The sequence below is a fragment of the Tachypleus tridentatus genome, chromosome 6 (assembly GCF_004210375.1).
Source record: "Tachypleus tridentatus isolate NWPU-2018 chromosome 6, ASM421037v1, whole genome shotgun sequence".
Classification (NCBI taxonomy): Eukaryota; Metazoa; Arthropoda; class Merostomata; order Xiphosura; family Limulidae; genus Tachypleus; species Tachypleus tridentatus.
In genome coordinates this window covers 96372734-96485483 of record NC_134830.1, presented here as the reverse complement: position 1 = coordinate 96485483, position 112750 = coordinate 96372734, and the positions used below count along the sequence as shown (strand labels likewise).

The following is a 112750-nucleotide window of genomic DNA, read 5'->3' as shown; positions in this document are numbered from 1 at the left end:
TTATGGTGTTGTTGTCCGTCTGATACAGTAAGTATATTTTACTGTGGAATATTGAATGAAGCCCATGTTAGTTTGTTTAGTTACGTTAATGTGTGTGTATATAGTAGTAAAAATATAAACATTAACTATAGATAAAACAATTTTTAGCTGTAACGTTTTGGTTATCCTAAATTTTGTCTGTTATTATGTATTTTACTGTTATCAGCGTGAACTAGTTCTACTTAATGACTCGTGTACAGCAACAAGTTAGGGGCCATAAATATTGAGATATATAAGTATTTGAGCCAGCTCTTTGAGATTACTATGGTAACGACACACGAGTTGGAAAGGGTTTGTTAAAGTTACTGATATAAAGTACAATATATAAAGTTCAAACATACATATATGGCAATATACGTCACACAACACGTGTATAAAGAAGTAAACATATGTGGTGCTCTACATGTATTTGAATATTGTATGTTGTCACTACGAATAACACAAATTAATCAATTTCACGAAAACACAGGTTTCAGGCAACATATAAACAAAAATAAACAATTTTATCCGGATGTGAAACTTTATTACATGAACTAAATTGTTGATAACCATCTATGTTGCATCATTTGACGGTACAATGTTCCTGATATTTTCATGAATGCTGATAAAAAATGTTTTCAGTTTTGATAATAAAATATTTGTAAGTAGTATATTTTCATTGAAGATATTAAAATAATGGATTAATTTACAATGTTACTCGCTAGTACAGCAGTAAGTCTAAGGATTTAAAACGCTGAAATAAGAGGTTCGATTTCCCTCGGTGAACTCAGCAGATAGCCCGATGAGGTTTTGCTACAAGAAAACAAACAAAGAATTCACAATATGTTAGATGATCAACACAGTATTGACTTCTTATTTTCGATAGCAGAAATTAATTATATTTTAACTGGATCAACTCAGAATATTCGTGAGTTGAGGAAACTATCTTTATGAAGTGAAATCTACAAACAAAATATGTATTAAGTGTCATAACAAAGGCGATATTAGTGAAATTATGATATTTCCAGAAGTTCTACTTAAGATTTTGATTACGGAGTAATACCAAATTTCTTAATAGCTGATTTGATGTAGCACAAAGCAATCAGACTGTACACAGTGTGTAAAATAAAATACACAATTATTATTATACACTGAACATATCCGTACTTGTGTGTGCTTGCTTAAATATTAATCACGATTGAATGTACTTCTGTCTGAATACTTTTCAATGTCAGCCCATCAAAATCTTGTTTAGACGAAACTCACTCACGAAAACATAACATTTCAGACAAAATGACCAAGTGTAACCTTTCATTATAATGCAAGAAAGTTCACATTTATTCAAGGTGATCATGCATATTCTTTTTACAACTTAGATAGGGACTAGCATCTAGATATCACCCAAATAAACAGTTCCAATATTATGAGATATTTCATTTGTTTGGCCTGCTTCATGATGTCAACTGTTGAAGGTGTTTTCATATTGAAAGGAAATTTACTCGTTAATAGTACTACAACTACCAGCCAGGCATGACCAGAGTGTTAAATTCGAATCTCTGTCCCACCAAACATGCTCGCCCTTCCAGCCCTGGAGGCGTTATAATGTTACGTTCAATCCCACTATTTGTGGTAAAAGAGTAGCATAAGAGTTGGCGGTGGGTGGTTAGTACTAGCTGCCATTCCTCTAATCTTTCACTGTTAAATTAGGGACAGCTAGCGCCAATTGTTCCTGTGTGGTTTTGCGCGAAATTCAAACCAACGAAACCACGACTACTTCACGAATGAACTTACTTGTACGATTTCCCATCTAATTGATTAATAACTGAATATAGTAACAATCTTTACTGATCTGAGTACTTCACTAACTTCTCAACCACTGATTGAATTGGAAACTGATTCACTGCGTCAATTATTTTCGTATTTATAATGCATCATTCTTTCAAGATATTTTTCAAAACTATCTCGATTATTAACATTCACGAACATTATAGGGTGACTTTTATAAACTTTCTAAATCTAGTGTCGCTACTGTCTCAGCAGCCCCCTCTAGTAAACAACCAAATTAAAAGATTGACAATTTAGGTTATAGTATTCTGCAGTTCTGTAATTCATTACCGTTAAATGAGTTACTAGTTTTTAATTTACATTTCACGAGGTAGTGTTTGTAACTTTAGTGTGTTTGATTTTTTACGAATTTTAAATACAAAGAGTGAAGTTGAAGTGTATTTTTAAAAGTAAATAATTAAAATGAATATAAAACATATTGTTAGTACTGGAAATATATCATCTTTAAGTTTTGTTGTCATTTTTGGCTTTTTGTTTCATTCTATATTACACGAAAGACTTTCAGGCTTCGCCTACTGTTTTGCAGAAAAGCTAGATTCATCGACAATATCCAATAATAATAAACGTCCTGTGGACGTCTTTACTCCAGAAGAACTGCAGTTATACGATGGTGGTCTGGATAGTAAAGGACTGTATTTAGCATTTTTAGGGAAAGTCTATGATGTGAGGGAAGGAGCCCAGCACTACAAACCAAGTGGTGGTTATTCATTTTTTGCAGGTAATAAATTAGGATATGGCCAAAGGATTTGTTAATGTTAGTAACTACCTACAAGTTAAATATTTCCATTCCACCATTTTAACATACAAACATGGGGAAAATGTGCAGGTATCAAACATTTTTAAACATCTAAGGGTTTTATTTCTATTCTGTGCTATAAAAACATTTGTAGATTACAAATTCTAAACTTGTTATTATATCATTTTTTATTGCAAGATTGCATTTTTCCCCTGCATGTTGATATCTCTTATTCTTAGTGTTATAGTAACTTGGACAACTGGCAGTGTGATATGTGAAACATACCTTAGCTTTAGGCCAAATAAAAAAAAATGTATGTTTAGCATCCTCAACCACTTTCTTTTTTGAAGCTGCATTATCCCCATTTGTTTTGAGTGATTTTTTTTCTTTTTTGAATTACCATTTTAAGATCATACAATAAAAGAAAGAAAACTTCTGAATAAAAAAGCATGGACATATTTAATTCATTTTCCCCATTTTCCTTAAATTCCCTGTTGTGTTGATGAAAACATGAAACAAATAAGGCTTCTGTTTGACATGGATTCTTTGAAAACAAAGAACAATCATTAAAAAAATGAATGCAAACCTTGTTTCACAAAGGTCCTTTTTGTTTCAAATGATCTCTTGAAAACACTGGATGCTGAACATGTTTTTAATTGACAATAAGTTTTGTTTTTCATTTAGTTTAGGAAAGTGATCATTATGGCCAAAAATAAGTTATTAACAGTGAGGGTACACAAATGATGACGTGGGGAATTTTAATCTTTATAAATAGAATATATGCATATTCTATTTATAATAATTACCAATACTAGGTTGATTTTAGCTTTAATATGTAGGTATCTTATTTTGATAAGAAGATAATTTATTTTTTGTAACACAAGAGAAATTTTTAGAAACACCTTAAGACTCTGTATTGTATTTTTGCTACTGGGATGGTCAAATGATGTTAATTACAAATGCACTCTGAGAGAGTTTACCTCCTTCTGTTTGTATATATTCTTTGACTGTGTTGATTTTTTTATACCAAGCTTTGATTTTCAACACTTAAATAGAAGTGTTTATCTTGTGGATTCATCTTCTGATTTTTTTTAAGTTTCTTTATCTAACTTGTACAGATAAAGTAGTTTTGGTTCCCTGTAAAAATTGCATCCAATCTCTTTTTCTTGATTCAAATGTCAAAATTCAGATGATCACTGTAATACATTTTTTGTCAAACCACTAGCCAGAGCTGGTTCTATCTCTGCCTGTATTAATTTGAAGTACTTGAGAATATTACAAGGGGGCCAAAGTTGTATGCAGTCAGAGATCACATTAATGCAGAATGGTGCTTTTATTATTCAAAACATTCAGCTTATACATAAATATTGGAACATCATATTCATCTTGTACATGTTTTTGATCTTTTTACAGTTTTAAAGCTAGCACATTTTTAAGAGATGACAATTTTTCACTGAATATAGAATGGAACATTAAATGTGGTATGCCAACAAAACAAACTTAGGAGGAGAGACATTGTGCCATTATTTTGGCAAATAGAGCTCATGCTTTGAGTTCATGATGAAAAAAAACTAAGGAATTCTGCTGACTATTTTCCATGGTCTATGCTAAGGTATTCTAAGAATTTTTATCACTTGCTTTAACTTTTGTGGTTTTGATAGTTGCTAGTGTTCTACTTGAGATTTGTTTGTTTGCTCAAAACCAACTTAAAACTGCAAAGTGATTTTACCTTCCACAATTCCACAGGATGATAGGGTGACAATTAGATTGCAGGGTCGTAATCAACTGGACTTTAACTATTACCAGTTCATCATAATCTATGTAAACAAGAAGGATCATTGGAAATGTTGGTAATCTTCCAAGTCCTAAACTGAATACAGAATAATATACACTAAAGAAAAAAAGAAACTACTTCATACATTCTACCTCTTATGCCTGCATTACATTCATAAAGATGGTTGTATTGTTTTTATTCACTGTTGTAGAGAAACAATTAGGTGGAATCTTTGCAGAAGATTTAGAGTTTGTGCCCTGAAGATTTTGGACATTCTGGTACCCTTGTGTGGAGAGCCAAGAATTATAAGAAAGACAGCCTTACTTTGGTTGCAATATTTACCAATAGTGATAGGCAAGGGACAGCAAAAAACAGGGTTACTATTTTTGAGAGAGATTCATGAGAAATTTCAAAGAAAAAATTGCATTGTAATAGTTATCAGGAGCTCAATGGTGTTAGAAGGAATAGGCTGAATGATAATTTATATGTTGACTTTGGGGTATACAAGTATCTTACCATGATCCTTGGTTGTTCATATAATTTTAAACTATTATGAGAGAGGGGTGAAGGAATAAATATTAATTTTGGATTATTTGAGAAAAGTACAGTTTCTAATGTAGTGAGTGAAGGTTGCATGAGTATAGTTAACTGATGATTGTATATAAATTCATACTGTGTGTTGATTATTCATGAACCCCTTCCAAATTTTGGAGTTCATAGGTCTAAACTTGTTAAGGAATATGGGGAATGTTTTTATCCATATGGCATATCCTCCCTCCCACATTTTAGCACCCTAAGGGAACTAAAATATGCCCCAAAAGGTGACCGTGGCATGATGAATGTGTAGGAGTAGGTTTTTATGGTCACTAAAACAAAGTCTGTCATCAAATTTGGTGCTTCCAGCACCTCAGGATCCCAGAAGCATCTGTTTGAAACTGCATTCATACTCTGTTCACAAGCTAGTGGGACCAAATGTGGTATGCCTTCTTAGGTACCATAGATGGATGTCCTAACATGTTATGGGGTAGTTGAAGAAGCAATTTGGGATAATGAGGCAGTTTGATTGGTGCAATTAAGCTTCTGTGAATTATGAGAGGGCCTTTGAATCTCACAGTGGAGCACTGGTTCTTCATAATAATGGGGATAAGAGGCCAGAGATCAGATTACATGTGGAGGTTATACCAACAGCAAATTCATTAAAAAGAATCTTGTATAATATTCCTAGGTTTAACTTTTATTTATTCAAATGCTAGAAAGATAAGAAGTAAAAGTAATTCAAGGCTTTAGTTGGGATGGAGGGTTTTTTACTTATGTTGATTACTGAAACTCGGAAAATGATGACAAACACTTTGAAATACCTTAGTTAAAATTGTTCAACAATGATGAAGGAGGAAAACAGTGATAATTTGTTTTAGATAACATTTAGAATGATTGGATTAAAGAATAATAAAAGGCTAATGAAAATGTAGAATTGGTATTTGTATTTACCCTGTAGTCATAAGTACATCTTAAGAAATTATTATAAGTAATAGGAATAGTTTTGATAGAGGTGTGGGGAGAATGTTCTTCATACTTGCTTCAGGATGAGAAAATGTTCCCTTTATAATACAGTTGAATTTTTTTTTTCCCATAATTACTTAGCCTATATTAAGAATTAATGAAATCTTGTGGCCAACAATTGATGCATCTAGATGCTTCCCATGGTTGGTACACACCGAATTGTTCTCTCATCACCACGTTTTAAAAACAAGTTGTGCCACTTTTATAAGTCACGTGTTCAGACTCATGAAGTTGAGTTGCTATATTAGAGATATCGAAAATTTGTTTAGTAGTGAATCAATGTCTATGGGAGATTTCAGTTTCAGAAACATAATGTGGGGTTCTAGAGAATCAGATAGTGATAAGTCTTTTTCAAGTTCATAAAGGACAGTTTGTCATAAACAAGTTAGTGAACCAACTAGTGATATTGCTATTTTGGGACTAGTATTAAATACTGATGTATTATATTGTTCAGAAGGTTAAGGTGAGGTAATCTGTAATTTTATAATGTTGCTATGTACTTCTTTTTATGGGAGTTAACAATTACTACACAATAGGATTATAAAAGGTGTAAACACTATTTTGTTGTGTTTTCGTTCTGCCTTTCTTCACTACTTACTTTAGCAAAAATATCGCTATGCAGGCTTATTATGTATCTTTCACATTAACTTTCTTAATGTTAAAAATTATAAGTAACTATAATATTTTTCTCACACTTGCAATTACATTTAATTTGAAAAATTCCCATCTCTTCCATTAACAATTATATGTAAAAGAAGGATATCTATTACACAGTATTTTAAAGTTAATAAACAGATGCAATGCAGAATAACCTGTATTTATAGTTCATTGGAAGTTTGTTTTAACAACAGACAGTTCAAATTTCATTATTTTTCTTTCATATACTGGGTGTTTGAGCTGAACTTGATTAAAAATTCAAAAGTTTATATGTGATTTCATATTCCTAGGGCGTGATGCTACTCGAGCATACGTCACAGGAGACTTTTCAGATGAGGGGCTGATTGATGATGTCAAAGGACTTTCAGATGAAGAAATGATGGGGATCAATAACTGGATAGAATTTTATGATGCTGAATATGTTTATGTTGGTAAGTTTGTACCATATATTACTCATGAGTCATCAGTTTGCTTTATCATGAGACATTAGGTTGAACTATGTTTGATTAAGTTTGCATTTATGTCTTATAAACAAAGCTCTGTTGAAAAAGTTAGTTTTTCTATACAAAGCCTAAAATAAGGGGCTTGGGAAAGCCATGCTGATGGATATTTTTTTGTGGTGACTTAACTCTGTTTAGATCAGGTTTTCAAGAAAACTAGATTTTCATTAAGTGAAAGAAATTGCCTTGATAATCAATAAATGTTTATTTTTAAAATGAATTTATGGAATACCATTCAGTTAAAGAAAAAAAAAAGTATACTGCAGTGAAATTGTTTAAACACATTAAAGAAATGCTTAGAAATAATTATTTCTTCCAATGGACTTATTTTTCCTTAAATCTTAAAGAATTTTGCATTTATTTGCTCTGGTGAAGTTTCAAATACCATTTTCTTACATCTGAAGTTCACAAGAGATATGTATAACTCATATTTCAGGTATGGTATGTACCTTCTCTCACAAGATTATCAATTTTCATTCAGTACTGCCCTCTGTATGCATACCACCAGACTTTTGCTTCCCTATATTGGAATTGCAAGATTCCATCAAATTTCTCGTGCAAATAATTTTGCATCACTTTCTCACTTACAGGAACATGACATGCTCATGTGATGCGACTCCCTCTACACTTCTTTATTGAACTGAGCATATCATGTTCCTGGAAGTGAGAAAGTGATGCATAATGCTTGGCAGCACTTAGGTTTGTATGTGCTCTTTTGTTTGTTTAATGCTTTATGTTTGAATTTGTTTTCTCATGAAGTGGTTGTTTTTCTTAATTAATTTGCTTTCATTTGTTTCTTCTATTAGTATCAGTTAGTTTGAGTTGCCTTATTTTCTACACTCTAATTTAATGAACCTTTTTCTGTGATAAATTCCAAAATTAACATTACCTCTTTGAGAGTTACACTAGCAACCAGCATTTTTTTCTCAGGCTTCAAGTGTCGGTCGCCTGATGGTGAATTTGTCTTCTTTTATATGCCAGGAGATTGAATGTTACATGGGACAACCTTGGTTTTTGGGCATGCAGGCTGATGATGCTTTAATTTTTTTTCTACATCCATGTTTTCTTTTCTTTCCCATTCTCAACCTGATGAGTCAACTAAGCCTGATGTAGTCTTTATGGATGTTTTGTCTCAAGTTTGTGATGTTTTGTCCTTTTCCTCTATTTCTTATGCACCTTGTCCTTCCTTATTGCATGAACAGTCTTCTAAAACTTTTTTTTCCTTCCTTATCTGATATTTGGGTTCATACTGATCACTTTGCTTCACATTTAAGTGAGGGGGGATTAGCATTTTGCACTTCCTGCAGACTTCAGATCATGCTGACAATCCATCTTTAGATCTGCAGTTGTTTGGTTTCTTATCATCTGGTTGGGAGAGTGGCTCCAAAATCATCTGTCAGTCTTACCCATGCACAATATTTTCGCTTGTCCTCTAAGAAACTGGGGATTAACAGCCAGTAATTAGTTTATTTCACCTCAACTGCTTTTTTTCACTACCCCCTGTTTACCATGGAGTAATTTTTCACCCTGAGATTGGCGCTTCAGTGGGGTTGTGGAGGACCAGAATTGATGTTTCCAACACTTACTTACATATACCAGTATCACTTCAATCTCATCCTTGTATTTGGTTTGTCTTTTCAGGATGATTTATCAATTTTGAGCCCTTTCCTTTGGACTTGCCTTGGCATCTTACATAATTTGCTGAGTAGTTTGAATTTTATTTCAACATCTCCATGATCTGGGGCTGTGATTTAATTATTACATGGACATCTGAGTTCTTTTGACTCATTCCACCCAGGAATTTGCCCGTCATATTCGGCAGCTCCTTTTGGTGTGGCTGGAGTGGGCTGGTGGGTCAAACTGGAGAAGTTCTTCTTATTCAGTATTTTGTCCATTTGGGCCTCATTTTCAACACTTACATCAGTCATTCCAAGCCTTCTTCTGTAGAATTTTGTTAAATGGAACTTTTGGTTCACCACACCCTCTTGGCTCAGTCACCTACTACTCGCAAGGTTCTCAGACTTGTGGGAGTGTGGTCATCAATAACATTACTGGTTCTGCTTGGTTGTGCTCATTTGAGATCTCTTCAGTAGGTGCTTCACAATCAATGGAACCTTGCTTGGGTTCCTTTTTCCACCCCATTTCTCTTTTGTTTCTTGCATAGGATGATCTGCTTTGGTGGTTTGTCAAAGCTCATACTTTGAAGAGCATGCTGCTTCCTCTACCATGTCCTGATCTACATCTTTTCACAGATGCATCCTTTCAGGGATAGGGTGCAAGGGTAAATCACTAAGAGGCTTCATGTCATTTATCTGCAAATGAAAATGCCTTACATATCAGTGCTCTTGAATTTCTAACCATACATTGGGTGTTGCATCACTTCTTTCTTCTTGCCCAATACTGTCTGGTGACAGATCGTCCAAACAGTTCTACTGTTGTAGCTCATATCAACCAAAAAGGGGAACCCAATCCAGAAATATCTGTTTTTGGACCTTGGATCTCTTATACTGGGCCAATGCACATCATATTCATCTTATTGCTTGTCATGTGCCAGATGCTTTCAGTCTGATCATGGATCATCTTTTGTGCTCTGACCAGATATATCCCACAGATTGGGCATCAGATTCCCTCCTTTTCAAGAATGTTTGCCACAGGTGGGGTTCTTCTCTTGTGGTTGCCTTTTCTATGGCTCTCAACACCAAGTTACCTCTCTCTTTGTCATATGTACCTCATCCCCAGGCTCTGGCAGTCGATGCTTTTAGCCAGGATTGGTTACACAAGTATCTTTCTGTGTTCACACCTATCTGATTACTTCATCAGGATAACCAGTGGTAACAGAGTAAGACATCAAAATGCAGTTCACCCCTTTTATTGGGTGCCATCTTCCCACCCTCCCATGGATGTCAGTACCCCATGGGCATTTAGAGTGAACTATTCTACATATGTTCTTACATAGGGTTTGGGTTGTCTATCTTCCTTTCTCAGTTTTCTACATTTTGCCACTGACATTAGTTTTGTGGATTGTTACAAGATATGGTGCATTGCTTATCACAGCTAGGATATGAATGTTTGTAGGTCTCTTTCTGGAGGGTCTTGTACATTAAATTGATACATATTCCTTTGTTTCTTGTTTATTACATGAGATATCTCTGTCATTGATCTAGCACACCTTTTTGGACGTGTGTGTGTGTATGGATATTCTGTGTCAGGGAGTGTTTTTGAAAACTCTCCCAAAAGTCATCAGTTTTTTTAGTGGTGTAACACTAACTATAAAATGCCAAACAATATCAAAATGTATTTTGATATGTGTTATTCCACCATCTTTTTTTATCATCTGTGGGTTTGTGTGATTTGATTTTCAATTTTAATATAATGTATTAAACTCTGAATTTTCAGTACTTATATTTCAAAACAGAAATGAACAACACTGTACAAAACTTCTTGCAGCCTTACACAATTTAATCAAATCTTTATTTATGAATTAAGTAATAATAAAATATATAACTAGTTCATAATTTCAAGGAACAAAACATTTTATCATACTTCTTAGCAATTCAGGTGTGTGTGTGTATGTTTTGATAGAACTTTAACTATCTGCTGACAGTTTAAAAGTGTTAACTCTTTTACTACAGTCTTGTAACCATTTTGTGGGTATTATAGTTTTCATGCTAAAATATTCTATACAATAAGCATATCTTCACAAATATTTTTAGATCATCAGTAAACATTACAAGACTTTCATATGCAAAATGTCAGATTTTTTAAAATTAAGTTTTAAGTTTTTTTAAGTAATGTTTTTCTTGTGCATCTTTTGTTTTTGAATGTTAACTATCTAAAGTGTAAAATAATTTTGATTTTAAGATTACGAATACTGTTATATATCAGAAAAATTTCATATTTCATGTGTGAAATCTTTGCAACTTTTAGATACTAATCAAATGTTTTTTTAAAAAAACATTGTATTTCATCTGTTATTTTCACTACTGTATCTCTCTACAGATTTGGTTGATTTGACTGACCTTGTAACCACCATTAAAAATTAGGGAATAGATATAGATATAAATTTTCTTTTTTTATTGTTTGTCAAAAAGATATCAATTTTTGTCTTAAATGATTTGAAATATACATTTTAGCATTGCTTATTAATTTTGCAAGTTTTTGAAGTTTTTTTTTATCCTTGCAAGATTGTGTTTTTCAGAATTAATTTCTCTCCACAGGACAGATAACTGTTACCTCATACCACTTACAAAAAAAGTTTTTGAACTCTTGCTCCTAGTCAGCTAAACTATTATCCATGTCATAGACTGGTGCAGTCAGTATTTGACTCTAGTCCTCCACAAGTGAGAAAGTAACACATATTCATGCACAGTACTCCATTTGAACACTTTGTATATACCAAAAGCTTATTCTCTTCTTTTGCATTGCAGTATTCAAACCATTAGTTAACATTAAGAGTGTTATATTTTTGGACTCCATTTTATTTCATGAAAGAAATATACAAATTTTTAAGTTGATTTTAGTTACAGTATCTGAAATGACTTGTATTTCAGTAGACTAATTTACTTTCTTCTTTAAACTAAGATTCTGAAATATAAGGTTTATGATATGGTTCTTTGCCAGGAACACTTCTATCAAGTGAACTCAGTGTACTACTGAAACACTAGACATACTATAATAAGTAAAATAATTATAAAACTTGTAATGATTTTTATACTTCCAATGAATTCAGTTTCATGGATTGTGTTTAAATATGATTTCTTGTGTCCACATTTTTGAAACCTTCTGAAATTCAAACTCTTCAGTTGGAGTTATCTTATTTTTCGTTCTTATTCTCAGGCTTCATTTTTGGACTTTGGCAACATCTCCCAGTTATTGGCTTTTCATGTTTCTGGAGCTATGAATTTAATGGCAGCTCAGCTATCTTTTCCAGACTAAATATTTCTAACAAATTGGCTGCCATATCTTCTGGTATTTCTATGTATTTGTTTTCACTTTAGGAACTCTTTTATTGATGCATTTGCAATTCTTAGTCATCTCTTTCCATGATGTTCCATGCATATAACTTAATGTGTGGCTTTTGCTCAATCCTTGCAAGATGGTCAGGCTTTTCTTATTGTTTAACTCATACCCACTGGTATGAGATCAGTTGGAATCATTTCTCCTACTGGAGAAGGGCTATAGTGTAGTCATAACTGCATAATAGATTAGTGCACTATACATTATTACACGTAAAGTTGAGAGTTTCATTCAAAGGATTAATGTATGTTTAAATATCTTTGACAATGGCATGACTATTAGCTGCCTGTATCATGGTGAGTTGAGTATTGTCTGAAACTTATTTTCAGATAATAAAAATGCTAATAACAAAGTTTGTCATTGCTGACTAATTACTCCATACACATAATATTTTGACTCCTTTACACATCTGCCCATGAAATTTGCATGCCACTAGTCTTCAGCAACTCTCACCTAAAAAAAACAACCTTTATAATGTTAACTGTGCTAGTGCATGTTGACATCGTCATGCAACAGTAGCTCTCCACCAATAGAAGTGTGACACTACCTCCCACTAATAAACGCTTGTACTTGAAACAACTTTATTCTTGAACATATGTAACCTTATAATATAGATAGTTATATACACTAGTCTATCATAACATTTTCTGCATTGGTTTTCATGTATCAGTAATTATAAAGAGTAAACAAACTGGTTGTATGTCTTCAAGGTTTTTGTTTTTTTACAGTTAGAAAATGACTGTGATAAAGTTTAACTTAATTACATGACTACAGAACAAAATAGGAAAGAATTGAAATTATCATAATTACTAAATAATGTGGTAAGTTTTGCATATAAAATATATTACAAGTTTGTTAAACATTGATTTTTTAATTAGGGACATATTGGATTATGTATTCAGTTAACCTGAAAGTTAAACACTGAGTGAACATTTTGGATATACCAAATGTTAAATTCAGTTTTTAACTTTTAGTTTTAACCAGTTTTTTCTATAACTTTATTCCTAAATAATATTAAGAAAATAATTAATGTATGTTTTACTTGGAATTCATTAGTGTGTTTTTGATGTCATATCTGACACCTTTATCATATTTTGAAACATAACTTTAGGTAGTAACATTTAAGAAGTTGGATGTTGTATTTTATGCAATTGTTATTTAATGTTTGTTAGTTTACTTTATACGGTGCCCTAATAGTAAGTGCTCAAATACTTGTCTTTTACAAAAGTTTATTGTCTGATTTTTTTGCTCTAAATGTTCAAAGTTATTATGTATGTATTGGTTGCTCATGAAAATATGTTAGTATACACAATATTTATCAAAGGTTTGTATACTCCTTTTAGGAAAGGTAATTGGAAGATATTATGATAAAGATGGACTTCCTACACAAGCCCTTAATGATGCTTTAGCAGCCATTGAAAAGGCCAAAGATAATAAAAAGGATGAGGCAGAGGAGAAAAAGATATATCCACCATGTAATTCTGAATGGAGTGCTGAAAATGGTGGCAGAGTTTGGTGTTCCAATAAAAGGTATGAAGTGCCTTGAGAAACTAATTCTGATGAGTTTATTAATAGCAAAATGTAGTTATCTATCCAGTAGCAACTATAACCAATCTAATTCTACAAAGTAAAGACTTAACATATATTACTAGCAAACCACAAATAACCCACTGTATAGCTTTATGCTTAACAATAAACAGACATCAGGCACTTTTTTATTCTTATTCACATGTTTCAACCTGTTTGTTTCATGGTCTGAAATTTATCAACCATGTGAATGGCGTGATCTTATTTGGAATACTATTTTTTTTTTTAAACTTATATTCATACCAATCAGTAAAGTTCAGTGTAATATTTGATTCAGTTCATCTCTCTCTAAATGATTCTTTCAAGAAGGTGAACAGGCTACCAGCAGTAACCTGATGGGCATGTCTGGTGTGAGTAACGAGAAGCTTTCAAAAGTGAATTAGCAGTTCTAAGAGGTGTTGTATCAACTTTCACTAGGATGTTTAGCAACTGCCATCTAGCTAATTTCAACTTCTCCTTTGTGCTCTAATTTCTGTGTGAAGCCAACCAAAGATGTTTACCCACTTGTCCTTTCTGTATAACAAAGGCCAGTTCCGTTGTTTTGCCTTTGCAAAGTGAATATATGTTGATCTTTAGCAATAACTTGCAATGTTCAAGGGCTCAAGTTGTGCACAGAATGCTTTGCCACATTCATGGAGTGACAGATTATTACAGACTTGGTCTAAAAACAAAGGAAGCACTGATGTCATCACTATTCTTGAAATGGATGCAGCTAGGTTGTAGTGATTTTCAGAATATGTTTCTTTATGAGTAACTTCCACCACACAGTCAAGTCACCTGCATGAGTGTAATTGGTATGAAAAGAGAAATTACTGGTAACTCACTTTTACCACAAGTAACAACAATGCAATATCCAGAACTTTTAAGGGAAAGCTAAAAAGTGTGCACAGCTGCATGTAAATGTAAAATCAAAAGCATTCTAATATATTTAATTCAGATATGATCTTGTCTGTGAAAGTCTTTGACAGCTCTTTCCACATTTTTTTCATCAGACCTTTCATAATGAATACTGCATAATGCTTGTCTTTTGAGTTATGCAGGTGACAAACATGAATACAGTTCTGGCAAGAGAGAGAGGTGGATCTTCTTTATACTTGTTAATGTAGTAACAGGTACCATGCAAGGAAACCTATATCCTTTACACTTAGGTTGTTGGATCATTTTATTCAAGTTCCATGAAAGCAGTCTTTGGAGGTATTTGAACTATGTTTCTGACCAGTGTTGTGAACAGCTGCAGTTATAGATACACTTTTTTGTAGGTCCAGAGAATAGAGATAATTCCCATCCTTATAAAAGTAGCACATGTTATTGGATAAATGCAGAAACTGCAAGCATCCTTTCATTGAAATATGGCTCATGTCTAAAGAGTTTGTCAGATAGATCTTATTTTCAAGACTTTGTATACAAGAGAAAGCAAGGTGGATTGATATTGGAGTTTATCTTTATGTGCTGTGTCTAATGTTGGTGTGTTCTCCTCTTTGGAAAAATCATATTGTTAAATTTAAGTAGTTGCAACTTCTATTTATCAGTTGGGTTTTGGTATTTGGTCCATCCAAAATTATTAGTATGAATGGCATGTGTTATTTTAACACAACTTTTTCTTGACATTCATCATCAAGTGTTTCAAGAAAAGATGTTTTCATCTTCAGTAATTCTCTTCTGATAAATATGGCTACTTGTGCAGTGTAGATGGCTTCATCATATAAACTCTATCAACATGTTTTCTTTAATGCATGACCAAAATTTAATTGGATGCAAGGAACATATCTGTCCCTTTTTTTTGTACTTGTAAATGTGGGAACTCTTAAAAAATTCCATCTTTCTAATATATGCCTTACATACAACTGACTACTTATAGATGAAGCTGCTGTTGTCATTTAACACACAGCTGAATAAGGTCTACCATCTTGAATATTAGTGCAACATTTTCTCCTCGTCTTTTTTTTTTTTTAACTGAATGAAACTAAATACATAAAAGCTCTCCCATTATTTTTTTCTGCTCATGTCATAACTGACATTTTATAAATTGATCTTTTTTTCCCTCTCTTTTATTATTATTGTATATAAAGAGAAACAAGAAATACATATGGTACTTGGCCTCTTGAATTTTCCACCACTACATTTTGTAAACATTTTTTTGTCTTCGTGAGTTAAAACACCTAGATGAATTGTTATCAATCCTAAAAGTTTATGAATTTTTAAAGTATCCTTCATAACCTTTCTATTTATATGTATATAAAAGCAAACTTATTTTTATTTACATGGTCACCTGAATGACTGTGGCATGTATACTTGTTGAAGTTTTTTACATTGAATTTCTCTGCCATCAGAGATATTTTTCTTTTCTATTCTTTGAAGTTTGGCACTTTTCATTTTTAGTTGTGTAAGACTTATGTCATCTTTAAAGTTTAACATTGGCACATCTGTTGACATAGGTGTGAAACAAGTTCACGAAAGTTGTATTGTTTTCAAATTTTTGGTTTTTAAACTCAGAACCTTCCTTTTCTGACTTTGCTGGACAAACAATGAGTTTAGAAGTTTTTCTTAACCTAACTTTTATTCTATGCTTCTTGATTTCTATAGATATCTGTGGTTGTCAAATCCAGTTATAGGTTTGTATAAAAAGGGAAAAAGGTCAGTGCTACAGGATGCTTTCTATATTGGAATGTGTAAATCAGTTTTTAGAGATTTGAAAACAATAAGTAAACAATTAATTTTGTAACACAAGTGAAATATAGTCATGCATAAGCACAGATAAAGGAAAATATAAGAATATCTATCCTTTTAAAGGGGTATTTCTTTTAAAGTTCTATTTAGCAAAGTATTTTATGCATTCATAAATATTATATCCCTTCGGTGTGGATTCTTACATGTGGTGAGGGGACCTCCGAGGGAAGGTTCTGTTCTTTCACTTTACCTCCTCTGGGATCTAAACATCCACCCATGTTTGCTGTGCATGGTGACCCATGAAGGGAAGGAGAGGATCCTGGTGGTTGAGGGGTCCAACCCTAACACACCACTTGGGCTAGCGTCAACCAAGTACCAGTGTTGGATGTTCTCAACAGGTGTTGTGGACATTGTATCTGATGCTGGTGTTTGGGTATAGTGCTCATGAAACCATGGTGTTGCTGCAGTGTCCTTGTTTGGCAATGTAATGCATCTCCTCATAGGGCTTCATAGTGGGTGTGGTCAGTGGGCACCAAAAAAAATTTTTTTATCATGCATCCTCCAAATAAAAACTTAAATAAAATAGTGACAAAACAAACCATAGGTAAACGACCACATCTTGAAGATTCTGAGCAGAAATTTTCAACATCTGTAACACTTGTACCTCATTTTACTCTATGGTGACATATTGGTGGAAACATCCCCATCTCAACACAGTGAACTTCTCTTGCATTCAAAGGTGGTTGGGGATGTACCTATTAAGGTTACATCTCATGCTACTTTGAATTCATCATGAGGAGTTATTGTTGAGAGGGATTTGAAGAATATTCCCGAGCCAGAGATTCTCAGTGGTTTCTCCACTCAAGAAGTTTCTGCAGTGAGGCATTTCTACACTCGCAAAGATGGAATTATGATGCTGACCAATGTCATCATTCTAACATTTACATCACTGAGTCACCTGCTACCATCAAGGCAGGTTATCTTAATTGCAAAGTACGGCCATACACTCCAAACCCTCTTGGATGTTTCCAGTGTTAGCGGTTTGGTCACTCGAAAAAAAAAAAGTCAGTTCAAAAGTCATATGGGACAAGATTTGAAAGGTCAGTGGGCAATATAATTCTGTCCCCCTCTCGATCTTGCTCTCTGACCAGGAAGTAGCTGATACCTGGAGCATTGCTGATACTCTACTTGAAAGGTTTTGCTGAGTATTTAGTACTTCTGCTTCTTCCTCCATCAAGACTCAGGCAGAGTGATCACCTCTTTCCTTTTGAACTGATTGTTTCTATTACTATAATCATCCCTATACACTGGTGTAACTCAAACTGTCCCTTCATTGGTCTGGCAATACATTGGTCAGACCTGATGATATACACTATGAAATGCTGTGCCATCTATTTCCTGCTCCTCTTGTTATTCTTGTGATTGTTTTTAACTGGATCTGGTAGGAGAATGTTTTTCTTAATGTCTGGTGCCAGGCTATTGTCCTACCTTTCTCAAAGCCTGGAAAGGATCCCAAGATTCCTTCAAACTACCATCCATATGCTTTGACGAGCTGTCTCTGTAAGACCTTAGAGAGGATGGTTAATGCTCGTCTTGTTTGGTTTTTCAAATCAAACAGCCTCCTCTCGCCCATCCAGTGTGGGTTCCAATGACAGCACTTCACAATGGACTGCCTGATTTGACTTGTATCAATATTCTTTGACACTGAGAAGAGTTATGATACAACATGGAGGTATGGCATTTTGCGAGACCTCCATTTATATGGGTCATGTGGCCGTTTGTCCATTTTTATTAAAAAAATTTTAAATGGAAAGGTGATTCAAAGTTCATGTGGGTTCAACACTTTCCCATTCTTATCTATGGGAACTTGGAGTCACTCACTGCTGTGTTTTGAGTGTTGCACTTTTCAGTATAAAGATTAATGCTGTCACTGTCCCTCTCACTGTTGCAAATGAGCTCTATGTCGACAACTTTCACATCTCATGTCAGTCATCGAACATGAGGTACATTGAGCAGCAGCTACAGACTGCCCTTAATCATTTACTGAAGTGGACCATAGGAAACGGTTTTAACTTCTCTCTCTGAAACCGTTTGCATGCACTTTTGCTGCCAGCGGGATATTCACTCTGATCGTGAACTCTATATCGGTGAAGTTGTGCTTGTGCTACCTGTGGTCCCTGAGACAAAGTTCTTGAAGCTCATCTTTGACTGTTAGCTGACTTTTATACCACACATCAAGCAGCTCCAGGTCAAATGTACAAGAGCACTGAACGTCCTCCGTGTCCTCTCTTCCACCACTTGGGGAGGGGATTGATGTTCTGTGTTAAAGATATATCGTGCTCTTATTCAATTGAAACTAGACTATGGATCACTAGTCTATGGCTCTGCCAGGACCTTGGCAGATGCTGGACCCCATTCATCATCAGTGACTTGGAGAGAGCAACATGAAAACTAGCTTTTCCAAATAAATCCTCCTCTGTTGGACTTTGGCTGTCTTTCTTCTGTAAGGATCAGAAAGAGGAAGTTGTTCTAACTAGACTACACATTTGTCACAGTTTTGAAACTCGTTTTCTTTAATCTGGGACTGATGGACCAATGTGTTGTATGTGTAATACTCAGGTCACAATTGGCCACATTTTACTTTCTTGCTGTCGTTATGACTCTCAAAAACAGCACCATTTTAAACATGTTTTATCCCAAGGTTTATTTGTTACGTTAGACTGTTATTGGCGATGGTGATACTGTCCATATTAGAAATGTTTGTAGCTTTTTAAAGGCCATTAATCTTTTTAATGCTATTTAAGTTTGTTTTTTTATTTTATAAATTAGACTTTTTTTTTTTTTTGATGTATTCCCTTTTAAGAATCAAAGTACATCTAGTTTGTTTTGAAATTAGAAAATGGCAGTAACATCAAATAACTCTAAACTGGGACTGGAAAGGCCAACTTCAGGTGTCTAACGTTGCTGTTTCAACTACCCATTAGTCATCCTGGCAAGTTATAATAATTAAAATTTTGCTACAAGTCTTTTAAAACTTGTATTACTTTACTTTCCGAAAATAGCCATAATGTCAAATAGCTCGAAACCAGGACTGGAAAGGCCAACTTCAGGTGATTAATGCTGGTTGTTGAACTTACCTATTAGTTATCCTGTCGAGTTATGATAATTACAATTATACTACAGAAAGTCCTTTACAACTTGTATTACTGTAGTTTTTCTCTTACTGCTGTAGACAAGATGTAAAAATTGGTTTTAATGCTATTTGTTTTTAATTCAAAACTTAAACATTGTTTTGTTTTACCTTAATTTCCTTTTATGAATTTTACTAATTTTACTTAAATTTGTTAACTTTTTACCGTATGTTTGGCGCAGATAGCCTAGTTGCTTTGTGCCATAAAACACCAAACCAACCAACCAATCAAATATCATATCAGAGTCAGCCTAATCTATATTTGGGTACAGAACATTTTAATTAAATGTTAGAAAATATATACAACTACATTTTGATTAGATTTGTAACTGACATTTTTCTTTTATTTGAAAGTATCTACTGTTCACAATACTAGATACCAACTTTGTTTGAATGAATTAAAATTGGAATTTTAGTTCTGTTTTAAGTTGTCTTTATAGAATAAATTTTTAATTTATAATTTGTAGCAAGCTTACAAAATAAAGTTCCTTCAATGCAGCTGGTTTTTATTTTTCTTACAGTGGTGGAATTGACAGAAACTGGATTGGTGTGCCACGGAAACTGTATTGTCCAGGTGAAACAAAGCCTCGTTGTGCATGTGTACGTACATCAGGACCACCCTCAGGCAGCTCTGACACAACAAAGCATGAAGATAGGGGAGACCTAGACAATCCTCTTCTTAAAGAATATCCAAACTGTTCTCCTGAATCTGTGACTTGTTCTCTTTCCCCCTAGTTTAAACATTTGATGTGCATTTCTTTTCTGACCGACTTGTATATCTCTCAAAGTATTTCCTTGAAGAACAATTATTTTTCAATTACATTGGCTAGTGTCACTGAAAATAATAAACTAAATGCAAAAATAGTGTATCCAGTTGTTACTATTTTTAATTATTTCAACTATCCAAGTAAATAACTATTGTCTTTATGATTTCTCATTATTATTTTCAATAAATATTAGTGTCATATCTTCTAAAATAACCAATTAATTGATATTGGTGATTCTTATTGTCACTATTTTTAATTGTTCCAAGTATCGTATGAGAATAATAAGTTTGTTAAATATAATTAATGAGCCTAATGGTTAATCTATTGTCAAGTTTCACTAATCATTCAGTTCTACTTACCATTCAACCTTCCTGTTTGTATCTTTTGAGCTGGTGTTTCAGACTCCTTCCTCATAAATGTATTTTGTAGTCTTCTAAAAGTAATGTGTATTTTTGTCAATTAATTCCAGTGCATACCTTTCTATTGACTTCTTCCATGTGGAATGAATTTTTGTAACTGCAGATTATTGTTTATGCCCAAGTACTCTCAGAAGTTCTTCCTTTTACACTAAGGTGTATGTTTAATTTTCATATGTGCAAGTCAGAGTATAGTGTTGCTACTTAAAGTCAGTTATGACCAGAAAGAGTAGTGTCAAGAACTGTGATGTTAATTAAATTTGCCCAAATTATCAACAAAACACTTTGAGGCTTTCACTCTTGAAAGAGCAAAAATAATGTGTTGCACTTGTTTTGTTTTACATGTTTACGGTATCTGGTAGCATTACCACAGAATATTTAAGACTGAAAATTGACAATACATTAGTAGTATATGTGTGCTTTGATAGTAATGACCACAGTCATAGTTATAATTTAAAAAGAAAAGTCTGTATGTAATATTTCTTAGTTTCTATATTAAATTATTATTTCATGCTATAGAGTACTTGTGATAGGAGTTTGAAATAACCTGCTTTTCATGTGTTAGTTATATTTTGATGTAAAACTAATCTGTTAAATATTATTGTGTGATGTAATAATGCCAGAAATACAATAAGTAGACTTTCAGATCCGAGTTGAGCAAAAAGTTTAATTTTGCAGTTTATGGCTATTTTTCTTTGTTCCAACCTGTATAAAAGTAACAATAGAATATAATTATAAGCTGAAGAAAAAACAAATTTGTAGTAATAAATTGTGATATGTAGCTACATATGTATTTCAAAGTCTGAATAATTTTAAATTGTATTTTATACAAAATTCAATATATATTTGTGATACTAACTCAAAGTATGATTAATGATAAAGTAATTTGATCTCTGTTTAAAAGTACATTAATCTATGCATTTTATAAAGGTAGCTAGATGTTTTGGATGTAGAGTGACAGTAGAAAGAAAGCAAGTGAAAATAGAAGACTGTGCAATAATTCAAAAGATGTTTCACAGTTAAGATGAGTATGTAATCTTCATCAAGTTAGTATTGTAAAAACTGCCTGAATAAATAATAAATTGAATTTATAACAACTGTAACTTTGCCTCTTTTTTTTGAAACTGCCATAAATTTCTTGGTTTGTTTAGCCCAAAACTACACAATGGGCTAACTGCACTCTGCACACCACATGGAATAAAACTTCAGATTTTAGTGTTTAAATTATAGAGAACACTGAACCACCAGGGGATAATTAATGTTGCAAGGAGAAACCAAATATAATATGTAGGAGTAATCAGTAAATGAGAAGTTGACAAATTACTGATTGTGTTAGGTGTGTGATTCTGTACAAGTTCTCTTTCGTGAGAAGTCAAGTATTCATTAGTAATTTGTTCAATTAGAGTAAGTTCAGTGTTAGAAGTGAGAGTTACCATGTCCATTATTCTCTTCAGTTATTTGATCAGTTTTGCTTTCTAAAGTAAGTTGGGTTTACATTTGTTTGGAGTTTATGCATTTGAAATTAGGCACAAGAGTGAAATAACTGTAGTAAACATTTGTTGAAAAAGATAAATTATTATTGTTATGTGAACTGGACTTACCATTATTTTGCCAAATATTCCTACCTAATGATAAAACACATTACAACAATACCTGTTGCATTTAATTTGACACTAATAGCAAAGTATTGGAAACACTTAGAGATGTGTGTAATTGTCAGTGAAGTTGAAATAATAGTTTTGAATTTTAGTTAATAAATTCATTTGGTATTCTAATCAGATTGTAAGTGTGGCTGTTTTATGTTCTAGTTTAATGGGTTCAAGTGAAGCTAAAGAATTAAAATACAGTTTAGTGTTACAGAATCTCTCTCATAAATTCAATTTAACTTATCTTTTCTGGTTTAGTGTGAGATAATAAGGTCACCTAATATATGTTTGCTTTAATTTCAAATTTTGGAGTTATTTTAGTAAATTTATGTAAAGTAATTCTACATAATGTACAATAACAGTGAAGTACTGATCTTGATTGCCAAAATAATAAATTGATACATCATACTTTATATATTCAAAGGATGAAATGAAGTATTACCAAGTTGCAAATGTGCTTAATCTGCATAACTTAAGGTTTTAATTGATAATTATCAGGCTTCACAGCAAAACAATATTGTTAGTAAATACTAAAGTATAAGCTCAGCAGCAGAAACAAGACAGCAAATATTTCTAGCTTAATATCAGGATGTTCCACTATACAAGTACAAAGGATGGCATTTAAGTTGAACCAATAATCTTTGGTAATTCATGCAATTATACAAATTGCTCCATTTTTCTTCTTTTACAGGGTTTACCTTATATCTAAGATATTGTACATATAATTTAAATTTTCTAGATTTCATTTTTGTAATCAGAATCAGGTGATATTTTTAGTGTGCAACTATATAATGGACTGTCTATGTTATATTTATTATAGGAAATAGAATCCTGGAATTTAATATTGTAAATCTGTATACTTACTGGTTACCCATCAGTGGACAGTGATGTTAATAATAAAAATTAGGTTAATTTTTTTATATTTCTCTAGCCCTAATAAACCCTACTTGTTTGGTATCACTGATAACTAGACTTTTTAATAGTAGGAGAAGAGACCAGTGAACATGATGAGGACTTCCCCATTACATTTTGTTTCAAATAAAATTTGAAAAAGTAAATATTTGGAAAACTGAAATTCAGTAGGCGATTTGTGCTAATGCTAATTGTAACCTAAATAGATGAAACTTTGTATTGATACTGACAAAAAATTTACAATCTTTTAATTGTGTTATGTATATTCACAAATACTTTTCAACATTTTCAGTTTATTGCCTTTTCTTTTTATCTCCAGTTGCACAGCAGCATGTCTTTCAGACATGCAGTGCTACAAACTTTGTTTTGATACTTGTGGTAGGTAGAGCAACATATAGCTTTGTGTTTAACTACAAACAAAAATAAAATTTTCTATTTTGCCTACTGATTGATTACTGTATTCTTATACATAAACCTGATCTTAGTTTAATATTTTGTCTCCTGAAGCTCATTTGAGTGAAACTGTCCATGTTTTTTGGTTTTTTTCCATGCTAGCCAAAAAATGAGTGATGTTTTTGCAATGGCTTTAGTTTGACAAAAAAGCAATTTAAAAACACTTGATAACAAGTTATCATTGAGCACAATAGTGCTTAATGTGTGGGAATGGGCCCAGAAAATAAAATGACTTCCTCATTCAATCTGTTGCTCTACAATACTAACTAATAACCACTAAAGTTGACTTATAGCCTTATTTTAGAACTTAATTGCTATTAACAAGTTTCACACCTCATGTAACAGTAATATTATTGTTTTTTCTGCCACATATTTTTATGAAAAACTACAACTTAGCAGAGAATTCAGTTGATAAGTGTATATTATTCCATGTTTATTGTCACTATGTGGCAGTACAAATTGTTTTATATGTATATATGTAAGACACATTGATTTGTACACACAACGAAATATTTTAATACACTTTATCTTTCAATAGAGCATTGATCTGCCTTCTTAAGGTATAGTACAAATATAAATCTGTAACAGGGATTTAATTTTCAAAGAAAAGAAACTTTCCCAAACTCGGGTGTTTAGGGTTATTGATATCTTCCCTTCACCCCATTCACAAAAGATTGTTTGATAAATTCATGGGTTTGTTTGTAGAATTCTGAAAATTTGATTATAAGTTTCACTGTGGTGGATTATTAGACAGAGAGAAGATTAAGACCAATGATGACATTGAAGAGAAGAGAAGAAGCAAGGTGAGAAACAAAGAGCTTTATATACAGAACAAACATGTTTGTAGGGGCTATGGAAAACATGAAGTAACAACAAAATGTTATAATGTGATGACATTACTTTGTGACAAAGTTATTGCAAAAAAGGAAGGCCATAATAGGTCAGTTAGGGAGGGGAAGCTAGGTGAATAAACTTTGCCACATTTTGGTAATGTTATTGGGGCCATTGTCATGGTTTAAAGATAAAGCACCTCTTTTCATAATTTTAATGCTTTCAAGAACAAGCTCTTCTATTTTATGTTTAAGTTGATGTAAGAGAGGATCAAGAATTAATGCAACTGACAGATCTGTGTGCATGTGTTTGATGTCCGAGTTTAAAAACACCAGTTTCTTGATTATCAAAACAATATATATATATAGCAGTCTTCTCTTCTTCAAAATTTCATTGAGTTTGAGCCTGATAGCTATGTGTAGTATCATACAGCATGACCTGGGATCTGTATGATGTCCTCTCATTAACAAACATGATCCTAGCATGTAATGGAGTCAACTGTATACACATATAGTAAGTAGGAAGGCTTTGGTTCTTTAAATATACCCTTAATGTTAATCCAGTGTTCTGGGGAGCCTGTAACATCCTAGAGTAAACATTTCAGTTTCATTGGACTTAATGTATCCAAGATTAAAGAAATTGATACAATATTAACAGTATATATTACCATTGAATTATAAAAATAAAACAAATATTTGCTTATCCATCAACCTCAATGAAATTGTTAAAAAAAAGAAGAAAGGGGTTGAAGAAACATTTGCAAAAATTAAGTTTGATGTAGGGTTAGCAATACCAAAAAGTACAGAAACAAGGTAGGAATGAATACAAAAGGCATACAAAATCCCTACTAAAAAAAATTAAATCATGAGCATACAAAAATCCCTACATAAGTGCATAAGTAGCCAGTAAGTACTGAGTAAATCTTACAAGTTTACAGTTACTAGCCACTGTAAATTTATGCGGTTTTATTCAAACTCAAATTCATGGAGCTGACAGGAATTCAACATTTAATTGTAGAAAAAAGTTATTTTTTAAATATTTGGCTACTTATGTAATGATAAATCTAAGCTGAAATAAAAATATTCTGATAATGTACATTTTAGTTCAAACAAGTTCAGCCATAAACTTCGTTTGTACGGAAAAAGTGAAAAGTATCTTCGTTGGTCACAACCATAACTGTAAAACTTTGCAGAGTATCAACAAAATTAGAATAAAACAATTGTTCAGAAAAGTTGTTCCTCACATTTCTCAAATTGTAACGACTGTAACAAAATAATCATTTTCAGAAATATCATAATATAGAAAAACGATGAAAGTGAGACCAAATATAACAAAGAAGAACTATAATGTTTTCCATCAAAGTACAACCTGTTGGATCCAAGCATTTGAATTCTGTTGGTATGTATGTGCACGTACCATGTATCTGTTTCTCCTCTTATTTTAGTATGAAAATTTACAAAAATTTATTCATTTAGGTGGTGGAAGGTTTTGAATAATAGATAGCAGAAGATGTTCAGTTCCATTCATTCTAGCTAGCCATTGTTCTGTGTCATTCATCTGAAGTATTTTTGTCTTTCTGTGCAAAGGGCTTTTGAAAGATTATCATGCTGTATGTGAAAATGGACTGTGCCTTTTCCCACTGTCAGATCAGATGATGTCTATGGCTACAACTTTTCTTATGGTCAAAGGAAATGATGAACAAATCACATGGGTGGTGCAATTTACTTTAGGAAAATATGTCATTACATATATAAGAAGAAATAGATTTTATGTTTTCTTAAACTAGAACAGATTTTAGATATTTGCAACAAATTATCCACAACTTTGTAAGCTTTTACATGTTTAGTATAGGTATCTATTAAAGATTGTGATAAATAACTACATATACATTTGTTGTGATTCTTGAATAAAGTTTGTTTTCACTGCATTTTTCACATTGTGTTCAGCTGGTTTTCTTTTACAAGTTCAGAGCATTCAGATTTACTTCACAATAGATTTCCTTTTAATACCTCTTGTTTTTTCTGTGGAAAGTATGGCTGATCTTTTTACAAGTGGGGAGACAGTAAATATAAGAAAGAATTGGTGATTGAGCAAATGAAGCTGCAATTTAAGTATCTACATTTTGTGAATCATATCTGGTAATTACAGGGATAAAGTCCATTGTGCCTGAAAATGACACAGTAGCATCCTTTCCAGTTCCAGCCATAAAGATACATGTGAAACACAATGCAGCTGCTGTAGTGTGTTCTGTCACAGGGCAGATTTTTTTTGGAATATCTGGTAAAAATAACATGAAATCTAGTCCATATAAAAATGTCAAATTAATTTGTTTATTTTTTAACGTTTCTTCAGGTTACATTTACTTGTAGATCTAAGTGCACAACGTTTCAACAAAAATTTTATCACAAATAAACTGGCAGTATTTTCTTGTTAATCATTTGAGTAACTGAACAAATTCGACAAATCACGCTTTTAATAGTAAAAAACTCATTGCCTCACTGAATGCTAATTGAGTTCAATAACTTGCAACATGTACTTGTAAATAAAATACTCGTTTCTAGTTATTGGATGAAGCTTCTGGATTAAAATATCATTAGCAGCTTCCTCTATCTCACTCCTCAAAATTTTAGTCTCTTTCTTCTTGCCCATCTTTTAATTATTTCATCTCTGGCAAAGCTTCTGAATCTAACTGTCATGTTTAAACTGAGTGAAGATATATTTTTATTTCACCAAAATAATCCTACATTTAACACTAATTTTCTAATGTTTTTGTCGAGAGGGTTCTTTTAAATTATTTGTTGAAAATAAGGCCAAGTTCAGTCCACGTAACGATAACAAATTAGATTTTTTTTTTTTTAATAGCAAAGCCACAAAGGGCTATCTGCGCAGCCCACCGAGGGGAATCGAACCCCTGAGTTTAGCGTTGTAAATCCGGAGACATACCGCTGTACTAGCGGGGGGCTAGATTATTTCAATACACAATGTAATACAAATTTAACCTGTAGTAGGCTTGAATTAAAAATAAATAAACAACTAAACTTTTTAGCTTAAATGCTAATACTATTATAGGTTTAATATAATAGTTATCAAAAACATTTAACTGATCAAAAATAACTGGCCATTTGTGCACTGAATACTTCACTTTAACATTTGTTAACTACTTAACTCTACAAACTCTTGTTTATGACATATGCCTCAATTTCTAGATTAGTGGTTCTTAACCTTGTTCGAGGTACTGAACCCCGGAAGTTTCGTACTTGCATTCACTGAACCCTTCGTAATCGGAAAAATAAAATATGATTTTTTTCAAATTCAAAACATAAGTACATATTTTATTAGTGCACAAAATGAACCATGCATCAGTTGCACACAATATCACTGTGTTCAAAGAACAAAACCAACAAAACATGAATTTCACACAAACATAACTCAATGTGACATTTGCTCTTGCCTTTCAGAAACAAGTTCAGAAATGCGCGGCTTCACCTTGGCAAGTGCCACTCTCATATCATTTTCGCAACAAAGTCTGTTCCTTTTCTTCGTTTTTATGTCTACCATCCTCGAAAAGGATTGCTCGCAAAGATACGTTGTAACAAACAGTATGAGTATCTCAAGGGCTTTCTTAGCAATAAGAGGGTACGCTATGATTTGGTGACACCAAAACGTTGAGAGCATTGTTGTTCTGAAAAGTTGCTGTTGAACCTGGCTCTGCTGAAGTTCAATGATTTCGTCGAGGTATTCATCATTGGCATCTGCTGTCGCAACACTAAACGTGAACGGCTGTCTTACCCATGCTGGATATGACTCTCTGGTGGGGAAGTATCTGTCGAGAGACTTTGCGAACTCATCTAAGTGCATGGCAATTTCTTGCTTCAGTTACCCGGGTACAGAAATGTTTTCGATTTCAGACACATCTTCGATCTTACTTACACAGTCGTTTAGCAGGAGAAAGTTTGTACTACTGATTTTTAACTCTGTTGTGAATTATCATTTGTTAGGAGACGCTGCATTTTTATTACCAAGTCTTGGATATGACTTGTTGTAAATCTCTTTCTGGATGGTTCTGATGACCAAAGTTAATCCACATTTATTTGTTTTCTAATGCCATTAAGTACAGAGATATTCCACCTTGTAGGCCTGAAGACGAAGGGTCATGGGAGATACAGTTCCGGGGCTGGGAGTCAGTTAAAAAGCCCGGGGAAATATGAGATAAAGAATAATGTATTGTCATTTTTATAATATACTTAACGAAAAATCGCAGTACTGCGGGAAATCGTTTTGCCTCAAAAAATACACTACATGGCCAAAAGTACCCCTTTTAATTAGTGAGTTCATCTATTTCAGACACACCCATTACTAACAGGTGCATAAAATCACGCATAGAGCCATGCAATTTCCATAGACAAACATATCCAGTAGAATGGATCATACTGAAGAAAAGTTCAGTGACTTTCAACGTAGCACTATTATATGATGCCGCCTTTCCAACAAGTCAGTTCGTCAAATTTCTGCCCTGCTAGAGTTGCCCCGGTCAACTGTAAGTTCTGTTATTGTGAAGTAAAATGATTAGAAGCAACAAACAGCTCAGCCACGAAGCGGTAGGCTACACAAGCTCAGAGAACGTGACCGCCGAGCGCGTAACGCGTAAAAATTGTCTGTCCACAGCTGCAATGCTCACTACCGAGTTCCAAGCTGGAAGCAACGTCAGCACCATAACTGTTCCTCGGGAGCTTCATGAAATGGGTTTCCACACACAAGCCTAAGATCACCATGCACTCTGCCAAGTGTCAGCTGGAGTGGTGTAAAGAACACTGCCGTTAGACTCTGGAACAGTAGAAACGCATTCTCTGAAGTGATCAATCACGCTTCACTAGCTGGCAGTCTGACGGACGAACCTGGGTTTGATGGACGCCTGGAAGACGCTACTTGCTTGATGCATAGTGCCAACTGTAAAGTTTTGTGGAGGAGGAATAATAGTCTGGGGCTGTTTTTCATGGTTTTGGCTAGGCCCTTTAGTTTCAGTAAAGGGAAGTCTTAATGCCACAGCATACAACGGCATTGCAAAGAATTGTGTGCTTCCAACTTTGTGGCAACAGTTTGGGAAAAGCCCTTTTTTGTTTCAGCATGACAATACTCCCCGTGCACAAAGCGAGATCCCTAAAGACATGGTTTACAGAGGTTGGTGTGGAATAACTTGACTGGCCTGCACAGAACCCTGGCCTCAACCCCTTTGAACACCTTTGGGATGAATTGGAACACTGATTACGAGCCAGGCCTTCTGGCCCAACATCAGTGCCCGACCTTACTATTGCTCTTGTGGCTGAACAGGAACGAATCCCCTCAGTTATGTTTCAAAATCTAGTGAAAAGCTTCCTCAGAAGAGTGGAAGCTGTTATAGCAGCAAAGGGGGGACCAACTCCATATTAATACCCATGGTGTTGGAATGAGCTGTTCAACAAGCAGATATGAGTGTGATGGTCAGATGTCCACATAATTTTGGCCATGTAGTGTACCTTTATATATATATATATATATATATATATAAAAGTAAATTCTGAACGCATCTGGCTTCCGCCCATCAGAAATATTATTCATACACCCATGAATGTACCACGAATTTCTGAAGACTTCAAAAGGGAGCCCGGTGACATAACTGTACCCGGTACCCGACCTGCCTCTCGACGCCCCTTCAATCTTGTAGAGTTCAAGTCCCCAATCTGAAAATGTACTTATTATATGAATATTCTGCATCGCTAAGTTTTGTTACACTGCTTTGGAAAACTAAAATTTTTGGGTTTCATATGTCATTCTACCTAGCCCAAAGAATTTCTCTTTATAGCTTTCTAAAAACATGTAGTTTCACTGTGATTTGATATTAACTGTGTTTTTAATATGACTATGCTGATTAGCATATTTGAGATTGTTTTAATATTACTTATTCAACATTCTATATTCGGTTAGATAAGAGTATTCGAAAATTGAAAGTGGGTGTTGTAACTAGCTGCTTTCTTTCTGTAGTCCCTCAGTTTAAAACATGTGACTGCTATCATCGTATACAGCTTTACGCAATACTCTAAAACAGACAATTTCACAATTTCGTACATTTTTTTACGAGATTTAACTAAACAAACGGTCTTGCACATTATCAAAAATTGTATGGTTTTGTTGTTATAATTAACAACACAACATCGATTATTGATATTTCGACGCCTAACGTGAAATGTTATTAGGAATATAACGATAATAATATATATATGTGTATATGTTAAGAACATTTTAAGCAAAAGTATTACTATAAATTTTCTTAGTTAATTATTTATTTTCAACGAAAAAAACAAACAAAACAATAATACTAACATTAGCTTGTAAACTGAGATATGATAAAATCAGTGATGTCGTGTAAACCCACTTGTAGAGAAATATATATGTACCTGACGATGACCGAAGAAGGTCCTCTACGTAAAAAAAAAATTCTCAACCCAAACGAGCCGTTTTTACATATATATGAGATATGATAAAGTTTTTTAAACAAACTAACAGACGGAAAATAACAAAAATTCTAATCATTTGCTGACGTTTGAGTCGGTAACAGCGGTGATGTGCCATACTCACCATAGCAACTGCGGTAGCATAATTGTAAATATGAGAATAATTCTGATATGTCAGTTTAATTTTCTATTACATATAAAACCTGCTGAATCCCAAAGACTCTCATATTCACATTGTTGTAAAAATTGTAAGTACGTTTATTTTTAAATATTTAGACAAAAAATTTGTAAACTGTATCGGTTCACGACAATAATGAGACACGTAACTTCAGTTACGCTTGTTTAAATTGTTAAGTTCCTGAACAGTTTGCAGTTACAACATCCAGTGTAGGTCCAGTATAGATAGATGTTTGGAAAATCTGCTATCAACCTTGGTGTTATTAGTATTACTATTAGTTTCTCAGCTACTGTATTTTCACATCAGTATGAAATATACTGAAGCATTTGTAGGTGAAGATTGTAGTTAATACACATTAATAGGTATATGATAAATGTAAAATTAAAGGACGTAATATTACTTTAGTATTACTTACATGTATTCGAGATGGGGTAAAATTTTCAGTTCCGAAGCAACAGTGTAGAAAACGAATAGGACAGACGAATGTAGACATCATGGCTCACAAAAAATGATAATTACTGCTGTTCTGTTTCCTGGTGGTTTTTTCTATTGTTACTTTTCATTGTTGTAGTTGCTAAGCAAAGTACAAAAGTGAATTATTGTGAACTTCATTATAGTAATTAAATTATATTATTTGCAAATTTAGATTTATTAATCAGTAATAACATGTCTAAACACGTATTCAGATGTTCCATGAGATTAAGAAAATTGTCTTTTCATGAATTAATGTTGACAAAAACAAATTGTGGCATGGTACATTGTAATAGAGACAAGCCAGATAGTATCTAATATGGACAAAATCACAGTTTATCAAGGTTAATTATCTTTCATAACAGGTTTAAGTTTGCCTAAAAGATTGCTTATGTTATAGAGTATTCATTATCTTAATACTGAATTTTTTGTCAGATTATTAAGCACTAAAAGCAAAGCTTACGATAGCCTTATATTAATGTTACATACTAAAGATGCTGTTTAACTGCAAGAACAGGGGCTTCTGTATTTTCTCAACACAAAATCCTCCAAAACATTCTGCATCCTGACTAAGATCTTCTATTCAATGAACCTTTAAGATATGAGTACCTTAACAGTATTGTGTATTTGCTATAACCTCCCCTGGCTCTTTTTGTGGTCCCGAGTTTGGGAACCCCTGTACTAGCACACTTAGATGTTCATTACTAACCTGAATGTTACATCAGATAATAAAATAGGGCAAGTACTTAACAGATATATAAACATAACCATTGTTCATCATGCAGAGAAAGAGCACAATGAAGCTGTTTTTTAGCTTGAGAACTTCCACTTATAACTACTAAATAACAAGTTGTATAGTAATACAGTTATATGACTGTAAGCAGGTATAAGTTATTGATTTTTAATGGTAGAAATCACAAAATTTAATTATACTAGTGTTTGACTGTGGAATATCTTTTTTGTTTTTGTTTCTTGTTGATAGAAGCAAGACATGATTCCAACTATCAAGCTGTTAACAGGAAGTGTGTTACAAAATAATCAACTGCATTCATCCATTATGGGTATACCTTTGTTAATAACTGTAACTTTGGCATCATTTTTCCAAGGTAAGTTGCAATGTCAAATGTAACAGAAGTTTTTAGGATTGATCCCCACCACAAGTATGTATGTGCATACATTGAGCACAATAAGTTTAAAGTATCAGAACAGTAAAACTAATTTGTATATGCCAAAAATGGGGACGTTACCGAGGAGATATGCAAGAAATAATACATGCATTGCATTTTTATTTGTCATCAGTTAAGAAAATTGCTACTTAATGGAGTCTTCTGTGATCATGTATTTATATATGCATTAACTAAGTATTATTTTTAAGTTGTGGTAAGTTCATGAAAAAGATGAAAATTCTAAGTGTATATTTAAAGGCATGAAACAAAGTGAAAAGACACTTGTCATCAAAGGACTAAACAATCATATTGGAATTATTGAAAAATAAATAAATTATGTTTCCTCAATGTAATAAAATATAAAACAACTTATTTCTTTTTTTCTCTCAGTAAATTTAAATATCATTGTTCAGTAATATGTTTACTAATGTATCTAAATGAAGATACTTTTCAATGGTTAAATACTAATAGTTCTATGGGGAAAAACAGTAAAAACTGTCTGTAAACATAAATTTTATTATTTCTTGGCAAATGAAAAAAGATGTCTTCTGTAAATAGGTGTTGTGTTACGTTCTATTTATATAATTATCATATAAAGATATGTACAATGTATACAAACCTACTTAACAGAAAATTCAGGCCAAACAGTTAAAAAATTTATATTTTGTCAAATAATGTAGAATAAAACAGATACATTTTTAGAGATGGACTTTAAATATTTGTAGTTCATAATTATTAATTCTGGATGAAAAATGAACAGTAAGGATATGGTAGTATTTAAGATACATGTGTATGTCACAATTTACAATCTAACTGGCTGGATCTAAATAAGAGAAAAATAAATAACATATTTTGTGTGATGATTTTTCAGGTGAATAATAAATATAGCCAGAGAAACTAGATACATGTCAACATGTACAAATGTGCAAGTAACATGGTCAATGACATTGTATGCTAAACTACTATTCACTTTTTGAAGTAAGATATAAAAATAAACTTTATCTATATATCAATTTGAAAAATAAAAATACTTTTATACAAATATATTGCTTACTTATATATATCTTACTTATAGTGAGATGGAAAAAATAATAAAATTGAAAGAAATAAGAAGTACTCATCATGAAGAATATTATTATTTTGTTTGTTATAAACACAAAGCTACAAAATGAGCTGTCTCTGCTGTGCTCATAGAGAACATCAAAACCATGATTTTCAGCAGCATAAGCCTTTTGGCTTATTGCTGAGGTTCTTGGGATCAGTATAAGTGAAAGAATGAATAAATGTAAATGTTCAGATGTGTATGCACGAAAAAAGTGCTAAAAGAAAAATTGACATAGAAAAATATTTGTTATGTGATCTTTTATTATATTACATGCATGTAAGTGTAGATTGGTTACCATAAATTGGATTATACATTTAATATAGAGATGAACTAATACAATAGCCTACCAGTTGAAAGGGATTTTTACATAGTGGTGGATACTTCACTCAAACCTTCAAAGTATTGCTTTGCCATAAGTAGTGAAGCAAATACTAATATAGGGTGTACTTATAGATGTATTGATTACAAATCAAAAGAGGTAATTATCCCCATATAAAATGACTATTTAAGCCTCACAAGGAATAATGTGAAAAAATTTGTTACCTTGTGTAAGAAAATATATTTATTTATTGGAAAGGATTCAGAAGAAGACTGCTAGAGTGATTTTAAAAAGAGGAGGTAAATTATATGTGGATGTGCAAGAACATAATCTGACAACCAAATGGTCCTTTGTTTTCTTTACATTATCTAAATATAATTTGATATAATTACAAGCAAATATAATGTAAAAGTGTAGTTCAATGATCTGAATTTTAAACAGAAAGTTTGTGCTTGGAAACAAAATTCTGCTATTATCATATTAAATTCCAATGAACTTTTATCGCTTCTTATAATTTAACATTTAAAGTTTTTCATTTTAAGTTCTTTGTTATATTATCATTAAGAAATTTTTTATAAAGAATCAACTACTTATTATTAATTTTTTAATTTTCCACTAAATATGGATAAATCCATATGGCATAGTTGGCAGTTGAGAACCAAACTAGTACAAATATTTTTTGTTAAACAAGCATTGTACCATTTTTTATTATTCTTTCTCATTCTACACAGAGATTATACATAACATTTTCTAAATAGTTGCATCTATTTATCATTTGATGATATGATCTGACATCAATGTTGAAACATTGTGCTCAGTATATGCAAACTTGTACAAAAAATTATCTGCAAAGCTTGCATAAAACAATTGTAGGAAATATATATTTAGTTTTAGGTGGCAAATCTTGAGCTTTTATGTAAGTTAGAATAATTCAAACAGTTGTCTTACAAATAAAATACTTTTTAATTTGTAATCTATGTGAAATAGATTGTTCACTTGTAGCAGCAGTACAAAGAATTGAATGCAGATGTGCCTTTTCTGTATTATATTTATAATAATATTGTTTGTTTACTGTATCTGGTTATTTATTAGTAAAAAACTCTCTACTAATCATTTATTACCTCGCATTACTGCTCTGAAGATCTTTGGGAATGCCACAAGTCTTGAACGATTCTTCCACCTCTGCACATACTAATATGTATTGACTATTGTGCTGATATAATCATCATTATATTAGTCTTTCACTAATAGAAGGGTGACACATCCTCCATGTCCAGTAATTGCCATGAGCACTAACTTTTGAACAAGTGGTTATTCTTTTTTCAGTACTGTTTAGTTCAGATGTGTTTTCCTTAAGAATTAAAACATTTTTACGGTTATTATTTTAAAAGTTTGTTACTGTTTATTGTGTAGTGTTTCTGTGTTTAGTTTCTTGATTATAAGAAAAAAGATACCAAATGTAAAAAAAAATTCCATGAGAACTTTGATTCAGATATTTTCAATTTGTCTTTCCATCTTGTAATTAAATTTTTACCTTTAGGACACACATCCCATTGTTTGTGAACTGAATGTTTTTTTAAATAAAAAACGTATGGTCAAAAGATACTTTAAAAAATTATAACTCAAAACATAGGTTGAACACCATCTTGATTTTTTTTGTAGATCGTATTCAGAGATGTAAGAATATACGTTAAAAATCTGAAAAAGGCTGAATAACTGGTGACATGGTCATGTCATAACCCTGAAGTGGGGTTATTTTTAGCTAAATCATAAAAGGTTACATGTAACTACATTTTTTTACAGGAGATCTAATAGACTTTTAATTACAACAATTGCTGATTTATCAACTGATATGTTATAGGAAATTTGAAACAAAAATTCAGCTTTGTTTCATATTAAGTCTTAGAGCTATGGCTTATTAAATAAACCAATGTTTTTTATGCTTTTGGGTTTTCAGGTGATTTCACATCCTCACTATGAAAATCCTAAGACAGATAAACTTAGTTTGAGACCATTTTTGAATTCTGTGAGATTATTTCAGTCAATGTAGCAAATTTCAGCCTTCTACCACCATTACTCTTGCAGCTTTAAGCAGCCAAAGTTGCCCAAAAATGAATTAGCCAAAAATAAAAAAAAAATTAATTAAATTTTACAGGGCTGTAAATCAGAAACTATTAGAGATATTGATCTAATCTCTGGCAATTTTTCATTATATGGGTAGATGAGCACATGTGAATTTTTCCAAGGCATTCTGTGGAGGTCACCTGCAGCTCCCTGGATGATTTGACATGGAATGACCCTTATGCATTTTGAACATACAATGTTTATTTCTTAAAGAAAAGAAAGCTGATTTCATGAATCATCTAAATTACACATATTATGTTCCCATACCTTCCAAGGTTCTGACACTCTACAACTGGAGTCAACCAACACCGTATTTGTTGGTGGAAGTACTCTGCCTGTCAGTGATATTACTGTCATTGTGTATCTGATGGTTGATTTCATTCTGATCTTGGATCCACCTTCTGCCTCATATTTTGACGGGTTTCACAAGTGTTGTTTCAAGGTTTGTTCTTGCTTCTAGATTCCTCTTCCTTACAAGAATCAGATAATCCTATTTTTGTTCTTCACTGTGTGGATTACACAGATGTGTTTTTTGTTTTTTTCCAGCTATGTTTTACTAAAATTTATGCTACTTTGTTGCATGAGCCTCTTCTTTCAGTGTAGAGGTTTTTTTTTCTTTTTCTCTGTTATTTTCCATCTACTTGTCTTTATTCATTACTTACTCAACTTCTTCAATATTCGTCCATGTTTCACTTTTTTTTATTGTGTCGTAACACCATGATCCTATCAGCTTTATAGGGGAAACTGGCACACAACTGTTTTCCCCTTTGCCTTCAGTTTTTTCTTCCATTGTGTACCAGTTAACTTGGTTTCCTTATTTTTTTGGATTTGCTTAGCTAGGATGACATTTTGGTCTTTGGCTCCATCAATCTTATCTCAAATGCATCTATCTGGCACCCTTCCTCTGAAATGAGGCATTTGGAGATGTTCCTTACACTTTGGAAACTTGAGCTGAGTTTATTTGTCAGCATTTTTGTCTGATTATGTTGGTTTCTGATTTTCTTGTTCCTGGAGTATTCAACAGTTTTTGCATTCTGTGGAGTCTCACTGAGTTGCCCCATCACCTGTTCCTTGTTTTCTTGCCTTGGTCCTTTTTGAGATGTTCCCTTTCAAAGCAGTGGCCATTGAAGAGTAAGATCTGTTTTGATATTATGAAAGCTTGGGTCTCCTTCTTTGTGTACATGTGGACTTCATTTGCAGATGATTTAGAAGGTGCTTTCTTTTGGACTTTTCCTGTCTACTTGCATTCAAACTTCTATTTTTCCTTTTCTGGTGGTCTTTACACCCTGCACAGGCCTTGTGTGCTTTTGCCACATAGACAAAACTGCCTTCTTTTCAGATTATGAACACTGTGAAACATGTTCTCAATCCCTTATGAAGTTTTTACTTCTTTCTTTTTGTCATTCCCTAGAGAACAGAAGATTGGTGTCTGTCACAGCTCTCTTCTTTTTGAACCAGTTTTAAATTATCTCTTGGTTTTCAAGATGGTTTGTTCTCTCAATCTGAAGTAACACATGTTTTAAATATTTTTCTTCACATCCCAATTTGTCAGTCCACCTGTTGTTTTCTCCAGTTTCCAATAATTAAATTTTCAGTTTTGGTACCTTTTGATTGTGTTAGCTATAGCTCAGTATGTTTTAAGCTAAATTTTGATTGGTTTCTTCATGCTCTGTTCAAAGAATTATTCATGGTTGTAACCTCTTTTTTTCTTCAGGATACACTTGAATTGATTGGTCAAGTTCTTTACATTTATTTTGACTCCCACTCAATATCTTATTCACTTGGGAGCATTTTTTCAACTTGTTTGCAGAGTGGGCTTGGCCATGTCTTTTTATGTACTTGAGATAGAGCTTCTGGTTAACAAAGCTCTCATGGTGCTTACTCATCCTACATGAGAGTTTCTATATCTTTTTGAGGATTTTGGCTTTGCTCAGGTCCTTTGTTCCTTTCAAAATCAGAAGCTTTATACCTGGCGATAAATTGGCTGTCTCACTTGGACCATTTTCCCTTGTTTAGTGGCTTTTCTATTATCTAGAGTTTCAATGGATTTATTCCTGTTTAGGAAGTTTTATTGTTGAAGCTTTTTTAATTTTCTCAAAACCAGGCTTATTATTTTCTTGGCAGTAGTTTCAGATTTTATATTTGCATCAGTAAATGCTCTGATCCAGGATCGGAACAGTCTGTTTATTTTTTACTTCATTTTTTGTGAATGGTTTATCAATTTTTACAGTTTTTGGCTGTTACAAGATGTCTTTGTCATTGACCTTCTGGCTGTTCTTCTTTTCTTTGTCTGGTTTTTATGAACCTCTTCCAAGTTTTTCACACCATTTGTTTTCCTTGTCTAATCCTTCTTCCAAACTGGAATCTCTGTTTCATTCTCAGGGCCATGATGTATTCCCCATTCAAACCTTTGGCCACCTGTCTACTGTATAATTTTTTCCTTTAATATATATTTTATTCTTATTCATACTTATAGGAGATGTCATTCTGACATGTTTAATGTAGATACCTCCCATACACTTCATCATAGGGATAAGTTGATTTTATTCTTGGACAGCTCCTTTCTCCCCAAGACTTGAGCCACATGGAAGAGTTGTTGGATGTTTTCTCCAATCACTCTCTTCCATTTCTTTTCTGTACTGTTGTTCCAGTTCTTGTAATCTTTTCTGGTCTGTTCAGTCATTTATTGTTATCTCATTCATACTGCTGTCATTTGTGAAAGTTGCCGTTGCCTTTTCTTTCTTTGGAATTCTTCTTCTTTAGGTTTATCATTTTTCATTTTGCTTGGTTGGGTTCATTACTTCCTCTGTTTATTGTTTATTCTGTCATCTATGAACTTTATAATAAACCTTCCATAAGATTCATCACCTTATGGTTTCTCTTGCTTCTTACAGTCAACTTCCTCTGGATAATACCTGACAGACTGGGATGGATATTATCGACTCTCAGGCATTGTTTATATATTTTCTTTTCCAGGCTGCACTCAACAAGAAAACCCAACATCATCAAGTGTATGCTTTCTCTTAATGAGACAAGCAGCTGTTGTCTGTATTCATGATAATCTATTGCATAGTCTTTCAGTGTGATACTTTATGAAAATGAGAGTTTTTCCTATTTGGTTTACAAGCACCTCTTTGACATATTTTCCCAACACAAGTTTCTTCCTTTAATTCTCTTCTTACAGACTAAATAAGAACCCTTACATCTCTCGTCCTAAGCTACAGGGAAGGTGAGTTTGCAGAGTGTTTCACTGGGTCAGTGTAATCCAGCTAGTATGAGACTAAATGCATGCAACCCTCAGTAGGAAGTAGGGCTGAGATGTTATTTGGAAGTGCAGCAAAGATCACCTCACTACACTATGAACCAAGCCATTCTAAGTGATTAAACTAGTTGAATGGGCCTTATATTCTCTTCAGGATGCAGATCTAGATATTTTCTACATGTATATGGTTATTCTGGTAAGTTTCTCACATCACTATTTCTTCAACATAAAAGGGCCTAACTTATTGCTTATCTACTCGTGCTCAGCCAGCTACCTCTGTGATAATGGCTTGTTGAGCAATCTTACATTTTGCTCACTTGTGCAACACATTAGCACCATGCTAAAGATTCTTTTGATATTTTCTGCTTTACCGCCTTTATTGGATGAAGAAAATTCCCTGCTTTAGGTGAATGCAATTTCTCACTATGTGGCACTTTACTAAGCTAAGGCCACCACTTCTTCCTCACAATGGGTGATCTGCTCCATATGTTTTTCCTTTTCTGATACTGCATTTTCAGAAAGGAGCTCACCTGTGGTATTCTCGCTCTTTGTTGTTCAGAGATATGAATAACTGTCTGAAATACTTTTTCCTTTAAGAAGGATGTTAACTTCAGAAATATTCATCTTTCTGCACAACCATCCACCACTTCAAAGGTATTTATTTTGCTTTGTTAAGAATGATCCTTTGTTTGAGTACCAATGTTCTTTGGGATATCTGTATGTGGAAGATATGTCTCTCTCGTATTGGTGGAAGCTATAATATAATGATTACATCATAGATTGGGAGAGCACACATTAATATATATAGGGGTGATAGTTTCATTCAAGGCTTGTGGCATGAAAAAAAATCTTTCTGTGAGTGATGCAAGGTAATAGCTCTGTTGTGCAGAGAGGTAACTGTCTGAAATACATTTCCAGATAAGAAGAATTCCATCTTTACATATATATATATTAACAGTATATCTTATATTGCCTAATTTGTAATTCTGCTGCACTGAATGAACACTGCTAAAATTTTTTGCTGTAATAGTTTTAAAGAGCACTTTCAAGTTTTTAATGTATATGTGTGCATAAAACTATGAAATAAGAAAGTGTATGCAAATCACTGTTATTGTAATATTGAGTTTCTTATATATATATGTTTTTTAGGGGCAAGGCTCTATCAGTTGTATGCTCCAGACTCTTACATTGTTTTGTCTGGGGATATTGATGTGGTTTACAAATTTTCCAAAGATTCTAGACTTATGGTTGAACTTGTGGAATTAAATGAAGAGAAACATGAGGTGATTTTTAAGAAAGACATACCAAAAAATCTCACTTATGGCAAGCTGTCTTTTCCATGTGGCTTGGTGGACCATGCTGGGTTTTTTTTTTTTAGAATGTTCAGGACAAATGGAGTGAGTATCAAGTAAAAAACATTTAACTTTAGGTTTGAAACTATGCTTAATTTTAACTAAAACATTGAAATTAAATAGCCAGTTGCACTTTCTTGTCTTTCAGAGTTAGACCTAGTATGTAGTTACTTTATCCCTGTAACAAACAGAGATTTGAGAACTTAATATGTAGAAGGACAGATATGGTGATCTATAGTGGTGGAACGAAAGATACAATATATTGTGTAAAGGCAGAAAAAAAATCAGACAGTTTATTTACTGATGAACTTGAAGAGTGCAGTTGATCATTGAAGTGTTAAGGCTATTTCAGTTAAGAAATAAATTAAAATTTAGAAGTAGGTGAAGAAAGTAAACTTTATATTGTGAAATAATGTTACGGGACAAGGTATTAAAACATGAATAAGACTTCTTTCTTCAAAGATTAAAAGAACATGTCTTAGAACTGCCAGAACTGCTTACACAAAGTATCAACCAGTCAGACAACTGAATTGCAAGAATCTGATAGTTATAAAGCAGTTTGTAAAGTGGAATACAATAAAACTAACTAATCACACAGCTGATAAGTGTCTTGACTATACAAGCTGCAAAAAGTAACATCTTAGGCTATATTTAACACATGGCCTCAACTGTAGACTTCATATCAGAATACTGAAGAACTTAGAATGTTGCACAATTGAAATGTATTCTGTTGAAGAGTAGGGTATCTGGTATTTAAATACCACAGTTTTTAAGTTATATTGGATATAACATACATATATGTAATTAAATCATTAAAAGCCTCTGTCTTCTCTTCCTGTGCCATCTTGTGAAATCATTCTCTAATAAGGTATCTGTTCATTCAGCAACTCTGTCAGTAAACTGTAAACTTACTTTAAGTTCTGCTTTACCCTTGTACTATAATGATTGTTGTTTTGTAGGCTTTGAATCCCAGTTCAAGTTGTTTTTTCACTGCTTGTGAAAAAATAAATAAAAAATAATTTAATAGGTTACATAACTTTAAGCTCTTCTTTCTACTTTTTTGATTATTTCTTCAACAGCTATTCAGGTTTGTTTAACTTCTGAATTTTATAAGACTTTCACAAGAATGGAGCTGTTTTTTATTTTCAGTTGTATTCATTAAATTTGTGTGACTTGCATTCTGTCTTTCAGAACTTTCCCTTGTATTGTAACATTTAGATGTTCTTCTGTTACTGGGTTCCTCTTCTTTTTTTTTTTCTTTACAATATTTGATGTGAGGATATTGCTTAAAAGACGTACTGTAGATTAAGAAAGATATTTTTTATTGGATCTAATTTTGATTTGCAATTAGGCTTTTATTTTTTTAAGAATTAAATCAATCATTTTCTGTACTTTACACAGTTTTACTGGAAACTTGAGCTTTGCAATTCAAAAATGTTAACAACTTGAGCAAGTTTCATTTACTTTTCATACTGGTGCCCTGAACTGAATCAGTAGTAAAGTCAGTTTTAGTTGCTTTCTATTAATTTTGCATGTCATATCATGTTTACTACTGTTAAAAATGCCTCAAGCTTTTCAGTTCAGAAGTTATACACAACAAACTAAAGTTAAAACTCATTTATACTGTTCATAAACCTGATGTTAATTAGTATTATTTTTCTCTTGTGTTTTCCAGTTTCAGCAATGAGCATAGTTGATAATATTGTACTAATTTTTATAATTCTTATAGGACACCATGTAGGGCCATTTTAATTTTCAGTTTCAATTTTTTTATCTATCATTTATATTGTTATTATATGGATGTTATTACTCTAAATGGAGCTGTTTATGTGCTCTCTTTCTGAAAACTTGAAGTTAGCCAGTTAAGAATTAAGTATTCTTGCTTTACATCTTCCATTGAAGCTTTCTGAATAAGTTAATTATTGAAGGATCATACTTGCTTATTTTAGTTGTCATTGCAACATTGAAGTTTGAATTAACTGTCTAAAATGTATTACTGGATGCATAAAAGTCCTCTTGTTATTTTATCACATTTTTTCCATTTCATAGGTTTAAAATTTGGGTCAGCCTTGTTTTCACAGAAGTTTCTTTGTTTGCACATTACAAGCTATTCTGAAGTTATATGGTTATGTATACATGACTATTTTATCTTCTTTTTGGACATCTATTTTTTTCTTATTATTTATATTCTTTTATGGAGGCATCACATTCCTTTTATAAATGTTATAATTGCTAGCTACAAGTTTTTGGAAGGCATGAATTCTAGACTTTAACTCTCACAACATTTAGAAAGTATCTGTACATTTGTTTATTTTGGTCTTATTAGGAGATTTTCAGCTATTTTTGTCTTTTGTTTGACAGTTTCTTTGTTTACTATTTCTTGGGTTCCTTATTCCAGGAGATGGGACAATATGGAAAGATTACTGAACTTTTGGAGTCATGTCATTTTGAAGTTAAAGGTTTTTAGTTTTTGTGAAGAAGATTTGGAACTTCTATCAGACTTTTAACCCCCAATTTTTGTACTGATTTTGTTTATTATTATTTTCTCTATTTTTTCTTGGTTCTATGCTAATATATTATTCCACTTGTTTCATCCCAGATTTTCACAAACCTTTTTCAGGGGTAGGAGCTTTGTTTTTTTGTTTTTTTTTAATTATGATATGAAAGGCATTTTGGAAAGACAGGTAACATTTTGACTTGTTTTCTTACCTATATTTTTAAATAAGTTACTATTTGCTTTAACTCCTGTGTTTGTTTTGAGGTGCAGCATTTTTATATCTTGATTTACAAGTAGGTGATTTATCTTTCAAGTCTGTAATTCGTATTACAGGAGACCTTTTCTAAACTTTTGATCTTTCACCATGTAAATATCTTATCTTTTTTTAGTTAAGCAGTTTATTGGAGATTGTTTCTCTATTTTTGAGTGGTATGTGGAATCATTCATACTGTGCTTCTGTGTTCGTTTTTAGTTTTGCCAGGATTAGGTTGCTTGCAGATTGTAGAAGAATTCTCTTATCATCGTGCTTTGAGTATCTATTGATTGTTTCCTAATAATTCTTATTTTAAATTTCTTAATTCCTATGATGTTTCTGTTTCCAGTCCTTTTTATTTAGCCACTTTGTTTCAACCTGAGAGAATTTATTCCCTTGACTCAACCGTTTAGTTGAACCCCTTTGCTAGATCTTTATATCTTACATCTTCAATGAAATTTCTTTGGTTCATCATTTCTTCTCTCATCGGTGCTTTGATTGTGAGACAGGGATTGCTTCATGTTTGTATTATTTTTAATTTGGTACTGTACTGTGTTTTTTTTCCATGGCATAATTTTTCTCTAGTTCCACTATTTAGAGAATCTGGCTTGTAGGTGTCAAATAATACATTATCTTTTGTTAGGCTCTCTCATCTAGTACTGAAACTTTTACTCTGACCTTTGACTTTCTGCACTGATACTGCTGTTTTTGTTATTTTCTAATAAGGAACCTTACCTGTGCTCATATACGTAGCTATTGTCATTTAGTGCTGCAAAACCTTTTTTGCATGGTTTAACTGATTCTTGCATGCAACTTATCATGCAACAAATCACCAATAGTAATGCCACACACCCACATGATGCATGAGACTCTGTGTTATTCTACCTAACTATCACTTCTTGTATGGCAGTGCTTATGTTCAGATGTCTAATTTGTGCTCTCTTCAGGTGTTTTTTTTTATCCTCCTATCAGTTTTTCAACAGTTGTACTATTTATTTTACAGTAGTGATATTTGTAACTTATTATGAAGTGGAATTATGTTATATTACTACTCAGTTACAGAACTTAATACTTCCTTTTAAAAATGCCTTTTTTTTTTTCTTTTGGTGAACCCAGTTGTATTTGGTTATTCATTTTGAATTATGAATTTCAAATTCTAAATTAACATGTCAGAGATCATATCTTCTATCAGCACATTTACACAGGCTTTAGATGGAGCTCCTTGATAATGAAATTACTGGCTTTACTTTATTAGGATATTGATCATCCAGTTAGCTTATCTTCATTAGGCCTTGATTTGAGCTTGGGACCCACACGTTTTGAAATACAGTCTGCTGTCTTTAGAGTATTTTTATGTCAGTATTAATTTCTGTTTCTATTTGAGTCCAGTCACATAACTTCAGCATTCCTGTCCTTGACCTGATATACATATAAGTTTCTCTATTCCTCATTTATGCTTGATGCTGATTGGAGTTCTGGATCAATCAGTCCCACTTCAATCACTTTTAAGGTCTTTCTCTGTTTTAATATACAGTATTTCATCACAGTCACATGGATAATTTATACAGGACTTTTCAGGGACTTTTTCATCACACTTACACAGATCACACTCGGTGATGAATGATGCCTGGCCAGGTCTACTTTTATAGATCTGCATCAGCTACCAAAAGACTAATAAATAGATTCCTGGAAGCAATGAGACCCCATCTCTTTTAACAGAGCAAATAAGACCTTACTGCTCTCAATTTCCAGTGTACAGAAGTCTTCTCCTCCTGAGTGATGTTTGTACTCTTTATTCCACTCAAGGAGAAGAAGGCAAATCTCCGTACCATCCCACCCTTAACCTTGGATGGTTTTCTTAGATGTCAGGTGGAGGGCTAGCTCAAACCACAAGGGAACCTTATTAAATACTAGCTCAGAGGCAACACTTTGGTATCTGGTTGTGTGAGCATGGTCCTTCTTCTTGGTTATTCTCTTACTTTCCATTATCATGGAAGAGGGGCCTCGTCTTCTTGTAATTCCACATACAGTGTGCCACATCCTTGAGACATTGGTTGAACTTTTGGGGACAGAAGTTGTTATCTTGCCTCCCATGTTGAGTAATTAGGATTTGGATTTATAATCCCAGGAGAACTTATTTCTGTTTCTTTATGTTGAGTGTGGTGTAAATTGGCTCCATAATTCCAAATTTAGTTTGTTGCATTCTGAGTTTCTTAAGGGTGGGGGGAGGACTTATCTAGTTGGATGTTGCTTTCTTTGCCCTTGTAATTCTAGTGGCTTGTATGTAACATTATGTAACTTTCAGGTTGGGTGCCTGGGTCCATAATTCTGAGTTCAAATTGTTGCAGTTTGTACTTCTTTAGGTTGTAGGGAAGCTTTGTCCATTTAGGTGTTACATGCTTGCTCTCTCTTCATTATTCTGGTGGAATAATATGTAACATACTGTAACTTTCAAGTTGAGTGCTCTTCATATCATATTTTTTTTATACAGTTATATCATATTGCAGTTCTCATACCCAAGCTGTAACATCTTCAATCTTGTTTTGAGTGCACAGCCTTATAATTCTAGCAAAAGAATGTGGAATCTTGGATGTTTTATTAGGGCCTGGACAAACCTCATGGTAATGAACAATGTTGACTCTCTAGTAGGTTGGCCTTCACTGCTTACATTTAGATTTCATTTTATCTTGGTGAAGAACATGCCTGTACCAGAAGTAGTGGAGACCCCATTACTGTGCTTTGTTATATCTCAAACTTGTAGACCTGTTTTTCTATGCAGATACTCTCTATGTGGATCTTACCCTTACCAGCCTCTCTACCTCTTCAGTGTGGGATTCTAGCTAAAGTGTGAGTGGATATAAGTGTGTTTTTTGGAATTTCCTTTTTCCTGTACCAAAAGTGTATTTACAATAATATTTAACTCTTCTCACACTATTGTGCTCTTTTGCACCCCAATAGCCAATGTTTGGGTCTGGTAATCTTGTCTCCAAAAAGTGAATAAGAAAGAGTAATGGGGAGCTTATATGTGAATTAGGAATAGAAGGTGCATTTACATTGGTGGAGAGAGTCACAAGAGGTGGTGGGGTAAAGACTGAAGGTGGTAAGGTAGAATTCATACCATTGCTTAGATGGGCAAAGAAAAGAACCTTGTGTTTGTATGAAGCTAATATATGAGAGAAGGTAAGTATTATTAGATATATGTTTTTAGTATAGCAGAATGTAACTTTTGATAGATCAAGTATTACTTTTAATGCTACAATGTTTTGTACAGTTGATGCTGCATTTTTTTGAAAATATATGTTATTTATTATTGATAGAATTCACATTTTGTTTAAACCAGTAAGCTAAGTTTTTGGAAATGACAGTTGAGTTCTGAAAGATTCTGGAATCTTTATCTGTTAGCCTGTGCAGATCATGGTATTGTAGTCTAAAATATTCATTTGTTGAGATAAAAATATTGTTTGCCTTATTGAGTAACTGTGGTTGAAACAGTAATAGTTAGGTGTAATGATACTTAGGCTTTATTTTACTATTTTCCAATGGCTTTAACCATTAAGGTAAATTGGAGTTTTACTTAGAAACTGTTTATATGATTGAAAGTGTTTTACTCAGGGTGTTTACATATGTTTGACTCCCTGTCTGCTTGTTGATTTCTTCGTATTTCATACATTATTATGTGTAGGGAGAAATAACACAGCAAACTAGTTCACTTAGATAACTTATAATTCTAATCTATCATTATACGTTCAACACCCACAATCTGAATCTACATTTGAGGTTGTCAGTTACATTTTTAGATTATGTGAACAAGTGTCATATGTAGGTTGGAAAAATATAACTTAGACATTTTTTTTTTTTACTAAATACAATGATTTTAAACTGAAAGTTTTTGAACTGCTTCTGATAAATTTTTCTAGAGAATGTTTTGGTTTTAATGTTATAAAAGTAGAAATTTTTTTCAAAAGCATTTAAACCTAGCAATAATTTGTAAAATCTTTAAATCATAAATCTCTTTGTTTAAGCTTTTAAATTGAATGGCTTTGTAAGCTAATTTTTGTAGAATACTTTTTTTTTTACAAATTGTTTTTTTATCATACAGGAAAATGACCTAGCAAGAAGTAACGTCATAAATGTATCGTGGCCACATATTAAAATTCATGTGCCTTTGTTGGTTGAGACTTACACATCAGAGGTGATTGTGCATTTAGATGGCTTGGCCTCTAAATGTAGTCCTCATAGGATCAATACATATCCTGTTACAGTAAATCTTCTTTATTTTGGACCCAGCATGCCATTGTGGCCAGAAATGCCTGTTTGGCAGTATTCTGACATTGTGTTTACTAAGGAGTTACCAGAATGGTTATTTCACAATTTTGAGGATATCACCTTAGAATGTAACATCTTTGACAGAGCAGGATTTTATCAGGTAATAGACTTTTAAGAAAAACTGTAGAATTATTTAAATATATAACCTACTAATACAGCAGAGATACTTACATAGAACATGTTACTGTAAAAAATAGGAGAAAAACTTTCATAAACCATAGAATTACTGATTTAAAGCCAGATTTGAATTACCAATATTACAAAACTAAGGGTTAAACCTTTAAATGACACCTGTTGATCAATTTATTTGAAGCTATAGTCTCTTTTGAAATATCTTGCATTTCATGTCATAATAACCAAAATAGTTATAATTTTTTAATGGTCTGTAATTTAAATTTCAGCTGTATAAGGCAGTTGGTGCTAAAAATCAGAGTACTAGTAACTGGATCAGAACATATTGGATAATTAAAGTTAGGGAATCACAGTTTTAGCATTGAAATATTTTTGCTAGATTTGTCTACTTATCAAATGATTCTGAGATATTTCTTCTGTGTAAAATTTTATCATGCATGGTTTGAATAAGACTGAGTCTAGCTGGAGTCATGATAAATAACCTATTTTATTTCTTTAAAGAATTGGAACTGAAGCAGATATTTATGTTAGGTTTTAAGAAGAATTTAATATGAATTAATTGAATCATTTTTTTCATGTAAACTATTAAATTTTATTTCTCCATAAACCTGGAAATCATCCACCAATCCTGAAGGGCTGAACTGAAAACCCATTTCAAATTAGGTAGATTTACCTCAGAACTACTTTCAGCAGCCATGGGGTTCAAAGTTATGACCCCTTGAGGTGGATTCCTGTACATGATGAGGGGACTTCCCAGAGAAGGTTCTGTACTCTCACTTCACCTCCTCTGGGATCTGAACATCCACCCACTTGTTTGCAGTGCATGGCAACCTGTGAAAGGGAGGAGAGGATCCTGGTGATTGAGAGGTCCAACCCTAATATACCACTTTGGCTTTGAATTCCTGTAAATGGGCAGCCTTGGGGTGGCCTCCCAGGGTCAGTTGGCTGGTCCACTTGGGCTAGGGTCAACCAAGTACTAGTGTTGGATGTTCTCAACACGTTGTGGACATTGTGTTTGATGCTGGTGTTTGAATATAGCGCTCACAAAACCATATCATTGCTGCAGTGTCCTTGTTTAGCATTGCAGTGTATCTCTTCAAAGGGCTCCATGGTGGTTGGAGACAGTGGGCACTGAAATGTATTTACTTTACTATGGATATCTCAATTCTGCATTCATTTTCTGAGAAATCCTTAGGACAGATGTCTCCATTTTTCATACAAAACAGATTAAAGGGACTTGCTGACTCTCTCTAGTCAGTAAGGAAGCTGTGCTCAGGAGACTTTGGTGGAAACATCTTCACAACAAAACACCAAATTCCTTTTGAAATCAAAGGCCATGGTGGATATACTAATTTTGGTTATTCCCCATGCCACTCTGAAATCCTGAAGAGGAGTTTATTGTTGAGAGGGATAAAAAGAACATTCCTGAGTCAGAGATCCTTGCTGATTTCTCCAAGCAAGGTATTTCTGAGATGCACCATATCTCCACTACCTAGGAAGGAATAATGCTACCTACAGATGTACTTATTTTAATGTCTAAATTGCCACATCCACTTACCACTAGCAAGGCAAGATACATAAATTGTAAGGTACGGACATATATTCCCAACCCTCTCAGATGTTTCCAGTGCCAGTGGTTCAGACATTCAAAGACCTCTTATCATGGATCTTTAACATGTGCTCAGTGTGGTGGTAAAGACCACGATGCCTATGAATGCAAACTGGAACTGCACTGCTTTAACTGTAATGGTTCACACCCCTCTTACTTTCGATCTTGCCATAAATGGGTGGAAGAGAAAGAGGTATAACATTTGAAAATTAAAACAGTATTTTGTATCCCAAAGCTTGAAAGTTACTGCCTCCTACTTCCTCTCGGACATATGCTGCTATGCTCCATTCCACTGCTAGAGTGGGAATGCAGACACGTTTTTCCCAACAGAGTCATTTGCCAACCATATGAAGAGCTTTTTGCCCTCTGTCATTAAGAGAGTTGACAATTCAACATCTACTCCAGTCTCTGTTTCCACCAGTTCTTCTAGTGACTGCTGGTGTTCACTTACTTTGGGTCTAGCTTCTGGTGTATGCTCGGGCCCATCTTCTTTGGCCCAGAGATGTCAAATGATTAGCCATTCTCTACTTCAGTTGCTAGACTACTGACAGAGACTTGCCCACTCGACCCAGGACAGAATCCATGAAGATCAAAAGAAATATTTCTAATAAAGAAAATGTCCTCTCACTAGGACTGTGGTAAGTCTCTGGATCTACAATGCTAAAATCAGGGGTTTGATTCCCCTTGGAGAGCTTGGCAGATAGCCAAATGTGACTTTGCTATAAGAAAACACCCAAATACCCAATAAAGAAAACTAACATGATCATAACCCAAAGAGGTTCTCTACCCACTTCTCCATCTAAATAAAAACGTCCCCATTGATACTGTTGAAGTTTCTGTTTGAATATAGATGAAATTAAGAATTTTATTGATTTTTATCATTCTGTGTGCCTCTCCTTACAGAAAACGTTTTTTAAACTTGCTAATGCAGTCACCTTTTGGCAGTTTTCTTTGTATAGAAATGCCAGATTATGTGATGAATGAGTGCATGAAGGGGTGGAACTGCTGGTCAATTAGCATACACCCACCCTGTTTTTGCCACTCAATACACCCTTGGAGACAGTAGCCCTCCGTGTTTTCTTGGGTTGTACCATCGCTGTTTGTTCTCTGTACCTGTCTCCTGGAGAGGCCTATTATCAATCAGACCGTGATCCTGTTGTTGAACAGTTGCTATCTCCTTTTTTAATCCCAGATGACTTTAATGGACATAGTCCCTTTTGGGGTGGTACTGATATTGATGGGAGGGATCATTCCATAGAACATATGTTCTCAGATCACAACCTTTTTCTCTTCAACACTGGTTCATATGCTTATTTCCATGCACTTAGTCAGTATTTTACTGGTATTGATCATCTCTCTGTCTGCTCCCTTTCACTTTACTCCCACTTCTCCTGAAGGGTTGACAGTGACCTACGGGGCAATGATAATTTTTCTGTAATTTCGAACGATACTGGCCGTGGTCGATGCTACCCAACCTGTGTACCTTGATGGAAGTTGGATCAGGACAATTAGCCCTCTTTCACAGCTCTCTTGGTACATGATCCTGCCATCATCTGTAACCCATATTAGCAGTGACTGACTGTACTGTCCAAGCTGCTGCTTAATCTATTCCTAAAACCTTGACATGTTTTCCATGGTATCCTTGTCCATGAGAGAATTCTGTCTGTCAAATGGCACAGAAGGCTCAAAAATTGGTTTGGGATACCTTTCTTAGGTATCCCACACTTTCAAACCATGTTGCTTTTCAGTGGACCTTTGCACATTCTTGGCAGGCAAGATGTGAAAGCCAGTAGGAATCTTGGACTAAGTTAACAACCAGCATTTCTTAAACTACCAGTTCCAAAGTCATATGAGACAAGATTCAGAAGGTCAATGGACAGCATACTTCTGTCCTCCTTTCAATCTTACTCTCTGATGACCAAGAAGTTGCTAATGCCCAGAGCATCACCAATACTATTGACAAAATCTTTCCCCAGGCATCTAACATTTTTATTTCATCCCCCACCTTCTTGGCCATCAAATCTCAGGCAGAGCAATTGCCTCTTTTGTTTTGAGCCAATCGTCTCTGTGACTACAACTGCTTCTTCACAATGGTGAAACTCAAGCTAGCTCTTCATGGGTTGGATATTCACTACGAGATGCTGTGTCATCTCTCTCCTGCCTCTCTTGCTATGTTTTAAGTTATTTTTAACAGGATCTGACAGGAGAATCCTTTTCCTAATGCTTGGCACCAGACTGTTGTCCTCCATTTCTTCAAGCCAGGGAAGAAACCTAAAATTCCTTCAAACTATTATCCAGTTGCTTTGACAGTCTGTCTCTGTGAGATCTTAGAGTGGATGTTTAATGCTTGTCTTGTTTAATTCTTTGAATCAGTCAACCTCTTCTCACCCACCTAGTATGGATTCCAATGACAGCATTCCCCTGTAAACCATGTGATTCAACTCGAATCATGAGTCAGGTAAGTGGTTTTCAAGCAACAGCATCTTGTGTCTGTATTTTGTTTACCTTGAGAAGGGTTATAATATTATGTGGAGGTATAGTATTTTACAAGACTTCCACTCATGTGGATTACGTGACCAATTACCCACTTTTATACAGAACTTTTTAATGAACCATTGATTTCAAATCCATGTGAATTCAATGCTTTCCCATTCTTTCCAACTTGGAGTCCATCAGGGCTGTGTCTTTCAGTGTAAAGATTAATGCCATAACTGCACAAGTTCCTCATACTGTTGCAAACATACTCTATGTCAATGACTTCCACAACTCGTGTCAGTAATCGAGCATGAGGTTTATTGAGTGACAGCTATGAACTGCCCTCAGTTGTTTATTGAAGTGAACCACAGCAAATGGTTTTACCTTTTTCTCTCTAAAACTTTTTGCATGCACTTTTCCCACTAACATGGTAATTCAGCCTGATCCCAAACTTGATCTTGGTGATGTTGTTCTTACCATGGTCCCTGAGACAAAGTTCTTGGGACTTATTTTTGACTATAAGGTGACTTTTATTCCAAACATCAAGCAGCTACAAGTCAAATGTAGAAGAGCACTGAACATCCTTCATGTCCTCTCTTCCACCTCTTGGGGAGTATATCGATGTTTATGCTAAAGATTTATCATGTTCTCATTCAAACAAAACTGTAATGGGGACCATGGTCTGTGGCTCTGTCAGGACCTCAGTCTTGGATATATTGGACCCTGTTCATCATCTCTGCAAGGGGTTATGTATTATTTCTTTAGTGGCCATGCTTTTTCAGAGTAGATGGTCTGCCATTGCTCCTTTTGGCCTTTGTATCCAGGGAAGCTGGCTTAATGAGATCTGTCCTTGGATGATGTTGCTGGTTTCATTGATCATTCTATCCCACCATGGATTATTACCATCCCCACCTGTGATTTTCTTTTTGAGTAATCTGAAGAAAGCAAATACTTCCAATTGGAAGTACTGCCTTCTGTTTGCCAAACATCTTTTGGACCATTCTTCTGTTTCCATTTTTACTGATGGTTTGAAATCAAATGACTCCATGGACTCTGGATATCAAGCCAAATTGGTATTTGCAGGAAAGGGCTTGCTGACATTGTAGCTAAGTCTGTCTGCTCTGGTGCTATCACTGAGATTCCTGTACCATATGTGGACTACAGTCCTGTACTCAAGGCTGGTTCTGTGCCAGTTTGCAGTTGACTTGGAGTGAGTAATGTGGTAACAAGCTTTTTCAGATCAAACTCTTTGTTGCTCTTTGGCCATCTTGTTTCCTTAAGGATTGGAAGGAGGAAGTTATGCTGGCTAGGTTATGCATTTGTCACAGTTTTTTAACTCATCATTTTCTTTTATCTCCATCAGATGCACCAATGCGTGACCCTTGTGACACTCAAGTCATAACAGCCCACATTTTACTGTTATGCTGTTATTACAACTCTAAACAATGGCACTGTTTTAGACATGTTTTTACCATGGGTTTACCCCTAACACTAGATAGTGTCATTGGCTATGGTAATACTGTCCACATTACTTCTGTTATTAAATTTTTAAGAGCCATTGGTCTTTTTAATTCTGTTTAAGTTTTTTACCCAAAATTTGGCTATTGTTTTATTTTAACTTGATTTATTTTTACATGCTTTTATATTTTACTGGTTGTTTGGTGCAAATAGCCCAGTTGCTTTGCACCAATAAACACTGTACAATCAACCAGAGTAATGAATACTCTTGATGCAGTGCAGAGTATGCATCAACTTACTCATAATTCTTCATTCTTTCACTTTCCACATGAGTTATACCACATATGAGACTGTGTATGAGCTCTGCTTTTTCCATATAACAGATATATTTTTTGACAATTATGCTGTTAATTTAAATCAATATGAATTTTGATGTACATATTTTTACTGGTTTTGGGAATTCTACACTTTGTACGGAGGCCTTACTTACATAGTCTGCTTCTAGTTTTCAATTAAATCCTATGATAACATGATGAAACCTTATTGATCATCAGATAGAGGCTGTTATTTTAGAATTGTCACTTTATTGTCTGGTTCTTTAATTGAGAAGATAGGTTGTATCCTCTTTTAATGTAACTTGAATGTCATTACATTCTTTCCAATGTTCAGTTTTGACTCTAATAGTCTTACTAAAGTGTACTTAGAGATTATGTTCATGAATTTCTGTTTTTTTATACTTTTTCTCCAACTCTGAAATATACTGTTTTATTTTTCTTATTCTTATTTCTTGATTTTGGCTTCTCTGCTTTTTCTGTTGCAGGAAGTATGAATGCTCTCTCTGCCATCTTGTTCTCGTCCTCATTTTTTACTGATTTTATTTCATCCTCTAGTTATTATATACTGTTCTTAAATCTTATTTCATGATGTTTTGTTTTTCCTCCTTTTGAACTTTAGTGACTTTCTTGCTCTGCCATCTTTTACTGAAGATGTATTTTTTCTATTATTTTCTTTAAGAAGAAGATCTGATATTTATGCCCTTGATGCTTACCATACTATTTTTATTTTTCATATGTCTTTGAAGACTTTATACTTATATCTTTATAGAACTCTTCTGTTAAATATTAGGATTGCAATGGAAGGTAACCACTGTTTTTCACTGATTGTATTCATTGCTCCATGCATGCTAATAAAATGACTTGTGCAGCCAGTCTTTTCTGTCAGTCATGATGTACCTTCACCTTTAAAGTTAATTTCAGGTTACATCTTCTCAGATGTGCTATTTTACAATGTCTTTGGCTTCCTGGTCTCAGAAGACATTCTACAGACTAGCACGTGGATGAATCCAAATACATTATTACACAAACTGAAGCATCTGTCCTACATCTGAAGGCATAAGGATTGAATGTGTGGCTTGAACCAATAAATCAAGAACTTGCATTTATATGCATAATTTATTTCACATCTAATTGACTTTATAACTACCTTATTTCACATTGCACAAATGGTGTTACAATTACTCTCTACTTTGCTTTACCTTTTTACTTTTACTAATCTCTCTCTACAGCCCCAATGTTTGTTAACACTCTTGACAGACCACAATAGAAGTTATTCCTCCATCCTGTGCCAAAATAAAGAAATTTCTTAGTTATTCTACTCTTGAACAACTAACATGAAATTGACAATATGAAAAGTAAGGGGCTTTCAGATGTAGCTCTGCCACTTTAAGGGTCTGATCTTATGTTTGGTTGCCATTTTACCTGGATATGAACTGAATTACAATGTCTTTGCCAGAAAGATACATTAATAATAGCAACTATCTATCAGCCTATGCAGTTTGATATATCTTGTTTTGATATGGTTAATTTTAATTTTCAGAAATATAGTTCAGTGGAGTAGTTGTATTTATTCTTTAAATATACATAATCAGTTATAATGTAGTAGCCTTATTGACCTTGATTACCATAAGGTCTTAATATTACTATGAACAACCACAATTAATATAAATTCATGGTGAAATAGCATATATCAGAATTAAATACTAAAACTGTTTGTTGTTTTGCAGGTAGTGTGATGGAACCAAAAGTTGATCACTCTTGAAAAGAGTGTGTAACAGCTCTTTCCAAAGCAAAATATATATATATACCCAGATCATAAAGATTTGTTTAGATTGAAACTTAGAATTTCTTATGAGATGAGTATCTTTTTTTGGGGGAGAGCAGAATCATCTAGGAAGTTTTACCCAAAGCCACATGTAAGAAATAAGATTGTTTCAAACATAAAAATATATTCGTTTTGTTGCTGAGACAATTTTTTGTAAATAATTGAGAGCTTTACTGTGATGTTTAATTTCTTTTTACTTTTCCTAGAAAGGTTTATGTGTTGCTAGTTTTGTCATTATTAATTACTGACAGACTGCTTTTTATGTGTGTGTTTAATGCTACATGGTAATGCATTTTTACATCTTTAAGACAAACATTTCAAAATACATGTTAATGTATAGCAAATTAGTTTTAATTTGAAATGCAGCTAGGGTAAACAAGCTTTTGTACCTGTTGAAGAAGAAACCACTTGAGGCTTTAAGCATTGTGATAAGTATTAAAAGTGATCATTTTTTAACTTGGTTTTAAACATATAATAAAAAGTGATTAGTAGAATTATTTTAAAAATATGGTTTTACAGTGTAGTAATTTTTGTAATTCAAGCTATATATTCTTGTGCATTACAATTTGTTACATGTATTTATATATAGATACATTTCAATGTGTAATTATGCAACTGATACATAACAGTTTTTTCTGTTAAATTAATGTTTTATTAATAATAGTTATATTGCTAGAAAATATACTGTCAGTTAGATTTCTTTCAGAATTTTTCACCTGTTTTCATGTTCTAATAAGCCAGTTACAACTGTTGCATTATACATCACATGTGACAACAAATCAAGTGAAAGGTAACATTAATCAGTCTTTGAACTTCTGTTTATGTCTTATCAACTGTTTAACAGTGTTAACATGTTAACAAAACTAAATTCAAGTCATCAAATTTTTAATTTTTCTCTCTCTCTTTTTTTTTAATCCATATACAGATCCAAATCATACAAACTTCATACTATAATCCTCTTTCTGTGGAAAGTGAATGGATCCAAGCGATTTGGAGTACCCATTATTCTCTGAAGGTTCCAAACATATCATTTACTTTGTGCCCTGATAGAGGAGTAGCCGTCCAATACCATTATCCACGATGCGTCCTTGGTAGAGACTTAATAAGAGTGTTTGGTAGTTCAAAGAAACTAGGAGTAATAACTAGAACAGACTACATTTTTGAAAGCAAGATTAAAGTAGGAAGTTACACATCTTTGTTTCCATGTCATTTATTCCTCTCTGGATATGAAATATACTGTTTCACTTATGTCAGCATGGGAAGAAATGGAGCGGTGTTTGACTTAAAAACTGTCTGTGTACCACATGATGTAGATACTGGTAATACAGGCTTGATATTTTAATTAATTGCAAAATCTTTTAGAAATTTGGAAAACAAGAATAAGTTAAATAATAATTTGTATTCAACCACATTGTTTAAATAAATTTATCCTATAATATGGATGTTTCTTTGTGAGTGAGAAAGTAAGAAATTTTATTTTTACACCAGAATTAATTCTTAATTATTATATTTTATAATGATTTGTTATCTCATTACTTTTGTCATCATTATTCTATGTTGCATTGGTCAAGAATTGGTTGTTTCAAAAATTATGTGTAAACCAAGAATGACACTATTTGAAATTCACTGTTAAAAATTAAAATTCTTATTCCATGATTGCACTGGTAGTTAAATTAAAATGTTAAGACATTTCATATGAGGAGGGTATAATGTTGTATGATCTAGGAAGATTAATGATTTCTAGTTAAAAGTAAGTTAACCACATAGATCAGAACTGAAAAGTAATTTGTAAGTTATTGAAGCCTATCCTATATAATCAAATGAATGGAAGTACTTACTGTCATTAGAGAAATTTAATAACAATTGTAGATTCTTCTTGAATGACAAAAATTTAGATATCAGAGTTAGAATTCCACTGTGTTCAAAGAAGTGACTTCTTAATTCATTCTTCAAGGATACAATGTAATAAAAAATATTTTTTTGTTTTCTTAGCATCAGAATAAAGAAAGAAAAACTTCAAAAAGTTTATAAAATTATGACAGAGCTTTTTATGTCAATCTTCATGAAATTTAAAGTTTTGAACAGAGATAACTATGTTAACAGCTAAGTATACATCAAGCACTTCAATAAATAATGATATTTTATTGATTTTTAGTTCAGAGCATAAAAGTGCCTTGAAGGGTTTAATTTTTTTCATGTTGAGTTATAAAGTGTTATTGTCTTTGTTGGAACAATTTAACAGTTACATTAATATACAGAACAAAGTCTTCTGGGAAAGTTTTTACTACTGTTATTATAATTAAACCTTTACACATAATATCCTATTTAGGCTTATGTGATTTGATGTATTAGGTTTATATTTTATTTTCATTGTTAACTGCTACATTGAAATTTGGACACTGTTATTTATATAGTTTGCCATAAAATTTTATGTATAACACATAATACAAAATCTTTACTGCAAAATGTATAAGAATTACCATCTTATTATTGTTAGTGAGAAAGCAGTATGTTTGGACATCTTGGAGTTCTTGGACTGGATGTTCTGCTGTATGTGGGGAAGGAGTTCGTAGCCGGTACAGACTATGTGCCAAAGCTTTCCACTGTGGAGGCTCCAGCATAGAAACAAAATCTTGCCAAGTTACTGATTGCCCAGGTAAGCCTATTGTAGAAGGTGGTAGTAGTATGTTATAACTTTTCCCAAAAAATGATAGCTATATAGGAAAACATCATTAGTTATTTCTTGTTGAATGTCTGTCGTATTGTACATGCATTAGAACTTAGTGATATATAGAGGCACTTAGAAAATTACCAGGAATATATTATTGGAAATATATATATAACTACATACAGCAGTGATGTGGATATTTTAACAGTAATTGTATATAAAAATGTTTTAATTTTATTGTTGTCATGGCTAGTAGTCTGTTTGATCACATAAGTATAATTATTAATAATTTACTGTTTATTTTTCATTCTGACCAAGGTGCTATGTGAGATTAACTGATTTTGGTATAGTCTAGTGACTAAAAATATGTAATTCTGTTGGGAGGGGAAAAGGTATAGGATAAACAAAATTATCTGTGATAGATATGAAGGACTTATCAAATCATTACTGTTGTTGTAACATTGTTTTTTATTGGAAAAGTCTAGTCCATCTAAACAATTTCAAATTATTTTATTTCCTCTTTAGCATTTTCACACACTTGAACATTGTGGTAACTTTTAGGACATGTTTACAAATGATGCCAGTTGCATTGATATAAAAAAAATCAGTTTGTACTTCTTGACAAGGTCTCAAGTTTATGCCACTGCACCATGATGATCTCCAGTTCTCTGAAGTTGATCATCAGGGAAGGAACACAAACAGACATTCTGGATGCACTACATATTAAGAACTCTTCTTTCTATGTTGTCATTTGCAGCAAAATAAGAGTTATGGGCTTCCGCAACCTATCTACAAAAGTCAGAAATTCAGGAGAGGACTTTTCCTAGACTCAACATCTTTCTCTCTCTCATAACACTATCTTCCCTCAATGATTGACTCTCCATCTTGGTCTTATGTCTTTTAATTGTGGAAAATGCCATTTCTGTTAACCAAAAAGCCTTTTTTACAGTTATAGCATAAGATGATGAAATTAAAGGTAGTACACACTTCAGCAGAAATAGAATATTCACATTGTGCAACTGTGACATTAAAATTTTCTTTGTCCTAGCTGCTCTGCAGTATATACAGGTTAATTTGAATTAACTGTAGAGCAATAGGATAGAGGTGTGTTTAATAACAAGAGGTTTGGTTGGGATACTAATTGCAAAGCAATGCTATATCTCTGAGTAACTGAGAGTCATGATAATGGATGAAATAAAGATACTAAATACAAAGTGAAACAAGAATTTAACTGTCTTTATCATATTGTGCAAAACATAAGTGCATTGTGTGTATTTGCTTTATTGATATGGGGCAATCACTTTTACTAATCAGATTGAATACATGTGTCAGACTGACCAAAGCCAGTATTCCTTTATTTTGCAAGAAATGTATTTACCCAGAGCAACTAGTGCTAACCACATTACTGGTCATTCTTATGCAAGCATAGATGAAGCCTAAATCTTGAAATATCACCTGAACTACTCTTTGAGAACAATGCTATCAACATCCTTGCCCAATGTGTAGTATTGCAACAGTATTGCTCATGGATATCACAAGTATTATCTACATAAGAATAGCAAAGGAACAAATGCAATGAAAACAAAATCACCATAATAGCTATTTTACCAAGCTAAAAAACTGCACATATACAAAATGAATAAAAATTCAGAGTGAAAACTATAACACTATAAGAGAATAGAAATTCATGATATTTTTCTATACCACATTGTTCAGTACATCACACGTCAGTACATTGTCATACCAACACAAGATGCATATAGTATTCAGTACACCAGCAGCAGAACTATCAACATATACCACTAGCTATGGGTTGATTCATCCACTATATTTGATACCTCAGAGAAAGGTACAGGCAAAAATGGAATTATTTGATTATGCTTTATTAATGCTTGATTCTGTTTCTGTGCAGGTTAAGAGCATGACTCCCTCACTGTACATAAAGAAGTACAGTTAGGTGTAAATGCTACTTAAATGTTGACCTTTTGTATATACAAATAATCTCATGTTGTTTCTTGTAGAAACTTTCTGCAATTATCATCTTAAAATTTTACCTGAGTTTTTTGAAAGGCACAGATTGCAATGTTCTTGTACTACAGATGTATTAGAAATCCTAGCAGTTATTTCCAGTTATGTCAACTCTCAATGTTAAAGGCATAAGGACTGATGACATCAGCTGTTCTATTATAATCAAGTAATTACCACATGATGTACTGCATACATCCCATTGTAAAACACCACTCAATGGATCAGAAAATAAACAATTCTATTTCCTTTCGGTCATTGTCTTTCCAGTCATGTGATTGTTCTAATTGCTGATCAGCAGCCAGTCCTAGCCATAATGAATGGGAGCTTAAAGTCGGTAATGATGCTCCTTCATTGCTTCTTCTGGACAGCTAGAAAGTGCTATTAGCATCTTCTTCTTCATATTTTAATTCAAGGTTGTACAGCACAATTTGTTACTGTTCCCTAATTCATCAGTATTTGCCTCTGGCAGTAGCCTAAGCTTATCCTTCAAGATCTTATTTAAAGACATTGTTTTTTTCTTGAAATCTTCAGTGTAGTATGAATTTGAGACAAGCTTACTTTAATTTTCAAGCATATTAAATGAAAAATACATTATACAAAATAGTTAAAGACTGGACTTATTAAATTTATGTAAAAATCAAATAAGAAGATTAGACACTGTAAAATAAGCATGTAATACATATATATTATTCATTATTTATATATTAAATGACTTATAATAGGTAAAAAATAGCCAAAATACTCTGAGTTGACTAATAGTTTAATTTATTATTGTTTTGTACTTAATATTTCTTTGTGGTAAGCTATATAGTTGGCATTCACTTTTAACCAATAGGTCAAGAACTAAAGCTAATGAATTGCCAGTTAAGCATTAAACACCGTTATTTAGTTTCATTTGTTATATTTTGAAGTTTATATTATGTGATGTTTACATTTTATGGCAGTAAGGTAACAAATGAAGGTGTGAGTTGAAGTAAAAGCAAATTTGAATTTCTTAAAACTGGTAATTAAAAATTGTATAAAAATATTGAAGCATGGCAGATGTACTTGTGACATTTTAAGTATATTATTTTTTTACTTAGCTATATGATAAGTATTTGGTCTAAAGACTACATTATTGTCATAGTTATAGGATTTAACAAATAAAACACGTATGAATGTAAATTATATTCCATATGTGCATATCCTGCTAGTATACTTGGAAAAACAAACATCCATAAGGTAATATTGCATTTGAACATCAAATTACATATGACTTATTAATGAAGTGTGACACTTATGTTCTAAACATATCTATTGGTATTACATATGAGTATGTGCAATCATTTTATGGGTGTTTTTATGGTTAATGAAATCAGTTACAGTACTGTATATGTTTTAGCTGAGGAGATATTTGGATTTTTTAAATGTTTTCTCAGATACTAAAATTCCTACGAAGTGCCTCATTTTTTCATTCCTTTGTACATTTGTGTCTGTGTATATATAGAGGTGTTTATGGTATTATAATCAGAAACCATATCACTTTCAAATGTCCTTATACATCAGTTTTTTTAACATTATTCTTTCTTAAAAACAAATGGCAAGAAATAAAATTCTCTATTTCTTTATAGAAACCACAACTTTTCTGTCAGACTCACTCTATCAAGTAACGTGCAACTGTAGCTGCACAGTCAATGTTACGGGGAAAGGAATGTTGCAAGCATATGCCTCTTTGAAATTTTGCAGACAAAACCCTGTATGGTTGTTGAAAGCAATGCCAGTTGGAACAATTTCAGTGCAATTTCAAGAAATCAATTTTAACACAAAAAATGTATGGCTTGTCACACGAGATGGAAACTCAAAAGTTGGAATTATGCTGAATGTTATAAAAAATGTTTCCAGTGAAAAAGTCTTTTCTCAGAGCTCCATCCTTCAAATAGAGCTTCAAACTGCATATTATTCAGATGATGAAATTGTGGAATTCAAAGCTGAGTTCAGCAGAATAGGTATAATTGTGAATTTCCTTAAAACAGTCATATTTTTAAGTTTAAAGAAAAATGGTTTAACATGTATATGCATTGTTTAAAAGCAGTTGGTAAAAATAGTCGTTTAGATTTATTGTTGGTTATGGTGAATTATTAGTATAAAGTATACAACTTCCTAAGACTACAGAATGATTACTTACACATATTTTTAAGCATTAACAGTTTCAAAGCTGAATAATATTATCCTCTAATCAAAGCAAGTCATCTACATAGATGGGAACTAAAATCTATACAATGATGAAAATAACTAAGTTAATATACCATTATTATGGCCTTACTTATAATCATTAAAATGTGTTTATTTAACAGGAACTAATATCTCATTTGTACAATATTTTGTGAAATTATTTTTACATAACTTATGAGGAGATACAAAACTTAGTGATGTTAGGAAAATGTTTTGGGGGTGTTGTTTAACCTTCAGTAAACTTCTGACACATAAAAATAATAGTTATATAAGGCCTCTACTCACCTTTTGAATTTTTCTTTTGTAGGAAAGAAAGATATTGTGCCATTGAATGGTGTTTCTTCACAATCTTCAAAAGAATTAAGTGCTGTCCACTTAGTGATCATAATATTTGTGTCAGTTCTTTTTGGTGTGATCCTTTTTTTATTGCTACTTCAACAACTTCATTTCTCTTACCATCAGAAAACTGCCAGCTTTCGCTGTAGCTCCACATGCTCTTCTTTAAAGATCATTACAAAATCATGCAGTAATGTTAATGCGCCAGACATAGCAACGTCACTGTCAGAACTCTCCTGCTCTTCTACTGTATCTTGGCAAGACAAAGAAAGAACATCTGGACGTTCTAGTCCAGAAGATTTTCTACAGGACACTTTCCTGTTTCGTTCGACTTCTAGTGTGTACACCATAAAACCTCAACAAAACCCATGCACCAAGGTTGTAAAAGCTAACAATAGCTCTTTTGCTCAATCTACAGTACAGAATAGTAGTGAAACAAAAACACCACATCCTTCAGTAAAACCTAAAAAATCTATCCTAAAAAAATCTAAGCATATCACTAGTCATATGGAAAAGAAAAATAAGAAATCACCATATTCTCCTTCTATTGCTAAAGTAATTAGAAATAACTGTGCTACTGTCAAAAATGCCTTGTCTGAGACATCTGTAGCATTGTCTGAAGATGGCTTTGAATATGATTACTACGATTATACATGTCATGATATTCCTGGTTCATTCTTTTGCTCAAATCCAGCATATATGGATTGGCCACCTTTTGTCCCCATACCTCCAAATTTAGTTCTGCCAGATGTTCTTTTGCAACAGTCTTCTCCCACCCATTCATCCAACTTAAATAACATAGAGTCTTCTCTATAAAATGTAGGTGCCATCCATATATTGTACAACATGCAGAATAATTACAAATTCTTTGTATAAAAAGTTTACTCTTCTTCTGACAACTGATATTTTTAAGTGATGATTCAGATTTAAAATATTAAATTATTTTGTATTATAATAAATTTTATTATTCACACATTTAAGTCTGAAAGATTTTATTCTCAAAGAGAATGATTTCTGTTGCTATAAAAGATGAGCATAGTTAATGTCATAAAAACAAATATTATTTAAAAATATGAATTGAAAATTACAGCAATAAAATCTGCTAGCCTTTAAGGACTTCAGTATTATAGTATAAAATAAACACTAAATTGTTAATGCTGAGGCAAATTTGTACAGCTTTAGCTGTTCATGGATAAATGAGTATCCATGTAAATGTTCTGTCCATTAGTGATGGTGTTTGATAAAGGATTGTTTCAAGGGAAAATTGGTAACATAGTTACCAATATATAGTTATATATATAGTATATATATATAAATTATATATAGAGAGAAATGTTTAAAGACATTTGGGTAAAACAAATTTTTCAGGAACAAGTGAATGCCATGTGAAAGTGATTAAATAGATACATGTACAAATAATTTGTCATCTAGTCATGCTGTTATGTTGAATAATGATTCTAATAATCAGACATATTGATTATATTTTATTTTTTAATTCCCTTTGGGGAATTCTGAGAAAAGAACGTTATTTTTGTGTTGTTGTTTTTTTTCAAGAATAATAGTCTTATAAAACTGCTGCATAATTTATTATACTTGTATAATCATTATAATTCAGAAATACTATATACAGTGGCTGAGTTTTTATAATTTTGGTTAAGATAATGTTATTTTTTCTGCCAGTATTCACTGTAAATGTATACAAAAATATTCTTTTTTTTGGTATACCATACTGAATAAATTAGTCTTCATGTTACTGGTACCCTGTTTTGATAGGTAAAAAAAGTTGGAACTGCATATATCATTTGAAGATATTTACCTTTTATGAAGCATATGGTTTAAAATCATTTTACTTAGTGTATTTGCAAAATAACATTTGTTTAGATTTTTCCCAGTAAGAACACTCAAAATCTAAGTTTTACTTCATATTATTAGCAACTTTTGACTGTAATTACTATTTTTGTTATTAGATATTGTGCTTAGGTGCCACTAAGTTTGTAAATTTTACAGAATTGCATATCTCAAATTTAACAAATCTTTTTGATAAGACAATTTGTATGTTAATTCATTCATATTTTGTTAATTTAATTCCATAACAAGCATTTAGTGTATGTAGTTGTATATAAAACAAAACTACCAGTTACTGACATGAAGACAGATGTAAATGTTATTCAATAATATAGAATAAAAGTAGGTAAAAGGTATCATAAGTGTACTTAAGTCTGCATAATTATTGCATTACATTTTATACATTGTATCATTTAAAATATCTAAGACTAAATATAATTTTTTTGCTTTACAGAATAATATTTTTCTCCGTATATTTATCTGTTATTATGTTAAAAGCATACTTTAATAGCTAAAATAATTTAATTTTACAGAGAAGAAATGAGAAAGTATTTTGAACATATTGTGTTGTAATTTGTAAAGATTTGTATGCTAGAAAAGCATTATATTGTGAGTAGGATTTATTCTTTAGCACTGTATTTAAATTTAGTTTATGATTAATGTTGTTTTAAGGGAATATTCCTCTAGATAAGCTCACATGTTAAAACTCAGGTGACTTAAATTAACAATTGAATAGAAGAATCTTTATGAGTTACATTTGTAAGTTTATACATATGTACTTTTTTGTTATTTTATTTATGTATGTATCTCCTGGTGTACGGTATGTCAAATGATTTTAATAAAGGAAGGATGATAGATAGTAGAGTGATATCAGAATAGCAAAAAATACCCTAAGTTGTTTACCTTACATTTGATGAGTGTGAAATAGTAAGTAATTTATTACAAATTATGTAATTGGTAAAGACAACTCTTTATTACCTGACTGATTGATAATTCATGTAATGAGTAATAAAAATTCTACTACTGTCATTGTTATAATGTTTTATGTTGTTGATAATGATTAGTTATTTATTTCAAATAAGTACTAATAGGAGTAAAAGTGCTTTTACACATACTAGTTTTGTACATACTATACTGTTTACAGTGTATATATATATTTATTTTTTTTAGTTTTTAATTGTTATTAGTCTAATTGTTTGAGACTGTGGGTTTCATTATTAAATGCATCATTTGAGTATTATTTTAATGCTTCTGTTAGAAAAACACTAAGAACATTTGTTTAAAAAAATACTTGTAATTTGGGTAAATTAATGTAACTTTTAAAATTGCACTTACATACTTCTGAATATTTTTCATTTTACTAAGTCAAGTATTGGCAGTTTTTATGCTAAGAAGCATAGAAAATCTGATATGGTTTACTGCTGTTGGTAGTGGATAATTTTATATACTTTGTAGTTGAAAAACAGGTATGTCTCTTAACCATTGCAAGTTTAAGTATACATAGAAAATTGGACAAGCAGTTTACCTAGTAATATGCAAGGATAAGGTTACTTCTGTTTTTTCATAGCCCCTTGTACCTGAGAATATTCTCTATGTAAATTTAACATTGTTTAATATTAACTTAGGTTTAACAACTTTAGTATTTTGTAACTTACACTTGAAACATATACTGCCTTTTCAAAAAGTCTCTAGAGCTATTCATGACACACTGCAATATTTCTATTAATGATTTGTGTGTTTCATCATGAACACTAACATTAGAAATGTTCTGGAAACGAGTTGTGTTTTAACTGATTATGTGTTTTTCCAGCACCATATTATTTTGTAATTTTTATTCGTCCCTGTTAAAATTTATTTACAGAGTATGGTGCAATTGGCTTATGTTTATAATGTATCACATACAAAATATTTTTGTAATCTTACATTATGTATATTTTGTTCTCACCTTAATGTCATTATCTTGTTTTTATCTCCTTTTTACCACTGTATATAACAGTGTTTCCATTTGTTTTTAAAAGTTTTTTATGCATACTTTATGATTGGTACCACATGTAATATGTAAAATACTATATGAAAAAATGTTTCATGTTTTAGTGTTTAAATGTTAAAGTTACTTAGCTAGCATATTTTAGAACTAGCTAGTGACCTCAGTGTCTTGCTGATATTCAAATGTTAAATTTGCCTAACATCCTAATTTTAGAACTAAACAGTGACAGCAATACCTTGATGATATTTAAATGTTAAAATTGTTTTCACCAGCTAATCTTAGAATTGAGCAGTGACTTGCTAATATTCAATCATTGAAGTTTTTTTAGGTAGCTGATTTTTAGAACTGAGAAGTGACAGCAAAAACTTTCTAATATTTAAATGTTAAAGATGTTTAACTAGCTAATATTGCAATGTTAAAGTTGTTTTAAATAGTTGATTTTAGAAATTACCGGTGACTGTACTATCTGACTAATATTGCAATGTTAAAGTTGTTTTAACTACCCAATTTTAGAATTGAGTATTGACACCAATATCTCTAATATTAGTGTCCCAGAAATGTAGTGATAAAATTGTTTATTCTTGATTATGTTACATTTTTTTTATTTTATGCAGTTATCATATTTTGAACTATGGTGTCTATTGGGTATTAGGCTACATTATTCTCTTAGGTTGGTCCTCATCATTTGAAAGACCTGTAATGTACCATTATCTATATGTGTTGGCTTTCAACATCTTAATGTTAAACAAATACCTGGCTTTTATGAAGATTTAATCAATTTTTTCACAAAAGTGAAATAAATACTTTTTTAAAATGAACAACAATTTATTTATGACATAAGAAGTAAAAACGAGATCATTTATCTTAAATATCATTATTCTGTATTCTCAAGACGACTGATATGAGTATTAAAACTTTAATTAAAATAAAGTACAGAACGTTTTTACCTACTCAGGTCATCTTCAGGTTAACAAAGAGAGATTGCGACAGTTACAAACTCTCTTTGTTAACCTAAGGAGATCAAAATGTTCTGTACTTTATTTTAATTAAAGTTTTAATACCCATACCAGCCATCTTGAGAATACATTTTTACTTCATGGGTTTCTCATTATCACAAATATCTTTGTCCTTTTTACTGTTGTAAAACTTCATTTTCATTCAAACACATTGGTAGCTAATGCCATAATTTATTTATGTAAAGCAAACTAATCACCAAAGAGATGGAAATTTATATGTTAAATTGGCTGTGATCACAATCAGAAATAATTTCCCATTTATGATCTATTTTTTGTTTTGAAACTTATAGCATTGATAGTGATCAAATTCAAGTTATCTTTTCCAAATCTTCCTGACCTAGTACTAAAATGTTTATATATAAACAAAGATTTTCATATATGCAGATAAGGAAAGTAGTTCTCATAGATGTTTTTAATATATGACAATACATCATAATCTAAGTAAGTTTTGTTATTTATCTGTTTCATTATGCACTACAGATTATGTTTTTGTGTTTTCAACTACTTTATAATAATAAAATAAGCTGCAAATTTGTGTACATATTTATAAATATATGCACTTTTTACATTTTATTGAAATGTATACATATTACCTTGACAAGCTCAACTGTGTGTCATTTTTGCTTAGTTGTATGATCAATTGTAAAATTTGGGATTTTTATAATGATTGATGCTTAGAGTATCACTATGATGTTCATAAAGCTTTAGGATTCAGTTTTAACGTCACCTTTATAAAGTTTATATTCAGTATATAATTGTCACTTCTAATCTCATATGATAATAATAATTTTACTTACAAAAACTTTTGTTTTTTACCATGTAAATGCAATTTTCTTATTCAAGTTTAATTTCAGAATTTTAATGTTTACTTGTATGCTGTTCTCTTGATGGGTGCCACATTATCCCCTTTTGATCTAAGGTAAAAATATATATTTTGAAAGTCATATTTCTGTTGAATTCAGTTTTCATCTATAGTCACTTTACAATGTGTTGTCATAAGTTAAAATGAGATGAAGTTTTTTCAAGGAGAAAGTGTGATATAGTTGTACATAATGTAAGAGATGTCATGTTGTGTAACAGCTATTACAACTGTAACACATTATATTGTGTAAGGAACATTATAAGCCTTTCTCATGATTAAAAATCGTATGTGTGTATATATTGTAAGTAAGTTTAATTTATTATTGAAAGATGTGATTCACAGGTAGAAAGATAGTTCTTATAACTATCTACAAAACATAGGGAAAATATATCACTAAAACTGGTCAATTGAGTCAAATAATTTTTTCTTGTTTCTTACTAACAACCTAAAGGTTATTTCAATCATACTTATTTATTTACGAGTCGGTAGGAAGCGAATGATGAAAACTTTCAATTATTTACAGTATTTTTTGTAAGGTTGTTCAGAATGTTTATTTCCTTAAAAACTGTGGAAGAGAGTGGAATGCTTTAGAAAGAGATGTGTGTTGGTATCAAGCCTGGGATGATAGTGATTATATGGTTACTTCCAGGCTAAAACTGGCACAGAATCCTCATTCAAAAATATACTTTTTTCTGTATTTAGATATAATGCATTCCCTGTTTGACTCTTTGAAACCACAATGTGAAATTGTAAATTTTTGTATTTTTTAATTTTTGTAAATAACTATTAATTTGATTATGACTTGGAGACAGTCCTTTTGATTTACTGTTTTCAGCTAACCAACTGTGATTAGGATGCCACCCATGCAAACCCAAAAGAAGGGGTAGGCACAAGTTCAAGAAAACTATGGTTTAAGCCACAATAAGCAATGTATTGAAATATTCCTTTGCAGTTTTGTGTGTTGTGTTTATTAAGGATACATCAGCTCCTAGATAATCACAAACTGAATGTGGAAGTGTTCTTAAATGGTTCAGTCATTACACTGAACTTTGACAATGGCTTTAATTTCTAGTTGTAAAACGTAATATTTTCAAATTAAGGTGCAAGTTGTGGGAATCTTGTATCGTAAGTCAAATACCTATAATTGTTAATATATTTAAAATAATATCAGTACACATTAGATTTGTATATCACATATAAAGTTCTTTGTTTTAAACTTGAGTCATCTCTATAAGTTAAAAAAAAAAAAGAGACTTGCTGTCTTTGTTTACAAATATCTGAACAAGATAAGATAAATTCATCTGGCAGGTTAAAGGACTTTTTTTCACAATACTACTAGGTGGTTGAATAAAGTCTCTGAAACACAGCTTTCTAAATTATCTTTTTTTAATAACCATGTTTCATCCACTTTTGGTCATCATCAGATAAACTATATGTGTTGTCCTCTTCTTAAAACAGCTCTTGGGTGGCATCTTAAAAGTTATATAATGCAGTGTTTCTGCATTTTTTATTCTAAATTTAGTTCTCAGTTTCTAGAAATGAGGAACCCCAAGTTTCTTTTAACACCCAGTAATGAAAATTTTATTAATTTTACATGCAGTATTTTGTGTTAGTACATTTCCAATACTATTCACTCAACTGGTCATTTGTGGCTAAAAATCAGTTTTCAGAAATCCTTGTTGCACTATTATGTAATATGAATATAATGTGATCAAATCTTTCCACTGCATTCTCTTACACATCAAAATTTTGTGATTTAGTAAGTTAATTTTAGGTGAGGGGTAAATGAAATAGTAGTGATATACATATTTTATCTGTCATTTGTTTGCTAGTTTTTAGTTACTCCTACCATCTATCATTTAAGAAATTAGATGATACATCTTACTCTCAAATAAAGTGCATTTAATAATTATATCTTACACATATTTGAAATAACAAAACATAAAAAAGTATGAATAAATGTTTTTGTAAGCCACAATTTTACAAAATGTAATTTCTTTCAAAGAAATTTCAGAATAAATAGGCAGTATTCAACAAATTTTGCCAGTAGTGTAAAACACAAAAAGTTTTATTTAATGCCTGATCACACATACATTTTTTTTATATTTCGTTTGCACATGTACTGTAGGTCTCTATCAAACATGTGTATGTAATTCAACTGTACTCAAGATTTTTAACTTGCATCGTATTAACTATGTAAGCCATTGTATTCAAAATTATTTTTTGAAACATTTATTAAACTTTAACTTTGTTAGACCTTGGGAAAGAAAGTACCAAAGATAAGATATTAACATGCCTCACACACCCTATTAAGAAGTATTCTGAGTTCACAGTTTTTGTTATTTCTAGTCATCTCATAATCCTTTACACAATTTAAGTAGATTTATTGCATAAGAACAATTTATTACTTGTTTAGTTTAAAATAAAAAAATAAGAATTTAAAGACTGCATAGAAATGGGAAGCCATACTTTAAAAATTAACTATGATGAAGTACAATTCTAATGTAGTATACATTCAAAGGAAGAGCCAAATTCAACACTCGAGCTCCAAAGGAAAGTAATAAGGTGGGTTGCAAAGGTAGAACCCATTTCCCTTAATTTTCAACTTCCAGAATGTTCTTTAATTCTTGTTTCTACAGGACATCCTGTTCTACCTATAGATACACTATTGCAGTCTTGTCACTTTATTCAAACTATACGTCAAATTGACCTGGAAAAAAAACTGCAAAATTTTGCATATCTGCAAGAAAGGTAAAAAACTAAATTGCTTGAAAATTTTAGAAATAAACAGAAGTCTAAAAACAAATCCAGAAAAAGTCCTAAACAACCAAACTAATTACTTCTTTCCCAGATCTCATGCCACTTGTGTCTAGGTTATTCTGGTTCTTTGGTGACACACACATATACAGCAGCTCACAAACCATTTCAGTCAGTACCTGATGATACCTTCATTGCCAAAATCATGATCATCCATAAATGATGTATTTGTGAAAAGTGCAACTGTCTTTGTTTTTTTCTCTCATTTCTATAATTATGGAGTGTTACCAAGTACAAATGGTTTCAAGTATCAATTAGACAAAAAATTATTTATTAAAAGACAAATTATTTATTCTACATGTTTTTGTGACAATATGTTCTTGCCATCTTGAGGTCTCAAATAAAAAACAAACAAATATCACACTGTTATAATAAATCATGTGGTCAAGCTTAAAAATGGTTGCACAATTTGCAAAGGTAAAATACACTATGATGTTTTCTTTACAACAATCCTCAGTTATGACAAAATGAACTTAACTGTATGTAAGAAAACATGGTTATTACTTGCTACCAAATTTGTTTACATGCACAATATCTCATGCAGCCAGTTGCATGTAGTTAGCTACTTTTAGAACATAAAACACATAATGACTCTTTCCTGATCAAATGTGTACAGGAAGTGTTCAGCCAAACTGGGATGACTTGAATATACTCTTCAAAAAAAGAAACGCAAAAGGGATGTTTTTGTTATTTTAAAGAGAAATATATGTAATAACGTTACAAGCTCAGAGTATGTGATGTTACACGTGTTAAGGCACTGATTGTCAGACCAAAATGACAATAAAAGTTGTGCATTTTGAAAACGGAGGAAAACATCGGATTTTTCGCCAAAACTCATGCGTGTCCAATAAATTTGTTTGAGAGATCTGCATGTTCTGCAAGTGCAACATGTGCAAAATCTTTATAAAAGTGACGGGTTCTCGGTTTCCATAGCTCAGTGTTAAGCCACCAACACGCAATACAGTTACGCCAAGACTGACTGAAGCACAACGCAACAACGCCATTGGTCGCTTGGAAGCAGGCGAATCTCAATCAGATGTTGCCAGAGCTGTGAATGTCCACCCAAGCACCATCACAAGGCTATGGAATCGTCACCAACAACATGGATCAACTCGTGACCTTCCACGATCTGGCAGACCTCGTGTGACCACGCCCCCACAAGATCCCCTTTTGTAAGCTTACATGTTTACATGTAAACAGACAAGATCGTCACCTTCGGGATAGGACCACCACTGCGATGTCTACTGCCTCAACCATACCAAGGCTGCGTAGGATTTCCGATCAGACCATACGCAACCGTCTACGAGATGCAGGAATCTGACCTCGATGTCCAGTCAGAGGCATCATCCTCACCCAGCAACATCGTCAAGCACGGCTGCAGTGGACTCGGGCACATCGGGTATGGCCTCATCGACGATGGAGGCATGTTTGGTTCAGCGATGAATCATGTTTTATGCTTCGTAGGCAGGATGGAAGGACCCGTGTTTACCGTCACCGAGGTGAATGTTTTGCAGCAAACTGTGTGCAGGATGTTGACAGATTTGGTGGTGGCAGCGTCATGATGTGGGCTGCCATCGCCTACAATGCCAGAACAGACTTTTTGTACATTTGAGGGAATCTTACGGCTCAATGAAACGTCGACGAGATTCTTAGGCCCCACGTGCAACCCATCATGGTGAACGTCAACGACGTTTTTCAACATGACAACGCCTGTCCTTACACAGCCCGACTCACCACTGTCTTCTTGAGATACCACAACATCAACATTCTTCCCTGGCCCTCCAGATCACCAAATTTAAACCCCATCGAACATCTTTGGGACAAGTTGGACCGACGTCTGCGACAACTTCAACCACAGACTCTACCTCAGCTTGCAGCAGCTTTGCAGGCTGAGTGGACAGCCATTCCACAGGATGTGATTCATCATCTCATTGCTTCCATGGGCAGGAGATGCCAAGCAGTTATTGTTGCTCACAGGGGGCATACTCGTTATTGACGTTAAACTTCACCTAACCTGCATGGACTTCACCTTTGCAGACTTTGGATGTTCAGCAGTGAATGTACAAAGTTTCACACATGTCATACAGAACTACCCGGAATAAACGTGTTAACAATTTGTTTCATATTTTGCCTTTCTTTTCTTGAAGAGTATATGTCTCACTTAAATATGTGGATCAAAATTGAAATTAAAAGCAAGTCCACAAGACTACATGCTCACAGGTATGACTGGCACACAGTCTTGACAATGCAAGTAGCATTACAGCCACCACATGTATTTATATATAATCCTGGAACGTGTAGGTAATAGGTCTTCAGATCTGAACAGATTTTTATTTTTAAAGGTGACTTAAGATGCATTTGTAGTTTCACTTGGGGATAAAACACTTTAGTTATTTTTAAATTTTGTGACTTCAGTATGAAATTTTGTTTATCCAAGAAAGGAGTGATCAGTTTTTATAAGTATTTAACAACAGTGTATGGTTTGGTTGGTGGTTCAAATTTGTGAGAAAGGGGATTGCACATTACTGCTTGAAAAAAAAATGTAGGAGATAGCCATTGTTTATTAAAATGCAATTTCAATATAAAGACAGTGGTAGAACAGATGTTATATGCTTTATTGAGAAGACTAAGTTTAAGGTTATGTTTAAAGGAATTTGGAATAAAACCATCAATTTGAGCATGTATGCCTGTATATGTTTTTTTTATAAGTGGTTATCTCATCTGCTGATATGGATATAAAGAAAAGGGTAATTTACATTTTTTTCAGTTTCACAAGTGAAATTAATATTAGGATGTTTCAAATTAAATAATCTTAAATGTTTAATGTGAGTAGACCTTTAAAGGAGTAAAAAGATTATAGTTAACATATCTTTTATAGAGAACTGGATTTTATTCAGCAGGACAGGTGTTCATCCAAGAATGTTCATAGTGACAAAAAGATAAGTCAACAGGGGTTAGCTCTAAAGATAACCCAATTGCAAGGCAATCTATTTGGTCATAAAGTTAACCATTGAAGACAAAGTGGTTATCTTTAGGGGTAAATTGAAGTTAACACTTGGAACTGTTAACAATTAAAGCTCTTGTATGTTTCATTCTTGTTGGGGAAAAGTTTATTCATAAGTATTTGTATAGTTTCTTTGGGTGAATTGTTTGCAAATAAAGATTCAAGGCCAAAACTAGCAAGTAAATATTGATCAGTATTATTAATTTTGAAAATCTCTTGAGCAAAGAAAAGGAATCTTTAACTGTAAACTCTTTGAAAATGAGTGAATTTAAAATAGAAAAAATAATTTACCTACTAGTTATGAGAACTGATGCTGGATAGAACAGGTCTTAAAGAAAGGTTGTCTTTATGAACTTTAGGTAACCCACACATGAGACCTTGGTGGCAGTCTTAGGGGTAAATGTCTTCAAAAATGTTTTCTGAAATGTAATGACAATTTTTATGATTCCTTAAGATTCTTTGCAATTTTTCTTCACATTTTATGCAGGTATTTAGCCAAACAGCATGAAGAGCTTTGAAATTTGTAATTTGGTTTATTAGGTAAAACAACACCTCTATCTTTATCAGGTCAGGTGACTATGATATTTTTGTTATTAAGTAATTCCTTTAGGGCAGTATATTCTTTGTAAGAAATGACAGAAGTAGGTTTCTGGAGTTGTAGTTGTGGAATGAAGATGAAGCAGCATTTTTGAATTTTAAAGTAATCTCATTTGGTTCATGCAGTATTGAACTTTTATTAAAGAAAGTTTATCATTTACATATGAATTCTCAAATTTAAGTCATAACATAACTTCACTACAATTATGTTTGTTCTGAACACTTTTATGATATTGCTTCATTATCCTATTTTTCGTTTATTTGATTGTTTTTAATTAACTTCATCCTTTTATTCTCTAGTTTAATTACTTTTTTAATAAAATATTTAAATTTATAAATTTTAGAGCCAATAATTTTCTCTGTTCAATATAGCTTGTTGAGGATGGAATATGTACATTCTGAACTGTTTGTTACTGTACACACATCACAAATGTTCATTGTTCCTGTTGTCATCTGTTGTTTGTCATTATTACTTGACTTCTAACAGGCAGATTAATTCCAGAAATCAAATACACACAATGTTAATCATAAACCAACAGAAGTGATATGGAGATATGTTATAGAAACTGTCAGCTCAGGCCTAGCTTTATTTGTTGAAATAACAAAAAATGTAGTGGAGAAGAAAAGTATGAAAGATATTACAGTAAATCTAATAAAAGTCATACATGTACATATGAATACATACAGACAAAAATCAACTCAAACATTCACCTTGATTTTAAAATTAGTAAAACAGGGCAATCAACATATGTAAGAATTATTAAAGAGTAACAATTACATGGGATAGGATTTTGTAGCTTCAAGCATTTGAACAATTTTGTAATCCTTATTAAATTTTATTTTTCAATTGTGAGTGTTTTTTTTTCTATATGTAACTTGAAATACATCTGGAAATGATGTATCTTCAATTCTTTTTTGTAACTATTTATACAGATAAATTTCTTTAAATTTTCAAGCATGATTTTTATTTCATTTTGTGGTTTAATCATCATCACTGTTATATAATGCTGATACTTCATCTAATACAAGTGATGTAGCTAGTTACAGCTGCGTTTTGCATATATACTTATTAAGATTCTTAGATGAAATAAGCAAGTTTTTAAGAACAATTCATAAGCATCCATCAATATTTGTTTTAACAAATTTACACCTTAGTAAATCAAATTTGTAACAGCTATCAGAACATTTTCTTTCACTTTTCTTTAATGTCATTAAAACAATGAGCTAAATAATTTTCAACCTCTCATAATTTCACTTCATATAAAGTTTTCTAGTTCAATATAATTACCCTCTTTTCCTCAAACAAATTTCCTAAGCATAAAATTAAGTGAGATAACATTTACATCTAAAATATTTACAAACAATTCCTTGCAAGTTATAGTTTCTATAGAAAATTCTGTAAATTTCCATTATTAATACATTTTTTAACTTTTATCTCATTGAACGTTAAATAGAATTTCCTGCTAATCCTTAGATCCACCTTGTGTCAGAAGTCTTCTGATGTGAGAAAAGATGCACCATACCTGTAAATAGAGCAGTTACAGCAATGACTGCAAACTATTTCTAACCAGATCTTAATCTAATTCTTTTAAGACCATCATAAGTATAGTTCCTAGAGTTGCAATATACACTGTTAACACTCCTCTTGTTTTGAAACTATGATGTATATCTATATTAATTTTATTTTAAAGCATATTCAAAATAGCTCTTGTTCATTATAAACATCCATATAAATGCTTCTTCAATTTTTTAAAAATCTTTTAGCTAAAATCATTGTAACAATCTGCTTTTGTGTAGTTTTATGAATTATGATATTTCACAGTAAACTTAAAGAAAAAAGATGAAAAATCCTTATGTCAAGGTGAATCCCCTTGACTCAGCTGATAATCAAAATTGCTTTGTGAAGGTGGATAAATTTCACTTACCTAATATCAAAATTATTATGTGGAGGTGAATATCCTTTACTCAAATGATATTCAAAATAACTATGTGGAAGTAGATATAAATGCAATATAATGCATGTGGGGTATCATAATTTGAATTATGAGTATAATTTTTATGGATATAATCTAAACTATTTCACAACGAGTCAGGGTTCAAAGGACATGTCATCATGTTTGTTGACTTGCATTCAAAATTTTATAGAACTACTATTTTATGAACTTATGGCAAATTTGGAATCAAATTGTAGATTATAGTTCAAACTTTAATATAATAATTTCTTTAATTAAAATGTAAATGTTAAAATAACACATTTAAATATACATTTTAGTGAGTCACATGGTATGTTCAATGCAACACTACTTAAAATTAGATGTTTGTCATGTCAAAACACAAAGCCTATAATTTTGTACAAATTAAGAACTTAAATTACTAATATTATCAAGCTAAAATATAAAATTAGAGCTGATATCTTTTTAATTTTGTTGAGATATGGCTTATGTACTGAATCACATATGGTTCAACTCTTGCCATTTTTTGAAACAGTCCCTTATATGCACTTATTTCAATATATGACATGTGAATAACCAATAAACAGCTTAGAATGTCTCTAGAGTAGTTTTCTCCACCATTTTATTCTTTGAAAATGCTACAATGTTCTGTTGATCCAAGATTTCAATGAGGTAAGTGTTGCCTTTAGTTTGCTCAAAGTTTCTTATTTTTTGAAATCTAAATAAATCTTATTTACTAAGCTTAATAAATTAGAGTGAAATTCTATGGTATCAGTGTAGTCATTTATGTTTTGTTTTTTTTGTAACTCAACCACATATATATATAAAACATAAAAAAAATATTTTTTGGTATCTACCATGTGCACAATTTTAAAAGCCTTAGGAACTTATGTCCAGCAGCAACCAAGTACAAAAGTCATAGCTAGATGAGATAATTGTTTGCTTCACTTCTTGATTTATTGTTCTATATTTTAAGAAAAATAAGTTTAATAATTTATTTCTAAATAGTAATAATCTATATACATATATATAAGATATAATAATTGAAATGTCACTGTATATTACAAAATACTAGACCACTAAAACACAGTCAAGACAGGGAAGACGAAAGGTCAGTTATATGTTACTCATAACGTAAGTGCAGGTGCACTGCATCAATTCAAGTTATGTAATGTCAGGTAGGCATGACTAAAAGGTCAATATAATAAAAAGAATAATAAATATATATGTTCATATATAGTGTTACAAGACTTAAGCTACTTAGGCTAAACATCTGTATTTTTGTGTCTTAATATGTAGTCATTTTAGCATGAAAAAAGCATAATTTATATTTCCTAATTTTTTATGATGGATACAAGGTTAGTCATGTGACAGACCCCACATAGAGTATAGAATATAACACAAAATATAAAGTTTTGCTGTAAACAAATGTTTGAAATGTATTTCAGAGGTTTAGAGCTTATGTAAATAATATTTGAAAATTTTGGGATAAAGAACAGTTTTTTAATCATAACATGAAATAACTTTGCACTCAGACTAGCAACAAAAGATTATTTTTGTAAACAAATCTTTAGTAAAAATATTTCATTAAAAAATTTTGATTTTTTTTACAAAATATTTGCAATCTTTACTAAATGTTTACCAAATTTTGTGAAGATATACTTGCTGTATCAAAATACTTAACTTGTGCAAATATGTAGACAAACTTCTGCATATTATACTGAGCCCATAGTGAAAGGGTTAACAATGTTATGAAAGAAAAGGATAATGGAGTTTAACAGATCTCTATCAAACCATCCAAGCAATGTGCTGTTGCCAGTGGTATGGCAAATAAAATTTAAGGTTGTATCTAAAGAAATATATTATTACAAAGCTAAAGAGGTTATAATTTCATTGTATAGGTCATTGGTTAGGCCAAATTTGGAGTACTGTGTTCAGTTTTGGTCTATTTATGTGTGTGTCTTTTCTTATAGCAAAGCCACATCTGGCTATCTGCTGAGTCAACCAAGTGGAATCAAACCCCTGATTTTAGCATTGTAAATCCATAGACTTACCACTGTGCTAGCGGAGGACGTCTCTTTACATCAGGAAGAACACTGAATTGTTGGAAAAGGTTAAGAGGAGTACTACTTTGGATGATATCTGAGATAGAAGGATTTTCATGCATGTACTGGTTAAGATCTCTAAAACTGTTTTCACTTGAGGAAAAGAAGAGTTAGGAGGATAACTGTAAAAATAACTGATAGTGTTGAGGTTTCATCTTTTTGCATACTTAACAGTGAGAGTGGAAGAACTAGGGGAAACAAATTATATTTTGGCAGGGTACTAGGGTACCTCAGCCAGAAGGGCAAACTCCAATATATGTCAAAAGTGCTACATACAATATCTGGCAGCGTCTGTAATTGTATATCAGGTTTACAGTAGGAGGGATATCACATCATGTACACCAGTAAAATGCCACCATTCTACTCTCAAATTAGCGTTATTGTGAACACTCAGGAGGGCAGGCTTCCATGGCACCACCAACCCAGTGGCTCCCGTACTCCACTAAAAGGAGGAGAGAAAAAGTGCATTTGAGTCTGGAGAACCACAGCACTGGAGACAGTGCAGTGGGTAACTGTGATACCTTATGTTGAAAAGCAGAGCAATCACACTGACAGAGTTGATCAACCAACACCTGGAGACATCTGGAATTGTACGTCAGATCCACAATAGTAAGAGCCTCAAATGCTAGAGATCATCAGAAATGGGCAGCAATTCCTGTTTGCTTTACTCATGTTAGTTCATAAGTTTACAGTATGGAACAGACATACTTATGAAGTGAAAGACTGTGATTCATACCTATGAGCAGTTCTGCAGAATATCCCATCTTAATGGTGGGTATAATTTATATGCCATGGATATGTGTTATGATATTGTATTTTGAAAGCACAGAGAATATGTTGATGGAGTCAATCAACCAACAACTGGTGACATCTGGAGTTGTATATTAGGTTTGTGGAAGGAAAAGCCTCAACATTACAATCACCTAGCATTGTATGTGACCACCAGTTGTGCAATGTGGGTTTAAGACTAAGTATACTTGTTCAGATGGAAATGTGCAACCAGGAACATGGTAAAGTGACAGATACAGTAGGAAGAAAACATGAAAAAGATGACAACCATCAGAAGAAATGGAAGAAAGATGCCAAGCATATTAACTGAGAAATACAATACAGATGGGAAGTGGAGTGAATAAAAAGGAAAAAGATGTAAAAGTAGAAGCACCCACTCAAGCAGCTGACATCTTAGATATAATGAATGAGTGGGAAAGAGAGAACATGGAAACTAAACTAAAAAAATTAGCAAAACTTCATTATAAACACATCAGAATGACACGGTTCATACGCCAACAAGTGCAGGAAACAAAACAACATGGATAAGACTGGCAACTGCAAAACACAAATCAGTAAACTGCAAAGTTGCAAATAACACTACCCTACAGTCCACAGCAGAGGAACCCAAAAGGCTCTGTTTAAAAAGCCAAGGCAAAAAGGATGGTATGTGAGAATCCATAAGATGGAAAGGATAAGAACCTTTAAAACTAACTAAAACTGGTATGTGTACCATGTATGTTAGTCAACCTCCACATAAGAAGAACAAATATGACTGGAAACAAAGGAAACTACAAGTAAAAGTTATCGGTTCAGGTGAGGGACAAGACAAAGCCACACATGAAGATATAGTGCAGGTATGGACAAATGCAGCATGGCTGATGGAGGAGTGTTGAAGAGAAAGGAGAGATGACATCAAAAACTGATGCAGTAGTGGAAAATACATTCCAGCCAGCCAATATGCAGTTTATTGGTATGCAGAGGTAAGTGAGAGTACCAAGGATAGTAGTGAGCAAACATTTATGTTAATAGAGAGGAGTATAAGTTAAGAAAGTCTATTATGAGAAAAAGTAAGATAGTATATTGCAATGATGACTTGCACAGCTTAATTTGAATATACAATGTGTCAAGTGGGCAGGCCAAATATTTCATGAATGTTGGTGTGATTTTAATAACGGAATTGTGGATAGGATGATTCTAAAATTTTAATAATGAATGATAAGTAAATAACTGAAACTACTACTACAACCTTCTTATTGTGTGTTGAAATCAGTTATTACAAATGAGTGACATGAAAATAAAACATGCACTAAAACCACAAACTGTAATTCTCAAAACATTATAATAACTTTCAAAGAAGTAAGCCCAATTCTGCTATTATAAGCTGATCTGGCAACACTGGGGAATACCCTTTAGTCACATTATATCTAAAATCACCATGTGGAGGTGAATATGAATACCTTTCACTCACCTTATATCCAACATGGTATTAAGATACCTTGCACTTCTTTCTTGTAACAAAGTATTGGACAGAAAAGAATATTTAAAAACAATTAAATTAGCTGTCAAAAGAACAAAAGTTCCTTTTCCCAAACTATACAGTCACCAACATTCACAAAGTCTAATTAACATACTACTGTTTCATTATCCCTAAAGAATAACTTTCCTAAGTCTTTTGTATATGCAAAGATCAAAAGACTGGTTTCTCAAGTTAAAAGTAACAAAAATCACAAAATGTTTTCCTTAATAACAGTCATACTTAAAAATAAAAAGAAGTTCCTTAACTATTTTCAGATTTTTTTGTTGTGTGTGTATATATATAAACACACACATATATTTCTAATTACATCAAATTTCTTTTGAAGTGATTTCATTTATCCTTTAATCCCTATTGACAAAGGACAGAAATCTCAAAATGGGTACTGAATATAAGGAGCACAAAAGCTTACTATCTGTTGACTTCATCAAGTAGCCCTTTTAAGTCCAAATACAAGTTTCTTCTGCTAAATATCAAATTATTCTAAATAATTTATCAAATTTTGATTAACAGGTATTTGTTTTCAAGTTTTCCTTACTTATCTTTAACAAGTAAAGTTCTAGAGCCTTCAAAATAAAAAACCTTACTATTTTCAGCATTTTGAACTTCTCTGTAAATTAGGAATATCCAGCCCAACAATAAACAAACTTTGTTGTTGATCTTACTTCAGAAAACTGCCTTGATAATTTTATATATCTCACATAAGAGTTAAAATACCAACAGAGGCATTGCTAGTATGGTTAAAGTAATAATAACCACAAAAGATCTTTACATAGAATTCACAAGTAGAAAACATTCAATACTTTAAAATTATTATTATTTGAAGAAAATACAAAGACAATTAATGCAAGACTATTGGTAAAAAAAAAAAAAATCTTACTTCAACACTCATTGCTAATGCTCGACCAATCAAAAGGAGACCCAAGACAACGTACTGTAACTTGACAAAGACACCAATCAAAACTTCTGCTAAAATTCTTCTCTGTATTACATACAGCCATACTGGTAAGAAGTGTAGGCCTGCAATAGCAAACATTCCTGGAGGGGTTCTAAAACCTACAGGTGATTAAAACAGATTAAATAATAATTCAGAATAGAAAAATTATTGAATGAAGGTTCTAACTTTACCTCCACCTTCGAAAACAGGTATTAAAGTGACTTCTAATTTAACGACCAGAGAAATCACAGAACCTATCCTGACTGGATGTTTTAAAACTACTACTTACATTAGAAAGTTAATTTTCAATTTTACAAAAAACAAAGAATATTGTAATGTAATAATACAATTATTTGTACTTGCACATATAATAGTACACATAAACTTAGTCTTTGTGCTGTATCTACTTAGAAAATTGCATACATATTTACATTTTCCATTCAAATAAATTAGATTTAGTAATTTAAGTCTGAAACTAATCACTACAGAAATAATGTAAAAAATATAAAATCTCTAAAGTTTTTCACCTTGAAATTAAAATTTCAAATCTAAAATGACATTTAAAGAAATGTCTATCTAGCCTTTATTTATAATTCCTCTTGATTTTGCCAAAAGTTAAATTTTATCACTCTTTCTACATCCTACTGTAAGCAACCTGTAATTTTTTATAAATCCAATTTCTCTGAAAATGTTTACAGCACACATCAAGACTCACATTCTTAACTGTTAAAATATTTAAGTCAATCAGTATTTCTTATATTGCACTATTTTACTTGATTTTCAGATCTACAAAAGCTGCTGTTTGGATCACAGAAAAAAATGTTGAGTGCTGTATCAATGGCATTCTCCACTACAGTGCACACCTGAGGTGAACAAAGAACTCATCCACACAGATCTACTGTAGAACAAAAAAACACAATATAATGAATCTTGAGCAGAACCTTCATCTACAGTCACAATCTGTCCTGGTTCAGTGCAGTTAAATATGACACTGATAACAAACAAGATGTAAACTTGTATTCCAAGAGCTGTGTATATCATATGCCATCTCAAGTTCTTACAAATACAAAAACAACTTCAAGTCTGATGATCCATGACAGACTTGTACAATATGATGTGACCACATTCACAACAGATCTCCCATGTTTAAGTACTTAACATAACAGATGCAAACAAGTTCCACCCATTTCACTGATATGAGCCATAACAATATTGCTTATGGAGTTGACCATCACCACTAATCCCTTGGGTGGTCTCCAAATATGCTAATTATATTTATGTTGTTCCCATGTTCTGTTGAATGCAACATATCCTGCAGTGCAACCATTCTAAATTGTTCTCCACTATAATATTCAATGTATTATTATATGAGACTTGATATGTAATATGCTCAAATATATTTCTTATTAAAAATTCATATTAGTATAGTGAGAAAGGTTACCATAGATAGTGTCAATCACCTTTTATCTGTACGAAAAACAATAAATAAGAAAAATTGATACAATGTAGTCTTTCATATCTAGAATTATGAAGATTTTTAAGACAGTTTTCTTCAAGCACGAGAAAAACAACAATGTACTAAATGACAAAAAAGTGTCCAGATATACATTATTCAAAGACTAAATGAGAATGAAATATTTGGTTGTGTAGCAGTTAAAAAACTTTACTTCAATCGCCAAAGACTGTCAAGAGGCTGAAATTTGCTAATAAGTACTAAAATTGGACTGCTGATGATTGGAAAAGGGTGTTGAGGCAACAGGAGATAATTGCAAAATAGATGGAATAATGGACCAGTGCAAGTACAATAAATACTGATTTATCATGGTATATATATCCAGTAGTTTGTGTATTCATGATGTTCTAAAAACATATAGGTTCAAGAAGTTTTGATAAAAATGAAATTAAACCTTACGACCCAAGTGCTTTCGAAAGGTGGACCTTTCTTCTTCTTTTATGTATTATTGGTGAAGGATTCTATTACCAAGAAGGTAAATGACACCATACACTCATCCAACCTATGCAGATATTAAACAGCTGAGAAAGAAGGTGCTGGAGTCATTCAAATACTGCAACGACTCCCATAGAATCTCAATCTCAACCCAACTGAGCAGATCTAGGATTTCATAGATCAAAAACTTGACAAATCAAAGGTTACGTCCATGAAACTTTACAGGTATTTATTAGACATTTAGAGTAAAATCTCAAAGAACACTTTGATTAAATATGTTGGAAAAATTTCTGAGACTGTCTGCAGTTATTAAAGCAAAATAGGAAACAGAGAATATTAACTGTTTGCTAAACTCAAGCACTTCCATTGAGTTTATGTTATATTAAATATAAAGATTAATAAATGTTTGATGTTTTATCTGCGACATACCTTCCACTGTTCTTTGAAAGTAGCCTGAAATCTAAATTATGGCTTTATCCTAACACTTCGACACAGTACTGTATTTCACATTAGTAGCTTTTATATCCTGTAAATTTAATCAAGTACAAAAAACAACAGAACCTGTTACAAGACACTCTGAATTCTTTAAGGTTTACTAGAATATAATCACAAAAATATCAGTCTCATACAGTACAGTATATCTCATCTTTAAAATACAGCAGGCTGATTCATGCTTTCAAGATGTCTACCTTTCAAATGAGTAACACTGTACTATTGATTTTAAACAAACTTGAGTGCATTACATTTTGGAAGGTAAAAGTAACATGCATGCAAACGAGGAGCAGAATGTTTAAGTACTATGAACTAACACTCCAACTGAAAGTAAGCTCTAATTAACAATGCAAATTTGTAACATTGAAAACATTACCATTCTTCATGACTTTTGCAGCAAATTCTGGTGGTTCTTGAAGCTGTTTCCATGATGATCCTTGTTGTGTATAGTTACTGATGAAAGATACCCATTCCACCACTGAGACAAAATATCCATTCTGGACAAATAATTTGAAAACATATGATACACCTCTAAATAGTAACTCAATAGTACTTTAATTACCAAATATTTTCAATACTTTACCACAAGAAAAAAAAAACTATTCAAAAGAACAAACAACAATTAAATTGGGTACAAGAAAAGTACAAGTCTTGCATGATATTATGAACATTTTGATTTATTTTGTGGCATTTAACTTGCATATTATAAAGTAGATTGTGCTTCTAAATCTGTCTAATTGTCAGTGACTTAAATTTTAGTTTCCATTCCTCTGAACAGTATGTATTAAGTTATTTTTTGTTATAAAATCCCATTTTTTTATTCACTTCCTCATTTTTGCAACTTCAATGGCCATTTCAATTTTCCCCATTGCTACTGCTTATTACTAGTGAATAATGCCATCCACACAAGTCCGATGAAATAAATGCCATTCTTGACAAGGGTATTTTTTGTGGTAAGATCAATGAAACAAGTGCTACAGAAGCTCTTTTACCTTTAGCTGCAATTTTCAGTTCTAGTCAGATGTAGTATCAAAACATGAAAACCAAGTTTCAAAAATCTTGCAACTGTTTCGTTAATATACTTTATGTAGAATTGAAATTCAGTTTGTTTTTCAAGCTACAATTGTGAAAATATGCTTTTAAGGATAAGAAATATATGTGTGTGTATGTACATATACACCTGTTTCATAAAATAAATATTTCTTTTAATGACATTATTAAGACTAATCACTTTTTAGAAGAAAAATGCATAAGGCAGCATGCTGCTTTTTAAACTTCTTTCTCAGTTGTTTATTATACTCATTCTTGTTGGCCCAAGTAATATTGCATTTTCCATTGTAACTAGTATTTGCAATAGACAGTGTGGTCATTATTAGTTTGCATATACTATAAAAATTTCTTCAGCCTCTTCCACTGTTTGTTATAACTTTCCTATACTATTCTAGTTTAATGCTGACCTCTGTATGCAAACTTCTTCTTTACACAAGCCTTACACTTCTCCCTTGCTGAAATCAGTATTTTACAATGTGTATCTCGTGTAAATCGTTATGTGTCGTCCATGAACCAACAGTGGCACAGCATGCTCATGTGATGCATGACTCCATGTAAACTCTTCTACTGAAATAGAAACACTGAAGAAGTGAAAAGGAAGGGTGGGATGTGCGAGTTGATGGATGAAGGAAGATGGTTTGCATAAGAGACAAGCTGGAATACACTAATTCCAACATGTGACATGCATAAAGAAAAGGCATATAGAGAGCAACACTAAAGAAGAATAGCTAACTTTGTGCACGTACCATAGCAGAATCTTTATTTCTCCAGTTGTAGGTTCATTCATGGCAACACTGCACTTTCAAATGGTTGTAATTTTACTATAAATCAAATACTTAAATATTAAGATGCAGCTTATAATTTCACAGGTTGCACTACACCATTAATGTATTAGCAAAGACAAAATATCCAAGTGAAATTTAAAAAAAAAAACAACATATGATTTCTAGTGAAAAATCTATTACATCAAGCAAAACTACCTGATGTATATTGAAACTTTTAACACTCCCATGAACACACACATTGATGACAACTTACCACTTCAAATACCACTACAAGTCAATAAAAGATACACATTATTCTGACAGCAGAAACCCAATCACCTTATCCAAACATATATAACAGTTATTAAAATATGCACAATAATATCAACTTTCATACTAATACTTCAAGTATTTTATACATGTTTGCAAGACTAATTTCTCCACAATAATTATATATCTATAAAACAAATTAAAATCAAGTTGTAACTTCTGCTTTCAACATACATATGTTATACAAGTTTGAATGCTGAAGTTTTCTTGAGCTCTCATTGACATATTAGAAAATAAAAAAATAAATGAGGAAGTTTTAAGACAGGAAATATGTTCCTTACTTTTATCTAATAAGTGCACTTACTTACATGTACATTATAATTAAATTCTGAAATCCTGTAGGCATTTCTATGTTGCACTGCAAAGCAACGTGTAAGGAAGTGGAAAAGAACTACTGAGTATACTTTGATAAAGTATACTACTTTCATTGTAATAACTAAAGTTTTTCAGACCTAGCATTCAGCAAGAGTGCTCCTGAGTGTTTGTTATTCCTAATTTAGGTTTCTGTACTCTCTCACATTCATTACTTCAGACATTTAATTTTTGTTTGTTATTTAATTAATTGAGCATAATTATTTTTGTGCTGCATGTAAAACTAAAGAACCTCTAAGTTTTAATGTTCTTAGTTACAAATGACATGTATTTTGTACTTATAATACAAATAGATTATAAACAAAATCCTGTTAATAAACAATTCACTAGAAAAGCAGATTTATAAAGTGCTGTAACATACCGGACTGATGAGACACCACAGCATTCCTCTTCCAATATTGTCAATTATAACATTAAGCTGAAACAAGTATATTAGTTTATTAGTTTGAAACAGTTCTACAGAACATTTGCATTTCTTATAAATGTATGCTTAGACATGTAGAAAAGGCATGTAAATAATCTTTCAACTATAGAAAAAACCTACCATGACAGAACTGCTATAAAATAAACAATACTATAAATTTAATTAAAATAATTCACATCAGGATTATGCAAATACTGAATTAGAAAATTTAATTAAAGTTATTTAACATATTAAAATCAAATACACTCCCCTAAAAAATTTTTTTTTTTACAACCTGCCTTATAACCTGCAAACTGTCTGTTATATGAAAAACTGTTTCTTGTTTTCCTGACAAGGTGCTAAAAGTGTTCATAAGATGCACCATTTGTAAAGTGAAGTTGAAGTATTTCAGTAACACCACCATAAGAGGATGGTCCAGAAGAAAGGAGAGACTAATGGAAAAGCCCACCACTTCTACTGGTAGATAAACATAACTGAAGGATGACAATAAGAAGATAAGAAAATGACTATGCAATCAGAGTCCAACCATACAAGCAATGTATGGGACAAATCCCACATGTGAAGATGAAGGGATAACCCCACTGGATGAAGGAGAAACAAGGCTGGGGCAAAAGTGTAAGGGAATGGGGTCAGGGCATCAATCAATAAAGCAGTGGAAATCAGGGTTTTGACAGCCAAAGAGATGACACCAACAGGTTAAACAGAAAAAGGTGACACTAATCCTGGCTAAGAATTTCACCTACCAGGACCAAAAAATGATGAACTGGGGACCCAAAGAAGAAACGACCAGTATTAAGAGTGGCAAAGGGACTGATGAGAGGTATGTCCAACTGAGAAAACCCAATGAAAAACCTGAGGGAGAAGAGATCACCCCATAGTTAGAATTGTGATCCATAACTAAGTTAAGAGCTCCTGACATATGACAAGCTACAAGACAAACCTAATGGGAATAAAACCAAAATAGTAGGTACAATGCAAGGAAAGTGTGTCCTGGAATGGGTACTCTCCTGATAGAGTAAATCATGACCAACTGATCAATGACAAGAGGGAAAAAACATGAAAATGTCAGATGGACAGCAAAACTACCAGAGAGAATAGAAATCTTAGAAAGCAAAATCAACCAACAAAAGTAAATATATCTCACGAATCAAAATATCACGAAACCATATACTCTGGATTCCATATATTCCCAACATCAGCAGAAAAATAACCAACATCTGGCAAAAACTAGTAACAAAATATGGCATTCCAGTTAATACCAAATTTATTGAAAAACAAGGCACAAAACTGAGTTATATACTATGTAAAAACTACACTGACAAACACCACACCAACATTATTTATAAAATACAATGCGATAACTGTCACGACTTCTATATTGGAGAAACAAGTAGAAAAATGGAAACCAGATTCAAAGAACATAAAAAGTCACCATCACATGTTTTCGAACACTGCAAGTCAAATAAACACAACATAAACATAAAAAACACCCAAATACTAAATAAAGAAACAAACATAAAAAAATGCAAAATTAAAGAAGCCTTACTTATACAACAACTTAAATCCAAAATAAACCCATACAAAGGAACACCTTTATACTTATATTAAGAATAATAAAATAAATAATATAAAATTATATATAAAATTATATAAATTATACAAAAGTATATAATTATATATTCAAACATCTAACACTGCCCTCTATATTCCGACACTCAGTTACACAACCCCTTTCAAATATGTCAGCTTCCGGTCAGTTACCTCTTTCTTTTTTTGTGAATCTGACGATGACCGAAGAAGGTCGAAACGTTGTTCACTCTTCTACGTAAAATATTTTCTCAACCCAAACAAGCCATTTTTACATATATAATAACCATGTTGCATTCTTGGCCAAGAGACCTATGACCACATCCTCAAGAGATTTAAAATAAAGGAAGACAGAAGGAGAAGATGGAAAGGAAGCCTGGTCATTATGGTACTTGAATCACAATCTGAGGGTTGTGAGTTAGAATCATTGTCACCAAAAATGTTTATCCAATATGACTACTGTCTGAACTGGCCACTCTGGTGGCAAACATCTTGGCTTACAAAAAAACAAACAAAATGACCCCAAACTTGTTGAAATTAATGTTGCTACAGAGCAGAATAAGAGGAAGGAGGGAAGAAAAAGGAGAGGAAGTGAAATGGAAAGAGTGGTTGCAGATGAGAACCTAAAGAATCCATCTGTTGGAAAAATAGAGGCCAAAGGCTGGCAAAGATAGACAGAAGGGCTTCCACAAACCCAGACCTGACAAAGTAGTCACCAACAAGATGTGTGATGATCTTAACATCAGGATGGGAAATAGAAGAAAATCAGGAAGCTGGAATGGAAAAGGAAGATGTGTATTCAGCAGGCCCAGGAATAGTAACATGATAGCTTTCCAATGAGTCAGGAACACCACCCAAAGACATCAGGGTGAAGAAACGGAGCCCAACAACGATTATGAAAATTAAACAAGAAAAAGGCATACATTAGCTTCGAGAGCAACATCCTGTTCCCATAAATTTCAACAGCAGAACGACTAAGTAAGGAGAGACAGAGCAGAAGTATGAGCCAAAGTGATGAAAAGAAAATAAATGTCTCCAGAAAATCCCTCCAAGGTACCATGAAGTGTGTCAGACATAAGGGGAAGTGAGAAGAGGTAATGCGGGAAGGTGATCAGAAAGAGATGAAGCCATGAAAGCTGGACAATATAATGGGAATTAAAAGTTAAGGGCCCATTCCCCAAACATAAAAAAAAAATTCCAAAGACATAGAATTGAGTAACAGAAATGAATGAATGTAAGCCATAACAAGAGAGTTAAATGACAAGGAGAATGAAATATGTTAGTACAGATGTGCAGGTGTATGAGGAACAAGTTTGTACACACCAGTGTCACAGTGGTTTGTCTGCAGACTTACAACATCAGAAACAGGGTTTCAGTGACCATGGTAAACATAGAGATAGCCCATTGTGCAGCTTTATGTTTAACTTCAAGCAAAAAACAAGTTTGCATAGATTCATGTCAGGTGAAGTAAGGAAGGAAGACAAAGTACTTAAGGGGAATTACTGCATAAAAAGATTGTCACCCTCTTTCTGGTGAAGAGTTATTGTCACACAATGTCATCATGCAATAATGCAGTTCACATTAAACATGATTTTTAAGTGGAAGTTAGATCAAGTATAGTGGCATACTAATCTCATAGACCAACATGAGTAGAGGTGAAGTACCATCTCAAAATTTAAATTTTTACTCTTTCTCAAAAGGATATCCAAGGACAGTCTTCAGTGGCCAAATAATCTATTGTTACTTGGGATATTATTTTGGAACAGTGATTTTGATTAGTCATGCATGCAGAAACACATATAATGACATGTTACATATGTGATATCAATGTTCATTACTTTATATATATATGAATTAATTTCAGATTAATTGTGATGCTTGGAGCATTTTAAATGCAATAAACTTGATACATTGTATGCTAGCATGTGTGATATCAAACTTTTTCAAATGTTTAATGTTGTTACAACTAGATACAAATTTACAAGACATACAATAAATGCAAATCTCAAGCACGTATGGAAAGAAAGCATTTTCTATGTTACATCATTTTTCTTGCAAGAAGCTACTTACACAGACAATATTCTAACAAATTGCTACAATTTCCAAAGTAATCAAATACTTCTCAGGATTATTTAAAGGAATATCATAGCAACATAATTGATTGAATTTCAAAGGTTATAATTTTAAACATACTTACCCAAGCACCAAATTCAGAAACTTGGTTAAATTTTCTGGCTGCCCATCCATCAATTTCTTGAGTAAACATGTTTCAAACAAAAATACAAGTTATTAAAATTTAACTACAACTATGAAAAATATAGCATTCTGACATGAAGATACTTTAATATTTTTCCAGTTTGTCTCAGTTCTTCAGACAACAGCTTGATTTATACACGTACCTCTCCCTCTATATAAATGTATTTATTCCTCTCAAAGAATCAGGTGTTATTCAACTACATCAATGCTTTTATCATGCATTCATTTTTAATTTTATTTCTTATGTTAAAAATGTACTGCACCAAATAATTTCAAGTTTGTAACAGGAACTCCTTCAATGCAATCAATGGTGTAAAAAAATCACCAATTATGAGTCATCACATAGAAAGACAACAGTTTCAATGAAAACAATTCATTTGTAAATATTACTGCTAACCACCTTACCTTGTACAACCATTTAGTATACCTTATTTATAAGTTATTTTCCCAGTACTTATTCTCTTAAACAATAATACTAATATCATAATTCACTATAAAATGCTTCTACTTACATACAAAACCATTAATCGGGTTAAAAGAAAAATTCTGCTCTTTCCATACTACAAAATTGAAATCCACATCATAACCTTCTACACTGTTACAGAAGGAAATTTTAACAAATCTCTCTCTTTTGTCACATTACATGTATGAGTTCCAATTTAACTATTTTAAAATTTTCTAACTAGGCTACTGCAGTGTTCAACCAATTAGAAACAAAAACTTCGAACCCATGACCCTCAGGTTACAAATTGAGTGCCTTAACCACATGGCTACATTGGGCCCTGCTTGACTTCAAAAATATTGTTTTTATGCCTATTTTTTGTTCAGTCTTTCCAACATGAATTAAGTAGTCACATTTTGGTATTTCACTGCTTGTATATCACAGATGTGTATTTTGTTTTGAATTTCATGAGACAATTCTCAACCCCACTCTGTGGTTTTACTGCTACCTTTTTATCATTCCCACAAAGATGGGAGATTATTGGATGTATTAATCTGTTCCACCTGACACAACATTGGTCTTTCTTTGGTTCTTGATATGTACTTTTTTCATCCTCTGATGGATATTCTCTTCAGTGGTTGATGACCCAATTCAGAGTCTCAAAAACTTTCTCTACATCCTGATTTGTCTGCAAGCCTCTTGCTTCCTTCAGTTCCTCTGCAATGGTAAAAAACTGGTTCTCAGTCTTTGAATTCAATTTGAATAAAGCCCCATCTTTTTCACTGTGTCAGTTGAAATTTTACTCAGAGGTTACATTCTTGAGACCCGTTATTTTACTACTTTGTGAATATTTGTCTAATACTTTCTCCTTCCATCATGGTTTCCTCTGTTGGAGCTTTCCTTCTCCTTCTGAAGTTGTCTCATTTTGAAAATTTAATTTGGCTTTCCATTCCAGTTCAACCTCACATTGTAAATCATTTGCTTAGGACTTTTTTGCTCTGTATACAGGGTAGGCACAGCATACTTTTGATTCCAGGGCTATCACGTCTCCATATTCTGCATGGGTCATTTTGGGTGACTCCTTGTGTATTGTATTCTTCTTGGGTGTGTTCATTTGTATTTTCTTCAGTGGTTTCTGGCATGTTGGTTTATTATCTCTACAGGTGTTATTTTATTTTCAATTTCTTGTAGACATAGTAGCTCACTCAACCCTACGTGACCCTGGATGACTCTCTTCCCTCAAATAACCCAAACGTGCATCTTTAGAGACTCCAGGGTCTGGGAGTCAGTTTATGGACTTCTTCAGCATACACATATGGTTTCCTACATCTATAATGAACATAGTACAGGTGACACTTAGTGTCGATTTTATGCCTGATGTCAAATAATCCTAGAATCATACCTTTCCAATGCCACTGTTTGAGTAGGAGTAGTTCTCAATCCTTGATCCATTTCTGGCATCTGGTTTCCTACATCTATAATGAATGCAGTACAGGTGACACTTAGTGTTGATTTTATGCCTGATATCAAATAATCCTAGAATCATACCTTTCCAATGCCACTGTTTGAGTAGGGGTAGTTCTCAATCCTTGATTCATTTCTGGCATCTGGTTTCTTGTCATTACTCATGATAACTATTACTGCACTATCTCTCAGCGTGGGACCTAATTCCAGATGATTGTGCTTGCTAACAATGGCTCACAACCTAAATTCTTTCTACTTCTTTAACCCTATCAACAAAGGTTGTAGGCATAAAATAATAGTTTAATAAAATTTTGAATGCAAGTCAACACTTTTGGAACCAAATTGTAAATTACAATTCAGATTTTAGTATTATACACGAGTTAATTTCTTAACTTAAAAAATAAATATTAAAAAGCATCACATGGTATGTTGAATGCAGAATTAGTTCAGATTAGATGCTTGTTATGCCTCAATATAAAGTCTACAGTTTCTTATAAATTAAATTCTCAAATTACTGATATTGGCAAACTGAAATGTAATATAAGAACCTCTTATATTTTCTATATTCTGAATTTTTAATACACTTATGGAATCAACCAAGGCAGTCCCACCCACCTCTTCAATTTTTGAAAATATCTGCTTATGTACACCTATTTCGCCCAATGATATGTGTATAATCAACTGAAAGCTCAGTATGTAGCCCTATTGGTCTTCTCAGCCCCTCTGAAGTATCTCGGTGGCAAACTCTTTTTATGCTAGATTCCAAGCAGTACGATAAGTGAGTTCAACATTTCTTCTTTTTTTTTAGACCCAAATACAGCTTAGTTAATAAGATTGTTAAATTATAGTTGAACTCTATTCTATTGATATAATAATTTATGATTTTTTGTTATTTCAAAATGCATATCTAAAAACCTAAAAAAAAAATATTTCCTTTCACATGCAAAATTTAATAAGATTTAGCAACCTTTGGCAAGTACAAAGTTCATAACTAGAAGAGATAATTGTTTTCTATACTTCTTTATTTACTGTTCTATGTTTTAAGAAAAATAAGTTTAGGAATGTATTTGTAAATAGCAATAACGTATATACATGCATAGTTTATTATAACTGAAATTGGACTACATTTTACAAAATACTAGTCCACTAAAACACAACCAAGACAGGTCATTTTGTAAAGACCAGTTTTATATTGTTGCTTATCATAACATTAGTGCACATATGCCTCATAATTGCAACTTCTAATGTTAGGCATGACTGAAAGGTATAAAATATATAATGTTACAAGGTTTAAGCTATTTAGACTAAACATTTGTGTTTTTGTGTTGTGATCTGTAGTCATTTTAGAACAAAAAAACATAATTTATTTCAATTTCCTAACTTTTATGATGGTTATGAGGTCAATCAAATTGACCCAATCAGTACAGAGATATAATGGTGAAAATAAGAGATAAAATATAGTTTTGTTTTTTTTAAATGTTTGATAATTATCTGGAGTTTATAAAGATTTCACATGTGAAATTTGGAGTTTTCTGACACATAAAAGTATTTTTAATCTTGAAATCAAAATTACTTTGCAAGTTACATAGTCAGTATTTGAAAAAGGCATGAGAAAGACATTATTTACGAAATTGTAAAACTTGATAAAAAATCTGATATTTTTCATACAAAAGCCTTGTTACATTTACTGATAATATGCATAATTTTGTGAAGATGCACTTACTATTTATAAACTTATTTTATGAAGATAACACTTCATGGGGTGTTCCATTCTAATGCTTTTTATAGAAAGGAGCTCATTGTTGTAATTTTTTTGTGGGATTTGAGTTCTTTGTGGTGCAGATAGGTGAGCAGAATTAATGAAGTTAACATTTTCCATCCATACCTGTATTTTTAGACATAACCACCTCCCATCCTTCCTTCTCCCTTTTAGTGCATTTAATTTACCTTGTCCTGACTAAACTTGTGTTCACATGCTAGTGCTCATGGGGATTAATTCTCATTCAAGATGTATCACTCTCCTCTTGGTAGAGAGCTATTATCTAATAATGATTATGTCAAAGATTGGCACAATACACATGGACATGTCTATGGGTGGGATCTTTGTTAAAAGCTTATGGCATCTGCAAGAGTTTATATGGCAATGACTGCTAAGTAATAGCTCTTTGTAGTGCAGAGGTAAGAATTTATGTGATATACATTTTCAGGTAATGAAAATGTTAACTCTCATGTTACCACATTTATAAAAATAGAAATAAGCATAGAAGTACATCATAAAAAACACAGAATTTCTCTAAACCTGTTCTCTTGGCTGCCATTTCATTTAAGAGTATGTATGAACAGTAAAAATCTCCTGAATCTCTTCAGGTGCATCACTTATTAGTTGACAAGGCATTTGGCTACCTTAAGAAAGTCACTGTTGCTCTCTTCATTTAAAAACAATAATTGTTTACAAAAGGGAAATAGTTACAACAGATGTGTAAGTTGTACAAACTGTACCTTTCTTATGAAGAAACCCCAACACTCTGTACATTTGTCAAAAATATTTAGAAATCAGTCTGATGAAGAAAATTCTGGATGAACATTTTAATGAGCACACATACATGTTGCACATTAAAGAAAAAAGGGCAATTTTAAAGTATATTTTATTTTACATTTCAGCTTTCATAGTTAGAAAGCTTATTTTTTTATAACAGTACAACATCTCTATCACTCCTACAATAATTCTCAAGTACTCAAGTTTTAACAATAAATACTATGTTACCATTAAAACTTGTGTATTTGAGAATGATTGTACCAGTGATTGAAACATTGTACCTGTTATGAAAAATAATCTTCCTTGCTGTATAATCTGTAACTTGTAATAAAGTATACCTAATCATTAAGTAAACTAAAAAAAGGTGTCATGATTTACTGATTTCTGGACTTATTTCTCTGATTGTTAAAACTTTATTTATACTGATATTGTAATACAAAGTTATGCTATATAAATAGATCTTCTTACACAAGCCTCATAGAACAGGCATTGAACTTTGTATTACCTGAACACATGTACAACCACTAATGCAACAGAATCATTTCTGCAATCAATAGAAAAATAATAATATTGTCATCAACTAACTGTATTTCTTTAGGACTAAAATACACATGAATATACCTATGTGTATACAAGTAACACTAATAGGAACAAAAACTTTACCATCAAGCACTATGGATGTCACATACAATGCAAGGAACCAGTAAGGATTGTCTGAAAATATCCATCCTATAAACAGTAGGATTATTCTGATATAACCTGTGAATAAAGAAATAAACATCAGCATAGATTCAAAATTGTATATTCAAATATAATATCTGTTTTCAAAACTAATCTAGCATACAGTTATATACAAGTTTAAAATAACGTTTTAATTACAAACATCACGAGCTCACATATACTAAATAAGCTACTTGTGATTCCATGCCATAGAACTAACATATGCCAGTCATTCTTATCAAGTGTAATCTTCCACATTATTTGAGTAACAGGTTAAAGTTTCAAGAATAACTTCGTGTGGACTATATTTCAGAATGGCACTTCAAATCAGTTTAATTTCAAAAGCAAATTTCATAAAACAGGCTTTCAACTATCTATTGGCAAAATTTTAGTATGTATTTTAAATTACTTTTAACAGTACATTTACAAATTTTAAGGACATTTACGCTTTTAATAAGGCAATTTTTTCATATAACTGTACCAAAAACTTACCATTTTTCAAACAGCAATAAATAAACTCAGACATGATTTACTTAACTTCTTAAATATTTTTTCTTTGAATCCATATCTTCAGCATTAGTTACCATTGCACACTTCATACTTGTAAAATACAAAAAACAACTGATTACAATCAGTTTTCTCTCAAATGTTGTTATGAAAAACTTATAAACCTTAAACTTTTACTGCTTCCATCCATACAATTAAAACTTTTGTCTTTTATATGGGTTGACAAATGACCTCTAATGGATTGTTTAGCTAGCAAGTAACAGTAAACTGTCATGATATACTTGTTAAAAAAAAACACTCTTATTCAAGTAAAGTTATCCAGAAGCCATCCAGTTTATATTGGTATAATCTTTATGCACCATAACTTTGATAAGAACAGAATGATAAATTCACCAATGCCTTAGTACTTTCTTCTGCTACATCAAAAGAATCCTTACAAAACCCTGTTTCACTGAAATTGTTGTCTTTCAAAGCCTTTCACTAACTTTTCAAACTTCTCTGTTGATTTTAGTTTCTCTCCCATTTGTTTACTTTTCCATCACTGATTTTTTATTACCTCCTAGCTATTTTTCTTTCTTTCAGTTTTCTGATAGTTTCATTAAGTTCCATTTGCTCATCTTTCTTTTGTTGTACTCCTTTGGCCTTTGCCAATTATTTTTCTTAATCTTCAATCTTCTTACTGTAAAGATTATGAGCATGTTTGTATCCTTCTCATAAAGGAGTTGTTACAGGTACTTCTGATACTTTCCCCACGCTACTTTTTTTTAATGAATCTTTCATTATTTGAAATCATTTGTATTCTTTTCTTTGAAAGCACTTTTTTTGCTTTTAGATAGGCTTCTTTCAACTACGTTGATAAAAGCAAGACACAAATATATTTTTATGAGTTTGGCCAGAAGTTATAATATTCCTCCACTAGAAATGTATTTCTGACAGGTGCTTACATCCTCTCACAAGAGGAGCTATTCTCATTTGACAATACCCTCTAATTGCAAACCTTTTTACTAAGTCAGGCCACAAGTCTTACACTCCACTCCCTGATGGAATTAAAAAATTCCAACATGACTTTCATGAAAGCCACCATGCGTTACTCATTGACCAACAGGAACATTAAGTCAAAGTTTGACAGAAGAAGCAAGTGCAGGCAGTAGTGGAGAAAAGTGGGAATTGGGAGAGGAGGTTAGTACCCATGAGAAATACATTTTCAGTGTAGAAAAATTATAACTTCCAATGCAATATTTACCTCTTCTCAAAAGATCAGCTAGAATCCCAGAGTAATCTGCAGGAAGGACAAGTTTGAACGAGAAACAGAGATACTCTCCAAAGTGTCCAAATGATATCTCATACCATAAAAGAAATGGGGAGAGCACTGCACCACCTCCAAGCTAGGTATACTCTTTGCCCTCAAGTACAATGTGAGAAACACAAGGGAGGAAAATATGAAATGTAGTAGGGCTATATGCACGGCTGGTAAACAGCACCAAATACTTCCTCTACAGGGAACCAGCATCCTGGAAGAATAGGATAAGGATCATGTCTGCTTCACCCCAACCCCAGGAATTAAGATCTGCACCAATTCTGAGATATTTCTACTTGTTCAAGGACTTTGGTGGATCAGTTGACACTAATCAAAAACCTCCTCTGCAGGGAATCGACATCCCTTGAAGATAGAATGAGGATCTATTCCATAAGTACAAAAAAAGTATGGATACAACTAGTGTAAAAACATGTGCAAATTGGTTTACTCAATCCAAATCACTATAGTGAACCAACATCTCACAATGGTAGGACAAGAACACTAATTTGTACATGCAACATCACTGAAGGCCACCAAGGAAAGGACTCCTGTACTCCACTTGAAGAAAGAGAAAAATAATACGTTGGGGATTCCAGAGGATCATCATCACCAGAGAGTGTGCAATGGGTGAACACGAAGCCCTATTTTGAAAATCAGATTATACCAAGTGCTTCACTCAAGGCATGATAGGCAGTTTATTCCCATTTGCTTAACCCATGTTGTCTGTGTGTGGTATGGTCCAAAACAAACATATTTATAAAGCAAATAATGCAAGATTATTCACTTACAAGTGATCTTGTGGTACCTCCCATCTCTACAATGACTGTGTGAAGCCATGGACAAGAGCATGCAGTCAGCATGGCATACAGCACAATTTTAAGAGTTAAAAAGGTACCTATCACACCACTTGCCACAGAATGAAATCCATGAGGATAAGTTACCAATTATAGTCACATTGGAGTTTGGAGCACAGCCTCAGGCAGAAGATGAAACTCCAATGCAGAAGAAAGCATGATGTGAGGAAGATGATGAGAGCTAAACACACTGAACATGGTCTGCACACCTGTCTGGATTATTTCTTCCAATGAATGACAAAGGCAGGGTGCAAGAGAAAAAATGAGCTGACAAATCTAATGGAATAACACATGAAACAGAGAATAGGATGAACAAGGAAGAAAAAAGTATGCCAAACAGATCAGTTTCCAGACCAAGTTAGTGAGTGTAGAAGGCAAAAGATCATGAAGGGAGGAAGACTGTCAAATAATAAATAAATGGTGGTAAGCATCATGGAAAGAAGCCATGTGTGCATTATGACCTCTTAAGGTTCTGACAGGACAGAGCAGTCTACCTGAATAAGAAAGAGAGTAAAGATGAGAGACAAAAGGTATGGAAATTGGAGAAAAGGAGAAGCTACCTTCATGAGTTGCTGAAGTCTTGGGAAAAATGGAAAGATCTAGAAAGCGAAAAAAGTAAGTGGGATGGAAAAGTTTATGGAAAACAGCTACTGCAAAGAAATCAGTGGCAGCATCCACTAGACAAAACTAGAATGAAATAGGACTTGAGAGATAAATGAAACAAAGAACACAAAAGAATGGGTTCAAAGGGAGGGAGAGTCTGAGCATAAAGAACCATATTAATATCCCAATCCAGAAGTGGAGGCCACCGTGAAAGCCTCTTAATATAAAAAGAACACATAAGCAAAGGCAGACTAAGGGAATCTGGAAAAATGGAAGGTATGGAAAAGTGCATGTTTATAACTGATAATTGAGGATATCAATGATCAAAAGTGGTAACATTAACTTCTGAATTCATGTTCATTAAAACTGCAGGAATGTCAGTACAAAACAAAAACTATAAGCTGGTGAGGAAATACTGGTGTATAAGAAAGAATACAAGCACTTCAAAATAACTCTTAATGTGACACACTACAAACACAAAGCACAAATCAAGACCTGTGCACTTGACAGTTGCCAAACCAGAAGTAAGAGTTAGGTAAGAAAGTACAGAAGGAGCTGCATGCATCATGTGAGCATGTTATGCTCTTATTGGTCAACAAGCAATGCATGAATTTGCATGAAAGTCATGCTGGAATTTCGCATTCCAACAGGGGGGAATGTAAAGCTTGTGGTATGCATTAGTAAAAAAAAAAAGTGCAGTTGGGGAGCAGCACTGTAAAGACCAGCTAATCTTGTGAGTGGAGGTATGTACCATATCACAAGGTTGTATTTGTTAGTTCCATCACCCATTTATATATCTTTCTTCCATTCTGTCTTTTTTTACTTTTTCAGTTTCTACTGATCTATCAAATGTACATTTTCATAATTCTAAACCATCTAAGACATTTTCAATGTTATGTTCCTTTTTCTTTTTTTAGGTTCCGTTCTCTTTCAGAATTAAAGGATGAAAATGTGAAGTATTCCTCAGTAGACCACATTCAAAAGGGAGAGTCTTGGTCAAACTCTAAAAAAAGTTCTCTTATTCATGGTGGTAAAGTTTTGAAGATTATTTTTCAACAAGTAATGGAGTAGCTTCCCCCAACTTTAATGTTAGCTAATTGATTGTCCTGCTTTTCAACATCAATAAATAAAAGGTTTTTTTCTATTTTGCACTGATCCCACACTACTTTTTAAAAATCTGATTATGAGCAACTTGAGCAGACCTGAATCTTCTGAATAAAGAATACTGACAGTTTGCAAGTTTGAAAATAAATGATTTTGTTCCAATGCTGATGACATCTTCATGAAGGTACTGTTCATTGATCTGGTTCCAAATTGTCATGTTTACATTAGGGCTATCTGATCCCAGAGTAAGTAGTTTATTAAATGAGATCTAGATAATACTTTTCTGTAAAGTATTGTTATTCCACTTAGAAACATCTATACCTTTTACATATCCACACATTAGTGCCTTCAACAACTATCACTTCTCTCTGATCTGACCAGTACCTGACAAGTGGATCCCACTTTTTTTTTGCAGACTCAAGAGCTATTTACATCATTAAAATGATATCACAAATGCTGGATTATTTGAGATACTTTTATATAAGGTCTTTCAAAAGCATGATTCTACGTCATCCAAATTAAGGTAACATATCTTAATTCTACTCATTGTAAAGTTCTCTTTAACAATACTTTCTGGAAGCATTATTCTAATCATCTCTGCAATTTCATTACAAAAGGCTAAGAACAACTTATGTGAGCATCTGTTATCCCACAAAAAACATATGCTCATCAGACATACTCTTGATTCACAACTACAGAAGACACATGCCTACATGATTCCATCACTTTTTGAAATAGCAGTTGAACACTGTCTACTAACCATAGGCATATGGGGGATGTTCCAGTAGTGGGGCTGTACAAATTTTGTTTACATGAGGTTATGTTTTTTGCTTCTAAATTTGCCTGAATGAAAACTGAAAATTTCCCCAAATGGCCCATATTATGAACACTGGTCTCTCACTGCAGATAACAAACAGGGTTTTTAAAATGAAAAGTTTTCATACTGTGCCAACATTAGCCTTCATCAAGGCTCAGTGACTGAGTTATTTTGGAGTCCCTAATAACTTCATTAAACCCAAAGTTGTCAATAGTGAATGAGTTTTTCAAATGTACAAATATCTTTTTTCTGAAGGTACATCAGCTTCACACCAACACTAGTCTCAAGCCTCTGCAAAACATTTTGCTGTAACAAATTAGCCTTAAACTGTATTTGTCCAAAGTGGAATATTGTGTAAACCTAGTTCTACATACAAATTGTAATTAAAAATCCCCACAAAAATAATCTGAAAAAGACTGCCATTTACTTCGATATACAGAGAACTCCTTCTAAAATAGTTCTTCAGAAACAAGCCAGCCTCTGTAAAGTGGGCATTTATTATAATGCTTTAAGTAAACATCAAGAATAATGAACATCTGTGTAAACCAACAGAAAACTTAATTCTAGACAATGCAAATTTTGAGAGATTTCACCTTACAATTAAACTATTAATGTAAGGTAACACTTTTTTTCCTCTTGAAAGAAGTAACACCATATTCCTTCAGTTATTTTTCAATGGGAATAACGTAGGAATATTTCTATTTAATCACAACTTATCACAAAAAGAATGATATGTAACATAGGGTTTTCATTTTTGAAGCATGCTGATGATCAAGCTAAAAACAAAGATTCATAGAAAAAAATGACTTGAAACAGAATCTGCAAAATACATAGCTTAAAAACATTTATTAAAAAGATGTTTAATTGTTTAAAACAAATATTTGTTTGTTTGAGAGAAAAGCCACATTGGACTATCAGCTGTGTCCACTGCAGGGAATTGAGTCTTGCATTTTAGTGCTGTAGGTCTGTAAAGTTACCACTTCCACACCAGAAGACTAGTTATTTAAAGGGGAACATACAGCAAAACAAAATGATTTGCTTTATATAATTCAGTTTCTTACTAAGAGAAAAACTTAGGAATTCTCAACAAGGATTTTTTTTTAAGGAACCTTCCCTTTTCACCACTCTTTTGCTAATGTTGTTTTCATAAATCAACCTAAATGTGAATATAAAGTACTGATATCTTTGATATTTAACTAAATAACATTTCTAGTTATTATTAAAGGATTAGTGAAGTAAACTAAAAGATGTTAATAAAATTTATGACTGAAAGATTACTTATAATTATGCTTCACACATTTCTCTTAATTAGGTCACTGCTTTGCTTATAGTAACTATTACGGATTTATCTTTCTTTACCTAAATACACATACATAAATATCTCATAGTATGATGGTCCTACTAAAGGCATGAAAGCTAATCTTTGTGCTATTCAAGTCCTTTTAAAAAAAATTGGGGATTGAGAAAATTTTCTTAAGAAATATCATTGGAAATTGCTTTTGCTTTAATGATAATTGCAGAAAAAACAAACAGTACTTTAAATAGCATATTATTATAATTTTAATGTCTTAAATAACTTTCTAAATCATTGGAATAACTTAATTTATCACTGAACTATACAAAACCTATTCTCTCTATTTATTTTTAGATTAGCCTATAAATTGCTCATAGCACATGAAATGCATGTTTAGATTCGCTGCTTTTAATTTTAGAACTAAAGCTGTGACTGGTTGACAGTACCAGGTAGCAGCACAAAAAATGGTCCACATTTTTGTTGGATTTGATTAGTCAATCTGTATCATGCAAGGGGTGATCTGTTACATACATCTGTGCCTTTTAATTTGGTGTCATAATACCTATGTTTAAAATTCTCAGTGGGCAAAAACATATTCAATGACTTGTAAATTGGATCCCAAAATGAATGTCAAAAAAAAAAAAAGTTTTACAATGACTACAAGGTATTTAATTTGAACCAGTAGGAAACTTTACTGAAAAACTGCAAAACTGCAGTGTTTTGTATAGTTACAAACCACTGGTATACCAAAGGAGAAAGAGAAACATAAAGTGCCATCATGACACACAAAATAAAGTGTGACCAGTATGTAAGAAAATCACAAGCTAATATTTTAAAGAACATGAAAACCAAAAATGTGTTTCAGCAAAGTACAAAAGAAAAAAGAAAAAAACACAAACTGCAAATCTTACAACATCACATGATATCTTTCTGGTGCTTGAGGAGTATAAAGAATCATTTAGAGATGGGGAAATTGAGAAAAATAGGCAGTTAGACTGACAAATGTATTTAGGGATGATAAAGTGGCTAGAAATTTTGAAAGAATACAGCTATCTCATAAGATCATGACAACGAGAGTGAATAAGATATATAAACACGTTTCTTCCCATCTAAAATTTATTAATTGCAAATGCAAATACTTTGCAACAGCTTTGGATAAAAAGCATAAGGTACCAGTAGCATCTCTCAAATACTGATTTTTATCCACACTGTTGAAGAAGATTTCTCAATACACAAAAAACTGAAAATACAACCCTTGGATTGTACAAAGGAATTGACACTTACGCAACATTCGTCTCTGTTATCAATGAATATGGTGAATTTCAGATGTGCTCTTGCAGTGTGACAGACTGTGCACAGTGCAAAAGCAATGGTTGACAATAAAAAGAGATCAGTCAGTGTCCTCATGAAAAATTGAATGGATAATATATATCATTCTTCATTGCATTATACATCAACAGGTTTGAATACGTGTGACGTAAATGGTAGTGTTGTTAACATTATAAATATCACAAGAAGCAATAACAAATAACAGATTGGAAGTTTTTTGGGTTTTTTTAAAGAAGTGGATGCAAAGTTTTGTGATTTACCATTTTACTGAAATACTAGATGGCTAAGTTCAGGAATGTATCTTCAGCATTTCTTTCCTCTTGGAAATGAAACCCTCTGTTTCCTTTAGAAAATGCAAATAGACAACATGCACCAGTATACTGATCAAGTGCAAGATAAATAATTCCTCTGTTCTTTACCATTCCTGATAGACATGACTAACAATCTAAATGTGCTGAACCTCAAACTGCAAGGTAGGCAGAAGAATGTCACCAAGCTGGGTGGGTTGGTTTGGTGTCTTATGGTATAAAGCAACAAAGCTATCTGCACCAAACATCTGGTAAAAAGTTAAAAGTAAAGTACAAGTATTAAAATATGTAAAAAGGAATCAAGGTAAAACAAGATAAAGTTGAATTTTTGAATTAAAACTTAAACAGTATGAAAGTCAATTTTTATATCCAGTGTACAGCAGTAAGAGAGAAATTACAGTAATACTAGTTTTAAGATACATTCTGTGACATGAGTTGAATAGTCATAACTTGCTAGGATGACGAACAGGTAAGTACAAACACCTAAAGTTGGTCCTAGTTTAAAGTTATGTGATGTTACAGGCATGTTCAGAAAGTAAAGTAACAGAAGTTGTTAAAGACTTTCTGTAGTATAATTTTAATTATTATATCTCACCAGGAAGACTAATGGGTAAGTTCAAACATCAGCGTTAGTCACCTGAAGTTGGCCTTTCTAGTCCTGACTTCGAGTTATTTGATGTTACAGCCAGTTTCTAATTTCAGATCAAACTAGTTATACTTCAAAAATGAAATATAGAAAAAGATCTGATTTATGAATTAAAAATTTAAATAGTGTTAAAATGTCAATGGCCTTTAAAAAACTAAAAATATATGTAAGGTGGACAGTGTCACCAGTGCTGATGACAATGTCCAACGATATGTGTAAACCTTGGGACAAAACGTGTCTAAAATGATACTGATGTTGAGAGTCATAATGATGGCAAGACAGTAAAATGTGGCTTACTGTGATCTGAGTGTCATACATATAACACATTGGTGCATCAGTCCTAGATAAAAGAAAACGTTGAGTTAAAAAACTGTGACCAACGTGTAGTCTAGTGAGGACAACTTTCTCTTTCTGATTATTAAAGAAACAACATGCCCAAGGTCCAATAAAGGATTTTATTTAGAAAAGCTTGTTTTCACATTGCTCACTTAAAGTCAACTGCCACTGGCATGGAGCTGAGCCTTGAATACAGGACCATAGTCCATGTATGGAACAGGAACAGCAGTGATAGTGCCAGAGCAGACAGACTTAGCTGCAGTGTCAGCGAGCTCGTTCTCGTGAATACCAACATATCCTGGTGTCCAGAAGAACTGGATAGAAGTAAATGTTAAAGAAAAATGGGCCAGTCAGTTTTGAATATCAGCAAAAATAGGGTGAAAACTGATGTGAAGTGACTCCAGGACTGACAGAGAGTTAAGTGAATCAGCATAAATAGTACAGTTCATGTACTGCACAGCTTCTATGTGATCCAGGGCAAGAGAAATGGCGTACAATTCGGCAATGAAAACAGAAACTGTAGAAGGAATTCTGTGTGCAACAACAAAATCACTGCAAACAATGACAAACCCTAAAGAGTAATATGATTTTGAACCATCTGTATAGATGAATATGGAAGGATGGTTCGAAAGATGTTCAGCAAACAGAAGGCGATACTTCCAATCAGAAGTATCTGTCTTCTTCAGATGACTCAAAGAAAGATCACATAAGGGGATAGTAATTAGCCATGGTGGGATGAACTGATCTGTGGATACCACTATGTCATCCAAAGAGAGAAACAATTCATCCAACTGCACCTGGAAATGAAGGCGAAAAGAAACTGTAGCAGACCTGTTATGAAAAAGTGTGGCCCATTGAGGAAGGAAAATACAACCCTGATGGTGAAAAGGGTCCAACATTTTCAAGGCTGAAGTCCTGGCAGAGACCTGTAGTCTGGTTTTGATCGAATAAGGGCATGATAGATTTTTAACAGGGAACATTGATCCATCCCCAAGAAGTGGAAGAGAGGACACTTGACATGTAGCTGCTTAATGTGTAAGTCGTTGACAAAGAAACCGTTTGCAAAAGTGATGGATAGTTGCCCACTGATTCCATTAATATTTATAATGAAAAGTGTGAAACTCAAGACACACCTATGAGGGACTCCAAGTTCATATGGGAAAGTGTCAAACCCATACTTACCTGCAATTGCCAATTTATGAAAAATATTTAATAAAAAATTGGTAAGTTGCCACACAACACATATGAGTGGTGGTCTCACAAGATATCATACCTCTACACAGCCATCAAATTTTTTTTCACCTGGAATTATGTGAGTTGCAATCTGACTTCCTTTTTATTACCAAAGAAATGTGAGTGATGATAATTTCTTCTTGTCAGCTTCTAGGAAGCATTTTTTTAAAACTACAAAATGTTGTATCAAATTTTTTTCAATATTTAGAAATATGCAAGAAAGCACTTTTATGTGATAAAACAAGTAAACTCAACATGATGGATAAAAATACACTTAACACATGACTTTGACTCTCTATCTCTAGCAATGAAGTTATTTTGAATCATTAGTGAAAGAAAAGCCTTTTCTCAAGTGTTCTCGTTAACAGGTATAAGTAAAAACAAATTAATGTTTATTAAAACAAAAATTTATACCTCATTCTGTCTGGTTAAGATAAGGGTCACTAACATGAAAGACTGAAATAAGAATAAAACTTGTTTAAATGTATGATGGACAGAGAAGGTAAATGTTAAAGGTCAACATTCTATCAGAAAAGTATTATTTTGGCCTTTGATGCCTGAGAAGTTGGATCACCCTCTCTTAACCAGCAAAAACTTATTAGATATTTTTCAACATAAAACACAACAGAAATGGCCAATAAGACATTTCTGTCAGTTTACTTGTTGCCTAACAACTAACAAATACAATTAAAAGTTTAACATTTTTGCTTTACAGTCAGCATCTACATGAAAATATAAGATTAACTTGACTGGATATACGTAAATTCAGCATTATAAACCACATCATATTCAGCATACCAAAGGTATCCTTCCAGAACCAAAGCTAAAACACATCACGTTCTGTAAACCAAAGACATGCTTCCAGCCCTGACACTAACACTAAAGAGAAATTCCTAACATCATGAGTGCTTTAATTTTAAACAATTTGAAAAACAGACAAAATATGGACAATAACAAACAATTTGTACATATATACCCTTAATAAAAGAAGTGTGTATGTTTTGTCTTATAGCAAAGCCACATTGTGCTATCTGCTGAGTCTACTGAGGGAAATCAAACCTCTCATTTGAGCATTCTAAATCTGTAGACTTACCATTGTATCAGCAGGGGACAAAAAAGAAGCAATAATTTAAATCCACTCTTTATGTTTCCAATAATTTATTCTTTTTAAACTCCTGTAAAGTTCTATCCTCCACCACTGCTGACAGTTGGTTATGCTAATTTCCACAAAGTGTGATAAACTAATCACAAATACATATGCAATAAGGACAAGTATTTTTGGCCACAACTAAATTGTAATTAAACTTACAGAAACTGTAAAATGGATCACTAGAGTGAAGATTAATCCATATCTTTTGCTGATACCTTATGTTATCCAATAAATTTATTGCTACCATACTGCCCCTAATTAACACCCCTGAGGGTATTGCAAACTGCAAATGAGGGCATTAACTATAGTATTTGTGCAGGTCCTGATTCTATTTTCACATGATTTGTCAATTTTAATGCTAACAAGTGTTATGCATTTGTTTTTACACCAAAATTACAGTAATAGATTTTAATTATATATTGGATTACTATTGCTGTCACACAAGGTAAGCTTTATAAAAATACCAGGTGTGTGTGGGGGAGGGAGAATACTCAATATAAGCAATATGGTATGTTTATTTTTTTTTTCACCTGAGTTTATATATATATATATAAAACATCAGTAAAGTTGGATTTGCATATTATTATTATTATGTTTTGTCTTCTTTATTTTGTTTCTTATTTAACTTCATGTTAATTTGTGGTACTTTGTGATATATAAAACATCAGTAAAGTTGGATTTGCATATTATTATTATTATGTTTTGTCTTCTTTATTTTGTTTCTTATTTAACTTCATGTTAATCTGTGGTACTTTGTGATATATAAAACATCAGTAAAGTTGGATTTGCATATTATTATTATTATGTTTTGTCTTCTTTATTTAGTTTCTTATTAAACCTCATGTCAGTTTGTGGAACTTTGTGATCACCTAATGGTACCATATCTTAATTAATAGAACCCTTGATGGCAACTCGAACATTCTATGCATAAGTCAGTTTCTCTTTTATTAAAGATAACACTGTTGCAACTGGATCCACTAGAAAGTCTTTTTCAAATCTTAAACTTGAATCCTCTTACCCTTTAATCTTCAGAATACTGGGCAAAGAAATCAGAGGACTTTATCTAACCAGTCCCCTATATAATCTTATAAGCTTCAATAACATCACTTTTTACCACTGTTTCATCAAAAGTTGTTTGTTAAGCACAAAGCTACACAAAGGGCTGTCCATACACTGTCCACTATGGGTATCAAAACCCAGTTTCTTGCAGTACAAGTCTGTAGACATACCACTGTGGGGTTATCAAAAGAAAATAAGTTAACTGATCTTGATCTATCCCTACAAGATAAACCTTTTATCCCCATTATCACTCTAGTACCCAAATGTATTACCTTGTATTTCCTATAATTGGAGGTAATTCATAATAATAAAAGGATCTGCAACTGCCATAGCTCCAAGATAAAAGAACCTCAAAATCTGAAATTTTGTACCTAAGTGGACCCTCAGAGTGTGCACCTAGATATTATTACTTATCCATGCATACAGGAATATTTTTAATGAAGCAAGCTAAAAAAAACAACAAACCAAACAAACAAACAAAAACAAACAGAGGAAAAGTGCTTCCTTATATAACAACTTCTAGTATATAGAAAAGCCAGTGCATTTTGATAACAATAAATTCTAACAATGGCTTTTATGTCATATCTCTTAGAAAAAAAAGCATAACCTAATACTGTGGTTCCCAACCAGGGGTGCTCCCACACCTTGGGGGTGCAAGATAACATTTGTTTGGCCACCTTCACCTTTATTCTTAAATAAATAATTACTGTGAGGGGGTGCGAGAACATATTAAACTTTTTTAGGGGTGTGGGGCATAAAAAAGGTTGGGAACCACTGGTATATGTATTGAAAGTACAAAATGAAATGTACAAACTACAAAACATAAAAATATTTGTTGATTTCTTAAGAGTCTCTGTTGATTAAGGATGTTTTTATCATTTAAGTTTTAAAACTGGTTTGATACTTTTTACTTTCATAAATTATATGCACTTGACTCTAGGCTGGTTATCTTACACAAAAATGTCTTTACATTAGGCTTAGTTATTAACTTTTTTAGTTTATATCAGTATTTACCATATTTATGAGGTTTCATGGCCCCTTTCACACCTGTTATTAAAATCATAATAGGCAGACATTAATCAATAAGTACAAAATTATGACAAAATGTGATGGAAATTCCTGATATCAAATATAAATGTGAAATATTTAAAACAATGATAAAGTTCACTGATGATAAACAATTCTTCATTTGTCTTATTTACAATTTTTTTATGTTTCTGGGAAATAAAAATGTTTAAATTATTTTTCAATCTTCTTCTATCGTAAAATAGATTTAAAATGCATTCACTGACATTGTCATCTAAATATATCAGCCTTATAACCTGAGCAATGCCTGAGACTTTTGATAGTGATATAATATTTTCAATTCCTTCACACTAATCATAGGCACTAATGTACAAAATTAGAGTGGTTGCCCAAAATAGATAGCAGAAAGTTAAAAAAACAACAAACAGTATGGTAAGACTATCACGTGGATGTATGTATCAGGTCATGCTGGGGTAAAGTTAAATGAAGAAGCTGATCTCTTCTGCACTAGACAGCAAAAATGCCAATCATGCAAGATTTTCATTGATATTCAAGGGGAATGAGATTGTTGGAAAACAAAGTACCACATGTTTCATGTAACTTGGAAAAGCAAAATATTAGTAATAAATAGAGCAGTATGCAGCTAAAGATTACTAGTAAAACCAGTAAAGGTACTCTTTTTCTATCTCCAGTGATATAATGAGGGACCAGTGTCTACCAACTCAACACTAAAGTGTAGTATTCAACTAACTGAAAGTTTCTCCAACTTACCCACTGATCCAAATAATCCTATAGTAAGTTAACATCCTCAATACAGCTAAAAATACCAAAGTTTTACGACACATGCAAAACTTAATTAATTATCAATATAATTAAGGTGAATAAGAAAAGGCATTGGTTACATTTGCCCGATCAGCATTGTGATTTCAATGATTTATTCATGAGCCATTATCACAACGTACATGATATTACGATGTAATATACTATTTTGTTTATTTTATTTTCAATTCTCATCAAAAAAAGTAATGTTGTAACCACAGTTAATATATAAATACTGATTATCACACACATAACTGCATAGTTAATTCAGTATTTCGAAACGCATTTTGTATTTCATGTTTCAAGTACGACACTGCACGGATAACATCGTTGAAATTGCCGCGATGATTACTAACAATTATTTTCTGCTGACAATTTAACTATCTGCGCATGTGCATCAATAACGACGTAAACACTGAAAAACCAGTCACGACTTGACATTAATAAAAAGAAAAGGCTCGAGCAAGGAATCTCGAAGCACTCCACTAGGGTCCGGTTTGAGTGGCTTCTGTTTTGTTAGTAACAGTCTTTTGGTTTCTCTTATTCAACCACCCTACAATCAAATTAACTAGCTGCTACAACTAGTGCTACATTCAACTTAGAAATTATATCTATAGCCTTTAAACATAGTTTGATACAAGTAACACTACTACTGGTTGTACTAACGTTAGTAAAATGTTAAAAAAAAAAAAGAGCGTTATAATCTTATAAGTTATATACTAAATAGATGTAATAACTTTAAACCTAAACAGTATGTAAAAACTTTAAAAATTACGTATATATAATGAACTCACGAAAAGCATTACACCTTACCAATAATGTTTGGAATGAAAACTAACACAGGATTCATTTTTTCACACCTTTTAACAACTTTCAGTTCATTCAAACTTTCAAGCAACAAACATCCACTTCTAAATTGTCACGCCTCTGCGCCCGATTAGTATACCACATGAAGTTCTGCATTTGTTCACAAAATCATACTTGCAGACCTTGTTTTCATTAATTTTAATATTTGAGAAATTATTATATGAAAACAAGTTTTTAAATAATAAAAGTTTAAGAAACTTCTTTGTTATTTTCTTCTATTTTTAGTCCAAACCTATATAACAGGATATTTACGTTAAAATTCTGTCAACTTACCGTTGAATAATTAATCGGACAATTGGGAAAATTATACCGATACTACACAATATATGTTAGAATAATGGTATTTTGATAAAGTATATTTAATTTTTCTACTCTAAAGTTTTTTCATTCATTTGTTCTTTCAAATCTTAAATCGATTTACTTAAGAATTAATTTTTAGCCCTAATTTATATTGAACATGTTTGTTTTTGTTTTTTTTTAATTTCGCACAAAGCTA

The 112750-nt window shown here is 32.5% G+C and overlaps 3 protein-coding genes across 7 annotated transcripts; 2 read left to right on the top strand and 1 right to left on the bottom strand.

Moving 5' to 3' along the window:
- The first annotated feature begins 2047 nt into the window (after nucleotides 1-2047).
- On the top strand, nucleotides 2048-21836 carry LOC143253114 (neuferricin). Its single transcript, XM_076506400.1, has 4 exons — nucleotides 2048-2581; nucleotides 6881-7021; nucleotides 13450-13636; nucleotides 20072-21836. The coding sequence occupies exons 1-4, from the start codon at nucleotides 2266-2268 to the stop codon at nucleotides 20283-20285; spliced, it is 858 nt and encodes a 285-aa protein (XP_076362515.1). The 5' UTR covers nucleotides 2048-2265; the 3' UTR covers nucleotides 20286-21836.
- A 9164-nt stretch (nucleotides 21837-31000) lies between these two features.
- Nucleotides 31001-84922, top strand: LOC143253111 (uncharacterized). Of its 4 annotated transcripts, XR_013029383.1 has the most exons (10): nucleotides 31001-31311; nucleotides 32695-32818; nucleotides 40838-41085; nucleotides 47890-48216; nucleotides 56876-57269; nucleotides 58448-58606; nucleotides 62257-62631; nucleotides 63165-64012; nucleotides 79247-81129; nucleotides 83405-84922. XR_013029383.1 is itself a non-coding variant. In XM_076506395.1 (8 exons), exons 2-8 carry the CDS (start codon nucleotides 32704-32706, stop codon nucleotides 64007-64009), a joined length of 2463 nt encoding a protein of 820 aa, XP_076362510.1. In that variant the 5' UTR covers nucleotides 31002-31311; nucleotides 32695-32703; the 3' UTR covers nucleotides 64010-65891. The 4 variants fall into 4 exon arrangements, 3 of the variants coding, with proteins under 3 accessions (XP_076362510.1, XP_076362512.1, XP_076362511.1); XM_076506395.1 differs by lacking the exons at nucleotides 79247-81129; nucleotides 83405-84922 and having other exon boundaries at nucleotides 31002-31311; nucleotides 63165-65891; XM_076506397.1 differs by lacking the exons at nucleotides 31001-31311; nucleotides 79247-81129; nucleotides 83405-84922 and adding an exon at nucleotides 31455-31573 and having other exon boundaries at nucleotides 63165-65891.
- LOC143253113 (uncharacterized) lies at nucleotides 75439-112355 on the bottom strand. 2 transcript variants are annotated; one of them, XM_076506398.1, is made up of 7 exons: nucleotides 112201-112355; nucleotides 96949-97044; nucleotides 91785-91840; nucleotides 87938-87994; nucleotides 85437-85557; nucleotides 82564-82739; nucleotides 75439-76844 (listed from the first exon to the last, which is right to left on the bottom strand). In XM_076506398.1, exons 1-7 carry the CDS (start codon nucleotides 112235-112237, stop codon nucleotides 76785-76787), a joined length of 603 nt encoding a protein of 200 aa, XP_076362513.1. In that variant the 5' UTR covers nucleotides 112238-112355; the 3' UTR covers nucleotides 75439-76784. The 2 variants fall into 2 exon arrangements, with proteins under 2 accessions (XP_076362513.1, XP_076362514.1); XM_076506399.1 differs by lacking the exon at nucleotides 112201-112355 and adding an exon at nucleotides 97498-97606.
- Between the last annotated feature and the right edge of the window lie 395 nt (nucleotides 112356-112750).

What these genes read in the sequence shown, in the direction of transcription:
- LOC143253114 (XM_076506400.1), top strand. Translation starts at nt 2,266, where the DNA reads ATGAATATAAAACATATTGTTAGTACTGGAAATATATCATCTTTAAGT. An exon ending in TGGTTATTCATTTTTTGCAG is followed by an intron (nt 2,582 to 6,880) that starts GTAATAAATTAG and finishes TCATATTCCTAG; the next exon opens with GGCGTGATGCTACTCGAGCA. An exon ending in TGCTGAATATGTTTATGTTG is followed by an intron (nt 7,022 to 13,449) that starts GTAAGTTTGTAC and finishes TACTCCTTTTAG; the next exon opens with GAAAGGTAATTGGAAGATAT.
- LOC143253111 (XM_076506395.1), top strand. Translation starts at nt 32,704, where the DNA reads ATGATTCCAACTATCAAGCTGTTAACAGGAAGTGTGTTACAAAATAAT. An exon ending in GAATGTTCAGGACAAATGGA is followed by an intron (nt 41,086 to 47,889) that starts GTGAGTATCAAG and finishes TTTATCATACAG; the next exon opens with GAAAATGACCTAGCAAGAAG. An exon ending in ACAGAGCAGGATTTTATCAG is followed by an intron (nt 48,217 to 56,875) that starts GTAATAGACTTT and finishes ATCCATATACAG; the next exon opens with ATCCAAATCATACAAACTTC.
- LOC143253113 (XM_076506398.1), bottom strand. Translation starts at nt 112,237, where the DNA reads ATGAATCCTGTGTTAGTTTTCATTCCAAACATTATTG. An exon ending in TTTCATTCCAAACATTATTG is followed by an intron (nt 97,045 to 112,200) that starts GTAAGGTGTAAT and finishes CTTTATTCACAG; the next exon opens with GTTATATCAGAATAATCCTA. An exon ending in CATTAGCAATGAGTGTTGAA is followed by an intron (nt 76,845 to 82,563) that starts GTAAGATTTTTT and finishes CTCTATTTACAG; the next exon opens with GTATGGTGCATCTTTTCTCA.